At 36.7% G+C, this 136780-nt stretch overlaps 3 protein-coding genes, 1 long non-coding RNA gene and 1 other non-coding gene across 8 annotated transcripts; 2 read left to right on the plus strand and 3 right to left on the minus strand.

Annotated features, from left to right (window-relative positions):
• Positions 1–3379: 3379 nt before the first annotated feature.
• TRNAC-GCA (transfer RNA cysteine (anticodon GCA)) lies at positions 3380–3451 on the minus strand. The gene has a single exon. It is a non-coding gene; the product is annotated as a tRNA-Cys (tRNA).
• An 18183-nt stretch (positions 3452–21634) lies between these two features.
• On the plus strand, positions 21635–56047 carry LOC149836974 (starch synthase 1, chloroplastic/amyloplastic-like). Of its 4 annotated transcripts, none has more exons than XM_090005712.1 (15): positions 21645–22095; positions 27057–27412; positions 38605–38682; positions 38771–38895; positions 42993–43074; positions 43389–43562; positions 43632–43713; positions 43800–43891; positions 44008–44070; positions 44155–44244; positions 53902–54026; positions 54226–54334; positions 54429–54484; positions 55371–55410; positions 55763–56047. In XM_090005712.1, exons 1-15 carry the CDS (start codon positions 21822–21824, stop codon positions 55919–55921), a joined length of 1905 nt encoding a protein of 634 aa, XP_089861838.1. In that variant the 5' UTR covers positions 21645–21821; the 3' UTR covers positions 55922–56047. The 4 variants fall into 4 exon arrangements, with proteins under 4 accessions (XP_089861841.1, XP_089861838.1, XP_089861839.1 ...); XM_090005713.1 differs by having other exon boundaries at positions 43389–43553; XM_090005714.1 differs by having other exon boundaries at positions 27174–27412.
• LOC149836975 (uncharacterized) lies at positions 25233–39590 on the minus strand. Its single transcript, XR_016431881.1, has 3 exons — positions 39262–39590; positions 25688–26098; positions 25233–25512 (listed from the first exon to the last, which is right to left on the minus strand). It is a non-coding gene; the product is annotated as an uncharacterized LOC149836975 (long non-coding RNA).
• A 7412-nt stretch (positions 56048–63459) lies between the features above and the next one.
• On the minus strand, positions 63460–66310 carry LOC149836976 (B2 protein-like). Its single transcript, XM_090005716.1, has 5 exons — positions 65312–66310; positions 64587–64687; positions 64102–64185; positions 63852–63962; positions 63460–63756 (listed from the first exon to the last, which is right to left on the minus strand). Exons 1-5 carry the CDS (start codon positions 65883–65885, stop codon positions 63712–63714), a joined length of 915 nt encoding a protein of 304 aa, XP_089861842.1. The 5' UTR covers positions 65886–66310; the 3' UTR covers positions 63460–63711.
• A 36857-nt stretch (positions 66311–103167) lies between these two features.
• On the plus strand, positions 103168–104019 carry LOC149836977 (ethylene-responsive transcription factor ERF023-like). The gene has a single exon (XM_090007199.1). The coding sequence runs from the start codon at positions 103168–103170 to the stop codon at positions 103744–103746; it is 579 nt and encodes a 192-aa protein (XP_089863325.1). The 3' UTR covers positions 103747–104019.
• The last annotated feature ends 32761 nt before the right edge of the window (positions 104020–136780 follow it).

The following is a 136780-nucleotide window of genomic DNA, read 5'->3' on the forward strand; positions in this document are numbered from 1 at the left end:
GTCATTGAGATCTCCCCAACGGCTATATTTATAGTCTTTGGGCGCATCCCAAACGACTATATGGCTTCTTGTAATGCCTATATAAAAGAGTTAAAACTCTTGTTCTTTAATGCTTTTCTAAGCATTCTCTCATAATAAAGATCATAATTTTAAAGTGTTTTGGGTTCTTTTGTACGTCATTAGTAGCTATTGTGATCTTGTGTATTTGCCATTGATTGGCTTGAGCATTGTCCCTTTGCGGACTTGTGCTTGAGCATATTTAGGTTCTTTATAGCCATTGTCACTTTGTGCTCGTGTAGTGCCTTAGTACTTTTGTATTGTCCCTTGTAGGACTTGTACTCGTGCTTGTGCACATTGGGGTTTGTTTTTCACTTGATTTTATTACAATCAGGGCCACACTTCCACCAGCTTCTGCAAACAAAAAAAGAATAAATGTCATTTTTCTCATAGAGACCAAAAGCTTCTAGTGAGGCATTGAAGGGGTGTTTAAACACAAAGTTGCCAAAAAGCCACCTCTACAATATGGGTTGTTAAAAATATGTAATTTTTGTACATATATAATTTATTTATTTATTTAGTCAACTCAAGATTGACTAGGACTAACCGTTAGGCTCTGGTCCAACGGCTAGTCATTCTAGCCGTTAGATTAGGTCCAACGGTTAGTAAAACTAGTTGTTGGATCTAGTCTAACGGCTAGATAGTCTCTCTCTCTCTTGTCTCTTTATTATCTCACCCCTTTCTCTCTTTTTGTATATAAATATGGGGTAAATCGCCTTTGTAATTGAATGCTTCTTGCATTTTGGCGAATTAATAAAATTCTAATTTTTATATTGAGAGTCTCTTTGGTGAAGCCCCTTGTGGGTTTTGTGATTGAGTTCTTTGTAGCTCATTTGTGTGCTTGTCCATTTGGGACTTTTATGGTCATTATTGTTTATGCAAAGACTCTCATTTCCTTGCATGGTATTAGAGCCACAATGCCCTTGAGTGTTGGTAATTGACTACTACTTGCTTGTGTGCTCACGTTCATGTACATCTCTTCGAAGAGTTGCTTGATATGTTGATTTGAGTGCTCGTATAACGACCTCAACTCATCTTCGTTGAAAAGTGAATTTTATTTTCAAACAATTACGAGAACCAAAACCCAAGGATTCAGAGCCTCACAGACTTAACACATTCCAAACCACAAGGGATCTTACATTGAACCAATAATCAAATAATTAACTTTATTAATCACTAATCAAAGTTTAAGAAAATAATCAAATCATTATCTAAAATTATGGAGTCAAGTTGTTCCAAACAAAATATCAGAAGTAGTTACACAGTCTCGTAAGCTCCATATGACAGACGTTCTCATCACCGGGCTTCAGGTTCTGTGAAAAACATAAATAGTACTAGATAAGAATAAAAAATCTTTATACGAATTCCTCTAAAAATTCAAATAGGTAAGAAACAACATAAATCAAACTCATACAAGTTTGGAGAAGAAATAAGCTACAACAATTTTACAATTTAATTAATCATTCATGCCTTTAATAACAATTATCATGCAACAACTATATCTCACATGAAACAGAATAGGTAAGGAGGCATAAACTAATGCATAACAGTAAATATGCATGATTCCAATGCACATGCATGAATAACTTATTAAGTTATTATTAGAGTTTTCTTTTGCATGCATGTTCCTATTAAATGCACGTAAGTTTAGTTCACTTTTCATTAAAACCTGCAGATACTTAAAATGAACACCACAATTTCTAAAGTCCAAGATAAGTTCCTAGTTGTAGCTTACACACAATTTGTATTTTATTACTAGATTTCACACTTGACCCTCAGCCGATATTAGGAATTAACATCATCTATTGGAACATTAGAAATCAATATCTAATATTGGGACACCAGAAAAATCAACATCCACTGATGTTACTTTCTTGCACTGGTAGCCTTCGTACCATCATCTAATCTTAATCAAACTATTTCGGCCTTCATATCATCATTCTAATAATAATCACACTTTCAATTTTTTTGCCCATTTGCATTTTCCTAAGAGCGGTCACAAAGATACGTGGACACGTGATGCGAGTTTCTCGTAAGTTCAAAATTTATTTAGAAAATAGGACACAGAGTACACAATATTTTTTATTTTTTAATAAAAAAAATATTTTTTGATATTTTAATGTTAAACAATGCATTTTTATTGTAATAAAACTTAAAATCATTAAAAATAATAAAATAATATAAAAATAATGTCCATGCATGTCAGTGCTATTGAGGGTAGCAGCATGTGCGCTGGTGGCATGGGAATAGGGTTGCAAATGAATCAGGTTTAGGCAGACATAGGATCCAAATCCAACACATTATATCTAAGTATGAATCTTCAAACTAAGATCCGAATGTGAATTCAAATCAACATTTGCATGCCGTTAATTAATTTATTTTTTGATATGGATCAGATTCGGATCAATGCTTTTGTTCAGACCGATGTGTAGATTCCCATCAGATCCAACTCATTTATCCAGTGTTGCCATATATATATATATATATATATATATATATATATATATATATATGGATCCAGATTCAACCATACATCATAGGATCTCATTCGGATTCAGGTCCCTTGCGTGTATTTCATATTTGGATATGGATCTGATCCACTTGTGCTGCTATATGGGTCACATGAGGTGTGTTGGAACGCGGCAATGTGTTGAATGGAAGCATCACCTAGACACGTTCTGTAGCATACTTTGAAGTCCATCTCAGAGTTACATATGGTAAAACAAGGTATTATTCGAACCCTATTGGAACTGAAACTGGGTAAAGGATTTGAATAACCTTGTTTGAGACGACTGCCTGAGTCTCAATCATTTTGAAGGTGGCCCGACCCGGGCCCAAAAATTTTACAGGGTCCAGTCAACTGTGGGTATGATCCTGACAAGGTCTGGTCCAATGAACCCGTTAGATCAGAAACCACGAAGTTTGTGGTTAGCCAGGATAGGAACCTAGGACCAGCCTTTTAAAGATATGAAGGGTGGAGTTTAACAAGACAAAAGTGAAGGCTCTACCAACGGCGGCGGCTCTGCTTGTGTGGCAGGAGCAGTTAGTGCACGTCACCTTGTGTTGAGACGTTGCAAGTTCGAATCCCTATGGTATGGTTGTATAAGTGGTAGGGGTCTGCAGTCTGCTTAATCCCAGGTCCCCAACTTTCACTGTCCAAAAAAAAAGAAAAAAAAAAAAGAAAAAAGGAAAAAAAAAAGTGAAGGCGCTCAATCTAGGTAGGTAAAGCGAAAATTTGTGCAGAAAAGTTTATCAAAGCAAAGCAGAGAGCAACAGCTAAAAATGAAAAAAATATAACGGTAGCTTAAAAAATACATTTATGAGGGCCCAACCGGGTTCGAACCGGTGACCTCTTGATCTGCAGTCAAATGCTCTACCACTGAGCTATGGACCCAATTGATGATACCGTTACGTGATAAAATTTATTTGTTAAATCTAATTGTTCTTTCCGTGCTAAACGCAATGCACCTTCCTAACTTTTTTCACTGACGTATGATATCACTAGATTGTTCATTAGCTTTCAACAAGCGGCCTCAAAAGAATTTTCGGCGTGCACAGTTATGCAATAAATTGGCACAAACAGATTTTTGTTCACATCCTCTTGTCTTAAATTTTCGGCATGCTGGGATTTTTTAATTCTCTTTAAAAAAATTATGCATTGTTAAAACGGCCCCAAGATCCTTTTTTGTGAACTTGAAAAAGGGCTGGATTGGGACATGTCCAATGGAGGAGTGCCCCTTCAACTGGAAGGGTTGCATCCCTTAATTCAAGAGTGTAACTGTTTATTAACTTGTGTTATTATCTTACATTTAGTTTAAGTTTATGTTTTACATGTTACATAAGCTCTATATGACTCTTGGGAGATATGCAACCGTTGGAGGTAGCCGCTCCCCAACAGCTGCCTTATGGCCACTTGATCCCTACAGTTAAGATTAATTACAGTTTTTGAAAGGCAAATGCTTAGTAGAGCTCGTTGATGCTTTTGGAATTGCCTGATTCCTAGGTTCAATTTGGGCTATTTGCATAGGAGCATGGAGCAATATCCCAGCTTGTCCCACTTTTCTGGATAAGTCGGTTCACCTAAGCACCCAAATTCGGGAACTCTTGAAATCTTTCTCTCATTGCTGTGGTGTGTGAATGAAGCGTTTTGATGCCTTTCGAAAGTGCATCCACCGATTTTTCTATATTGGAATGTTAGGATCTGTAAGGTGTTTAGTTTTTATCCAAAAGATTAATCACCGTTTATTTTTCACTCAACCAAAATCACTTAAATTTGTCATGGCATAACCCTTAATGAAATTATGATAGTTCCTTTGTTAATACCAATAGGCAGTCCCAAACTAGTTAGTTGTTTCACTAGAACAAAGTGCACAAGCTTAAATAATGATTGGCAGTAATGAGTACTTGTGTAAACTTACTGTTTCTGAGGATTTTTAGTCTAAGTGACATCTAGCTTATCATCCTTGAGTCCATTCCTCTTGTGATCAACCATCAAAATGTTATGACCTTCATTGCTATGTTGTTGATCTGCGACTTTTTTCAACAATTTCAGACAACAAATATTTTTTTATATGTTGTGCTTTAATCAACTTAATGCGAAGATGAATAGTTGTCTACCGTAGTTAATGCATTGTACTCATAACAGTTGAACGATCTTTTGCTGTTGTTAATATTTTAGTGACATGGAATCTTCTAGGCGTATCCATGTTTGAACAGGAAAAAAATGGGCTGTTTGGGAAACTAGGGACCTGTGCACAACAAGAGGAAGAATGTAGTGCATACCAGATGCGGACATGATGGCGGTGGCGCTGGTGGCTGAAATAGGGTGAGCTTCGCTCCTCAACCGGACTGCAGCCCTCCAATGAGCGCAGGCTCCTTCAGCAGTCGGTGAGCAGGATCTCTCTTCCCTCTTTAGCTGAAAACCTCAAAGAAAGTATTTACTTTCCTTAACCATTCTTTGTGTTTTGTCCTTATACGAGTTTCTCATTGACACCCGTTTATATAATAGCAGCAAAAAAACAATTAACGTAACCGTTCCCTCTCTTAATTTTCTTATGTTTATTGGAAGAGACATTATAAGGAGAAAGTTATCATATGTAGGTACATGCCACTATGTGTGGCTTATCTCAACATTCTTTCACTTGTTCCGATGATAAACCAATAAACTTTATGAGAATGGTTTGATGGATAGATTGACCTTTGCAAATCTATTCTACAGATCCTTAGTTAAATCTCTAATTCTTATGAGATTAACAACAACCATAATGAGAATCAATAAACTGTATGTGATCACTTTATTCATGTGTATATGTCAAAAAGAGTTTAACAAGCCCATCCTCAATATACGTTTGAAATATAATCTCGGTGCTAGCCCTTTAGTAAGAGGATCAACAATCATCTCTTTTGTACCAATATTGACAATATGCACTAGATGATTCTTTGTCCTTTTTTTAACAACAAAATACTTGAGTTCCATATGCTTGCATGACGTAGTACTTTTGTTGTTGTTCGAAAAGGACACCACAACTTTATTATCATAGTAGACCTTCAGTGACTTCTCAATGGAATCAACCACCTTTAACTGTGATATGAAGTTCCTCAACCATATGGCCTGCGAGGTAGTATCTTGCAATGCTATGAATTCTACCTTCATGGTGTGAGCAACAGTGGTCGTCTGCTTCCCACTCCTACAAGAGATCGCGACCTCAGCAAGTAAGAAGACGGACCCAGTAGTAAACTTTCTATTATCAAGACACCCTCCTAAGTCCGCATCTGAGTAGCCAGTGACCTCGAGGTGATCAACTTTATGATATGTCAATATATAGTCTTTTGTCCCTTGCAAATACTGCAAGACTTTCTTAACAACCTTCCAATGAGATATGTCTGGATTAGGCTGGAATCTACCAAGCATCCCTACTGCGAAGGAAATATCTGGACATGAACAAGTCTGCACGTATTGCAAGCTGCCAACAACTGATGCATATGAATAAGCACTCATCTGTGCTTTGCCAATTTCATTTTGTGGACAATCTTTTAGGCTCAATTTGTCACCTTTTGATATGGATGACATACCAATAGAACAATTCTCTATCCCATATCGCTTTAATACCTTATTTATGTAGGATCTTTGGGAGAGGCCTAAAAAACCTTTTGCTCTGTCTCGATGGATCTCAATGCCAAAAACATAAGCAACCTCACCCATATCTTTCATGTCAAAATGTGATGCAAGAAGCTGTTTTGTCTCTAAAAGTAACTTTATATTGTTGGTTGCAAGCAAAATGTCATCCACATGCAACATCAATATAATGAACTTACTCTCACTTTCCTTAAAGTATATACATTGATCAATAATGTTTTCTGTAAACCCAAAAGTCACAATGACTTAGGAAAATTTAATATGCCACTGTCGAGAGGCTTGTTTAAGTCCATATATTGATTTGTTAAGCTTGCAAACCAAACAATCGTCTTCAGAGAAACCAAAAGGTTGTTCCATGTATACCTCTTCATTCAGATCCCTGTTGATGAATGTTGTTTTCACATCCATCTGATGTAGCTCTAAGTTATAATGAGTTACGAGGGCCAAAATTATCCTCATTGACTCCTTAGTTGAGACAAGAGAAAATGTTTCATTATAGTCAATGACCTTCATCTGAGTGAATCATTTAATAGCTAATCTTGTTTTATATCTCTCTATGTCACATTTGGAGTCCTTTTTGGTCTTAAAGACCCATTTATACCCTATGAGTTTTACTCCCTTAGGTAACTCGACAAGATCCCACACTTGATTCTTAGTCATAGAGTCCAACTCTTCTTTCATGGCTTTTATTCAGTGTGAAGATTGTTTGCTTTCAACAGCTTCTATAAAAGTCAACGGGTCATCATCTATATCTATGAAATCATCAGGCTCCTGAAGGTACACCACATAATGAGGATGTATGGCAGATTTTCTAACTCTTGTGAATCTCCAAATAGGTCGTTCTTCAGGATCAGGTTTAATTTGTTTATTTTGTTTATGCTCTTCTGCATTATGTTCACAATAGGTTCACTTTGGATTTGTGCATCAACAACCGGGTGATCAACCATATTATCATTAGGGATAACAATGTGGTATCTTTTGGCATTTTCCTTAACAGGTAATGAAATTGGATCCTGTATTTCCTCAAAACCAAGGTTTTGAAGTGCACTTAATCCAACTGAACCATCTTCTAGGAATTTTGCCTTATCCATTTCAACAATTTGTGGTGAATGAGATTGGCAGTAAAACCTGTATCCTTTTGATCTCTCTAGACAACCAATAAAATGTCCACTGGTTGTTCTTGGATCAAAGGCTTTAATGTAAGGGTTATACAACTTAGCCACAACAGGACATCCCCATATGTGCATATAAGACAGTGTCAGTTTCCTACCTGTCCACAACTTGTACGGAGTTTTAGGCACATATTTTGTAGGAACCTTATTCAAAATATGCACAACAGTCCTTAAGGTTTCACCCCACAAATTCATAGGAAGTGTTGAATAATTCAACATGGCTCTGACCATTTCTTTAAGCATATGATTTCTTTTTTCAGTTACACCATTCTGGTAGGCACTACCAGGCATGGTATACTGAGGCACAATGACTTTCTCTTTTAGAAATTACGCTAATGATCATTCTCTTTACTCCATCTCAGTAAACCTACCATAATATTCGCCACCTCTATCGGACCTGACTATCTTAATAACTTTATCGGTTTGTTTCTCTACTTCTTTCTTAAATTCTTTAAACATCTGAAAACCATCAGATTTTTCAAAAATCAAGTAGAGATACATATACAATGAATAGTCATTAATAAATGTGATAAAATATTTCTCGCCTGTGTAACATAGGGTAAACGGTCTACATACATCCGTATGGACTATCTCCGATATTTCACTAATACGTTTGACACCCTCTTTATATGTGTTTATTTGCTTAGCCTTTATGCAGTCAACACATGGGTCATTATCAGTAAAATATAAAGATTTCAAGATCCCTTCATTTACGAGTTTCTTTATTCTCTTTTCAGAGATATGACCCAACCTTCGATGCCAAAGTATGTATGATTTATCATTAATCATGCTACGTTTATTCCCAACCAATACATATTCAGAAGTCAAAGACTCCTGGGTTTGGATCCTCACGTTCAATTTATACAAACCATCATCAACTGATACAAAACCAATTTCAATAGAATTTCTGTATATGAATAACTTGGAATTTTTAAATTTAAAGCAATATCCAAATTTATCCAATCTTGAAATTGAAATTAAGTTTCTACTATATTATGGAACATAAAAGACATCATGCAGATCCAAATCTACGCTTGTATCTAGAGTGATCATGTAGAATACATGCTCTTCTCATGCATTGTTGGTTCTCTTCTGTTCAGGAATGACTGTAGACAGTTGGAAATATGAACAGTATCACTAGAGTCAATCCACCAACTATTTTCTGGAATTCGTGATAAATTACATTCATGAGAAACAAATGACAAATTACATTTCTTTTCCAACCACTTTTTGTACTTTATGCAATCTGCCTTCCTGTATCTCTTCTTCTTGCAAAAGAAACACTTTATGGGAGCAGAATCATATTGCTTGCCTTGGGATGTCTTATCTCATGTTGGCTTTTTCTTAGCATTTTTCTTGAATGCATTTTTCTATGGTCCTACCTTGGAGTCATGAGAAGTCATATGTGCACTTTACACATTCTTTCTTTTCAATCTCTCTTCCTCTTCAACACACTTGGACTTAAGTTCATTGAATATACATTCATCATTATGTATGTTGTAAGAGATTTTAAAAGGTCCATACTCCAAAGGTAAGGATACCAGAATCAAATGCACTAGAAAAAAATTAAAAATTGTCAGCTTCATATCATTTAGCTGAGACGCTACGTTCCTCATTTCCAAAATATGTTGGTGAATATTACCCCCTTCAGAATATTTCATAGTTATAAGCTTTGATATTAAGGTAGTGGCTCTGGTCTTATTTGAACTCACAAACTGTGTCTCAATGACACTCAAGAATCCTTTCACTGTCCTGCATTATGGGATAGCACTGTGAATATTCTTAGTCACTTTAGATTGCAAAAGCAACATGCTAAGCCTATTCGAGCGCTCCCACTTCTCAAAAGTAATCTTTTGATCAACAGTACTTTGATTAGTCAGGGCAGTGAGTTCATCTATCCTTGGGGTCAGATCTAAATTCATATACCCTAATGTAAATAGAATATTTTTTTCCAACCACTAAAGTTAGATTCATCAAGAAAATATATAAAACTTGAGCCATCTAAAATCACCGAACTAGAAACTGCATGACAAAAGACATGTATCAAAAGAAAGCATATACGAGTCTAGCTTCATGAAAAAGCAATAAATAAAAGGCCTTGAGTATGCTTATTTTCAGGTGAGTGTAGGGGGTCATCGGAGTCCTACTTTGGTAAGAGCTCCGCCACGCGTAATCACTACGCTTACCGACCATAGTTGATAAAACTTAGGCTCATGTGAAGCTAGACCATCAACATATGGTACCTTTGGATATACATGTGCGATGTATCTCAACACATTTGCCTCATTTTACCCTACCTAAATTTCAAACACGATAAAACTACCTTTGAGTCATTTATCATTTCATGAATCTAAGTACAACAGTGATATTGGCTAAATCTATATGATAATATAAAATTTTGACAATATACGTGTATTTAGTCACTTTGGTGACATGAATTCATTAAGTCATCTAGCTATCCTTGATGCCAATGTTATACATTCATTTATGCACGCATAATTATAAATAAATGCATAAACAATAACAAAATACAAGCTTAAATGGGTAAAATCCTGGGTCCACAACCAGGAGCTGGTCTGAAAGCACTCTGAAACGATCTGAAAAAGCTCTGAACTGGTCATCTAAGGGTCCGAACCGGTTCTGAACCTTATGAACTTGTGTCAAGTATGAACAAAAATTCATAAAAACTTATAACCGTATGCCAAAATCCTTGTATTTTCTTATATTTATGAAAACATGGTCTTAGCATCTCGGAACTAGTGAGAAACTAGAAGGAACCAACCAATAATTGCTCTGAACCGATCCCGAAAAGGGACCGAATCAGTCCCTGATCCGGTTCTGGATAAATAGTGCATGGACCCTTATTGGATCCGGGTCTGATCCAGTTACAACTTGATCCGAGTCTGACCTGGTTACTGATCGGATTTGGGTCAGACCCAGTATTAACCAGATCCGGGTCAGGCCCTATAAGAACCTTATCTGGGTCAGACCTGGTATAAAGCGGAATGGACCCATACCCGGAACCGATCCAGATCCTTCGTTAAAATCAGAAAAAATAGAAAATCTGAGGGTTTCTGTTTTCTGTAAAAAGGAAAAGAGGGTTTACCCTCTTGGCTTGCCGACGACCGATGTCGCCTGCGGGCGACCCATGCTGCCTGCCGACGACCCACATCGGAGCTCCTTCGGCCATGTATGTCCGGCAACCCACATCGAAGCCCCTGCCGCCTGACACAGCCCCATGGCTGAAAGAAGAAACCCTGGACGCCTGAGAAAAAAAGGGAATACGACGTCTAGAAGTTGCAAGTCGCCGGACGGCCCCTGACACCGGCGAATCGGTCGTCGAACGCTGCCATTTACCGACGACACACCCTCATGGCAACCTCCATCACCCGACGATAGAGGGGAATGCCGAAAAGCGGTTTTTACCGCTTTGAATGCCGCGTGACACCGAACAAAGAACAATGCCAGTGAAGCGGTCGGTGAAAGCTGCCTCTTCCCGACGACACACCCACGGTGTCCTACAGACGGTGGTGAGAAAACCCTCCTGCCGTAGATAGAGGAAACATAGAGAAGGGGTTTTAAAACCCTTATGTGACACGTCGTCGGACGAAATACCAGAGATTCAATGAAAATAGCCCCCCCCCCCTTTTGGCAACATTCCGCGACTGCCCCCGGCGATGGCGAAAACTCCTGCAGTTCGACGGCCACAGGTAAAAACCCGATCATTTTTTTTACTCTATCGCCCCACGGCAACAGTCGCCGACTACCGGTGACTTGGGCGACCTGCTGACGACTGCCATCACCTCAACGTCGCCCCATGGCGATATCACTATGTTGGAAAAGCTTTGTCGCCTCATGGCAATAGTCGTCGAAAAACTCCAATGAGCCCGCAACGGATGCGTGTGTGGGCCCATAACCCAATGTTGGGGAAACCAGGGACCTGTGCACAACAAGAGGAAGCATGGAGTGCGTACCTGATGCGGCCATCGAAGAACCAGATCGATGGCGGTGGCACTGGTGGCTGGAATAGGGTGAGTTTCGCTCCTCAATCGAACTGTAGCTCTCCAATGAACGTAGGTTCCTTCAACAGTCGGTGAGCAAGATCCCTCTTTAGCTGAAAAATTCTTTGCGTTTTCCCTTCATACGGGTTTCTCATTGACACTCGTTTATATAATATCAATAGAAAAACAATTAGCTTAACCGTTCCCTCTCTTAATTTCCTTATGTTTATCCGAAAGGACACTATAAGAAAAAAGTTACCATATATGGGTAAGTGCCACTATGTGTGGCTTATCCCAACATGCGCCACTTTCAAAAACTTGCTGAAGGCAATCACCAAAGGTGACGAGACATCCTAATCTTATTCCATTACATTTGTGCTTCTCACGTTTCTCCTATGCCTTTTTTCCTCCTCAAATAATGATTGGTGCATAATGAACTTCTGTGATCTGTCTTTCCTTGTCACCTAAACTATATAATGGATTTCTTTTGAATTAACAAGTTGCAATGCAGTATATGGTAATTGCATGTGTGGACTTGGTACAATTAGTCACAAATATCAGCAGCAATTGGAATTTATCATGTTAAAATCACAAAACATGAAAAATTATGATAAACATACAGTAAGTTCAGCTTCTTGCCTGCTAAAATTTCGTACAATCTCATGAGATTTTCCTTTCTAAAAATATCCAAAGAACTAGATTTGTGACTGTGGACCATGAAGCTCCATTATTGAGTCCCAATTCAGGTCCCAAACAAAACATGCTTTGGTGGGTTTGGGCGCGATTGGCCAACTAAACTGTGAGTAGCTTCACTATCAAATAAAAGTTTCTTCTAATCGCATGTTTGTCATTGGGTTGTGTGGGATTTCTTTTCTTTCTTTCTTTTTTTGATAGGCAAGCTGAGGTTAGTCTGACCCCTGCCAGATATCTCTTAAGCTCCATGTGGTAGAGGGATTCGAACCTGGGCCTTCAGCTTGGCACAGGACCCGGCTTACCACATGGGCAACCACCTCGTGGGATTTCAATTTCATGTGATACCCCACTTTCATAGAGAATAAATTCATATGGAAATGAAATCACAATGTCTATAGAATCTTGCTTTTGTTAACATAAAAGAAAAGTGGGAGGAATCAGTCAGGCAATAAAGATGATAATAGAGAGGGGAGTTTCAGCATAGAGAGATCCATACTTTGGTAAATCTATAAAGATGATTTCCTAAACCTATGGATGTGTCGTTCTGGTCAAAATAGTAGGAACCGATCCTTGAATTGTATCTTTTTATTTAAAAATATGATTTTTTAAGGGTGAATTTATTTGGTACATTATATTAAAGCTGTCAATTTTCTCAACCATTAAAAAATTCAACATACACATCACAAATGCATGATCTAAAGACCAGCTCCTACTAAACTAAACATAGGGTCAGGCATAAAAATAAAATAAAAATTGGAGTTTCTCAGTGAAAGGTTTGGAATCGATGAGGGTACCTGATTAAACGGGCCTGGTTCTTGTCATCTGAACCTGGACATAGTCCACATGGATGTGGTGCTACTTAAGCCAGGTTGACCGAGCTTGATACTTAGGGTCGGATGCATGGATCATATAAGAGCCCGTTTGTTTCGATCCCATGGCAAATATCAACTTTCATGGGAAGGTCACGCCTTCTTAAAATATCCTAGGATGGCGCTTATAAATCGCTAGTAAAATTGTGTGTTTTCACTGGCGCTAAAAAAATTAGCGCCAGGGAAAAGTAAACCCCATTTTCTTGTAGTGGTTCTGCCGGCATGGTCATCCCATGCGAAGGAGTTTGTGCATGAAAACATGAGGAAGGTAAGAAAAGCTGGGGCCCACTTGAGCTGGCATGGGCTTGGGTGGTTGTTTCAGTACCCACGGTGGAAAAGAGAGTGCAGGGAGGTAGTTTTCCATGAAACAGGCCAGAAGCTGATCACTTGAAGATATATTATTAATTCGTGATCGAAAACAGCCATCCGGTGAGGGTGGACTTAAAAAACTGTCGGCCCAGCCCGTTGTGGGCCTAACCTACTTACGCGGGCACCGTGCTGCTCTGCACACACATAAATGCTTTTTTGGGTCATCATTAATAAATTAAGCACTGTTTTTCTTATTATTTTTTGTAAGAATACATACATTGCAAATAGATATGAACGATCACAGCTGATCATTACGGAAGCCTTGGCTTATGGGATTCGTGAATAAGGTAAATAAGGTAAATAAAACATTAACTTGGAGTATAAATTCTAACATTTCCCCTCAAGTTGGAGTATGCAGATTGACCACGCCCAACTTGCTTTTTAGCCATATGATCTGGTCTCGACTTAGAGCCTTGGTGAAGATCTTAGCAGATTGATTTTTGGTGTGAACCTAATGAGTCTGGATCATTCTCTTTTGGATATGTTCGTGAATTACATGACAATCTACCTCTGTATGTTTTGTACGTTAAAGGCAAAGAGAGGTAGCGGCTATGTGGATTAGCATAATGCATGACTCCTGGATGATTGATGCCAAAATTGTGAAAGAGATATTGTATCCATGTCATCTCTCGTGTGGCTACTGTCATGAATCTATATTATGCTTCTGTTGAAGATTAGGACACATTGCTTTGTTTTTTTGTTTTTCATGATATGGGGTTGTCTTCCTACATAATACAATAACATGATGTGGATCTTCGGGTCATGGGACATGCTACCCAGTCTGCACCACAATAACCTTTTACTTGGATATGACTTGACATTGACATTAGAATACCTTGCTCAAGAGTTGCCTTAATATCTCAATAGATATAAGGCAATGTCTAGATATAGTTTTTGTAGTTTGCTCATAAATTGGCTGAGGATATTGACTAGATATACAATATTCGGGCGGGTGATGATGAGATATATAAAGCACCTAACAAGCCATCGATACGGTGTCCCATCATTTAAAATTTCTCTATCCTTATTGTTTAACTTCAATTGTTGCTCCATTACAAAATCATATGGACGTGCTCCTAGATATCTCATATAATTTAAGATATCAAGAGCATATTTTCTTTGGGATAAGAAGATGCCCAGCTTAAATCTAGCCACCTCTATTCCAAAAAAATATTTAAGCTTGCCCAAATTCTTCAATTTGAATTTAGCATCGAGATTGGTTTTCAACCTTTCAATGTTGGCTCTATATGATTTACTAAAAAGACTCATAACTCAAATATTAGGATGGAGGGCGTCGTGATCTCTTGCCCCCAACACTAGAATTGTCCAATTAGAGAACAGTAGCTGCTACGTAGCATTGATAATCTCGAAGATAAGATGGTTGCGTATGGGTATGGAATTTTCTTGTGAGATTGATGGAGTGATGTTCGGTCTCTTGGACTAGCTGAATTTGATTGTCATGATCTTAAATTCCAGAATTTAAATTTTTTGAAGGACTTTGAGTTTCAAATTCTTGAACAAAATTTAGAGCTAGTTCCATATTCAGATTCAAATCCATTTCAATTAATTTAGGGATGACTATGGGAATGACACTATTCTCATTATTGTCCTTGTCACATTATTTTTTTAAATAAAACATGTTTTCATAAAAATATACATCTATGCCAGAAAAAAACTTTTGTTTTTCAATAACATAGACTTTGTAAGCAGCTCAATTATGAGAATAACCAATAAAAATACATTTTTGGAATATTCTATCAAATTTGTGTAAACGATACATATTATGAGCATAAAAAATATACATGAAACCTTTGATGTGATTATATCAAGTTTTTTTGTTGTAAAGAGTCTTGATAGGACTTTTTCTAGATAATGGCTTTGAGGGGAAATGGTTTATGATACATGCAAAAGTAAGAATACACTCTCCCCAAAACATATGGGTAAATTAGCTTGAAATCTAAGGGCACGAGTAATATTGAGAAGATCCTTGTGCTTGGGTTCGACAATGTCATTTTCTTGCAGCATTTCAATGCAGCTATGTTGGTGATTCATCCCTCTTTAACTAAGATACGATTGCATTTTTCTTGAAAAAAAATTAGATCCATTATTAGATCTAGTGCTCATGACACAAGAGTTAAATTAGTTATAAACTAGGGCAATAAAATTTAAAAGAAGACTTTGAGTTTTTTACTTATATCACATTAAATACACTCACTTTCAACAACTATAATCTTTAACAATGAAAAAATAATGCATCCCGGATAATGAGAGTGTTTGATATTCTCCTCATATGCTGTAATGAATTAATTGAAACAGAGTAGACGTAGATATGAAACTATTCAGAAGTGAAAATCGATTTTGTTTGGACATGTGCTAAACAAAACATTAATCATAAAATAAATGACAATAAATGATTTTAGAGTTTATCAATGTCTCAAGTCTAGCATTTGATAAATGCCCTAGCTGAGAATGTTATAAAGAAGAAAATGAGTTTTAAGAGGCATTGAATGCCGAAATACGATCCATTTCAAGAAAATACAATTCGTTCTACAGCAAGCCCGTTCCAATCTTCTTCTCCGAGTGTGGGTCCTGAAACTAACAATAATTATTTTTAAAAACAACTTTACAATTTAAATCTTGAATAAGTTTATGGACAAACAAAAAACTGAACTGAAAGTCGAGAACACAAAATACATTTTTCAAGATGAGACTAGGAGAAATATGCATATTTTCTACATGGGTCACAAAAGTAGATGCGCCATTTGGTAGACCAATAATAGATGTAAAAGAAACAACATATGGATTATGTAATTTTGACAAATCATTGGTTCATAATCAGTATTTATGATCCAACAATAGAAAAAAGATAAAAACTCAACATGGTGAATATATACTTGTCAAGTTATCATGCAGGTTAGCTTGGTGGATGGAGGATTTCACTTTTCATATTCATCACGGGTTAATTTGGGAACCAGAAGTATGAAAGAAGGGTCACCAAAAACAGTAGAAGTATGTGAATTAGCTTGAGCATTAACAACATTGGCACAAGCTTGAACACTTGTTCGAGCACTAGAGGACACCCCTTGACGATTTGTAAAACCATGAAGATAGAATCACTTTGCCATGACGTGACCAAGTTTCTCACAATGCTCACATTTTAGGTGATTGCGAACTTGATGTCCCTTTAAGAAGTCTTCTTTGGATTGGGAAACAAACTTTGCTACAACAACAATAAGGTGCTCCGAGGGCTGCGACACTAGCAGGTCCCAATGTTTTTCTTCTTGTGAGAAAAGGGCATAAGCCTTTGTGATTGTAGGATCACCCTGCATGAATACGTGAGAATGTTGACGTATGTGGCCTACTCGTCTCACTTACCCTTTAATTTGGTATAGTAGATAACCACAAAACTTCCAAACTGCTTGTGGTTAATGACGTCATATTGAATATGGTAAATCCTCAGGGTGGTAGATTGAAAAAATCATTCTTGTAATTCCTTTCAAACGTTCAACGTATAGACTTGTCTTTGTGCAACGTATAGACTTGTCTTTGTGCGTGCAGCGAGGAGCGAGGTCTTTGTGCAAAGAATTCAAGATTCATGATTGGATCATATTGTTCCATCGTTGTCAAGAAGTAACTAGTAACCCATTGGGTTTTGTAATAGACTTGGCTACAAAAACCCATTTTGTTTTTTGCACTAAGTGCCATCCACATAGCACAATTCTACATCGAGAAATTGTATCAGATGAGTAATTAGAAACGAAACAAGTTTCATGGTGGTCTGAATGGTGTAAATGATACGAGTTTGAAACATTCTCACCGAAAACATCAATGCATCCATCATGGCTGATGATTGTATGATGACGATACAACGATGCAGTGGCGTAGCCAGGATTCATGTGATCTATTTCATATGGACAAATCAAACTATTTGCTGCAGTCAGGGCTGGGCTGGGCTAAAAAAATGGATAAAAATCTATTTCATATGGAATCAGGGCTGGGCTTTTAAATTTTTTTTTTGACTGTTTCTGGAGGCAGGACTGGGCTGTACGCCTCTGCAACGATGGAGAAAGATGTTTCGTTGAACACGTTGGAGCAGGTAAGGACGGCTGCAACTTTGCTCATCTTGGAACAAGATCATGTGATAACAGAAAAATGGGGAAGCACAAACACAACGATGTTAGATCATCAACCCTTTGCAACACTGACATCGCCGATGAATGTTCACAGGATGTCGACGATGCTGCAGAGAAAAAGACGTTGGAACACGATTGAAGGAAAGAGTTTCTCTTGTAATTTTTGAAAGATAAATAACTCACAGAATATATACATTGCAAACCGATATGAATGATTACAATTGATCGTGATGGAAGTTTTGGTTTATCGGATTCTCGATATCCCTTTTCAACTCAATCCTTATCTACTTTGTTACACTTGCTCATTTTACTATACGTAAAATAAACAGGTAAAAGAAAACAGTAACTTGGAAGCATTTAAAACTCGGGAGAACGGCTGACAATCCATGAAATGATGGAAAACCTGACCAAGCAGTAGCAACATCTGTCTGATCCAGACTCTGGGCCCCGCAACAATTGTCTGATTGTTGGGCTAACCGGACAAGTGTATGGAACATGTCCCTGTCCATCACGAATGATGCCAAAAAACGAGAAGGAGATGGGACATATACCGCGTCAAAAAGACAGGTGTCTCACTTTTTTTCTGCAACTACATTGCAGGTTTACTGTCCATAGGAGCACATAAAGTTTCAAGCTATGCCTAGTGGGACTTTTTTTTCCAGTAACGACAAGAAACTTGTGTAAGGTGTTAGACCGTTCCTAGTGTTCCAAACCCACGAGAAACATGCCCACTGCTTGGACAGTAAAACTCCAGGATTTCCCCTTAGGGAGATTCTCAATATTAAGGAACTTGAAATGCATTAGATAAAAAAATCAGGACCATCTCAAGCTAGAATTCACCAAGGTGCAACCAACTAAAAGCTTGCCAATGGCAGGCAGAGCCAGCACGGCTGATCTTGGTGGCGGTTTCTCCATGTAAATAAATAAAAAAAACTGTGTAAGGTGTTCTAAAAGAAGCAACGGAGCTGTAAAAAGCAGACTTGATATAATGGAAAGGGTCACCAAGACAAAAGTCACAATTTTTTGTATACCAATTACAAAATTGATCTCCCAAGTTAGGTTTTAAGTTCGAGGACAAAGTTGTTTTCGGTAGGAAATGGTGTGATATCGATTTTCAAGTGTTTTGGACGGGGTGGGGGTGTTGAATCCTCCAAAATTCTTTTGAATGAAAGATTTGGTATCGAACCCTTGATCCACCAGATGGCCGGTGCATATTGAAAATCACCATCAATCGTGCTTTTGAATATCACCTGATCCTGTCGCTGTGTTTTAATATCCAAAAAAAAACCCACAGACCACACCTTGTGGTTTCCTCGTGTTGGTTTGCTTTTTTATTCTGTTTTTTTTGGTTGTTTGTTTATGGACGGTCTTTTTCACAAAATAAATAACAAAGTACCGTGTACTATTGTTATAGAACTTGCCTCGTCATCTATATATAGTTGATGAGACCACATTTTGGTACATAACTCGTCTCACTCATCACCTATATATATATATATATATATTTTTTTTTTACTATCAAAACAAGTCCACTCACTCACATGTGGTTTCTTAAAGAAAGTTTGCTTCTTTTTTTTTATGACGAGGATCCCTTGCCAAAGCGAAAAAAATCTCGGTGGGACCCCACGACCACCCTGCCTTAAGTGGCCCACATCTGAAAGCTATGGGCATACCCGTGCGCCAGTGGGGTTTGATCCGATGCCTTCATCTCAGTGCCCTCACAACCATCCTGCTGGCCACGCGGGCGATAATTTGGTTTTACATTCCGGTTCATTTGCTTTGTTTATTTATCGTGGGTCATTTTAACGAAACAAATATCAAATTTGTATAGAACATGGTTGCATTGCGTACCATGTACTAGGTACCACATACTGGTTAAAATCTCACCTCATCGACTATACGTAAAAGTGCCAAATTTTACCAACGGGGGGCTTGGCTTGTCTGGTAGGAGAGCTGCTGCACGTTACCTTGTGTTGGGACGTCGCAAGTTCGAATCCCATTGGTGTTGTTCTATAACTGGTAGGGGTCTGCCTAAACCCAGCTTGCCTTTAAAAAAAAAAGAAATGCCAAATTTTAAAGAGACTCGCCCTGAATAAACTTTCAAACTTTGCCATAATTTAAGAAACTTGCATCATGTATAATTGAAGCTTGTTTCATGTACATTAAAAACTCATTCAGGCTCCCTTTCTTGCCATAAATGTTGAAATATGGTATAAAACTTGCAATTGCATTATTGTATCGCAATATAATAATATTATATCGATATTGATAATAAAACTTTGATATATATTAGGGGTGTCAACGGGTTGGGTCCGGGTACGGTGATAAGTAAGAAGACCCGATTAAGATCCAGATCCAGATCCAAACCTGAAGGTCCAATTAATATATGGATCCAGTTTTAGTTTGTGAAATTTTATACCAGACCGGGGCACGACCTGAGTTCCGATTAAGACCCACAATTTTTCAATGTAAAAATGGAAAAAATATTATTTTATCGGGTATAGACCAGGTCTGCTTCATGTAGTTCTTATCAGGTCTGGGTATGGTTTCTCTTATAGTGGGTCTGATTAGACCTGGGTTCGGACCCTATATCATACCCGAAAATCGGGGCCAGGTCTGGTTCCACCCCGGTCCCAACCAAATTCCGACCTGTTGACACCCCTAATATAGATAAGTTATTGCTATTACAAAAAGCATGAACATGGATTTACAAAAATACACAACTTAATAAAAGATGTGAAGAAATGTGTCATAGGCTTTACAAGCTTAAATATGCTAAGCTTGTACGTTCTTTGTTGCTAAACATTTTTATACCAACTCTTTTATTTTTTCTTTTTTAATATGAAATTGCAAAACATTTCGCATGTAAATTCTTTTGAGTATGTTAAGACAAAACTATTTTTTTGAATCTGGTAGGGGTCTACCTAACCCCAACTTGCCGTTAAAAACAAAACCTATTTGTTAGTGCGCATGATAAAATAAATACAACTTTGCAACTTTAAAGATTTGACATTTTTATCTAAAAGATATATCAAGTTATCATCTTTAGGAATTCACATGATTTTTTTTTAAAAACATGCACCTATTCTTTTTTGTAAAGAGGGCATTTTTTTATGCAGCGGCGCTGCATGATGCACCATCGCTGACAGCCTCCCATCTCAGAATTTCTCGAGATGGTGATCACGCCTATCGCTAGAAATGCCAAGATGGGTGGCTGTCAACTGCGCTGCATATAATGTGAAACACTTTTTGTAAAACATGATAAAGTTAAGAGGAATCTTTTTTTTCCCATATCGATATGTATTTCAAATAATGTATTACCTCAAACTTTTTAGGCGTCCGTGTCAATGAATCGGGTTTAACCCGGACCCTACCAAACCCTAAGGGTTAGGGTTTAGTGATAAACAAGGTCCGATTAGAATTTGGGTAGGACCGATTAATATATAGAGCCGAGGGTATGGTTTGTGAAATTTTATACTAGACCCGGGCCAGACCCAAGTTCTTTATATGTAATTTTTCAATATAATAAAATAAAAAGTATTATTTTACCATGGTTCATGTAATTCTTATAAAGTTCGGGTATGGTTTCTCTTATGATGAGTCCGATTGAATATGATACCATCATCATTTAATTTGAATCTGAACCCAACCCGACCCGATGACACTTTTACACTGAGGGCTCCAAATTACTACTGTAAACCGATCCCATTTTCAAAAGAAGAAATATGGGGATCTAGAATCAAGGGGTTTGGTGTAGCGGGATGAGGCCTAGACCATTTGACTTGACCGGCAGTCTAGGTTCAAATCTCATGAGCGTCACCCTTGGCGATTTCATGGGTCGAGGTTTTAGCCGTAGAAGTTTTATGCCGAACAGAAACCGTAAGTACGGCAGGATGAACCAGCGCGGCTAGTTCTGGTTTCTCCTAGTAAAAAACATAAAATATCGGGAACCGAAAAATATCGTTTTCGTGAAGGCAACGTCATTCCCACCTGCCCCCCCAACAGTCCACACACACCATATATTTTTATTTGCAATTCCCCCCACGTCCCGAAGCCTCTCTCTCTCTCATCAAAGCCTTCGCCTCCAGACATGGGCTTACACACTCGATTCCAGATCCTGCCACGTGTCGCCCTACCATTCTTTCGAAATACCACGCTATCCCGGGCGAATCCGTGAACGCCAGCAACTGCGAGAACCTCCTTTTCCTCTGAGAGAGAGAGAGAGAGAGAGAGAGAGACAGATTTGTCTTTTATAAAACTGCATTCAGCGACATAGAGAGAGGTTTCAGGATTGCTCCATCATCTCTCCATTGCTTGTCTTTGGTTTTCGGAGGTTGTTGTCTCTTATTCGGGTGTTTTGTGGGAGCTAAGTTTGTTTTCTGGGGTTTTTGATGGGGAGTTTGAGGGTTCCAAGTAGCCCTGGTGGCCTTGTTGGTTATGGTGCTAGAGGGCAGATTGATCCTCCGGTTCCGGCGTTCCGGAGATCCATTTGCGTCAAACCGTTGGGTGCCCATGTGGGGAACTTTTGTTTTCTGGGGTTGAGGAAGAAGGGTTCTCGGAAGAGCAGGAAGGAAAGAGGGATATTCTATAATTCTCGGGATCTGGAGGCGGTTTTATTGGATTCGGAGGTGGATGATGGTGATGATCTTATTCATGCTCAAACTGGTAATTAAGATCTTCTACTCTCTTTTCTTCTGTTGTTTATTTGGTATTTTATTTTTAGTTTTGTTGAATTTGAAAATGTTCGTTTGAGGCATGTAAGTTTTTTTGGGGGGAACTTGGCTACAGTGATGCATGTGATGATGAATCATTCAATGTTTTTTTTTTTTCGTTTTGTTTTTTTGTTTGATTGCTACTTTGTTGTTGGTTTGGAACATTTAATTTGTGACTTGTGGCTGTTTCTTGATCTGGAATCATACACTATCGATAATTTGGGATAATTTGTGGTTGAATGAGGCAACATGGATGAGCAATTCGGCGAGAATTAGGAAAGAAATGTTTTGATTGGAAACTTCATTCTGCTTCTGCATCCTTTTGGCTGTGGCAGTAACTGTCCATCTAATCTTGTAATTGAGTATCAAGAGCCGTAGGAGTTCTCATTGGTTTGCAATCAAATATACACGTATGTCCAAGGAAATTATGATGGAATGAGATTTCCTATCAATTTCAGTTCCAAGAAAATAATGCAGGGGGGTCTCTCGTCCAGAGTCTTTGAATTAGAATTTGCCACACAACACCTTCTAGGCATATACAATGTGCACCTCATTACAACCTGTATACCTATGTTATCCACATACAACAATATAGTAGCCATGCCATGCTTGCCTTGTGAATGACAACAACATAATCAATGCCACTTCGAGAGAAGCCACAAGTTCTTACCACCTTAGAAAGCCTATCAAACCAAGCTCTTGTAGCTTGTTCTTTAAACAGAGTGCCCTTTCTTTTGGATCTCCTTATTCAGAACTTTCAGGGTTGTTCCTTAAACACTTCTTCTTTGAGTTTTCCATTTAGAAAACTGTTCTTAGCATCTAATAGGTGCAGACTCTGTCCATGTGTCACAGCGCAAGGAATAACACATCATTTCAATCTTAACTTTGGGGCTAACCCTTCCATCGGAACGAAGGCCATGCTCATTAGTGTAGCCTTTGTCTACCAATCTCATCATGAATCTTCAAAGCTATCGTTTTCTTCGTATTTTTATTTTATTTATCCATTTAATTCAGTTCTTTTTCCTAGTCTTTTGGCTGATTAACAACCACTTACATTCCACATTCAAGAAATGCTTACATCTCAAAGTTCATGGCTGCAATTCATCTTTCATTTTCGCATGCTTCATTTAAGATATTGGTTCTACATTATCAACGAGATCGTTGATTAGCTTGGAATTAAAGAGAAGGCTTTATAATGCATTCAATGGTCAATTGGATGTTGTGGTTTCACTTATGTCTTTAGTGACATACTTCTGAGGATATTTTCTTCTTCTTGTGGATTTTCATTTGTATGATCAATTCCTTCAAAGTTTGGTTGGATTACATTCCGATGATCAGAAGCATTCACTTGTTGATTCCGACTATGTTAAACTATTGGTGGAACAGTTCACTTTGAATTATGCGATGGATGAATGGGAGTGAATGTGTTGCTTTCTTGACACGTCCCATTGCTCACCGATGCATTTGAGATTCAATTATAACATTATTGTGGCATTCTAGCTACATGTTATTGTCTCTATTCATCAAGATAGCAAATGTTTGAATGCTCATCATAGAAAGTGTATCTTAGAGATTAAAATTATATGTAATCGAGGACTAAAATCATTTGCCTTCTATAATTGTCATCATAAGCAATGAATTTGCACATTTCAGCTTTGGAAGACTATTCTAAATTATCAATGTGGATATAGCATATACATTCAAATGCACAAAGATGCAAGTAATTTGCTTTTTTTTCATAAAGCACAAGATATGGTGTATCACCATTGAACATCTGTGAAGGAAACCAATTTATCGAGAATGATGCCGTATGAAATGCCTCGCTCGATAATTCAAATTGTATTTTTGACTTTTGGGGGATGTGTGGATAGAGCAGTCTTGGCAATATATTGGTGTTTCCTTTTTCCTATACCATTTTGTGCCGAAGTATCTAGGTATATTGGATTTCATTATGGAGTAAAAAAAACTGGAAAAATCTCTAAGAATATATTCATAGGCATCATCAATTCGAAGCGACACAGTTTCATGCAGTAAAATTGTTCAAATAAGCTTTGAATTGACTAAAATCAACAAATATATTTGATTATATTTTAAGAAAATATACATGTGAATCTACTTTTTGGGATGAAGGCGTAGTTGTTGTTTTTTTTGTTGTATACATGTGAATCTACTATAATGAACCAAGGCGCTTCTAAAAATTTAGGAAGCGAGAAGCGCAGAATGGCTTAGAAGCGAATCGTGAATCATCTCGAAAGCGACAAGAGAATCAAACCGAAAGTGAAAAAGGATTTGAAGGGGAAACCAAGGGATAATCAAGTGGGAAGCGAATAAGAATCAAACAAGAAGCAAAAACATAGTTATATATTTCTAATTTACCAAAATATAAAATTTATGTTATCATGAACAAAATAAAACATAAGTGGACAACATTAAAGCTGATGTATTAATCTCAAAACTAAATCATATATGCTAGTGAAACCCAAGATTACCAAACTAGGAAGCAAAACCAAAAAACAAAATGAGAAGCAAAAGCAAGATATTTTAAATTTTATAAGAAGCGGGAAGCAGGGAATCAATTTAAAAGAGAAATAGAAATAAAAGCGGAAGTGATATGGGATCATATAGGAAGCAAAACACAAATCAAAAGAGAAAGAAATAAAAAGTAAAATAAAAATGATTATTCTTAAATTTTTTGATTTCGTAGTGTAAGAATTAAATTCTTCTCAAAATCTAAAAATGATGGTTAAAGAAAGTACATGAGATGAGCAGGAAGCGTGGAAGGAAGAACATGAAAAACATAAAAAGAAGCGTGAGAGAAGCGTATAGGAATCATGTAGAGAAGCAGGGAAGAAACATGTGGGAAGCATAGGGAAAGTGTGGGAGAATTGAGATTCCTATCAAGTTTCAGAAGCGAGGAGTTTCGTGCTTTCGAAGCGAGTTTCCCAGCTATCTAGGAAGCTTCCGGTAAGTCTATAATGAACTAATCATCAATAAAGGTAGTATAATCATAATGTCTTCAATTAGATAAAGACGCCTTTGAAGCAGGTCTCATTCATCAAAATGCATTAGTTGAAAAGGAAATGTGGGTGGCTCTTTTATTGTGAAAGAGAAAAGAACGTTCATGTCCTTTTTCTAATTTGATATTTGGGGATATAGCTGATTCGACTTTTGGACACTAGGAAAAATTCCTTTAACATAGCTTTACAAATATAACTGAACTACAATGACCAAGATGAGTACCCACAAATCATAAGCACAATTATTGTTATGTCTGACACTAGGGATCAAAGCTGACTTAGTTGAGGAGCTTTTCTCCACGTACAGATTCTCATGTCTTGTTCTCAACGAACATCATCTTCATGCAAAGGTCCTGCACAAAAAGAGGCATTAATGGGAAAATACATGAAATTAGTTTGGTCAACAAGTCGAGGGATAAAAATCAAATTATATCTGGTATGAGGAACAAGAAAAGTATTAGGCAAAGACAAAAAACAGAGAAACTGTACATGTTTCCCTTCTTAAAATGCATAATAGGATGTGCTTACCATTGCTATTCATGAATTCCTTGCCCTCAATGTGGGATAGCATTTGGCTTGAGGCGAGGGTTGGTGAGATGCAACTGAAGAAGCACTAGTTGTGGAAAGTGGTGGTATGATCCTTATAACACTTGTACTAGATGCAGCCTCAGATTTTTTTTTCTAGCATGTACTAGTAGCGTTCTTTTGTTTTTTTTAAAGGAAAGCAATACTAGTCTGGTTCCATCTTGATTGATTAAACCTTTGTGCATTAGGGGGTAGTTGTAGAACACTAAACCATTATCATATCTTGCATTAAACCTCTGTGCCCAGCTCCTAAACTGTCTCTACGTCGTTTGCAATTTGTAGAAAGGTGTCATTGTCCCCAACCATAACCAGTAGAATAATTGGTCTCTAAAATTGCATGAACATGCTGCAAAACTGGATGAAGATGCCAAAACAAATTTGGAATTACATTGCAAAATCATGGACCACAATACCTCATATGTAGGTTGAGGCACATGACCAGTAATCATCATACTGAAAGCTTTATAAAAATTTCCCAAAATCATCTTATTAAGTTCTATGATTATCTTTTTTTTTATAGAAAAAGATAGTCAATCACAGAACTTCGGTAATGAAGATTGTTGATCTCATCCTTGAGCAGAATAAGCCATTTATAGAGAGATGCCCATAATTTGCATATTTTGCATTATCAGGAGCTTTAATCAAAATCTTAAGAAGAAAGGTTGATGTGACATACATTAACTATTTTATCGCTTTTTACCCATTCAAAGTAAGATGAGCTTGTGCATGAAACTATGGGTATTAATTCCTTTCATCAGTTTCCTCATGAAGAAGTAATTCAGGTGGTTCAAGATTTCTACCATCAAGATGACCATTAGTCCTAGACTGTGAATGAAAGGTGTATTTTGTTTCTTCCAAAATTGAGTTCAACCCAATAAACAGTGCATGGCAATTCCATTTCTTGAACTACATGAAGAATGAGAACCAAGGGGGTATGCTCATTTAGGTCATGGCTACTAATGCAAATGCTTTTTATGGACAAACTTGCATGCTTGAAAAGGTAACACATTCAGATCATCAATCTTAAAAGCTTGAACCACACATACATACATACATGCACAAAGGATCTTCTGATTCTTTCACCTCAATGATGTATTCTCCCTGTACTAATGAACTTCCTGGAAAAATATATAGTGGTAGCAATATTTAGTGGGTAGATTTGTGACGTCTTAGTTGGTTGATTTTCATTTCAAATCCCACTCTTGCAAACAAAGAGGGAAAAGGATTAATTGATATAAATACTTGAATTGGTGGTAGAACATAATATAGATTGGCTTTTTCTTTTGTAATATGTTGGATAACTGTACTATAGGTGAAAAAGAAGCTGTTGAACCTAGTGACTGCAAGATCACAGATATGGAAGAAGTTCTTACAGTTGAAGTTGATGGAAAAGATTCCAAACCAATGATCCATAATATTGTATTTGTAGCTGCTGAGGCTGCCCCTTATTCAAAGACAGGAGGATTAGGAGATGTATGTGGTTCCTTGCCTATTTCTCTGGCTGCCCGTGGTCATCGTGTGATGGTAATCACTCCAAGATACATGAATGGAGTCACAGATCAGGCTTTCTCTGGGGCATTTGATCTTAATTGCCGAATTAAAGTTGCTTGCTTTGAAGGAGTGCATGATGTTGCATTCTTTCATGAATATCGAGCTGGTGTTGATTGGGTACCTATCTTAGTCTCTCTTCTATCTGCTGTTCTGTGCATGCTATATTTGTTCATGAATTGCCGCTTTCTACCCTTGATATTTTCTTCATATTACCTAATCTTCTTTAAATATGCAGTTCAAAGTACAAGAATAACTATGGATGCTTTTGGTGCGAGATAGACCTCTATATCTTTCTTGATTTTTCACCTGCCTTTACTCTTTTCTTCTAAACTTTTTTCCAATCATAGTGCACATAAAAGTCATCTAATGACAGTAATAAAATCTTGCATTTTCTATTGTAAATTGTTGTTTTCTTTTTTTCTTTTTTAATCATGTTAAAAACTCCATTTTATGACTCTCTTTTAACATATATGTTGCAATTCACTTTTTTTTTCCTTATTAGAATGCAGTGTCTCTCTACATTATTGAATAACAACTTACAATTGACTTGGATTTTAGATTGAAGAAAAGCATTATGCAGAAAATGAATTTTTTTATTTTAGACGTGAAAACAATAACGCTTTAGGACTTCTATGAGCACCTGTGTTAGAGAAAAATATGGACTCAAGTCATCCAGGATTATAACAAAGTCATATGATTGATGTTTGTGTCAGATGCATCTTGCAGCCATTTGTGGAGGAAAAGAAGTTGGATTACTTCTGGATATTAACTCAAAGATGATTATTTATAAGTAAAATGTGAAAGTTCAGGGTGGATGATTATCCTAACATTAGTGCATGTAAACATTATTACTCAAGATCAGTTTGATATGTGATATCGATTATCAAGGAAGTGTCAAGTCATCTCCAAAAGTTATATGGTGAAGGCAGTGATAGGAATCTGTTTACTAGGAAAAGATCTGATTCATTTCCAATAAGAATGATATTACTAGTATATATTGATTTGCACACATTATGAAAACAAACCAGATCTGACGTTGGATCAGATTTGGTTAAGAACAAAACACAAACGCAAAGAAAGATTTACATGGTTCGGCTGATCTAAGCCTACGTCCACAGAGATCTTACTCTCTCTATTCAACGATATTCATAGAGAGGGAGGATCTTCTATTTATAATTTCAGTGTGTTACAATGGAGAATAGGGAACTAGGAGTTTCCCTATTCCAAGAACTCTTAATCTTACAAGCCTTTATTTCTTTAAGAGTTCTTTCCTATGTCACACGGACTCGGCTCCAAGGTCGCCGCACCAGCGTCGACACGCACCGACACGGGTGCGGACACGGGTGCGGCTCGGACTCGGTCAACCCGACCCTGGGTGTGGTCAACGCACCCAGGGTCATTTTGGTCCATTTTTTTGGATTTTTTTTTTTTTTGATTTTTTTTTTTAAATTTTCTGGGCTACAGCTGTAAGGAAAAAAACCCATCACAACTAAAAAACCTGTACACTTTCAAGTTTTAAGTACAGAATGGGCACAACTCAAGTTTTTGTGGTTTTTTCCTGTATGAAGAAAGTGAATTATTACAGTGTATGAAGAAAGTGCCCAAAAGTGAATTATTCCTGTATGAAGAAAGTGTACAGAATGCCTTCACAACTCATCACCTGTCCCCTAATGGGCACAACTTTGACCGAGTCTTATATATATATATATATTTTATTTTTTTTTTAATATATATATAGCCGAGTCCCCGTGTCCAAAATTTTTGATATTGCGCCGGACCTGTGTCGCACCCGCACCCGCACCCATGTGACATAGGTTCTTTCTTGATTTGAACTCTCATGAGATTCCAGATTACTCTTTTCATGAAAACTCCTGAAGTGGTGTGGACTGTGTGTAAGGAAATGGAACCCCAAACAGAACTTCAAAAAAGAAACTCACAAAAGATCTTTCTCAATGAACACAAAGGTTCATTCAACACACTCACAAGAACCGAAATATTCAAAAGAGTGCACGCACCAAGAGAGAAAAATATATCTCATTAAAATGGGATAAAACCCACACAAAAAGTTATTTAAAACAAGAAGTAAAAGCCCATATTTATACTGCTGAAAAGGAGCTTAGAGAGGGGGAGTCGTTGGGCTCCCAACGGCTCTAATTAGAGCCGTTTGGAGTCCAACAACTCCAATTAATGTTGTATGCTTTATTGACTTTTCAGTCAATAAAGGCATAAGCCTATTTGAATGTCCTAAAACAAACAATGCCTTATGCTTTATTGACTTAAAAGTCAATAAAGGTATAAACCTATTTCAATGTCCTAAAACAAAAAAGTAAAAGTTATTCTAATTAGCTTAATTCTAACTAAACTAAGAAGCTAAACTAAAGGATAAGATGACATATGATAGATTTAATCTCACGTATGAGATTAACTATGAGATTACAATTTTAACACTCCCCCTCAAACTTATGGTTGGACAATCGAAAGTTTGTCTAAGAGAAAATGGAACTGGGGAGCAGCAAAGAGTTTGGTAAAGAAGTCGGCTAGCTGATATTCTGAGGAGACATATGGGAGATCAATGGTATCGTGTAGAAATTCCTCTCGTACATAGTGGCAATCCATCTTGATATGCTTCGTTCGTTCATGGAATGTTCGGTTGCTGGCAATATAAATAGAGCTTTTGTTGTTGCAACATAGTTGTGATGGTCCCATAGTCATAACACCCATGTCTTGAAGCAGTCTTCTTAATCATACTACTTCCATAGCGGTTGTAGCCATGACTCTGTACTCAGCTTCAGTTGATGAAAGAAAGACTTTTTGTTGCTTCTTGTACCACCAAGAAATCAAAGATTCTCCTAAAAACACACAAAGACCAGTAGTTGAGTGTCAATCATTGGCATCACCATCCCAATCTGCATTAGTATAAACAGTTAGTTGTAATGAAGAAACATACAAAAAAAGTTCTCTATAAACGGTGGTTTTAAGATACCTGATAATTCGTAATACTGCTCCCATATGAACAGTAGTGGGAGCATGCTGAAATTGACTTGCTGTGTGGACAACATGTGCGATGTCCGGTCGTGTGATGGAAAGGTAAGACAATGCCCCAACAAGCTGCCTATAAGGTGTTGGGTTCTCAAGTGGTTCTCCATCATTTCATTTTAGCATTTGCGACTTCAGGAGTGTCAACATGCTTTTCATCTGTGATTCCAGATCTGTCAATAATATCAAGAGCAAATTTCGATTGAGTTAGTAAATAACCTCTAGGAGAATATGCCACTTCGATTCCAAGGAAAATTTTTAAGAAACCCAAGTCACTCATTTCAAAATTGTTTTTGAGAAATTTTTCGATGTCAACTCCCTGTTTATCACTTCCTGTGATGATCATGTCGTCCACGTAAAGTAGAAGAATAATAATACCTGCATTAGACTTTTTAATAAACAAAGTTGTGTTAGTAAGACAAAATTGAAAACCAAAAGCAAACATAACTTGACTAAATTTGTCATACGAAGCCTTTGGGGCTTGTTTAAGTCCATATAAGGCCTTACGTAAACGAAGAGCTTTTCCTTGAGGAATCTTAATACCAGGTGGAGGTTCCATATAAACTTCTTCAGCTAGACTACCATCAAGGAACACATTCTTGACATTCATCTGAAAGATATGCCATTTCTTTATAGAAGCAAGAGCAATCAAAGTTCTTACAGTGGTCATTCTAGCGATTGGTGCAAAAGTTTTTTCATAGTCTATTCCATATTCCTGGGAATAACCTTTAACAACTAGCCAGACCTTAAAACGTTCAAGAGTGCTATCACTCTTGGTTTTGACTTTGTATACCCAACGACATCCTATAGGTTTCTTTCCTGATGGAATATCTTGAATAGTCCACGTATTCGCCTTTTCTAAGGCACTTAACTTTGCTGACATGGCTTCAACCCATTCAGGATGTTCTTTTGCAATATCATAATTAGAAGGTTCTATGTAGGAATGTAACAGGGCAATATATGCTTTGTACTTTGGGGAAAAAGACTCATAGGATAAAAATTTTCCAAGTACTTTTGACACCCTAGATGATCTTCTTGTTTCTATATGATCTTGTGTTTTAGTATATTTTTCTAGAACGCAAGGTTGCTCTAGGTTACCTTATCTGAAGTATTGAATACATTCTGGATGAGATGATTCAGTACTTATCACATTTTGATCTTCTTGATCAACATCTTCCTTATCAATCTCTAGAACTAAGTCTAGTAAAAAGGAATGTTCATCGATTTCTATTGAGTTTTTAATTTCAAAGAAACTTTTATTTTCTAAGAATGATACATTTCGTGACACATATAGCTTTCTAGTTTTAAGATCAAGGCATCTATAACCTTTTTGATTCCTTGCATAACCAAGAAACACACATGGAATAGCCCGAGCTAAGAGTTTATCATTTTTGTTGAAAAAAACAAAACATTTACAACCAAATACCCTTAACCTTGAATAATCTGGGATTTGTTTGAAGAGTTTTTCAATAGGTGAAATATTGCTTAAAACAGAGGATGACATTCTATTAATGAGATATACCGCGGTTAGAGTAACTTCGGCCCATTTTTTTTGGGGGGACTAGATGAGTGACAAGCTAAGTCACACAGACTCGTCTAGGGAGGCGTTGCACCCGAGTCGACACGCCCGACATGGGTGCAGCTTCGGGACCTGCGCTGAGGGGAGCCCTTGGCCCCCCCTTTCTGCAAGGGCAAAAGTACAATTTGCAAAGTTTGTAAAAACACTCATGCTGGTGCCAAACTTTAGAGGACAATATCCTTATATATGCGCACACTGAATATATTATTATACATATATATATATATATATATTTTAAAAAATATATATACATATATATAGCCGTGTCCTCGTGTCCAAAATTTTTGAAATTGCACTGCACCCGTGACACACCCGCACCCGCACCCATGTGACATAGGTGACGAGTAGAGTTCTTGTTGTTTCTATAATATGCCTATGTTTTCTTTCTGCTAGGCCATTTTGCTGTGGGGTATATGGGCATGATCTTTGATGTGAAATACCATATAAATTTAAGTAATCGTTAAATTCTTTTGACAAAAACTCTCCCCCTAAATCAATGCAAAAAATGGAGATATCATTCTTAAATTGATTCTTAACCAGTTTATGAAATATTTGAAAATGAAAAATACTTCAGATTTATGTTTTAAAAAATAAATCCAAGTATGTCTTGTAAAATCATCTACAAAAATGACATAATATGAAAACCCCCTTCGGATATAACAGGTGCAGGACCCGATACATCCGAATGCACTAACTCAAAAGGCCGAGAGGAAACAAAATTTCTTTATTGAAAGAGTAATTTCTTCATTTTTTCAGAATACATTTTTCACATTTAAATGTTTCAGAATTACAAAAGCTTTCCATATTTGAAAAAAAAACGAATCTTGGATATGCTAGGATGGCCAAGTTTCGTGAGCCATAGATTCAAGTTCATTTACTGAACATTACAACAAAGCATATTCTTGAGAATTTCTAAAAAGTCCATGTAGTATAAGCCTCCTTCACTATGACCTTCCCCAATCAGCTTCCCTGACTGGTGATCCTGTACTCGACAACCACGAGAGGAGAATGAAACATTATATCCATGATCAAATAGTTGAGAAACAAACAATAGATTGAGATTTAATTTGAGAATATATCTAATTTGTGGAATATGAAATCCTTTTAAGTTTTGCGATTTTTTTTCAAAATTTCCTATTGCTTCGATTTCTAGTGATGTTCCATCGGCAATAAAAACATTAGATCCATTTGAGTTATGACATTCAGATAATATTTCAATATTCAGAGTCATATGAAAAGAAGCACCTGAGTCAAGAAGCCATAGAGTTTTACTTGGATCGGAGGTGCTCACAAAAGAGACATCAGCTCCCATAGATGAAGATGCTCCTTTGAGTAGTGGTTCGAGTGCTTTCACCAATTGTGCAAGAGACATACTCCCAACGGAAGTTTCGCTTGATTCTTGTGGTGGTCCGACGGAAGCAACCGTTTTCTTATAAGGTCTCTTAATTTTGGACAGTGAGTTTTTACATGTCCAGGTTTACGACAATAGTAGCAAATAATTTTCTTTTTCTCAAAATCATCATTTCCTTTTCCATAGTTGGGAGGCTTGTAAGTCTTGACAAAGTTTTCAGGTTTCGAGACGACTAGAATTGAGTCGTCATCGCTCTTGAAAATTCTACTTTTTAGTCTATTTTCTTCCATACTCAACTCCTCTATTGTATCTTCTATTGACGACACTTTTTCACGATGGAGAAGAATAATAGACTTAGTGGATTCAAATTCCGATCGTAATCCACTAATAAAATGAAAAAAATGCTTCGCATTGATTTGGTTTTGGGGAAGTTCATATCTTGTGAACAATGCCATTTTGGTTCAAGAAGAACTAACTCTTCCCACAATTCAGACAAACCATTATAGTATTCTCTAATGCTTTTGTCTCCTTGAACCATATTCTGAACTTTAATTTGTAAATTGCACACATGTGCAATATCCGTAAGGGAATACATTCTCTTAAGGTAATCCCATGCATCATTAGCATGCTCGAATTTTGCAAGACTCGAGCATTTCTTTATGTCAACACTTGTAATAAGTCAAGACATAATTTTGGCATGACCCATTCGCCATTTCTTCCATTTTTTTTTTCATAAGTGGAAATGACCTTGATCCTTTCTACCTCCGTGAGAGGTATTTCTTTCTCTCCTTCATCCTTTGTGAGGATTAATGTAGGTTCCATATCGGTTCCATCTACTAATCCCCATAATCCCTTTCCCCATATAAAGTGCTTCATAATTGAAGCCCATGTGACGTATTTGAATCATTAAGCTTAATGGGTTTAATGGTAACGTTGTCATTGTCATTCATTTTACAAGGCTTAATAAGAAGAAGAAAGAAACTTAATGAGAGTAGAGAAGAAAGATATACTCTACCACGAATGGTAGATACGAACACACCTCCAAGCTTGTTGATCACTCTTTTATATATACTTGAAGAAGAATGCCTCTTCTCCTTCAAAACTTGAGTGACACACTTCCCAATGCATCAAGATAAGTAGCTTGATCACAACCGTCGTTCTGATACCATGTAAGGAAATAGAACCCCAAACGGAACTTCAAAAAAGAAACTCACAAAAGATCTTTCTCAATGAACACAAAGGTTCATTCAACACACTCACAAGAATCGAAATATTCAAAAGAGTGCACACACCAAGAGAGAAAAATATATCTCATCAAAATGGGATAAACCCACACAAAAAGTTATTTAAAACAAGTAAAAGCCCATGTTTATAGGGCTGAAAAGGAGCTTAGAGAGGGGGGAGTCGTTTATGGTTTAAAACAGGCCTTTCGCTCATGGTTCGACAATTTCTCTCTTGAAATTCAAAGGCATGGATTTCTTTGATCTCATCTGGATCATTCCATATTTTTCTTTCGAGATCATTAGGTAACCACTCTGCTTTTTATATACGTGGACGACATTGTCATTACTGGGAATTCAAATGACCATATAGGACTCACAAAAGCTTTACTGAGTTAGAAATTCAAGATGAAAGATTTGGGTAATTTGCGGTATTTCTTGGGCGTCAAAGTTGATAGACAAGGTGAACGTCTCTTTCTAACTCATCGTAAGTACACCTTGGATCTTTGTATAAGGGAGGAATGAAAGATTGCAAACCCCTTTCTACCCCTAGTGTGCTCAATCATAAGCTTAGTTCTCAGGATGGGGAATCATATGCCGATCCCACACAATACAACAACATTGTAGGTATGCTTCAATACCTTACATTCACAAGACCAGACATTGTATATGCCGTAAATCAAGTGTTTCAGTTTATGCACGAACCACGCACAGAGCATATGAATGCCGTTAAGCGGTGTTTCAGTTTATGCGCGAACCACGCACAGAGCATATGAATGCCGTTAAGCGGATTCTTCGATGCTTGAAAGGAACTCTTGGGTATCATCAATCTAAAACTAAAGGTGGAGGACACCAACTTGTTGTATACACAGATGTAGATTGGGCTGGAGATCCGGATGACAGGCGGTCGGTATCAGGGTACTGCGTTTTCATTGATGGGAACCTAATAGCCTAGAGCAGCAAAAAACAACGTGCTGTTGCACGGTCTAGCACTGAGGCTGAATATCGATCTATGGCAGCAGCCACATCAGAGGCTACATGGTTGAGACATCTTCTAACTGAATTAGGCAAGACTGTTCTGCCCACCACTCTCTTGTGTGACAACTAGAATGCTATACAAATAGCCTTCAATCCCATTCATCACAGTTGCACGAAGCATATAGAAATTGATAAGCACTTTTTTCAGCAGAAAATTGAAGACAAAGAGGTTGAACCTGCATATATCCCGACTGTAGATCAAGTAGCTGATTTGTTCACCAAAGGTCTTACAAGTGTAAAATTTTGGTTCTTAAAAAGCAAGTTGTCCATGGTGCAACACGCACAACTTGAGGGAGGGTATTGAGATTGGGTATTGCTTCGGTATCAGTATTGTTTCCTTACTTGTATGGGACCGATCCATATCATGTAAATGTTCTTTGGGTCTTGTTGTATTTGAGTCTGATGTAGCATACCAGACCCGACCCACATTGTACATTAGGTATTATATATTGAGGCTATAGGGCACGACGTGAGGCAGTGAACAAAATCATCGGTCAGTGCCCCCCTTTCACAACGATTCTTCTCTCTCCACTGTAACAACATATTCTGGTACGATTTCTCACAACAGGCGCCAACTGAACTGTGCCCAACAGTCAAACAAAGATAAGGAATCTGTTTCCACATTGATCAGTAACACAACACGAGATCAGCAACACAGATCCACACTGATCTTGAACCATCAATACAACCTATGTCACAGGGATTCGGCCAACTAGGTGCCACACCCGCGTCGATGCGACATGGGTGCGGCACCCGGTGCGGTCAACCTGACCCAGGGTCATTTATGTCCAACTTTTTGGACTTTATCTATATATATATATATAATTTTTTATATTTTTGCCGCACCCCCGCACCCGCACCCATGTGACATAGAACACAACACAACTGATCTTGAATCAGCAACAACGATCCACCTTGAATCAGCACACATGATTCACACTGAGAACAACACAGCGCACACACTGATCTTGAAAACATGATCCACCTTGAATCAGAAAACACGATTCATGCTGAGAACAACACAGCACACTCGCAGATCTTGAATCAGCAGAAAAAAATGATCCAAGAACAAAGCAGCAATATCGATTCACACTTATTCATGCTGGGACACCTTCTTCCACAATCAAACGATCATGGCTCTGATACCATGAAAACAAATCAGATCTGATGTTGGATCAGATTTGGTTAAGAACAAAACACAAACACAAAGAACAGATTTGCGTGGTTCGGCTGATCTAAGCCTACTTCCACGGAACTCTCTCTCACTCTCTCTATTCAACGATATTCAGAGAGAGGGTGGATCTTCTATTTATAATTTCAGTGTGTTACAATGGAGAATAGGGAACTAGGAGTTTCTCTATTCCAAGAACTCTTAATCTTACAAGCCTTTATTTCTATAAGAGTTCTTTCTTGATTTGAACTCTCATGAGAATCCAGATTACTCTTTTCATGAAAACTCCTGAAGTCGTGTGAACTGTGGCCATGTGGATCTTGTTGATCTGGATCTGGACCTTCTTTAACACATTACACAATGTTCGTCTTCTTGACACTGTGAACTAAAAATTTGATGCAATCATTTTGTTCGTTGGAGTGTCTGATACCATGATTAGGTGCTTCTGGTGTTGATCATTTTCGTGTCTTTTTCCACTCTTATTAAAAATACTGCATCTCATCTGGAAAAGTTGCTTTATTTTTATAGTTAATACATTTGGTTACGGGGTCTGAGCATGAGATGGTCAAGCATCCAAGATAATTGCAGCATCTCAGGGCCAAAAAAGTTGTATTGCTATTAGCTGATGCAAAATGATACATGTTTAAATGCTTTATTGGACCATGGCCATGTCTCGTTTATTGGATCTTGTTGGATCTTCTTATCTTTCTTTCTAGCATAGCTTCTACCACTATGCATGATAGAAGTTGTTCTCTCCTTCCACTTTTTCTTTTTTTCTTTTCTTTTGTTTTTCCTTCTTTTGCCCTGAATTTGATCAGTTCTATGGATGCGAGAGTGAAATATGATGCAGATACTCTTGGTATGATACTGCAATTTTCAAAAATTAGGACACAGGGACATGGCCGTACACACACATAGATGTATTTATGTGTGTGAGTGTGTGTATAAAACAACAATTCTAAATCACAATGATTAGGAACATCAAGTAATGAAACTATTTTAAACTAGGTAAATTTAATGTAATTGATGACAAAAAATTTAAAAGAAAAAGAAAGTGAATATGAAATAAGTAAATAAAATCATAAAAGAAACTAGGTAAAGTTAATGACACAACATTGACTGTGTGAAACTCGTTTGACTATGTCCATGAAGTGTCTGAGTGTCATGTCGTATCACATGCTAAGTGAAGTCTCTTTGACTGCATAACGGGCTGGTGGTACTTTACATGGTCCATGACCTAGTCTTCCATGTTGACAAGTCATTTTGAGATCAACAACTAGTTTATCTGAGTAAATTAGAGTACCGAATTGAATAGTTTGCTCATTGCTGACCCTAAAAAAAGGCTCCAAAAGAAGATTGAACATCTTGTGATCTCTGGCTAGATAGCAACACATTCACCTTCTCTCTATGTTTGAGGCATTACCATATTCCTTTCTCCATTTTGTGGGATTTTATTAATTTTTGGTTATTTGCGTCCTCATTAATTTTTTATAGGGATCTATGTTGTTGTGTAGCTTCTTTCTACTTATTTATCTTTTGTAATCATGCATAAGGACATTGTGTAATCTTGGTGTAATTCATACTGAGGGTTAGTATTATATTCAGTTAAAGTTTTTCCTCTCAACAGCCCGGAAGAAAAAAGGCAAATAAACAATTACAGAAACAAGGGAACTTGTAACCTTTTGGCTCCATGAGGCACAAATGCATTCCTTGTGTGCTTAGAGCTTCAGATGCAGTGGCTGTGATTCCATTTTTATATGCATACCATTTAATTTGAGAGACTTCTACCTGAAGAATGAGCTATGTTTGGCATGAATATGTTGATCTTTACCTTTTCTATATTACTGTAGAACACTTTTTCTACTGCAGAACTACTTTGTCTTCTTTTAGTTACTCTCTTCTATTTATTTGCAGGTATTTGTTGATCATCCTTCATACCACAGACCCGGCAATCCATATGGTGATAGGTTTGGCCCTTTTGGTGACAATCAGGTACAAATATTTTGATTATACTGGGAGTTAGCAGGGCTGATGGTTATTTTTCATGCATTCGTAACCAATTTATCTTTTCTATTTGCAGTTCCGATTTACTCTACTCTGTCATGCTGCATGTGAGGCTCCATTGGTGCTTCCTTTGGGTGGGTTTACCTATGGAGAGAAATGCTTATTCCTTGTTAATGATTGGCATGCAAGTCTTGTATCCATGTAAGATATTGTCCTTGATAATTTTTTATCTTAGTAATGTGCATGGGCTTCAATCAGTGAAGAGCTCAAATACCAAGAGTTTCATAATGGTCCATCTTGTTCAAATTTCTAATGCAAAGGATCTTAGGAGGTATTTTGTTCAATTTACATATTGATGTGATTCTCGGTACAAACTCCTGGTTTATGATATTTTGGTTGTTCAAGTATCTGAAAAGGTATTGGTGCCTTGGTGCAGAGATTTGCATCAACTAGGGACTTATAATATAAACCTCATAAAAATGATTCATGTTTCTTTTGCCCTAGTTTTCTCTAGAATGAAACTTTTATTTGTAAACACAACTAAAAGCCTATAAGAAATATTGATACCTACTGGGTTCTCTACTTCGGGCAGTGAACTGTGATATTTGACTTGGCATTGTCATGTACATGATCCATTTTATTTCAAATGATTCTACCTAGTGTACCAGGGTCTTTGAGCCTTGCCACCAATGACCCACAGCCAGCAAACCCTGTGAGTAGAGAAGTGACTGTCCAGCTAAGAGAATCTGCAGGAAACTTCAGATTGAAAAACTGGATAGATGCTGTAGCCTAACACAATGAGGTTTTGAAGAAGTCCCTGGAAAGTTGGACAGTAAATATAATTGAAAAACATTAAAATTTATGGAAATTGATGACCCAAAAAGTTGTGTATATGCTATTTAAATACATAATAAGCAGATGTTTACCATGGACTGATCTCTTTTCTTCTTTGTCATGGTTTATTGTCAACATGTACTATCCCATCTAACTTCAACGTCAAAGTGGCAGCACATACCACAAACCTCTGTATACGACTTATGCTGATGCTTCCTGTCCACATGAGTTCACCATATTCAATCTGCAAAATATATGGGGAATGTCATATTAAAAAACTGACCTGATCCTAGTGCATAACAGACAAGGTAGTAGACGTCATGATCACTAAAAGAACTTCAATTTATTGAACAATTTCACTGCCAACACTCATTCCACTTCTATCCTTGACCCGTGGACATGATCAGACCTCCAAGTCAATCACACTCACCTGAGGTAATCAATCTAGTGGTACACACACCTTCTTGTATATCACACAGAACTGAGATGGGTGCTGCATCAACCCACCCCACTCCACAAATTCAATTTCTTCTGGCCTGGCCCACGTCAAATCGATAAAACCAATTGTTATTTGTCTCCACAGTTTGTTGAGCTTGGTCTACATGCTGCAAGCATTAGGCAAACTTTGCTGAACTAAATGCATACACTGCTACATGTTTGAACTTATCAAACAGTGAACAGGGTGGAATCCAATTATGTGTAGATCAGCATTGTTAGGGGCAGGGCGGTGATACATTCACTTATCCTTGGATCCAAACATGAACTATATGGACTGCTGTTCTATTATTTTGGAATGTTGTAGAAGCATTTTGCAGATATTTATCTACCAATTTATTTGCTCCTTGTCTTTCTTTTGCTTATACTGATGAAAAGATCTAGGACATTTTAAGAAAACTGTTATTGCACTTTTAACATATCAACACAGCATTGAGGATCAGGTTTTAAATGTCAAGATGTAGTTACCTAGTCATTTTCTTTTGCAGTATAGACATAACTTCTTTCAATAGTTTTGAATCCTTTTTGGTAGTCACACACATCTGATAACTTGGACATGAACTCAAAATGAAAAAGGAGAAAAAAACACGGGCATGAAAGAGCAGTCAGTGCCTAGGGTGTCAAGGAAAAAATTAGTCTTTTATTCTCTTTATTTGTATTATGTAGATGTTTCATTGAGAATTGTTGAAAATACTGCAGCTGTAGAGAACTTAAAAAAATGCCATGTATATGTTAAGGGTGCCTTGAAATTTTTATGAGTTTTATGTACTTAATCAGGGGTATTTAAGAGTTTTGTCATATAGTCCTTTGTTTTGAATTGTTTGATGCGCAAGGCATTATTGTTAACCAAGATAGAGGTTATAATATAAAAGGGGACATCACTAAGGGATTAGGGCATGGCCCAACAGTTTTTTTCATCGTTCTTTTCTATCCTCTCTTTCCCTCTTCTTCTCTTTGATTGAGGGCACACATTCCAAGACAATCTTTAAGTTGATATCAAAGCAGGGCAAGTCTCCAAAACATTTGATCGGCTAATCTTCTTTTTCTTTCTTGTCTTTAGTTCTCCTCTTTCACATCTTTCTTGAAAATACCTCTTTCTCTCTAACCAATTTTCTCCAAATTTTTATGCCTTATTTTTTTAATTGATTCTTCTTTTCCCATTTCATCTCTCATTCAATATATCTTTTTCTTAAAAATGAAAAATAAAAATAAAAATAAAAAAATAAAAAAGATCAAGGTCCTCTTCGTCACCATATGCCTGCTGAATATGTTATTGAAAAGAAAGGCTGATGTCATCTGTTGAGTCAACAAATTGCCTGCGCTTGGGTTGGTTTTACCAGGTCTCATTCAGAATTGACTCTTGCGTTGGTTCTTAACTACTGTTTGTCCTCTTTATAATCTATGTCACACAGACTCTTCTTACAGGGCACCGCACCCGCACCCAGGCGGGTGCGACACTTGGACACAACTTCCTTTGTGTTAGGTGAAGTCAACCATAATGAGGTCCATTTCTATCCAAAAGTAGATTCAGTTAACCCTAATCAAGTCCATATATATATATATATATATATATATATATATATATATATATATATATATATATATATATATATATATATATATATATATATATATATATATATATATATGCACACATACATGTAGTGTTAACTTAAAACTGTTAAAAATTATATATATAACCCCCCCCCCCCCCCCAAGTTTTTTTAAAGTGCCGCACCTGCACCCGTACCCGCACCTATGTGACATAGTTTATAATCCTTCTCGCTGATGTCAACAACTCTTCAATACCTGTTTTGGATACCTGTTCGATCACCTCTCTATGATATCTGTTCGAACAATCAATGCAAGATCGGCCGTACCTCATACATAGAAACTATGGTAGAGGTGAATAAAAACCTCTCGCGAGATTGTCACAGTGATGTAAGCGACCACAAGGTTGCAAGATTAGGAAGCGAAAGCGGGAAACAATACGGGAAGCGAGAAGCGATGTATTTTAAAATGTATAGGAAGCAAGGAATATTAAAAAAGAAATATAAGAATTGAATAAGAATCAAAATGAAACACAAATAAAAACTAAAATAAAGTGACTAATATTAAATTTCATGATTTTTTTAGTGTAAAAATTAAAATTTTAACAAAATCTAAAAATGCTCACTACCAATTTAGAGAAACACATGAAAGTGAGTGAGAAGAGTGAGAGAAAACACATAAAGAAACATGAAAAGTTGAGTAGGAGAACATATAAGAATAGATGAAGCATGTGGAAAGCATAGGAGAAGCGTGGGGGAATCGAGGTTCTCATCAAGTTTCGGAAGCATGGAGTATCGTGCTTCCGAAGCGAGTTTCCGGGAAGCGAGCTTCCCACCTATCTGAGAAGCTTCTGGTAACTCTGAGCGATCACTGCTTGCTAATTTTTGTGCCACAGAGCATAGTCTGGTTTCCTCATGAGAGTGGTTTTGGTTTCTCTATCCTTAGTCTCTCCTTGGTAAAGGTTACCTTCCTTTGCCTCAATGATTGGAAATCCACCCCTTTGCACAAAATCTACAAAAAAGCCCCTAATCTCACTCTTGAAAGTGCCAATTCTCACACTCAAAGCTCTCAAAATGAGTTAGGTCGTGTTTATATGTAAAAAACAACCCTTATATGTGAAATTTGGCTGGACCTTTTAAAAGAGCGCAAAGAAAGTTGTTGGCAGAACAAGTTTTTGACAGTATCAGTACATACCATATGATATGTATGGTGCTGTATTGCTACATCCCTAAAGCTAGTTTCAAGGGTGTATCGTATCAGTTTTGGACCGATGAGGTACTGTATCATAACATATCACACAATATGTTGTGATATGACACTGGTATATCCTACTCGATATGCTCTCTCACACACACACATAAATCTTGCTGAACCTGTTCCAATTTTATTTTGACTTCATTATGATATTTGTTCTTCAGGCTATTGGCAGCTAAATATCGTCCACATGGTGTTTATGGAGATGCCCGTTGCATTCTGATAATACATAACCTGGCACATCAGGTTCTCTCTCTCTCTCTCTGTGGAGGTTGTTTGTTTTTCACTTTTTCTTATTGCATATTTCAATATCTATATGAATCTGTTTCTGTCATCCTATTTTTTAAACAGTTACAATCTTTCATCATTTGCAATTACTTAATATAAAGCTACATTATTGCATACACAGACACATACACAAACATATGCAAAGCTCTATACTATTAATTATTAAATCTGGCTGTCATTGTAGAGGGTTGTCAGCTTGCATCTTTTTTCAATTACTAAATATGAAGCTATATCATTAACTTTGTCCAGTTGAATTCTTTTTCCAATATAAGGGAGTGGAACCAGCTACAGGTTATGGGAATTTGGGGTTGCCAGCTGAATGGTATGGGGCAGTGGAATGGGTCTTTCCCACATGGGCAAGGAAGCATGCCTTGGACCGGGGTGAAACTGTGAATCCTTTGAAGGGAGCAATTGTGACTGCTGATCGGATTCTTACTGTTAGTGAGGTCGTTATCCACTTAACTTTTTTTTTTGTGAATATTTTGTTGAAAGAAGTTTGTGCTATCTTTCGGCAGGGATATGCTTGGGAAATAACTACGCCTGAAGGTGGGATTGGACTAGATGAGCTCTTGCTCAGCCGGAAAAGTGTCCTAAATGGTATTATATAAATGTTTTGTAATTTTTGGCATTTCGGCTTCTTTTCTTTGATGAGTTCTATAGATTAATTTTGTTTACAAATCTAGGAGTCACAAATGGTATTGATGTTCATGAATGGGATCCATCTTCAGACACGTATATTTCAAGCAATTATTCTGTTGATGATCTATCTGGAAAGGTTCATTTTCTACTCCATATTCTGAAACTGCTGATGCTTGTCTATTTTGTGCTCAGTTTCCTGCTTTATCATTATTCTTAGCATGGTATCTCCTAAGGTGGAGAGTTTATGTACAGGTTAATTGCAAGATTGCTTTGCAAAAAGAATTAGGCTTTGCTATCAGGCCTGATGTTCCTTTGGTAAGAGTGATAAAGTTGTGCAAGTTAGTGGCAGTTGACACTTATGATTCTTCCTGTTTATATAGATTGTGGTCATTTTCTTAGATTGGATTCATTGGAAGGCTGGATTACCAAAAGGGCATTGACCTGATATGTTCAGCTCTGCCAGAGCTTCTGCAAGATGACATTCAGTTTGTAAGTTTTCCTTTTCCACTATATGTTTTAGAGCCTGTGTGAGGGTAGTTTACACTTCATTGTGAATGACTGAAATGCAAGTAGTAGGGAGATGAACTCCAATCAAACTAAGGTGAATGACTCGTTAGTTTTCCAGTAGTGCAAAGAGAATAAAATATACTTCAACGATGAAAGTATGAAGCAAAATTCAGTATTGGCCTGCATATATGTGCTCTATGTTCTCTGCATGTATTCTTATTTATTTAAATTGAGTTTATCTGAGTTATCATAAACTAAATTTATTTTTGCCGTGATCATGAACTGCTTTAGCAATAGAATCTGCTACTTTACTGTTTTGGCCAATAATGGTTAAGCTAACCTTATTTTTGTCTTTTACTATTTTCAGTTTATATTGCGATTATGCATGAAGTTATTTGTTGCATAATATATGTAGTAGCAATTATTTCAATTATAAAACTTTACATTTTTTAATACTAGAAGTTGCAAAGCTGAGACTTTAATTATAATTTCCAAAATGAATTCTTTATTCTTTTAAGTGGGAACAGTTATCCTTGCATAAACTGCCACAAATTAGTATTAAAATGATGATTGAATTGCTCTGGGCGTTCTATGATTTGAGAAGACAGTTGCTAACACCTAGCAGTTTCTTGTAATCATTACTCTAGTCAGTGGCGGAGCCACATACTGGCCACGATGGGCAAGTGCTCACCCTGACCCTGAAATCCCCAATAAGGTGGTTTTGGGTCAGGCTAAGTAGTACCCACCCTGACCTGAATGTTGTACCTTCCCCAATCTCTCTCTCTCTCTCTCTCTCTATATATATATATATACGCACATTTGTGGCCTCCCTAATTTGGATTTTTGGCTCCGCCTCCGACTGTAATAGTGGGCTATCTTATCCAAGGTTGCCAGACTAGGAAGCAGAAGCGGGAAACGATACGGGAAGCGGAAGCGAGAAGCAATGCATTTTAAAATGTACAGGAAGCAGTGTAAAAATTCTTTAAATTCAGTTGATAAAAATTCTCCCCCTGAATCTGTGCGAAATATTGAAATATCATTCTTAAATTGATTTTTGACCATATTATGAAATATTTGAAAAAAAGAAAACACTTCAAATTTGTGTTTGAGAAAGTAAATCCAGGTATATCGTGTAAAGTCATCCACGAAAATTACATAGTATAAAAACCCACCTTTTGACGTAACTGGTGCAGGACCCCAAACATCAGAGTGAATTAATTCAAGTGGTCGAGTGGAGACAAAAGTTCTTTCTTGAAATGCTAGTCGTTTCATTTTTCCAAGAATACATTTTTCACAAGTGAAAGTTTCAAAATTACAAATTTTTTCTATGTTTGGAAAATATTGAAGCTTGGATATACAAGGGTGACCAAATCTTTGGTGTAAAAGATCCAAGCCTACTTTTTGAACATTGCAGCATAATGTTTTCTTGGGTAATTCCAAAAAATCCATGTAATATAAGTCTCCTTCTCTATGGCCTTCCCCAATCAGCTTCCCTGACTGGTGATCTTGTACTTGACAATCATGAGAAGAGAAGAAAACATTACACCCATGATCAGTTAATTGAGAAACAAATAAGAGATTTAGATTAAGTTTGGGGATATATCTAATCTTTGGAACACAAAATCCTTTTGAGTTTTGAGAGTTATTTTCGAAATTTCCTATTCCTTTTATCTCAAGGGATGTTCCATCCGTAGTAAAAACACTCGATCCACTTGAGTCATAATAATGCGACAGTAATTTTAAATTTGGTGTCATGTGAAAAGAAGCACCAGAGTCAAGAAGCCATAGGGGTTTACCTGGATCGGAGGTGCCAACAGAAGAGATCGCAACTCCAGCTGAGGGAGAAGTTCCTTTAAGAAGAGGTTGTAGAGCCTCCACCAGCTGAGACAGGGACATGTTTCCAATGGATGTCTCATTTGATTCTTTTGATTCAACAACAACTACCTTCTTCTCATAAGATTTTTTCAACTTTGGACAGTAAGTTTTAACATGTCCGGGTTCATGACAGTAATAACAAATAACTTTTCTCCTTTCAAAATCGCCTCCTTGCCTTTCATTGTTTATTCTCTCAATATGTGGAGGTTTGTATGTGCGAATGTGATTACCTGGTCTAGATACAGCTAAAACTGTATCATCATCGCTTTTGTCGACTCGTTTCTTGAGTCTATTTTCTTCCATACTTAGCTCTTCAATGGTATCTTCAATAGAGGGAACATTTCCCCGATGTAGAAGAGCGGACTTGGTTGATTCAAATTCGGGTCTCAACCCATTTATAAATTGAAAAAAATGCTCCGCATTTACTTGATTTTGGCGAAGCTCAATGTCTTGTGGACAATGCCACTTTGGTTCAAGAAGAGCCAACTCTTCCCATAGTTCGGATAAGCTATTGTAGTATTCTCTAATACTTCTCTCCCCTTAAACCATATTCCGAACCTTTTCTTGTAAGTTACATATATGAGCAATATCTTTAAGAGAATACATTCTCTTAAGATATTCTCACGCATCATTAGCATGTTCAAATTTTGTGAGACTTGAACACTTCTTTATGTCTACACTAGAAATTAGCCAAGACATGATCTTGGCGTGACCCATTCTCCATTCTTTCCATTCCTTTTCATATGTGGAGATGGCCTTAGTTTTTTCCACCTCCGAAAGAGGTACTTCTCTTCCACCTTCTTCTTTAGTCAGCGTTAGTTTAGGTTCCTTATCGGTTCCATCAACTAAGCCCCATAGACCCTTTCCCCAAATAAGATGCTTCATGATTGAAGCCCATGTTACATAGTTTGAATCGTTGAGTTTTATGGACTTAATGGTGACATTATCGTTGTCATCCATTTTACAAGCTTGGGAATGAGAGGGGAAGAAAAAAAAGCAAGTGGGAAGAGGAATATTTTAACCACAAAGATCGAAAATAAGTAGCCTTCCACGCCCTTCAAGGCTACACACAATCACTCCTTCAAAGAGACTTCACTTTCTTGAAGAGTAGTTGCATGGCACACTTCCCAATACACGTCCACCGACCTTGCTTTGATACCATGTAAGAAAGTGAAAAATACGCTACAACAAATGTCTCTCAACAAGTTCTCACAAATACACCATAAGAACCACAAAGGTTCACAAAAAGAACTTAAGAATACACATAACCCGAAACGGGTATAAAAATGAAAAATAAACAATTTTATTGATTTGAGATAAAAACCCAAAACAAGAGTAAGTCTTTACAAGGGGAATAGGCCCATATTTATAGAGAGGTAGAGAGAAGCCTTAAGAGAGTTGTTGGACTCTCCAACGGCTCTAATAGAGCTGTTGGGGAGTCCAACAACTCTTTTTGGATTTACCTTTTTGACTTGGTCAAAAAGGTACCTTTTTGACTAGTAAAAAAGGTAAAGGCCAAATCAGTCCAATGATGGACTGGTTTGGCTAATTCTAGTTGTATTTTAACTAGAATTAATTAAACAAAAAATCCTAACTAGAAAGGAGATAAAACATTACATGTCTATGAGATTACATATGAGATATTATATGAGATTACATATTTTAACAAACGGGAAGCGAGGAATGAAAAAAATAAATAAATATAAGAATTGAATGGGAATCAAAATGAAACATAAATAAAAACTAAAATAAAAGTGAAAAACATTAAATTTCATGTTTTTTAGTGTAAAAATTAATTTTTTAACAAAATCTAAAAATAATGACTACCAATTTAGAGAAATCACATGGAAGTGAGTGAGAAAAGTGAGAAAACACATAAAACCAAGACAAGTTGAGTAAGAGAACATATAAGAAGAGTAAATGAAGCATGTGGAAAGCATATGAGAAGCGTGGGAGAATCGAGGTTCTCATCAAGTTTCGGAAGCGAGGAGTATCGTGCTTCCGAAGCGAGTTTCCGGGAAGCGAGCTTCCCACCTATCTTAGAAGCTTCCGGTAACTCTGATCTTATCCTATTCAAACATAATAGATAATTCAGATTGTATGAATTTCTGATTTAGCATTGGAAACGTTTTAGCTTAGATTGATCTTATAAACTTATACTATTTGCTGAATTTTACGATCTGACATATCGTTTGATATTTTTGGGTAGGAAAACATGAAAACTCCACATCTTAAATTAATCAGTCTTACTGTTCATACTCATGTTCTTTAGAATTCTTGCATTTTGGTCAAATTTAACCTTGTCTCTGCATTTGCAACCTTTACCAGAAATTGCAAGCCTGGCCACTTTATGATAACATGGTTGAATTTTCTTTTTAACCTGTGATCTAACCTTTTATGGACTTTAAAAAAACTTGGGTGTGGGAGGGTATATATATATAAAGCAAGCTCCCAATGAAAAAATCTGTTTTTCACCAGAAATAATAAAAAATTCAAAACCTAATTCTGCAATTAAAGCACAATTTCATGCTGGAAAGCCAAAAAACAGTGCTGTTCGTGAGACTAAGGACTTTTTGTGAATAATTTTGAAGCCATCACAATTTCAGATTCGGTTCAGATTTAAGCATTACCGAGTATATTGCTTAATCAGATTTGGATCTATATGCATTTAGTACAAAAGTCTATTCCAATGCAGTTTTCACTTTTTTATTAATGCATTTAATACAGAAATCCGACCTACTCGGTTCTCTCCATTTAATACAGAAATCCATTCTAATGTAGTTTTCACTTTTTTTATTAATGCATTTATGCGGGTTTGCGAAAAATTCTAGCTCTTTCCCGACCGCACAACTATCTTCCGGGGCCACCACCGAGGCCTTATTCACAAGTATGATGGTCCCTTCACCATTATCAAACGTGTGAGAAACCTGGCATATCGGCTGGACTTACCAGCAAACTTTCAAGTGCATTCGGTATTCCACATATGTAACCTGAAGCCGTTCTACGAAGATGAAGGAGATCCTCAACGGAGCATGCCTCAACGTGCTCCGATCCCGCAACGGGCTCCCTCAACAGTCATTGTACCAGGCAAAGAGTCATCCTCAACCATTCCAACAACTATTTAGGGGAAGTCAAAAAGTACTTAGTACAGCGGAAGGGATTGCCAGAATGTGAAGCCACCTGGGAGAAGGCTAGCAGCATGTTTCAGCATCAACAACTTGTAGAAGGCTACCATGAACAATTGGCGTCGAGGATGGCGCCAACTTAGGCGGGGGAGCGTGTTCCAGACCGCCACGTTTTTCACCTTTTTGCTCTGATGTATATACCTCTTTGGCACTCTAGAGTGCCCACAATGCCTTACGGCTTAAGAACCTCGTGTATTCAGACCCTCTCTTCCTTTCTTGATGTACTTTGCTTTCAAGTATCTATAAAGAAACTTTTTGCATCCTTGTCTCTTTGCTTTCTTTGTATTTGTGCATGCGCGTACTCTTGCTTTCGCTCGTGCGCATGTGCTTTGCATTGCTTGTGCGCTTAAAAGGCCTGCTTTCGGTGTTTGTAAATTCTCGAATCTACGTTGCGGGGGCCTTCGCTTCTAAGTCCATGACAAGTTGGTATCAGAGTAGAAAGATTCACAGAGACTTTGTTTTTCATTGTGTGCGACACTGAAGAAAACAACGATGGTTTATCTTGGTTACATAATTTTGCACAGTTGGAGTGATTGACCGAGCACAGAAGCAGGATGTTGACAGGATGTTATGGGATATCTTGTCGATGATAAGCAAAAGTGTAAGGTTGTTGTTCAGTTGTTTAAGGGAACGTAGATGAGCTAAAGATTCCTACCAGTTGTGCGTTAGGCTTACAGGTGGAGCGTGACGTTTGCCTTGTGCATGCAGAGAATGCATGTTGGATTCGACTGGATGGATTTGCACATTTGGGCATGGGAGACTTAATTAAAACTTTTAGATTCTCTCCTAAGATTGTGGGTTAGCGAAGTGCCCATGATGAGCAAAGATGCTCATTGCTTTGGTCTCTTGAGTTGAGAGTTCCTCTGTAGATTGTGCGTGCTGAAAAGTTGTGGTTTGTGGCTCGTCGGTTTGGTTCTTGTGGGAACGTTTGCTGGCTCTGGAAGAGAGTTGCAGCGTTGGGCGGTGTTGCCCCTTGTGTGGACGAGTGCCCAGGAAGACGCTTTGATGGACCGTTTTGGGGTATTACGCAAGTAAGTATCCTCCACGTGAGGACTAGTTTGGACCATTGGAAAACCGCAAGTTGGTGCCTAAGAGAGTTGATATTTTATGGCACGCATTGGTGATCATGCTTATCTGCGTGCACCACGGAGGGTTTGGAATTACCCTTGCTGGGGTTGGAAGGCACCCCAGCCATGAGCATAAAGACGACAAGTTTGTCGTGCGGGTGAGGATGACCTGCTTAAAGTTTGGGACTTCACTGGGGTTCCACGAGCAAATGATGCTCGGTGTTGATGCAGCAAAAGGCCACTGTCTAAGTAATTGGAGGTGCGTTAAGGAATGTGACTTGGCGTATTAAAGGTTGCGACGATGGTGGACGAAAACCAGAACAAGTAGAGTAGGGGGAAGAAAAGAGTAAACCAAAGGTGAATCTAAAGAGAAATTGGCATATCAGTTCAGACTATATTCTTACTTACACCGACATTGTCGAGGTCGACAATGGTTTTGGTGGGGGAGAATGTCCCGGACTGAGCCTTCAGAATGAGGCATGTGCAGTGCGGAGCTCTGCTGAGTGGTAAACACATCGAGTGTAGCAGCGCGCAGTATGCGTTGGCTTGATCAGTGATGCGCGGTGATAGCGCCACACGCGATAAGTAACGATATTGGCGTTAGTGCAACTTTGGGTGGTGGCTCAAATATAGAGCGTTGGTTAGATATGAAATGCCAACAGATCAGAGGATGTTGCCTTTGAAGATTTTGTTATGGACCTCTCGACTTGGAGTGTCCCACGCATAGCGGTTGGACTCACGGGGGTGCGTGTGGGTTAGGGCTATTTCCCCCAGGGATTACCTTAGGTGATTCCAAACGAGTATGGTGACTCGGGGCTAGGCGAGTGAATGCTTAGGCGTCGGCGAATGAGTCTGGGTGGTGCTCTTTACTATGGTGTTCAATCATCAACCAGTCTTCGGACTGGGGGCCGCAAGGTCTTGTCCCTTCAGTGGCGGGGTTTTGCTATGTCGTGCGCATGGGGCCGCAAGACACTTCATGGCACGCAAGGCTAAGGCAAAGTTTGTGCCTCTTTCGAAAGTGATAGCTGATATGGAACAACTATCCACTAAGCGACATGAACTATATGGAATGCGCACTTGAAGATGTGCTTGATCAGCTTCCGCTAGGCAGTTGCGCATGAGGTGGTGCGCAGGGCCAATGAAAATGATTCAGCACATAGGAAAGTGTTGTGACGTGACCTTTGGCCGTTGGGCTGTTCAGACTGTGCAGTCTGGGGCGTTGCGGGTTTGCGAAAAATTCTATGCCCGTGACAAATAAGATGCCTAATGAGTGGAAGAAGAGTACTTTGGTGCCTCTGTATAAGAATAAGGGTGATATACAAGATTGCACAAACTATCGTGGTATAAAACTCATGAGTCATACTATAAAACTTTGGGAGAGGGTGATTGAGTATAGGTTGAGGAAAGTTGTCATGATATCGGAGAATCAATTTGGTTTTATGCCATGGAAGATCAACCATGGAAGCTATATATCTTCTTAAACAACTTATTGAGAGATATAGAGAGAGGAACAACGATTTGCATATGGTTTTTATTGATTTGGAGAAGGAATACGATAGAGTACCTAGGGATGTTCTCTGGTGGACAATGATGAAGAAAGGTGTTTCTAGTACATTAGTATAATTAAAGATATGTACGAAGGAGTAGTAACCAATGTCCGCACTTATGGAGGGGTGACAACCAATTTTCCTATAACGGTTGGGTTACATCAAGGATCTGCATTAAGCCCTTTCCTATTTGCTATAGTGATGGATGAGCTTACGAGATCAATTCAAGAAAATGTGCCGTGGTGTATGTTGTTTGTTGATGATATTGTTTTGATTGATGAGTCTAGAGCTGAGGTTAATGCTAAGTTAGAATTATGGAGACAAACATTGGAAGCAAGTGGTTTTAAGTTGAGTAAGAGTAAGACAGAATATATGGAATGTCAGTTTAGTAAGTAACGAAGTAGTGATGGGAGTGTAGTGAAGCTTGGTGAGCAAGAAATACCGGTGGATGACTGTTTCAAATATTTGAGATCTATCATTCAAAAGTACGGAGAGATTGATGGAGATGTAAATTATAGGATAAAGGTTGGGTAGATGAAATGAAAAAGTGCAACTGAAGTGTTGTGCGGTCGTAGAATGCCATTGCGGTTGAAGGGAAAGTTTTATAGGACGACAATTAGGCCCGCTTTACTATATGGTACAGAATGTTGGGCTGCCAAGAGACGTCATATTAAAAAAATGAGTGTAGCTGAGATGCGTATGCTTAGATGGATGTGTGAAAAATACAATAAAAGATAAGATTCAGAACGAGGAGATACGTAAGAAGGTAGGTGTTGCATCCATTGAAAATAAGATGAGAGAGAATCATTTACGATGGTTTGGACATATTCGACGAAGGCCTAATGATGCTCCAGTTAGAAGGATGGAGAAATGGGAAAATATATTAGTTAAAAGAGGGCGGGGTAGGCCTAAGAAGACTTGGATGGAGATGATAGGAAAGGATATAAATGCTTTGAACCTCACCGAGGACATGGCATTGGATAGAAATGATTGGAGAAGGATTCATGTGGAAGACCCAGAATGATTTTTTTTTTTGGTTCATATCGCCGACCCCAATTGTTTTGGGATGAAGGCGTAGTTGTTGTTGTTGTTGTTGCATGAAGCATCTTTTCGGGGGTACCCCTGGGGGGCTCGAGGTACCCCATTCTCGAGGTACTGTCGAGCTCCTTTCTTTTTTTAATGGACTAAAGTGGACTTGGTCAAAGTTGACTAACTCCATTTTGGACAAAAATAACCTTGGGTGCAGGTTGACTGCATCGAGGCAGCTGCGGCAGCCTCTATGCCAAGTCCCTGTGACAGGTGATGGCATATTATAAACTGAAAAATGCGAGTAACACCATAAAAAAGCTACCATGGTAGTTCTTGCTCTTAGAGAGTTACAAGTGTTTGTGTGCTTTGTTCCTTGCACGTGGGCACAAACACACACATACATGCATGCACAACAACTTATGCCTTCATTCTGAGCTAATGTGGAATATCAATGTGGTATTTATTCTCTTTTCAGTTTGAGGTTCATTACTAGGATTATTTTTTGTATTTTTTGTGTGTGACGCTTCTAACGCCATCTGCATGAGATGGATGGTGTTAACATGGTGCAGTTATATGTATTTGGTTCACAACCACTAATATCGTAATATGTATTATGTAGGTCAGTCTCCATCTCTGCTATATATGGTGGATGATCCTGATGATTTCTATATGTGCATTGACTCCCTTATATGGCTTATTTTCTCTCAGATTTCATGTCTCAAAATGGATTACCAAATTTCCCTGAAACTAATTGTTTTGGGCTTATACCACCCTTCCTCTTTGCTGACATCTTCTGATAGGTAGTACCGAGATATGAAAACTGGAAGAACATTTCACAAAGAATCATCCTGTCCAACATCTACTTTGATCAAGTATCCTTGTTTCTTTTCCATTGTATTCTAAGCCCTTTCCATCTTAACTTCTTATTTATGCCAGGTTATGCTTGGATCAGGGGACCAAGGCACTGAAGAGTGGATGAAAATAACTGAATCCACCTACAGAGACAAGTTCCGGGGTTGGGTTGGATTTAGTGTTGCTGTTTCTCACAGGATCACTGCTGGGTAATCTCATAATTTGTATTCAAAATTCCAAAAATAAAAACCATGGATTCTGACACCTGAGGCTGTTTGTTTGGGAGCTAAATCTCTCTCTAGAACATTTATTTGACTCATGTCTGAGACTTTGGGCATTATTGCATGAGGTTATCACATAAATCATCCCAATTTTGTTGTATCTTATCATTATATTTTAAATTTACAGCTGTGATATATTATTGATGCCATCAAGGTTTGAGCCTTGTGGTCTGAACCAGCTGTATGCAATGAGATATGGAACTGTTCCAGTCGTACACTGCACAGGAGGTTTGAGGGTAAGTTGAAGTGGTTGAGTGGCTCTGGTGTGTTATGTAGCGTACTTGCTTAAGAAGCTTGAGTGTTTCTGCATCTTCTGGTTACACAATGCAGGATACAGTGGAGAACTTTGATCCTTTTGCTGATGATGGTGAAGGTCGTGGCACTGGGTGTGTTTTTCTCTTCCTAGAACTCTTTTGACTAACTCTATTATTGTTTCATTCATGATTCATGTTGCTTGGGTAAAATTTTTTTTGCTTCAATTGGATGAACGTAATTCATCTGCATTTTCTTTTGAGCTCTGGAGAATCTTGGAAAAAGAAAAACCTTTGAACAAATGCTGCATGTTACCATAAGATCAAACCTGTTTTTTGCAATGCTTTAAAGGTGACAAAGATCTTATCTTGGATTGGGGCCGAATAAAATAGCTGGGTGGTTAGGTCAGACTAACAACCGAGGGATCTCAGGTTCAAGTCCTGCAGGGGGCTATCCCCCGGCTTGGCTATTAGAAAAAAGGACCTTATCTTGGATTGACCAAACAACTTGGGAAGTCTTCCACTTCATTTTTCCATTGTTTCTGGAACACTGATTTAGCACCATCCCATTTAAACCTCGACTCATTAACTGAGAAAAGTTCTTATCAAAGTTCAAGTCTTGTGCTTTCAAAAGACTGTGGTGCTTGCTTGGTTCGGTTGTCTCCTTAATTGATCTCAAGTTCAAGTTGCAACTGATGTGGCTACATCAGGTGAGACTTGAGATAGTTTGAAGAATCAAAAGACTATTCCCTAGTCAGAGATGCAGATCTGACTTGATTAAGACCCTTGATTTGAATAATACTTTGTTACACTTCTGAATCAACTTCTTGCTAAAAATTCATCAATTAAAAGCTTACAATGACATCACTTCTGTCCACAAGATTTCCTGATTCTCAGAACTTACTCCTAAATAGTATTCAAATAGCTGAAACATCTATATAGAGATGATTATTACATCAACATATCCTAGCACGTGTACTCTGTTGTGAACTTTACTGCTCACATTGTTTCTGTTGAACAGGTGGAGCTTTTCTCCATTGTCCAAGGAGGCTATGTTGGGGGTAAGTCAACAAATGATCAGAAATTTTCTTTACCAGAACATCTAAAGCATCATCAGACTAGGCTACCTTCAGTTGGCGTCAAAGTGGCAGTGGTTCAACGCTTCAAATTTGTGGACTCGGCAAATTTGATGCAGTTGACTTTTAGACCAATTCCATCTAATGATGATGGGATCTGGCATGAGCAAAGACTGGCTTGTCTAAGTTGACCTGATTGCATTCTATTAAAGGCTGATTCTGAACTTGGTTGATCTGCCGAGTGAATTTATTCTCAGTTCCCAATGCCTAGTTATTGCTGAAGACCAGATCTTAGAACCTTTTGTGTTTACTGATCAAATATTTTTGTTTGGAACAGACCTTGAGTGTTGCTATACAGACGTATAGAGATTATAAGACTTCTTGGGAAGGATTGATGAAGAGAGGAATGGAAAGAAATTCTACATGGCACAATGCTGCTTCTCAATATGAACAAATTTTTGAGTGGGCCATGTTGGACCCACCTTATGTTCGCTGAAGCGTTGAGTTTGATGAGACCAGTGAAATTCTATCCATCATCTTTATTTATTTTGTTTTCTATTCAATATGTTAACACTTTGATTAATTAATTTAATTTATTTATTAAATTTATAGATGAATAAAAGGATTCCATATAGGGTAACTGCATTTTCTTTTCCTTTTCTCTTGAGTTTTTTGTTGCATTTTTTCCTGCCCTATTCCTTCAAGTTTTTCATTTTGTTATTTCATTATTGCAATTCAACAGAGCTTAATATGAATTTCTTGTTTTTCCTTTGCTTATGAGGTGACTGGATGATCAACAGATTAGCTTAATATGAATTTCTTGTTTTTCCTTTGCTTATTTGGTGACTGGATGATCGTCATCTTTGTAACGTAATACTTTTAGGTACCCTCTCTCTGGAAAAACACAAAAAACAAGAGCAAAGTAACAGGACCCAGTGAGAAGCAAGATGAAAATGACTGTACTACCCCTAAGAATAATGTTATTTCACAGACTACTTGTAAGATATCACAATATTCCTTGAATACCTACCCGCTAAAACATGAACAACGAAACTCAACATTTCAGCAAAATTGAGATTTGCCTATGCTAGTTTAGTGAAATTCAACTGCCAGCAAAATTGAGTTTAGCTTATAAGTTTTAGCAAAACTTGACTTTTGGCAGCGAAGCTCAGTTGTAATAGAATAGTGAAACTTGGTTGCATTAGAATAATGAATAAAATGCATTTAAATTTTAAAATATTTAATAAATAAAGTGAATATACAAAAAATAAAATAGATCATCGCTTTAGGTAATCCGAGTCTGGGAGATGCAATGGAAGACCAAAAGTTTGAAGCCTAACCTCGATTGTTTAACTCTCAATTAATCTCTCTTGCAACTAAGACTCAATGTTGGCAAAGAGTAGGTCATGAAGCCATGTTTGCCCCTTTTCTCAAGGTTGCATGGCTTAGGAAAAACCCAAGCATTAATGATAAGATAGAAGAATTAAATAGGCAGTTTGTTTCTTAAAAATAAATAAATTAAAAACTAGATTCATTAATGTCTTAACTTGAACATTTAGGGCGAGTTGGCCGGTTGAGGCTGAGTTGACAGCGAGTTTAGGAAAAAACAAAGTCATTCTCAATTGGTGACTAGTTTGGTACCTATTTCGGAATGAGTCACTAAGTCAACCAAGTTGACTCAGCGAGTTTGCCAACCTTGGTAGTAGTAGTGGTGGTGACAGTGATGGTGGTAACGGTGGTGGTGATGGCAGTGATGGGAATGATGGTGGCGGAGTGAAAATAAAAGTAATTGTAAAAAAAAAGTCTCACAACTAAGATTTGTTAGTTCTTTGACAACTAAACTAAGTTTCGGGATTTTGATGTATAGGCATAGAGTTTATTGAAAATGGCGAGTTTCACTACAACTGTATAGGTGAATCTCAATTTTGCTGGTCACAAGTTTCGCTGAAATAGTGAGTTTTACTAAAACTGCATATGTGAAACTCAGTTTTGTTGAAAGGGTGAGTTTCACTGTTTTATGTTTTAGCGGAAGGGTAAAATCATTAGAAATATGCTCATATTCAATAAAAATCAAGCGGGTGGGTATTCGAGGAATATTGTGATATCTTGAGGTCATCCTGTGAAATAACATTATTCTTAGGATTAGTAGTCATTTTCTGAAAACAAAAAGAATGCAAGATTTCAGAGGGAAGCGATTGTGAAGCACACTTCCCACTAGGGATGGTAGTGGACCGAGGCGGGGGCGGGGGACAAGGTCTCCACCCCCACCCCGTTTCAAAATTTGAACCTCCATCCCCTCCTCCATCCCTGCATGGGGATGGATTTTAACCTCCACCCCCGTTTCATGTCTTCCATCCTCGGTCCAAATGGGGGCAAGGCGGGGCCTTGTTTTCCCTTAGTCTATAGTCATCCCTTAAAGGATTGGGGATGGGATAAAGGATTGGGGATGGGATGGGGCAGGGCGGCACTAGGCGGGGATTGGGACGGGGGTGGGGCGGGGAAAAGCGTAAGTCCATCTCCGCAAGGGGATAGATTTTAACCTCCATCCCCGTTTCATGCCCTTCATCCCTGGTCCAAACGGGGCGAGGTGGAGCCCCGTTGCCCCCCAGTCCACTGCCATCCCTACTTCCCACATGATTTTTCTCCCACCTCTTAAAAAGTGTGGATCTTTCCACTTCAGAAGTAGACACCCCCTCAATTTCCTAGAATGCCTAGAGGCCTTTCTCCCAATCAATTATGCAAAGTGGTTTGATTGAACTGCAACCCAAATCCTCATACTTACCCCCAACTACTAACCCAAACATGGTATCTTGTTAGCTTCAGCAGTGATGTGGAATTCATTTGTAGGATCACTTGGTTATAGGTCTCGATTATAATTTTTTTGACAGAAACTCTGGGGTTAGGCAGACCCTACCAGTTATACACACATATACCATCGGATTCGAACTTGCAACACAAGGTGACATGCACTAACTGATCCAGACAGATAAGCTGAGCCCTGTTCAGGGGCGTAGCTAGGATTCATGCGAGGGGGGGGGGGGGGGCAAACAGGGGTGTAGAAAAAAAATTGTGTGATAGTCGGGGGTTCGGGGGCAGCGGCCCCGAAATTTTTTTTTGAGATAAAATAAAAAATGGCTACAATTATTAATAAAAATCTATTTCATATGGACAAATCAAACTATTTGCTGCAGTCAGGGCTGGGCTAAAAAATGGATAAAAATCTTTTTCATATGGAATCAGGGCTGGGCTAGGACTGGGCTTTTAAAAAAAAATTAACTGTTTCGAGAGGCAGGACTGGGCTACAGCCCAGTCCTGCCCCCCTAGCTACGCCTCTGGGCCCCCTGTTGGTAGGTCTTGATTATATTGGTGTAACCATCAAAGACAACTTCTCGTCCTGCCCCCCCCCCCCCCCCCCCTAGCTACGCCTCTGGGGCCCCTGTTGGTAGGTCTTGATTATATTGGTGTAACCATCAAAGACAACTTCTCATCTTACGAGTTAGTAAAGAAGTAATAAGGTACCTATTGGTGGGCGTTGGGTAAAAGCCTTTGGAGTTTGCTTAGAGACTAAGCCTTATGTTGGCGGTTGGCATCATCCTATGTCATGCTATGTTGTAATACAAGTAGAGGTATATTTAACCAACAGTTAGGATTATTTTATATGAAAAATGATCATACTGTATTAGTAATTTGATGTGTTTCTCTAAAAGCCTTATAATTTTTAAAATTTTTCATATCTAAAATCATAAATATCTAGATTTAAAAAGATCTTTACCCTTCGCAGATGCAAATTTTTTCTATATATGTGAATTGTCTCCCAAACATGTAATTATTTTTTTTTTCAGAATAATCTTTGTTCTTATATTTGTATCAGTCCGACTAAATGTCAAAAATTTGTATTTTTACAATAGTTGAAAAGTTGAAACACAGGCTTATAACTTTCATGTTTTAAGTTAGAAAACCTTTCTAGAGTTTCAAAACTGAAATAGAAACATGCTATGCATCCTCTAAGATTGCATATTTTTCGTCTTTTCTATGTTATTTTCTAGTTATATGCACCATAAAATTAAGTTAGCCACTTGAAACATAGAGACTTTAACTGGTAAGTTGGTAGAGTTAGTAGATGTTATGTGTAGGAGAAAGATTGATATTTTATGTCTATAAGAGACCAAATGGGTAGGTGAGAAAGCAAAAGTGATAGAACCTTGGGGATATAAGACTTGATATACATGAATAAATAGGAATAGGAATGGAGTAGGGATTATTATGAGTCGCGAGTTTATAGATAATGTAGTTGAGGTCCGTAGGAAGGGTGATATGACTTTACTTATTAAATTAGTATTAGGTACGGATATTATTAATATTATTAGTGTTTATGCACCTCAAGTAGGTTTAAATGATTCCATTAAGCGTCAATTTTGGAAAGATTTAGATGAAGTAGTACAAGGGATATCTTATGGAGAAAAGCTTTTCATCGGTGGTGACCTTAATGAACATGTAGGCATTAGTAGGGATGAATTTGAGAGTATCCATGGAGGCTATGGTATAGGAGAAAGAAACGAAAGTGGGAAAAGTATTTTAGATTTTACTTTGTCCTATAATATGATCTTAGCAAACACTTGGTTTAGGAAGAGGGAGTCTCACCTAGTAACATTTAAAAGTGGGGTTAATACGAGTCAGATAGATTTTTTCCTACTTAGAAAGAGAGATAGGGGTTGTTGCATCGATTGTAAGGTTATACCGGGAGAAAGTGTAGCTACACAACATAGAGTCGTAATTTTAGATCTTAGAATTAGACAATGCCGCAAAAGGGATAGACAGGATAAATCCTAGAATTAAGTGGTGGGCACTAAAAGGAGCTAAACATGGAATGTTTTTAGAGCAGGTAGTTAAGGAAGCTGGTTGGTGTCTCAAGGATGATTCAGAATCAATGTGTAGTAAGATAGCGGGTGGCATGAGAAAGATGACTAAGGAGGTATTGGGTGAGTCTAAAGGCGGTGCACCGCTAGGTAAGGATACATCATGGTGGAACAAGGATGTCAAATTAGCTATTAAGGTTAAAAGCGAGTGTTATTGAAATCTAAGTAAGAGTCGTGATAATGAGAATTTGGAGAAGTATATGATAGCAACGAAGGAATCTAAAAAAATAGTTCGAAACACGATGGATAAGGTATATAAGGAGGTTTATGACAAGTTGGATACTAAAGAGGGCGAGAATGATATTTATAGGCTTGCAAAGATGAGAGATATGAAATCGAGGGATCTAGATATGGTTAGACGTATCAAAGATGAAACACAAAGGGTTTTAGTCAAAGATGAGGAGATTAAGGAGAGATGAAAAGATTATTTTGATAAGCTATTTAATGAAAGTCATACTCAAGATCTTGGAGATTTCTCCATTTCTTTTTATGAGATGAATTGTGACTTCATGCGTAAGATTCAAAAGAAAGAAATTGCAGAGGCTTTGAAGAAAATGAAATAAAAAAGGGCAGTTGGCCCAGATGGTATACCTTTCGAGGCTTGAAAATGCTTGTGAGAGAAAGATTTAGAATGATTGACAAATCTTTTTAACAAGATTTGGCGGACAAATAAGATGCCTAATGAGTGGAGGAAGAGTACTTTAGTGCCTTTATATAAGAATAAGGGTGATATACAAGATTGCAGAAACTATCGTGGTATAAAACTCATGAGTCATACTATGAAACTTTGAGAGGGTGATTGAGTCTAGGTTGAGGAAGGTTGTCATGATATCGGAGAATCAATTTGGTTTTATGCCTGAAAGATCAACTATGGAAGCTATACATCTTCTTAGACAACTTATTGAGAGATATAGAGAGATGAACAAAGATTTGCATATAGTTTTTATTGATTTGGAGAAGGCATACGATAGAGTACCTAGGGACGTTCTCTGGTGGACAATGATGAAGAAAGGTGTTTCTCTAAAGTACATTAGTATAATTCAAGATATGTATGAAGGAGTAGTAACCAATGTCCGCACTTGTGGAGGGGTGACAACCAATTTTCCTATAACGGTTGGGTTACATCAAGGATTTGCTTTAAGCTCTTTTCTATTTGCTCTAGTAATGGATGAGCTTACGAGATCAATTCAAGAAAATGTGTCGTGGTGTATGTTGTTTGTTGATGATATTGTTTTGATTGATGAGTCTAGAGCTAGGGTTAATACTAAGTTAGAATTATGGAGACAGACATTGGAAGCAAGAGGTTTTAAGTTGAGTAAGAGTAAGACAAAATATATGGAATGTCAGTTTAGTAAGCAACGAAGTAGTGATGGGAGTGTAGTGAAGCTTGGTGAGCAAGAAATACTGGTGGATGATTGTTTCAAATATTTGTGATCTATCATTCAAAAGTATGAAAAAATTAATGGAGATGTAAATCATAGGATAAAGGTTGGGTGGATGAAATGAAAAAGTGTAACTGGAGTGTTGTGCGATCATAGAATGCCATTGCGGTTGAAGGAAAAGTTTTATAGGACGATTATTAGGCGCGCTTTACTATATGGTACAAAATGTTGGGCTGTCAAGAGACATTATATTAAAAAAATGAGTGTAGCTGATGCGTATGCTTAGATGGATGTGTGAAAATACAATAAAAGATAAGATTCAGAACGAGGAGATACGTAAGAAGTTAGGCGTTGCACCCATTGAAAATAAGATGAGAGAGAATCGTTTACGGTGGTTTGGACATATTTAGCGAAGGCCTAATGATGCTTCAGTTAGAATGATAGAGAAATGAAAAAATATTTTAGTTAAAAGATGTCGGGGTAGGCCTAGGAAGACTTTGATAGAGATGATAGGAAAGGATATGAATGCTTTGAACCTCACCGAAGACATGGCATTCGATAGAAATGATTGGAGGAGAAGGTTTCATGTGGAAGACTCACAATGATTTTCTTTTTTGGTTCATATCGTCGACCCCAATTGTTTTGGGATGAAGGCGTAGTTGTTGTTGTATGCATCAAAAATCTAAAAAATAAAAAAAAAGAGATAAATCAGTACGTTAACTTTTTAAAGCTACCTAGATCATCTTGATCTGAAAAATATCATTTGAAAGATAAATTGTTCCTTCTACTTATGCAAACAAAAAACATAAGTGAGAATGAAAAAGTCCGAATAAATATATGAGAACCAGAGCAAGTCTACATAGATTTTATGAAGACTTGAAAAAGTTAGCATAAAATATATGCCGATTTTTCCTCATTTTATTCAAGTTTAACATAAAGTTTGTATATAATTTTATACCAACTTTGTAAAGTCTGCAAAAAACAAAAAATGTGTGATCCTTTATTTTAAGTAGGTGTATGCAGCAACCAAAGAGCAAAGCGATATATCGTGTGAACTTCATCTATTTCACATATGTGAAGTGTAAAGAAACATTTCAATGCTGCCTATTTGTGATTTTAGACATGAAAAAAATATAAAAAAATGCAAGATTTTTAAGAAATCAGGTCAAATTACCCGTGCATTACATTCATTTTCCTTATTTTCTATGACATTTCTTTGATATTGACAGAATCTATTTGGATAAAAAATATCATTTCAAGATCCTTGTTTAGTTGATATGTTACTTTCATCTCATTACCAAATCCCTTTTCTGCTGTTTTCAAAGATTACTCTCTCGAATGTCAACTATTCTCTCTTTTACAAGCCTAAACAGAGCTGTAATAACACAGTTCCTTTCTTTTCCCTATCCTCCCCCTGAAGCCTGGCCCTTGTTAGTTACTCAAACCCTGTGATTCCAGTTTCTAGTTGTCTACTAGCTTTTTTTGCTCGTATACTCCACTATACAAAGCCTTCAACACTTGGAGTTTTAGACCGTCCATAAATCAAACAAAAGCTGTACTCAGTTTTGATGTTTGGAAACACTAACCCATACTGCCATCCAAGTCGTGTTTTCGTGGACAGTTCACAATGCAACAAGGTGATCCTTATTGTCATGCAATCTAAAAATAAGAGTTGCACGAATAAGCATACAACCTGATGGATGAACTAAAGCATCAAAGTACCAGAGAGAGAGAGAGAGAGAGAAACGCATGCATCTCTGATTGGATATCATATTGCCCATAAGAGTACAAGTATACATGGGGTATTCTGTTCTATATGTCTACCTAAACGTATTTCATATCCAGGTGGTATGTCATACTATAGCCTTTTAGTGCTGACTTTCCATATCTCCGTATCAATGGAGAATAAACACTTCTCCTATCATCTTATTTCGGCAAAAACCGTTGCAGGTGTATCATATTGCATTGCTATTAAATATGAGCGAGTCCTAAGCATTGCTTTTCTCTTCAAAGATATCTAGGAGCGCCAGTGCCTGTGGAAACAAAAACATAGATTAGTCAGATACCAACTTGAGAGAGAGAGAGAGAGAGAGAGAGAGAGAGAGAGAGAGAGAGAGAGAGGACTTGCCTCGGGTATACTGAGCTGAAGCCGGAACTTGGGACCATCATAGTGATGAAGAACGGGCCTGAACGAGTCCTCCTCTAGAGGTAGGCACACCTTCCTCATAACAGCTCTCACCTAATCCCATCAGACAATGTGCATGGTTAGAAGAAGAAGACATCATGACAGAGAACAGGGCACAAAAGATCACAAGGAACAATATACTATATATGTGCACAAAGGCACTAGCAACTCTCGTTTTTTCAGAGATATCTACCTGAGCCGGAAACCGGGACTCTCCAGGACACTTCTTATCTTCCCAGGCAGTGGGATCGATGTTCGTACCTCCGAAACTCGCAGCCTGATCACAGAGGAAATTTCATGATTATGTGCTGGTCCGGAACAAATACTTGGCGAGAACCATGAAGCAAGATGTATGGTGCTCAAGACTAGCAGGTTATATATTGGTGATCACACATGGATCCTTTTGCATCTTATTATGACACTCAAATTTTCAACAGTTTCACGACCACATTCAATACAAACGAACCAAGAAGCTCATGCACGAGTTTTGCATTTTAATCACCTATACACTAGATTAGCATTTTGTAGGTGAGTGCTATTCAAAACTCGTTAAGTAGGCCAAATTCATCCAGTTGAAGCTTTGATGAGCTTAAGGGCGACCACCAACTACTGACATGGGCCTCCCTGACTGGTCTTTTTTAAATACAAGAGAGGAGGGGAAAAGAGGTGAGAGCATACCTCGAACACGCCATGCAGCTGATGGGTAGAATAGTTGTACAAGAACAAAGGTAATCCCGGTGTTATGGCTCTAACAGAGTCGCGGTATCTTTGCGGCAAACCTGTAAAAGCATTAAAATTAAGCATAATTAGAATGAAGAAGTGAAGTCATCATGCCTGTGGAAGTCAGACGGGCTTTTCTTGAATCTTGATACAAAAAATTCAGTCATTTTTGTTCAATACAGGGAATTTAAACTGATTTTAGCCCAAGTAAACCACATGCCATTTTCTAAACACCTTATCACAGTTTGTGAGGGTGAATTGATTCATTCCAAATCAAAACCACCTTTGTTCGGTTCTCATGTAATTGCCAAGGCAGGAAAAGGAGAATCAAGAAAGAGTTGCACAAAACAAACAAAAGTAGGGTCGTTGAATTGACAGCCAAACACAAAAGATGGATAAACGGTTTTCTTTAGATGCCACCACCTGTTGGAATCCTACAATTGAAAGCCAATTCTGTGGAATCGAGACTTTGTTTAACACAAGACATTCACTTTTATAGATTCCAAAGAAAACTTTGGCTTTTTCAATACCAACTTCCGGATTCCACGGTATTCTCTATCAATTCCACAAACTAAACGTGCAGTATATGTGGGTGGGATTTCCCGCACCTATTCTAAATCAAACAAATCCTTTTTCTGGAAATATGTATGAGAGAGAGAGAGAGAGAGAGAGAGAGAGGATACCAAACAGTTGCCGACGAAGATCGTCCTCCATGGTGTCGTTGTTACAGACGAAGATATACCCTCCGAGCGGCTCGTTCCGAGGCAGAGACTCGGAGGGAGGGAGCGTTTTGAACCTCTTGTCGACGGCATTCGCGTTGCCCCCCTTCCCGTTCTTTCCACCAAAGCCGTTGCTGTTGTTGTTGTTGTTTTGTTTGTTTCCGTTCCCGTTGTAGTTGTGCTTGTTCACCTTCGGGTTCTCCGGCACCCTCCCGTTCACGGAGCTCTTTCCCATGGTGTATTTCGATCCACCCCACTTCCACCCGTCGTTGAAGTTGTTCACATCCGAACTGCCCTTCTGCCTCGCCTTCCCCTTGACGTCCACGTTCCTCTGGCTCTCCGTCTTCTTGTTCACCCGATCGTTTGATTGCGACCAGATGCTATCCCCGATCGAGAGGTTCGAGAAGCCGTTGAGGTAGGAATTGGAATTGAACGCCCATCTGTTGCTCGAGAAATCGTCGATCCCTCCGCCGCTATTTCCGGCCAATTCGAGCCGGAGATTGTCGCTGAATTGCCAGAAGGATTGCTGGCTGTCCATCTCTTCAACCTGAATTCCGTAATTCCTAAGCAGGGATTCTCCTCCTGATTCGATTGAACGCAAAAAATCCCGGTTTTTTCAGAAAACCGCACCCGAAAACACAAGTTTCTCCGCGGAGAAAACGTCAAAAGAGGCAGAATTACGGTGTAAATATAGGTAGATCTGACCCCAAAAAATCCTAGAAACCTCTCAACTCCGTCGGACCGAAAAAAGTTCAAAAATCGCAATCCGGAGACAACAATCAACCCTCAATTCTCTACCAGAAATCACCAAACCCCTCAAAACCCAAACAGAAAACGAAAACGCTAATTCCTCTCTGTACGGATCCAAATTCCAAACAGAGATCTTCAATATTCGGGCAAAACAATCACCGCAGAGAAGAAGAAGAAGAAGAGAGAGAGAGAGAAAGAGAGAGGGGAAGGTGTGAAGACGAGGAAGAACGAAGAAAGGGATTTTATAAACAACGCGAGCAGGAGAAAACCGAAACGCGTTTTCCCAAGGAAGAAAAGGGTGGGAAAATGGCGCACCGAGCTTCTACGAAGGTGCCCGCTTTCTAGAAGCTTTGAAAATAAAGTTATACCCTCGTCATTTTTCTAAAATGCCTAGCTTACCCTCTTCGCTGCAGACGTTCGTGCTTACGTGTCCAGGTGCTGTCGACCGCCCGATCTTCATGATGGACGGTGGTTATCTGCGATATATCGGAGCGTAAAAGTGGGTCCATTATTTCTGGTAGGTTTAGTGATAAAGTAAATCGCAGTCTAAAAGGCTTGGATGATTAGTTGGATCGGGTCTGGATTGGTGTACAAGGGGACCAGGTCGTCGTAAACTTCCTGGATTGACTGGTTCCATGGTTATGCTTATGCGGTCTTTGTCACACTTACAGGAGCCGCCTCGAACCTAGCAATTTGTTGGGTATTGAGGATTCGGATCCGAATTTGACACATGATATTACAGAAATATGGATTAAGCTATTAACCCGGATTCAGATTTATACCAGCTTGCTATGGATCCGAGCGAAGGGCTTGAAATTTTAGGCAAAATGGAGAAGGGGTTGGCCTGCTCAAAGCTGAACTCTACGTGAAATTGTTGCTGTTCGGGTCTGGGTTAGAATTTAATATATTTGGATAGGATTATCTACTCATAACAAATTGTAGGATCCTAAGGAAGTGGACTTGGAAACCTTATTCAGATAACTTGGAATTTCCTTCATGGGTTCAGATCCAAGTGTATTGGATCAAACCAGTTTACTACCCTAGTGTTGATGTCAAATTTGGACCAAGTCATCGTTGACTAAGGCTAATTTTGGTATTCTATATTTATGTCAACAAAAATAATTCTTTTATTAATATAATTTTGGCATTGTACAATTGATAAACATAAAATAGATCAGCATCAACTTGCCTTAGCTACGAAGGCAAGGTCCCCTTGACCTACCTAATATAAAATATGGCTGACCAACCACATGGGTTTCTGCCACGTGGCATCTGTTGACCCACTTATTTGGAAGCGTTCGTGTTCGTAGTAAGTATGATTTTAAGACTGAAGCTGATCTGTTTTCGCTGGCTATGGGCCCACCCAAAGGTACGATTTGGATCCGTACCAAGTAGAACAAGTCCGGATCGGTTTCAGTTCATTAACTAGATGACACTCGTGTCAGTCGTGGAATACAATCGTATTTTACTTGATCCATTTTCGGATTGGGATTAGGAATGGCAGTAGACAGGGGGAAAAACGGGGCTCGCCCCATTTGGGTCGGGGACGGAGGACATGAAATGAGAAATGGATCGGCGATGGAAGTTAAAATCAAAACCCGTGCGGGATGCAAACGGGTCGGATATAAGGCCATGGTTGGCCTGAGATTGTAACCTTTTAGCATCTCATCAAAGGTTCCTGATTCACACCATAACTGAGCCTTTATTCTTTGTCATTCTTATATACAAAAAAGAAGAGAAAAAAATACCTGATTCTGACCCAGATCCAACTTTATCTGTTTACCTGTTTACAGTCTTACACTATGCCCCACAAATCCAATCGATTCAGATATCGATGATGCATACCAGATTAATAATCCATGGGTCAGAACCCGTCAAGCGACAGAATTTGACCAAACCACTTGAACTCCTAGTCTAGGATCTTCTATGATTGAATTTGGACTCATATTTGGATCCATATTTGAATTCAAGAACCCTGTGCAGAGATGAAACAAATTAGGTTCCTACCGTTATTTGATCTAAAATTTACATGTAAAATAATGCAAGGTAGCTTATGACACTCTCAAATATGGTTACTTTTTTTTTTATTTGGATTTGGATGCCAGTCCGAACATATGATCATTTATCAAAGGGTTGGATCCATGTTGGGTATCTGAACAAGCATGACAAGGAATTTGCTAGTATTGGCATAAAAGTGCCAAACAAGATTGTTCTGGTTGAGCCAAACCTGGTCCAAATAACATACGGGTCAGCTTCACAGTGTAATTTTTTCTGGACATCTGATTGGATCCGACCTGAGTATTTTATATAAATCATTAAGAAATTTTCACACTCAATACACTATACAGGTTAAATTCGGGTATTGGTTTCTCAACCCGTGAAAACCAGCACCCGTACCTGGCCACGGCCCACATGTTATCTTGGCAGGCTCGGGTGCACCCTAGTGGGTCAGGTATCCGATTCAGTGTCAGCCCCACAGATAGGTTGGCAAGCCAACTACCACAATTAAAGTGGGACTTATCAGCCTAGTAGCTTTATGAAAGAGAAATTCAGACATCCAAAGTCCAAACCATAAACCTGTAAATGCATGGGGGAACATCAATGGAATGTGGACCATAGCATATGAGAATCCTGTCTACACACACCATCACCGACAACCGAAAGAAGGTCCAAAATCTACAACCAATGATGATCTAACGGCTCCTCTTCCATCAATGCTTGAGCATCTCATCGATCTGACCTCATATATTTGTTCTTTATAATTTATTTAGTAAGAAACATGCTTTACACAAAGACTTTATGATATATAAGCATGCTTTTCGAAACATGGGCTGTTGATTTTTAGTGCTTTAAAAAATGCATCTATACATCAAAAATTTATAATCCAAAAATACTTTCCTCGATAAAAAAACCAATATGTAAAGTCCAATCAATGAAAAACTCGATAAATATGCAACATGTTTGTGAGCCATCTTGATCTTCTTGAATATTGTTGGGGCCATTAGTTAGGGGCCAACTGTAGTCCTCATAGTTCATAGTTTTATGATGTTTATTTTAGTCACTAGAATATGAGAACTGGAAATATGAGAACTATTGTGAGAACCACGATTTTCATGAATTTTTTTGTTCTCCTCTCTTAAATCTAATTGTACAGATGTGATTTACAAGATTAGTTTTAGAAGGACCAGCTCTTGAATCATTGGGATAAACAAGATTTAAGGCTTTTAAAATGAATTCAAGCATCCAAAAATCATATTTTTTCATAAAAATACATGATCCAGAAATTAATTCCTAGCAAATTCACCATGCCGACAAGATTGGATTTGCAAAAAAAACATTGAAAATGCCCAGTTCAGACACTAGTTCTTATATTCTAGTGTATTTCTTTTGATGCCGACAAGATTGGGTGATAGTCGAACTTGCTGTCTCCCGGGTAGGGTCACCGACACCCAAGCCATCACGGAGCCCACCAGTTAAAGGAACATGAACATCCGGTGAGGGTCGAACTTGGAACGAAAGGGAGATTTTACAAAGTACTTAAGTGCATGTTTTACGGTTTGTAAAATGTAAAACATGTATAATTCATAGTTTTAGTTTTTTTTTTTTATAATCTTAGAATACATATGTAGCAAAAACCACTTTAAAGACGTCTCTTCTATCATCTATACCCCCTTACTGAGAGAAGAGAGAGTAGATCAAGGGAGAAACCCCGTCACCAACCAAGCATTGGCTGTCCTTTGGTTGGTAAAACCCTTGAAGTCCCACTGCCCGCGGAGAATAAACCAAGCTTAGACCTTATGGCAAGTGAGGCCACTCATAGGTTTTGAACTTGTGATGTTCTGTCAACTTGGTGACATTAACAAGTCCATCCTGTCAGATGAACGGTAGCAAGAGGTATTAATACCACATGATCTTTAAGGCTCTGAATAAAACCATCTAAATTAGTTCATCATGCAAATCATCATATCATCATCTTCAAGCTTTACCCCCAACTAGATGGGGTCAGCTTTATGGACCCATCAAGGTGTACCTAAACCTGCCCAATTAACTGGTTACCCATTTGGATTTGGGTTTGAGTTCTAATTGATCAAGAAAATAAAATCTCCTAAATGATCATTCATTCGTTGCTGTTATGAGCCAACCACCACAGGTTAGACATTTTTTTCACACAAAGCTTCAGTTTAATGACATTATGCATTGTAGGACTCTTTGTATTTTCTCCTGCAAACTTTTTGAAAAAAAAAGTTTATACATGCATCAAAAATCAAAATGAGCTTAAAAGCATAAATACTTGTTGTGCTATCCTTGTCAAAAGCCCTATATTTTCCTTAGTTTTTTTCTAAAAGAATCCCAAGTTTTATGAACATTAACAGTCTCATTCTTAGGTGTTGGACATAAATGTCCCAAATTTTCTGAGCAAACTCATTCTAAGTTTTATGGACAGCAGAATCCCAGACATCCCAAGTTTTCTGGACGGCAGAGTCCCTGTCGTCAAAGGTTTTCTGGATGGTAGAATCCCTATCGTCCCAAACTTTCTAAACAACGAAGTCCCAAGTTTCCTGGACGACAAAGCTTTTTCCCTCAAACTTCCAAACCGCAGACAATAGTCTACACTGTTACGAACAACACAACCTTTCTTGTCCATACTGTATGGGATGACACAATGTTTATTGTCCATACTGTCCCGGATGACAAAGACTGCAGTCCGTGCTGACCCGGACGACATAGTCTCTGGCATCTGCACTGTCCCGTATGGCAAGGCCTGCTATCTAGACTGTCCTGGATGGCGAAGCCTGCCATCCGCACTGTCCTGGACGACAATGACTACTGTCTGCACTGTCCTGGATAACCATGACCGTCGTCCGCACTATCTAGGATGGCAAGGCCTGTTGTCCATACTGTCCTGGACGCCGAAGCCTGTCGTCCGTACTATCATGGATGGCGAAGCCTGCCATCCGCATTGTCCCATACGACACAGCCTGCCATCCATATTGTCCTAAACGACACAACCTGCCGTCTGTATTGTCTCAGACTGCACAATTACTGCCGTCTGCACTGTCCCAGATGACAAAGCTTGCCATTGGCACTGTCTCGAATGACGAAGCCTACAACTCGTACTGTCTCAGATGGCAAGGTTTGTTGTCTATACTGTCATAGATGGCAAAACCTTCCATCCGCACAGTCCTGATGGCAAGGCCTACTGTCTGTACTCTACCGGATGACAACACCTGTCGTCTGTATTGTTCTGAATGATAAAGACTACCGTCCATGTGTCCTCGATGTCAAATAGTTTGTCGTCCCTGGCGTCCGGGACAAACTGTATGACATTCACTATCGTTCAGGATAAACTAGATGGCACTCACTGTCGTTTGAGACAGACTGGGCGACACTCACTACCATCTTTAGCATACAGGGCTAGCCTATCCCGTTTGGGAGAGACAGGGATGGCCTATCCCATCTAGGACAAATTCGATGACGCTACCATCTGAGATAGACAGGTATGGCATATCCCATCCGGGAGAGACTGGAGGGCACTCGCTGCCATCTGAAACAGATAGGGGCATTGGCCTGTGTAATGCCCTCCCAAAAATCAAGAGGGATTTTTTTTTTAAATTTCTTTTTCTAATTCCTTTTGAACACAATGGACGTCTTTTCAAATTTTTTTGAAGCTACCCCAATCTCGAGCGTGTCACAAATTTCAAGTCAAACCATTCATAGTTCATATTAACTAAATAATTTTATTCATTTCATTAAATAAAATTACCAGAGTTTGTAACCCAAAATTTACAACTCGTCCTGTCCAATCCATTTCAAAAATACCCCCGAGTCCCAGTGTACAACACCATCCTCCCCCCTACTCATGTAGGTCGAGAAAGGGTAAAGTAAAGAAGCGTGAGACAACTTAATGTCTAAGGACCCTTACCAAGTCTCTAGTACACACAGTACGCAAACCATACAGAAAAACAAACCAACATGTTACAATTTATTTCATGTAACCTTACATCATCTCATGTGATCCAGGGATACAATTATGCATATATATCAACAATTCACAATTTATTGCATGGAACGTTTCATCATCACATGTAATTAAATCATATAATTATATATGTAATTCAAACGATACAGCTATGCACACATGAAATTCAAGCATACAATTATGCATATCTCATGACTTACCCTATGATATGAATATTTTTGCTTTATCTTTTCAATTGATTACTTTTGCATTACTTGACATGCTTGCAACCATCGCACATTAAGTGACCATCTTGCTTAGCCTGGTCTCCACACCCGACACACTTGTGAACTTAGTTCTCTTAGGGGTGCTTATTCAAACAAGTTATATTTTTTGCATTTTAACCCTTGAAGAACAAGAGAATCAACATCAGAGTCTAGGACACACCATCTCTCGAACTAGAATATCGTAGTGCACTACTAATGATATACAACTGCAACTCCACCTTTGCCATATGTATCAGAGTTCAATGTCTCATAAGCCACCTTAATACCATGAAGAAATAACTTACAAAAGTGTTTAAATCCCAAAATATTTTTACACAAAGAAAGATACAAGAAATGATTTCCATCATTTAATTAAGAGAAGTCAAATACACAAAAATCAATTATAATTTTAGAAGCAATATGAGTCATGCAACTAAAAAAGTCACTTATAGACCAATTGTAAGTGATAACAATAAACAAACTTTCAGAGACACATGCTCAAAAACAAGCAAAAATACACAAAGGAGTATCAATGAGGATCCACACAAATACAATAGAAGTGTACAAACACCAATTTACCAAAAAGGAATACAAAGTGAGAATAATCTCAAGAGCAATCAGAAGCACACAATAACCACTATGAGCATAACGAAATGCTTAGAAAAACATGTAATGGACTATGTGAAATTATAAAACAAAGTGCAAAAACACATACATGTCCAAGAGTGGACAATACAAAGGCACAAAGGCATAATATAAGCACAAAAGTGCAAAAGCACAAGTTCACTATAGGACAACACAAAGAGCTAACGAAAGGCAACACAATCAAGTAAAATATATATTCTTTATTGAATATATGCTTGAAAAAGCATAGCTTATGCAAATTATGCAATATGATCAATCATAGAATAACTCATGCAACTAAAGCATAATGCAAAATGCATGAACATATTTCAACAACCATTTCTCATAAAAGAACAAATGAGTTTAGAAAAAAAAAATGAAGATATTAAAAAATCTCATGCATCATAATAAATGGATTTTGTAAATTAAAACACTAGTTTGACCACCACAAGAAATCACCTCACTAGACCTCTAATACTCAAAAATCAAGTGTATCAACGACTAAAATAAGAGCATAATCTGAATGCCATTTATGGGCTAAAAACACACATAAGTGTGAATAAAATATCTCTTATCTACATATAATGACACTCAACGTAAGTATATTAGCTACTAGAACAAGAATATAATAACAATGCCACTTATGGGCTAAAAACACACACAATGGTGTGAACAAACATCTATTGTCTACATATAATGACACTTAATATGAGCATATCAGCTACTAGAACAAGAGTATAATCCCAATGCCACTTATGGGCTAAAAATATGCACAAAGGTGTGAACAACCATCGTTTATTTATATATAATGACACTTAGATACGAGGCATAACAAGAAAAAGACACTTGAAGTAAGAAAGTTTGTAATGGAAACACACTAATGTTATCAATAAAAATATCATTTTTAATCATCTTTCAAAACATCGTGGTTTCAAAATTAGATAGTCATCATAGATAAACAAAGTTACAAGCATCCATAGTAACAATGGTCATACAACAAATGAATGATACAACACACTTACATCCAGAGATCAAACAACTGTCACTTAGAGCTAAATCATAAGTTGATAATCTAAACTGACATAAAACGAGGTGCACACAACTCACCCCAACAAACATTTCTGAATCAACAAAAGCATATACGAATCTAGAGGCCAACTATAAATCCGTTCAAGACTGGTGTCAAAACGACACCCATAAACTTTGATAATTGCATATTGATTTAGATGATTTGAGGTGCACACATAACTCACTTCAACAACTAACTTGAAATACCAACAATAATGAGTTCAGAGGCCAATCAACCATTAATCAGACCCAAGACAAGTGACAACATGTCACTCATAACCCTTAGGAGTCTATATTGCTAGGATGATATGAGGTGTACACATAACTCACCTCTACGACTAACCCAAACCCAACAACAAGGCCAAGAGAGATGATGCATCATATATAAAATTCTGTGATAGATAAAATCAAGGCCATAAGATGACAATAAATGCTCACAGAAATCAATTTTCAAATAGGTGAGTTCATACCAAATAACCGATTTAAAAACACAGGTTTTAAATCAAATTCAATATAGTTAGATGAAAACCTTATCATAAGAATTAGTACAATTAGATGCACAATCAATATGTTAATCGATGCAATCACATGCAATGCAACATAGGATGTCTTATGACAATTTTTACAAATTTGAATAAGTAAATAAGCATGCAAATTACGATGCTTAAGAATCTTTAAAAAGATCATAAGTCCATTACTCAAGAAACAAGTGCACTAAGGCACATCTCATACAACAAAGATCCAATAAATCTCACTAAATAGACACGAATAACATATATAATCTTTAGATCTTAAATCTACTGAAGCAATTAAAGGCAACATATAGAGATTTCAAAAGAGCTAAGTGCATAATCACACAAGTACAAAACCACTAGTGAGCGAGATACAAAGAGCCAACTAAGAGCTTTGCATAAACATAAAAATGGTGACATTATTGATAAAATGTTCTAAAAAAGCCATAGAGATTTTAATAACATACATAACTATGAACCCACATATGATTGCATTAAACAAGAGTTTTTTTTTGTAATGCAATGAATATACAATCTCCAAGATGCATGATATAAGATATTAATACACAAGAAAGAAACCACCAAGATAAGCACAAAAAAGGAATTGAGTGTATGATAACAAGTCATGCTTATGCTATTCAATAAAGACTATTTGAGGTCTATACCTAAAGATGCCTTAATCCAACACAAGTCAATTGAAAATAGTCTTACTTAATAGTACAATATCACTCATACATGAAATAACACATTCACATGATAATAGAAAGACCTTATGAGAACATAGAAAACACGTCTATATTAAAAAATGATCACACAATACACCTTTTTTTAATCTTTATGCTTGATCACAAAAAAAAAAAAATCCAAAAGATAGTCTATACATACGTTAAGAGACGTTCAAACATGAAATTTAGTATTTTGCAAAAACATGAAACACATAAGATTTTAAGAAACCACATATTTTGCAAAATATAATTATTCACTACACATCACATATTTCAAAAATATTTAATTCTATCATAACCCTTTTTACAATCACTTACCATACATATAAAAATAGAAAAGCCAAAGATATATACCAGAATACAAATTTCTTAAATCCATATCATCCATTAATACGAATCTTTCTCAAGACCTCAATGCCTTGCTTTGATACCATATCATGAAATGGTACGTATCTTAATACACTCTGGAATGCGTCCCGAGCCAAGACTACAATATAGTTAAATATACATTCACAGTGGAAATACTCATAGAAAAGATGACTTTAAAAATAAACAATTTCATTAAATATGAAATTCAAATAATACAAAAGAAATCAAAAATTATAAAAGAGTCTCACTACAACACTCAAACACTCAAAACGTAGGAAACTACCCATCACTCTCACTCTTACAAAGGCACCCACCCACCCTTTATATAGAGAGTAAGAGGGAGAAGAGAAGGATTAAAAAGAGAGATAGGGGGACCAATCTAGCTGTTGGACCTAGTCCCAACAGTCCAACATCCAGCCATCCCCAAGTCAACCAATAGTTGACTTGGGTATAATATATATAAATATGTACATATAATATACATATATATATATAATATATATACATGTATAATATTATATATATCTTAACTGTGTGTATAACTTATGCTATATCAGGTCTAGTAATTGAAAGGTAAGTGAGAGCTCCAATAAGTTGTCTGTAAAGAGTAGGATCTTCAAGTGGTTCTTCATCGTTAATTTGAATCTTGGTGTCAACATTTTCAGAAGTGCCAACTCTCTTATCATCCGTAATGTCAGACCTGAAAATAATATCAAAAACAAATTTAGACTGAGATAACAGATACCCTCTAGGAGAGTAAGCAACTTCAATTCCTAAGAAATATTTTAAAAACCCCAAATCAGTCATTCATATGCATGAATTGATTCTTATCTTTAATTATCCTTTCTTTCTTATATAATGGCATGTCATGCTTATCTAATGCACAATAATTTAGGTTACAGTTTTTAACAGAACCTTGTGAGTATAAATACAACCAAAAGTCTTGGGTCAAGGCCACGATGCAGAAGGTGTTTTCAATTAAAGGGTAGCTTTTATCCTGGTCGGGCACCATTTGCTAGTGCCGGGTGAGGGACCCAAAGAGCGAGACAAATTCTCATACTACCATCTCAATGCATCAAACTTTACTCATGAGATTCTTGTATCCTTCACACTGCAGTTTAATATGAAGGGTTCTCTTATCTTCATGGTTGAGGAGAAGCAACCTTATGTGCTCAAATCAATACCCATGAAGCCAGATTAGTACCACTCACCTTCTCTTAGTGAGCATAAGTCATTTAATGTTACATGTTTAACCTTTAGTTATTTATTTTACATGCAACATCCATCTAACAGTCTCAATCAATAAATTTGACCACTTCAGGGCCTTGTGATGTATTTTTGAAACCTTTAGTTTGAAAATATAGTAGGTATTTTATTTCTTTTTAAAATTGTGCATGAATGCATAGCAAAGGAATGAACTTTCTTTAAACATTAAATGCATCCATTCATTCACATCATTCATATCATGTACAGTCATACGTAAGGATTTGCAGCATGTTCAATAATATACAACATTCATATTCATTACACATAATGGACTATTCAGTGCATCCACTCGATATAGGCCACGGGACATGCTTGTGCCTTAATATTTTTATCAATCTGTGTCCCATAATTGGATACTTTATTTTCCTGCAACAAACTCATACTCATAACAATTCATAGCAGATAAACATCCATTCAAACAACATACATTCATACATGTAGTTTTCACATTAAATAAATAGCCAGGTGTAGAACTAGTTCTTATCTTGTAAAAACTCAACTCTATCCGACTGTTACAAAGACTGAAGAAAAAGTCTAGTAGATGGTTAGAGCTGAATTTTTCACAGTTTGTAAAAAATTTTATCAACTTTTTGATGCCGCAATCCATTCATAAAAATTCATTTGTATGAAGGAGTTACAAACGTTTTGGTGTAAATATGTACTTTTCTATTCCGACAATCACAGAACAATGTTAAGTCCATGAAAAGAGCTCAAAATTTAGTAGATGTAAAATTTTGTTAGCTTTCCAACTCAACAAAATGCTTGTCAAAACTCTTTCGTACAAGGAAGATACGAGCAATTTACCGATCAGATATCAGGCAAAAAACATGTAATATCAGGTATATGCATTCAGGTGAGGCCAAAACGGGTCACCCAAATCCATATTTCTGATTTTTTTTAATGAATTAAGCAAGAAAATTTATAAAATTTTAACTATACTATATTAAAATAAAGTACCATGGACAAATAATATTTTTGCAACAGTTTGGTGAAAAAATAGGCCTGTCTCACACGAGGCTTATTTTCTCAAAAATAATTTTGGTAAATTTCATAATAAATAAAGTAAATCACATAATTTACATATAAATAAAAATAAAAAATTTATGTAACAATTTCAGACTATTCACATGCATGAACCCTACAATTTTCAATAAAAATTTGCATAAAGTCATTAAGACATATCATGGTTTTGCAAAAACTACCTAAATTTTTTTCTGAGAAACCCGATAACACAAAATACGTAATTTCTAAGGAATTCGATCATGAAAATCATTCAAATCTTTATAAAACATCCATATTCACATGATCTACTAACCCAAATCAAAATTTACACAAAAAAAATTAGATAACCCATGTATTTTGAAATTCTTTTTTGTTTTATTTTTTCAGAAATCGATTTTTAAGAAAAATACAATTTTTAGAGGGGTTTTCTTTCGAAAATGCCTTTCTATTTCATACTTCAATAGCCATAGGCCAAACCCACGTGTGGGAGACATGGTTTAGAGTCTATACTTATGAAAAATAGATGAAATTTGTGCCCACAAATTCTATTTTATGTGTAGAGTATGGAACCTCCCTACCTCTTTGACGAAAATCAATCTTATGAGCGTAGATTGCTCTTCTCGCATAAACCAGCCATTCTACATGAACAACAACCTCACCCACAACCTCCTTATGCTCTCTTCATGCATGTCGAAGCCTCCCTTGTTGAGCCAAGAGTGAAAACACCAAGAGTTTGGTGTAGGAAAAAGAAGAGAGAAGAGGGATTTGAGAGAGAGAAAGAGCTTGAAAAAATAATCAAAGGGGATCAAATGGGGCGGAAGTGAGCCCCTCTTCATTATTTATAGACTTAGGGCTTTGGGTCAAGGGCTAGAAATAATCCTAGCCTTTGATCCAAATCAAGGCTTCTTTCCTTTTTTTCAAAGCCTAGTTATTTTCTTTTCTTTTTTTAATTCTTTTTCCCTTTTTTTTCTAATTAGCATATAGTATAATATATATTGCATATATCATATAGTATATATATATATACTATATAAGGTAAGGAAGGGTTGATCGACCTCCATGGGTTGGCCCCCTTTCCATCTTACAAAAATGTCAACTTGCTTGCTTGACTTGGTAAGTCTTTTTTTCTTCTTCTTTCTTTTCATTATCCTTTCTTTCCTTCTTCCTTCCTTATTCTAGCCCCTTCTTAGATCCTTCTAGGGTTTGCTTTCATTATTTTATTTTTTTTTGACATTTTAAAGTTTAAATGGAGTGCCACATAGGATGGGACGGCCCACCTATGGACTCCTACCACTTTATTAAATATAACAATTTTTTTAATTCCATTCTATTAAATAAAATTCTAATTTAGTTTTAATTAAATTCAAATAAAATTCTTTACAAATTCAAAAGTATGAAATGACAATAAATAAAATTTAAACTAAGCTTAAACATAATTAAATTCCATTTATAAATTTTTAAACTCTCATATATTCTAAATTATTTATTTTAATTATCCCTTAAGGGTTAATTCGAATTTCTCATAAATAATTTCTAAAAAATTCAAACTCGATAGGGTCGATGAGACCCTTGGGCATGTGGGATATTTTTTCCACATTTAATGTTTTTTTTCTAAATCCTACAAACCCTCTAGCACAATGCCTACCTAAATTTAAAATTTTGGATTTACTATTCAATAAGAAAAAATACCAAATTCACAAAAATGTCTCAAAAAATTACAGGTATTATACTAAGTGATGAGACTCTGCTTATATTAATTCGAATTGATGACCTGTTTGGATGCTAACACCTGTAACTCGCCCAAGATGTTCACCATTTCATTTAAAATCATTTCTGTTGTGCTTACTATTTTCAAAAATAAAAAAATTTACTGAAAATTTAGGTAAAATTTTGGGGCATTACAAAATGGGTCATTCATTCACTGCCAAACTTGGACGAGACATAACACATTTTTTTGTTTCCTGTATCGAGTATATCCTATTCATCAAATTTTTATAATTTATCGGCACTTCCATAATTTCTAAAATTTTTATAGAAGATAGTAGACACACCACAAGTCATGCATAAAAATAAAAAAATCTAAATTTAACTTCTAGCATACTCAAATCGATTTTATAAAATCTCCTATACAAAAAATCTAAATTCTACAGGTTTGGTTTGTATTTTCGACGGTCCTCATTCTAGAATTTATTTCGGTCGAATCATACATAAATTGTCCCCGATCTTTTTATAGGGTTTAGAGCACAGATCAAAGGACCTCCTCTGATTTTTTGGAAATTTATTTCCCTTGTTCACTATACTAAATCACTGGACTTGCCTTATTTTCATCTACAGAGATCAACTTACATAACCTTAGGTAAATAGATTCTTGGTGAAGGCATGGGAAACCAAAACTCATTTTTTGTGTACTAGGTTCAGGTATGTCCATATCCATAGAATTAATGTCGGAGAGTCTGCAATGCCCCAAATTTGTAGGATCATAGCTGCAAACTATGGTTTGCGCTCCCGATTTGGCCAGTTAGAGCCAATGTACACAAACCCCAACACAAACAAACTTTCCCCTCAGCCGTTGAACTTCCAAGGAGGAGGAAGAGAGGGTCGGTTAAAGGAGAGAACTCATGAGAGCTCTTGTGAGAGTGGGAGTGTAATGCCCCCAATTTATAAACTCAATTTTTGAAGGATTTTTTTTTAAATCAATTGTAGAAATAAGAAATCAGGAATGGTACAAATACAATACCAAACACCAACCATTCTAGTAAATTTCATAAAATTAAAAATCACCATTCATTCACATTGAATTAAATAAAATATTCATAATGATTCAGTTTCAAAACCGATTAGCCAAACCCATAGTCCACTGCCAAACCCCAAACTCTCATAGCATGCCTAAGCAAGGTCAAGCCATAGTCGAGTCAACCAAATTACTCAGTCATGCCTTATCACTTAAGTATATTAAAATTAAAGGGGTCAGACTCATCAAGCCTGAGTAAAAACACAATAATAATGCATGCGTTAAAAATATCAGGTATGCATGTATGTACATCTTTCAAAATACATGCAATACAATTATATACAACGTCATGCTGCATTTTGGGAAATAGATATAATAATTTAAAATCATGTAACAATACAAACATATCCATACTAGCACATATATATCTTGAGAATATCAAAACATTGAATAATTAAAAATACATGACCTGTACTACATTTATGCATGAACAGTTAAACAATGCATGACTTACCAGAATAATCACACAACTCCTCAATGCATAAGTGATTTTTATCTTTCTCGTTATTTTTTCTTTCTTAAATGATGCAATGCAATGTTGTAACTATATGTATAATTCATAATTGTTTAGATAGTACAATCTTCTGTGGGTACCAACATAGATAATATGGATTAGAGGCAATATCACAGGGTATATATTCAGACAATTTATGACTTATTAACTTGGCCTTACACAACCTTACTATGTTGGAGCATGGGGCAATACAAAATCGAGAGAGACCCAACCCTCTAATATGATATATCATAATTTCGTTCAACTGAAGTTCATATACATACTACCTCGTGGTTGCAGTGGTAGCCTAGTTTCCTCTTTCTGTGGCTGAGGAAAAACAACCTTCTGTGCTATAAACAAAACTTACAAAACCTAGAATACTGCTTACCCTCTTTTTGTAAGCTCAAGAGAATTAATGCATATTTATATTAACTTTAGTTTTTTTTTTGTCATTCATGCCTTACACAATTAACCACACACATGGTCAATAACCTCAAATTTGAGCACAGACATAACCACTATTTCGAGATCAAATATGCATAAGATCAATTAGGCACCAATCAACAATTAACCTAGTTCATGCTAAGTTCTCATTTATACAACACATATGCATTCAAATATTCAAATAGGCCAAAACAATGAGATACTTAAGCAAGCAATACATCAAACATAGAATCAACATGTAAGTTGCCCCATGTGCATGCATATTAACAAACATAACAACATATTGCATTATGACAGAAAAGAAATAACAAATCAGCATATCAACATGCTTAGCCATTCTGTCAGCATGTTAATATCATATGCATAGCAGCATACTGCATATCATCATATGCATATCATACATAACATCTTAGCATATGCACAACAACACATGTATAAATTACAGGCATACAAAACTTGTTATAATTGAAACCTGACATTACAGGTTATGAATCAATACATGATTTCAAGTCAAAGCACAACTCTATAGTCACATTTGGCTCACACACTATACTCTAATATGGTGTGTGTCCATTTGGTTCAGCTTTGGGTCTTATATATGTTTAACTAATCCATTTTCTGAACCATGACATAAATGCAAACAATAGTTTCAATTCAGAACTGTATGAACAAATTTTATTACTCGGTATAAATTCTGCCACAGTCAGAATATAATAAAATAAACTCTACAATTTTTACAGTAGATGCACATGTATGTTAGCTATCTACATTAAAACACTTGGTCCAATTTCATTCTGGATCAGAGAGACTAAAATCTTTTACTAAAACTAGTTTTCTATTCATAGAACATACCTGTTTGGTTCAGCTTTACCAAAGAACCATCAGTCAATGAATTTATAGAATAAAATAATTTCTATTAATTTTATTGTAGTTAGCTCGGCGTGTCTAACAAAATCTTCAAAAGAAATCAAGTCTAAACTACATTCCAGTTGATAGTTAAAATTCATGCACTATAACTTATTCTTATTCTTAGACAAACTATGTTGCAAAAATTTTAGTTTTAGGGACAAACTTTCATGATTTGTAATTTATAAACTGTAATGAGTATTTATACAAAAATTTTACCATGTATTCTTTAATACATAAAATAATATATATAAAAATATTGGCCATGAATATAAAATAAATTGGAAAAAATAAAATCAACAAAAATATGCAATGATTATAGAATTTCTATCATGACAAAAATTCTATTCTAACTTGCAGAGGTCGTATCTCCCAATTCAGAACTCAGATGAACCCAATTTTTTATTTTGGATTACTCCAACATGTTTGAAATATCATTCTAAAATTTTAGAATATTTGGATTCACCGTTTTGGAGAATCATTCATGTTTTTTGTACTTATCAGAATATAAATCACATGACAAAATGCATTTTTAACATGTATATAATTAAATACATGTTTTTCATAGAGAAAAACCTTAAACATATATTTTATGATTTTAATTCAATGTAAATATATTATGCATATGCATGTACACATCCTAACATGTTGAATTCACAAATATCAAATTTATAATATAAATAGCATGCAAGATTTCATGTATTTTTATATGAAAACCAAATTTTCTCAAAATGAATTCAAATCCAATATAGATTTTAAATTTTATAGCATTCATACACAAGTAATAACATATATAACATGAATCCAAATCCATATATGTTGATCATACATGAATATCATACTAAATCAAATTTCAAAAATAGTATAAACCATTTTTTCTCAAAAAGACATCAAAACCCAAAACCAATTTTTGTATAATTAGGGATTTTGGTCATTAATTCATATTTACACATCAAATATCAAATTTATCATAGATATAATATATTATATAATCCATAAAAAAATCACTTTTATGAAAAATACTTTCGTTTCTCCAAAATTAATTTTCACTAAAAATAATTGTGGAGCTTTGATCAATTGTGATCCATGTCATATAAGTCTTATAAAATGTCCATGATTGATATGTGCATTTTAACATGCATATATGGATCCTCCACAACATGCACATGCACCTTGGCACTATACACACACGATTAAAATGCCCCTACCTCAAAATTGTAGGGTTTATGAATCCTTCATCTTCAACGGCTTAGTCATCTCCTCAAGTTGTACCTCCAATGGTTGTATAAGACACCGACACCCCTTCCTCAATGGAGACAACCCCTCAAACATGAGGGAGGAAGAAGAAGAAAGAGGAAGAGAAAAGAGAGAGAGTAGAAAGAATTAGAGAGCCCAATAAGGGGGAGGCGTGTGCGGGGTCCCTTTTTATATCTCATATGGGATGCTAATAGGTAAGTCTCCTTCCCTACTCCATAATTTCATATTTAATTATTCTCTAAAATTCCTAAGCTAAATTGATTCCTTAAATTAATTAAGAAACTTTTAAAAAAATCTAAGCCTTAGCCTTTTTCTTAAACTAGGAAATTTTTTAGATTGTTTTGACTTTCAATTAATGTAAAGGCCTTAGTCAATTAAGAGGGGCCCACAAGGGGGCATCCTACCCTTGGAACTCCACTTAATTAAATAAAATCCTAATTTTATTTTTCAAGTCCATTAGATAATTAGCCAATGTTTTAAATTAAAAAATGTATTAGATTTTTGACTTGTTTAGAGTAGAGGCTTCTAGGAAAATAGAAATATAAGAAAATATCTTGCCAAGTAGGATGAGCCCACATAAGGGGGGCATCCCCTCTTGAGATCCGACTTGCAAAATTATCTAAATTTAAATTCATAATTCTATTCCCATTAAATTTTAATTGATTTCTATATTGAATCCAAATTCAATTTAGATCCAAATTCATTTAGGTAAAGCCACATCCAATTTAAATCTAAATTCAAATCCCATATCTAAATTCATATTTAATTAAATTCAAATTAAATTAAGTTCTAAATGCAAATTCACATTTAATTGAATCTAAATTCAAATTCAAATTCAAACTCACATAAGATTCAAACTAACATGAAATTCAAATTCAAATTGACATTCAAATTTACTCTAATTCAACCCGAATTAAGACATAAAATTCATCTTTTAATTATTTCATAATTATGAAAAAATTTGCTTTGGTTACGTTAACATACTAAATAACTTTGGGTATTGAAATTATGACTCTCCAATTTAAATTGTAATAAGAATTTAACATTAATTTTATATTTATTTTTTCAAAATTTGTCGAAAATCCAACAAGGATAAAACAAAATATTTTTACAAAATAATTCTACCCAAACCAAGAAATTAGTTAGATATGATGCAAAATGGATCTTGTTCTATCATTGATTAGAGATTCTTCTATGAAAAATATGAATCAGATTTGGAAGAAGGGGAAGGAGAAGAAACCTTGATATGAGGATGAAACATTGTTAATCATTTTCATGAAAATTTAAGCAACAATCTCTATTAATTAGAAAGGATGATAAGTTTTGGAGTTCCAGGTAAATGGTTGGTCAATAAATGAATATTTTCTAGCAAAATTAATGAAAGTGATTTACAAAAAAAAAAAAACTGCCAAAACTTTATATCCAGTAACAGAAAGTCATAGAGGCCTTTATTTTGCGGTATGACAATGTAGTCGTGAAACTTGGCATATTTAAGCCAAAGAGAGGACAACTAGGTTAGCAAAGACTCCTATAAGTAACAATTGCTTCGAATTGCATCTTACTTTCCAATAAGTACATTTTAGCATAAGACAATGATATCTTCAACTAGCTATGAATTTGAAAAGTACTAGTCTATCTACAAGATCAGATCAAAGTGTTATCCTTTTTGTTGTTCGTGTGTGTGTGGGGAGGTGCAATGTGATTGCACACTTTCATTGTACTGTTTTACATGATCACCCTTCATCTTTGGGATATAACCTGTCAGCGGTAGGGCCCAATAGCAGATGGTGGGTGATAAGGTGCAGCAGCACACCAAAAGTCTGCAATTACATTGCACCTGATCTTCCCTCTAGGTGGTGGGAGGAGATATCTGACAAAAATTCCAAATTAAGATCAGGTGCAATGTGATTGCACATTTTAAGTGTGCTGCTGCACCTTGACCACTTACCATCTGATGTTGGGCTCCACAACTGACAGGTGTCACCTGTATCTCAAAGATGGTGGGTTATTAGGTGCAGTAGCATGCAAAAATGTACAATCACATCACACCTAATCTTCCCTCACCAATTGTTAGATCATCAAAAAGTTTGAGATTGACCATGCCTTATTTTGGTGTCCTCATTATAAAACTCCATGAGTACTAGTCTCCCGCCTACCAGGAAAGCTTTCTCTTATGCTTTGACTTGTGCACTAGATGTGCTCAAACTTGAGATCTCATTAAAAATCAAACCACCTCTCCTAACCAGATGTGTAGTGCTTCTTAAATACAACTTTTTCCATCCAAAATGCATGATCCAAATACGATTTCTAGTAAATCAATCTTGCTTAACACATCTATGGGGTAAGAATTAAAAAAAAACACCAAAAATCTACTACCATCTTTCATTTAGTAGGTTTTTATTTTTGTTTATATATATAGAGAGAGAGTGAGTGGTAGATGTGCAACCCTTAGATGCGAAACTACCAGCACAATCATACTGGCCATCCATCACAGCCTTGATGAACGACCAACACAAAAAATGCAAAAAAATACTAAAAATAACATTTTTTGGCTTTTTTAGGCTTTAGTGGAGAGACCTTTAGCTGTGCTCAGGATACATATTTCCTTTTAAAAAAGTCTTTTAACAACGTTTTTGAGCGTTGCTAAAGGTTCTAACAGAACTGAAACCTTTAGAGGTGCTCTGAAAGAGTCACTCAAGCCTAAAAAGTGAAAAAACTCATTTTTAGCAAGTTTTTCTGCATTGGTCGTCCATCAAGGCCCCGATGGAAGGCCAAAATGCTTTCATTGGTAGTTGTGCACCTAAGGGTTGCACAACTACCGCTATATATATATGGTGGTACACACTCTTGTTTGCATAGATCTAACAATCAAATGAAAAATCTAACCATACAAATGCATTTAGCATGATTTATTTAATATTTTAGAAGGTTTTATCATATTTAATTCCCCATAAAATTTCATTTTTGAGGAGGCAAAAATCAATGGCTCACAATTCATGAAAATAAGGGTGATTTAAAAATGTTTTAAAATATTATATGTGAGTCAACTTTAACACATTTTTTTTTATAGGCAAGCTGGAGTTAGGCAGACCCTCTACCAGATATCTCCTAAGCCCCCACTTACCACATGGGATACCACCTTGGTGGTGTCAACTTTAACACATGCAAACAATAAATAAAATATGCTAAATAAGCTAGAAGCACCCATATATATATATATATGTGTGTGTGTGTGTGTGTGTGTGTGTGTGTGTCTTCCATACTATTTATCTCTCACACCATCCTAGACTTTTGTGAAAGACATATTTGCACAAGTTTTTTGCTTAATCCAAAACTATAATGTGTTTGTCATTGCTTATTTATTTAAAACTATGCTTTGGATTGAATCATTTAAAAAAATCTTGATTTTTAGTTAATCAAGTTTTTGGTGCATGCATACCATTGACTTTTTCATTGAGTTAAAAACACAACTAACCATAAAAAAATGTTTAAACTAATACATGCTTTCTACTAGATAAAGCATGGAGGTGACATCTAAAGGGTTTAGATTAATTTAAAAAATACATGCAAGTATATTTTTTCTAAAAGAGTCTAGAACTGTCTGGAAGATACATATCACTCTCTCTCTATATATATCTATCTATCTCTATATATATATATATATATATATATATATACACACACACTAGATTATGTTAACTGTAAATATGTTAACAAGTGTGAACTAGGCATTTCCGATACTTTATTTTGCAAATACAACCCTGTAGATGCATTTGGCGTGGTCCATTTGCTAGGAGTTGACTGTTGGATCATGTATTTTCATTGTTCATGTTTTTTTAATATATATAGCTACTGGAATATGTTAACTAGAAATATGTGAACCTGAGTATGAAGTAAAATTTCATGGGATTTTTTATTATTTTCTTAAATTTCACCATACCGATGTTATCTAGATGCTTGGGTTTATAGAAATAAACTCTTGGGTTATGTGATTATGATGCATACGAAGAATCTTTTAAGGCTTAAAAATCTATATTTTAGATTTTTTGTAAATATTCAAGTATCCAAAAATCATATTTTTCTATCGAACATACTCTGTTCCTTGCAAATGGATCACACCAAATTCATATACCGGGTTGGATTTGTAAAAAAAGTATAAAAGATGCTTAGTTCATACTCCTGTTCACATATTTCCAGTTAGCATATTCTAATGGCCCATATATAAAGAGAGGATATAGTTTCATTCTTTATCCAAAATTTTGGTGAACAAGATTATTAACTTGCTTAGCTGCTCCATCTGGTAATCTCACCCCCTCAAGAGCTTGATGCAAACTCAAAATTGTAGGCTATTAATTTTTGAAACCTTTCAATGCATTGGAATAAAATGTTCGGAGGAGTGATTACAAGCATATAGATCACATCTATACAGTCAGAATTTTGAAAAAATACCAAAAATTAATGAAAACCCAAAAGCATGTTTCATTTAGTAGGTTTTGTATTTTTCCTAAATGGGGCAATAAAAATAATTCTGTAATGTAGATCTACCATTGGGGTGGTTGCCCACGTGGTCAATGATGTTATGTGTAAGGCTAGTTTTACCTCGTAGAGAAGCAGGTCCATTAAGTGACCCGGTTTTATGTAGGGGTGGCAAAATCTGACCCGCCAACCGGCTTCTTAGCTGGGTTAGGGTTTGGCTTAAACAGGTTCTTGTCGTAAACGGGTCAACCCGCCTAATCCGTTTATTAAGCAGGTCATGTTTATGTTAAGGGTATGCCAACCCACCAACCTGTTTGACCCTTTTAATAAACGGGTTAGGCGGGCAGGTCAACCCGTTTACACGAACCCGTCAACCCGCAACTCGTTTATATATATATTAACTTATCTAACCCTAACCTAGATCCGTTTATACGAATCCGTCAACCCGCAACCCGTTTATCGTGTCTAACTGTCTATGTTATTGGATCAACCCATTTAATAAATGGGTCACCGTTAAACGGGTCGTATTTGTGTTGAGGTATTCTGACCCGCCAACCCGACCCGTCAACCGGCTGAACCAACCTGATTGCCAACCCTTTCATAATATATATATATATATATATATATATATATATATATATATATATATATATATATATATATATATATATATATATACTAATGCATAAGGTGAAGGGTTGCATTCAATCTAAATTGTATTTTTTTAGGAAAGTCTTATGATATAGACCCACGATTTACCTGATATTCCATGTTAGTCTCAACCTGTTCTGAAATTCTTGATATGGTCCTAAGTTTTCCTGGCAACTGTCAAACAAAGGCATGCTGTAGCCTACCACTAACCTAACCTACTTAACCTCAGTTAAATATTTTGTAATCTCAAAAGTACCCCTCTACCCATTTCTTTTACCATCCCCATCTGTCCCCTTCTTGACCAACTCGCTTCCTTGGTCCCCATGCAAACCAATTTAAATGCTTGTTTGGTCTTAACTTGGATAAAAAAACCCAAATATAACCAAGTTTATACATATGTTATCCAGGCAAAAAAAAATATGGGCCAGATCCGGTCCTTTATTCGATTTTCAAATATTAATTATAATTTTAGTCCTGAGTCCTGGTAAAGTTTTTATGGGACCTTATGAATTATGAAACAGATGTTCTAAAATGAGTTAACCCATTGATTTTTATATGAATTTGAGCCACACCAATGATAATGCCTATTTGGTTCCAAATTGGACCCAAATAAACTTATGTATCCTGGATCTGACCCAAATAGAGACATTTGTTTTTCAAAACAGAATCTTTGTATCTGGTGTGAACTCTAATCCATTTCACTTAGGAGTAAGTTCCTAAAAAGGAAAGGCAGGTGGAGGTACGTTTCTTTCATGGGGGAGTTAGGTATTTCTCTGTTTTAAAAAATAATGAAGTATTCAGTCATAAGTCTAGTAAGGTAACTTTACAACACCTTAAAACGTTTCCCTTGGTTTGCGTGATGGAGGTTAACCACATGTCCTTATTTGACAGTAGCCAAGAAAACTTAGGACCATATCAGAAATTGCAGAAAAGATTGTACTTGACATGGAATAACAGGTAAAAGATGGGTCTATATCAGGAAATTGTGATTTTTTTTTTTATGAAAAAAAAAACGGTGTGTTGTTTCGGATCAAGGTGAGATCAAACCCAAATTTGATTTAAGATGCTGGTATTAGATCTTAATTCGGGTTCAATGGGACCTACCATAAGAGAAACCATACAGGGACATCATAAAGATTACATGGACTAGACCTGATAAAATAATATTTTTGATCTTTTTTACATTAAAAAGTTGAGGAACTTAGTCGTAACTGGGGTCGGGCTCAGGTATAGAACGAAATTTCATAAACCATATCCGGATCTATATTTTAATTGGATCCTTTGAATCATACTGAGATTTTAGTTGGATCTTCTTGTTTATCACTGGACCCTGGCCCTATAGGGTTTGGTACAGGTCAGATTCGGGTACAAGCTGAGAGAAAGAAGATAAAGTCAGAGGTGCCTTGGATGCCATTCATCTTAAAATTGAACGGCATATACAGGTTTGGATGTCGCTCATCTTGTGGTCAACGACATCCAAAGGACCTCTGACAATATTGCATCCAAAGAACCTCTGACAATATTATGGACAGAGCACACTCTGACCTGATCCCATCTCAAAGCCACCATCACAACACAAGTTCAAAAACTTTTTGAAAAATAATACATGAAGACAAGAAAATTTCTTAGTTTTTAATCAATTACAAATAATAAAAAGGCATTTTATTGAGATTTGATTAAAAATTACTGAAAAATATTAAAACAGTCCATATCAGTGTCTCAATCCATGTGTCACATTTAGGGGTGTGGACGGGTCAAGTTTACAGAGACCCGACCCAGACCGAACCCTATAGGGTTCAAGTATGATGACAAATAAGAAGACTTGATTAAGGCCCAGGTTCAGACCCAAAGGTCCAATTAATACATAAACCCAGGTATAGTTTATGAAATTTATACCAGACTCGGACCTGACTCAAGTTTCGATTAAGACATGCAAATTTTTAATATAAAAATGATAAAGAAATATTATTTTACCAGGTATAGTCCAGGTCTGGTTCATGTAGTTCTTATCGGGTCTAAGTATGGTTTCTTTTATAATAGACCCAATTAGACTTAGATCCGCACCTGATACCAGACCTGAAAATTTGGTCAAAGTCTGGTTTCACGTGGGTCCAAACCAAACTAGAAGATGCCATATTTTGACTTGACTTGATAGTTTAAAATTTTTTAAAAAATGGGACTTGAGGATTTTTTTTTACTTTTAACCAATAAAAACTAATTTTTAAATATTGTAGCATTAAAATTAGTTTTTATTAAAATAAACTTTAAATATAATAAAATATTATTTGGAAAAATATTAAATTAATATTGTAACGACCCCAACTCATACCCCTTTGAAAATGCATATTTTTTCTTTTGTAAGAGTTGCGAAAAACTTTCTAGAAACCCGGGGTCCTTACAGTTCCAAGTTCAACTGGATAACCACACACCACAATCGAACTTACATTTATCATTCATAACCAACCAAATTAGACCTCTTTTTTTTTAATCAATAACACCAAGAGTGAAGCAACAACTAAAGAAAATTAAAAAACTAAAAGAAACAAAAAGATTAAGGAAAATAAAAAGAAGAGTCACTCTTTCCGTAAGTGAAGCTGTCTGAAATAAATATGACCCTCGTATCCTCTCAGAAGCTAGCCGACTTCATTGATTACCTGCGGCTGTAAAAAACCATAAAAGTAGGGTGTCAGAATCCAAAGAATTTTACGTACAAGTCTTTTTAATGAATCAAATAAGTAAAAAGAACATAAATAAGATTCATGCAATATTTTAGGGGGATGCAGTCATGACAACTTCATAATTTAAATAATCATTTAAACAGTGGAAATCAATTGCTTAACAAGATGAAACAATTATCATCAATAGGGAACCCCAATTATGCAATAAAGACAAGTGTCATGCAATAGAGAATATTTATTAAGCATGAGAGAACATTTGATAACAACATAGCTCACAATCTAAGCATTAAAGACATTTAACATGCATTATGGAACATCATGCATTCATCAATATATCACAATTAAGAGAATAAGTAAACATGCATAATCTAATGTATAGCAGGAATATGCATTATTTCAATGCAATGTATGCATAATTTATTATCTTCAATCAAGTTTTCTTTTATATGCATGTCTCTATTAGGAAGCACACACATTTAAGTTTCACTTTTTATTACCATTGTTCGCGGATACTCAACATCTAATGTCGGAGACACTATGAAAATCAACATTCACTCGCGCTACTTTCTTGGTATACCAAAACAATAATAATTGTATCAAATACACCACCCCAAGACAAAGTGACAGACTCTCCCTAAAACCATAGTCAGGAGAAAGAACATCAATATCGGGTTTTGAGGCAATAATGCACACATAGTTTTTGTATCCTCACGGTTTCTCCAAACTGTGACATCCAAGATTTTCACACTAAAGAATGGACATCAAGGAAACATAAATTACATTGTTCTTTACTTTATTTTATCTTGTTATTAATTCATCTCTTTTACATTTTCAAATCAACATGCAGAATTAATAACATAAGCTTGCAAATCAGTATGCCAAGCTCTTCACGGGACTACCGCTCGTGGCAACAGGAAACAGTGCAATAAAACAATAATGTCACATTTGATTTTTGCAATGCATAGAACAACTAAAACAAAGAGCATGACCTGCTCAAGGCTCACACAACCCAGGATGATCCATTTGATCATCAATGCATTATATGCAAAAATCATCAACCACATGCCACTATGCATTCCTGTCATATGCTCTTTAATGCACATTTATGTATGCAAACTTTTGAAATGTGCATGAAGAAGCGCTACACATAGTCACGTGCATGAGTTCACCACTTCACATTTATGGAATATTTTTATTCAATACATGTATTCTTATCAGATGCATAATTCCTTCTAATGCGCATATTCAGGCCAACAACATGATTTCACTTATAAATCATTTCTAAGCAACTTGTGAACACCTCATCCTATTACTTGCAGGCAAATCCTGTATCACTTTTGTGTATGCTCATGCATAAGAAAACAACTATGTGTTAACTCTTTTTAACTTAGCACAGAGTGTTCAGTTAAGCCTTGAAAACGGCTTGAATGTCGACAACCTAAAAGCAATTACAGGCTTAGCGGAATCATGACAACACTCATACACATTTTTGTCATACTGTTTACACAGGTGTATACTTAACAATTCTACATCACTATATTCATTTTAATCATCTTGTATACAGGTATGTCAGGATGCATAGAAAATGAGCATGTATGCAGCTAACAATCGACATACGTGAGTCAATTAAGCACTTACACATGAGTAGTTATAGAATTAGAAAGGAAATTGTGCAACAAGTCTGAAATAACATATATATATATATATACATGCATAATATGTTATATAAAAAAAATTTCTTTCAAGAAGATACCAGCACACACAAATATTATTTATATATATATCTATTTTTTTTTATACAGATGGAATCTGCCAGCACTTGGCAAGTGTTGCCCGATTCCACAGCCCAGTCGAGCCTAACTTGGCTGGGCTGCCAGTTGGCTCAGCCTGTCAGGCCAGCTGAACTGGGTTCGACTGGTCTGACAACCAATTCAACCAAACGTAGGTTATATAAAAAAAAAATCTTCCATTGCCAGCACTTGGCTGGCTGAGCCAAAACCCCAACCCAGCCGACTCAGTCGACTGGGGTTGATGGCACCCGGCTTAGCTGACTGTGGTCGGCTGAGACCCAACACAACAAACAATGGATTTATTATTATTATTTGTTTACCTATATATATGGGTTTTCTTAATGACAACACACCAACATAGACATAACAATAAGTGTCATGACCTTGGGCATGCTTAATGCACTAAGAACAAAGCCCAATATGCATGTACCTGAATTTTTTGCGTAAAATATACATGGATAGATTAAGTAGACATCATATTCAATAAGGTACACAATTCAGTTATGAAATAGATATCATATGTTATCATAAACTAACATGCAACCACGTTTTAGCTTGTTATTTCCAGATTTACATGCACTAATAATCCTTGACATGGGTTTTTCATAAAAATCGGCAATACTAGTAGGCACATACATAAGAAACTCTATTTTTCATGGATCAAAAATTCCGTTTTAATGTAAAAACACATCTACACGTGGGTTATTCCACAATAACATGCAAGAAAACAAAAACATATGGATTTCATCCATGGATCTTAGAGTAAATACCCAGATTTACTCTCCCACGTGGTTTTACACTAAAATATTTCAAGAAAATTGAATCCATGTTCTTTATTCTTACTTAAATCAAAAGAAAGACTCGTACCTTGAAATAAACTATGAAAATAATGGTGAAGGAAGCTTGTGGCTGGAGAAGAATGACTTCTTCTTCTTCCTCCTTCCTTTCCTCTCTCCTTCTCGCTCTTTTTTCTCTTTCCCTCTTTTTCTTCCTTTCTTCCTCTTTCTCTCTTTCCTTTCCTTTCTTTTTATTTTAAGTAAAAGATGAGAGAGAGAGGGGGTGAGTCCCCCCTTTCTCCAGCTCTCTCTTCTTGAGAGAGTTCCCAAAAATTATGGAAACTCCCTCTCTATAGTTAGTTTCCATTTTTTTTTTGAAACACTTCCATATGTTGACTTTTCCTCTCTTTTATAAATTCCAACTTTCCTAAAACTCTCTTAGGTAAGCTCAAGGACTCTTTTAGAGAGTCTCACTCAGCCCAACAAACAAAATTTCAGAATTAATATTAATTAATTAATTAAAATTATTTATAACTTTTCAAAAAATAACCAAATTAACCCTAGAGGTTTCTTTTTTTTAACTATAATTAACCCCAAAATAAAACTTTAAATTGAATTTAAAGCTAGGAAAAACATTAGACATGGATCCAGATCTGAATCCAAGATCCAAACCCATACTCATAACGAAAATGGGTCCAGATTTGGACCCAACCCAGATTTAAGTAGGACCCAAATCCAGAAAAATTTGGATCATAGGCCTTGGATCCAATCTGATTCGATTTTGGATCCATTTTGACAAACCATTTTTTTTTTAGAAAAATATTGTTTTGGGTCAACCGTAGTTCGAATCAAGGAAATAAAGTACCGTTGCACTCAGAATTCTGAGACGCATCCAGCGACATATAACACGCATATGAAATTATGAATTTTGTCCGAAATTAACCCAAATTTTGCTCGAATTTAAAGGTCAAACTTAAAACTCTCTACTACGTTTTGATTAGCTCGCCTCGACCTTGTCGATGAGACTGAGGTCAAACCTAGACTCAAAAACATCGGTCTAAAAATCAGGCCTCAAAAAAATTTTCTTTCAGACTTAGACAAAATCTCAAAAAATGTCTAAGTACTAAAATACGCGATCTTACAAATGTTGTGCATGTTGTGTTGGTGTTAGAGTCAGCATGTCCGCTCACGTCACGGGGGACCCAGCCAAAATGGCTTGTCCCTATGACATAGCTTGGGATTCCTATTGGCATGCATATTAGTTTGAATCTCCTAATCAGAAATGTTTTGACACAATCTAACCTCATAGATGTGTTCAGCATTGCTCGATTAATCGGCTCTTACATCATGTTTTTTCAATGAAAAAAATATCTTTTTATGAGTTGAGAAAAATCCATGCCTTCATTGCCGTTGATTTTTGGATTGTTGAAAAAACCCTGTATACAGTTTGGATTTTGAAGATCCAAAAAACTGTTCCCAATAAACAAAACATGTAGATCACATCTACATCTATGGTGTTAAATGTGAGAAAAAAAAAACCAAACAAGGGTATCTAACCTGAACCCATGTGTAAATAACAATGGGTGGCCACACGTTTTTGTGGGACCCACAATTGAAATCAAAATTGGTTTACTAACCACCCGTAGCTGCATGCAGTAGAATATTAAATAAAATTAATCCCAAATGCTAGAAATAATTTCCTGCATTTTCTTCAAATATACAAAATTTCTGGGTTATTATTCAGTGTTAAATATTCAAAGCATGGTGTGTGCATAATACGTGAAATGACAAAAATGTTTTTCATTGAAAAACACCCACAAAAAAATTATATAAAAAATCAATTTTGATAATCTAAAGAGAAAACCCCATCATCCACTGCACGTTTGCTGACCTCTAGTTGGTAAAACCCTTGAGGTCCTCGTTGCCCACCAGGAGAAAGTACACCCAGCTTTGACCTTTTTTTTTTTTGAAAGGCAAGCTTGAGTTAGGCAGACCCCAGCTATACCATTGGGTTTTGAACCTGCAATATCTCAACAAAAGGTGACATGCACTGCTCCTAATTGGTAACCCGCTTTGACCTTACATCAAGGGATGCTACCAGTGGGTTTGGAACTTACGACGACTAGTCAACTTGGAGATATTCACAAGTCGCCCCTACCAGATGACCAGAGCCCTTGTGGGCAAATTGCATAAAAGATTGAGTTTACATAAAAATCACCAAGTTTAATTCAAGTTTTAATTTTATAAAATGAGGTGAAAAAAAGGACATGCATATTAACATTTTTTCCCCTTAGAAATCAAGATTGAATAAAGGAACCATGGGTTCAAAACCAAGGTTTGACAAACTTGAATCCATGTCAAAGTTTTTTTCAGAAGGTACTTTTTCGAAAATAAATATTCCTGTTTTAAACTTTTACATAAAAAACCAAGTTTTCTTGCCACTGTTTTGAGAAAGACGGGGTCTCATCTTTTTTTGGTTGTCAAAGTTTTATTGAAGAAGTGTTTTTAAAACAAGGCGTTTGGATAACCATATATGGTGATTATTAGGGAACTGGGAAAATTAAAAAGCGGAGAATACTGAAGGGAGAGATTGATGATGAAAGTAACAGAAAATTGACCTATGATTTGACTTCATTAATAAAATGTCCTACTCAAGTACTAATCCTAATAAACACCTAGTATTATCAACACACTTCTGAGTTAATAAAATGTCATAAAGGTTCAAAATATTAGCTATTGATTTTTCTTCATTAATTATGAAAATAACTTAAATTTTTCTGTAAGAAAGTCTTAAGATCTCACTTTCATTGACAGCAACAGCAACAGCAACAGCAAGCAAAATCAGACTTTTCTTTGTTTTTTATAGTTAGGATGTACTTGGTCATTGTGATCAATTACAAGCAAAATGCTTCATCATTCTGGTGTAACTAGCTTGCTTGACAAATATTAGTTTCTGTGAAGTACAATCTGATGACAATATAGTTGTGGTGATCAGCTGGCAGTATATATTAAAAAATTGCCATGGCAAACTGTAATTATTTCTATGGATCATATATTGGCTACACTCTAGAGCACCATACTCTCTAGCAGAAACTCATAGGTGCAGGCTTTATTTGAGCAATATAGGACCCACAGACATGATCAATAGGGTTCGTTTATTAGGAACACATTTTGGATCAAGGGGTTTTGATGCAAATCTGTTTTTTTTTTTAAATGTACAATTTTAACTTACAGTGATCATCTACTTTTTTCGAAGCTTTTAAAAGCTTATTATACAACATAATTGGAATCTAAATCATTTTTTTTGACAGGAAAAAGTCATGAGGATCAAATCAAATTTTTCATGAAGGACGGGGAAACCGCCATCAGGATCAGAAACCTAGTCGTGCTGGCTAAGCCTGCCGTACTTACAATCGCTGTCGCTACGGTGTAAACCAGGCTTCAGCTGAGCAAGGGCTTATCTTTTACACTTATTAATGAAAGGGGCTGACTCTCATGAGAATGAAACCCTGATTACCCATGTAAGTGGCCAAGGCCCCCTCCACTGGGCCAAACCGCTTGGGGCTATGTGGTTCATATACAATGGAGTCTGATCCACAAAAGGATTATAAAAATGTGGGGGAAATGAGTCCTTTTCTAGAGGTTATTACAATCGAGTTATTAGACTCCAAGCTCAATTTTATCAAATTCAAAAGTTTTGTTTTTGCGTTTTTTTTTGTTTTGTTTTGTTTTTCGAGCCCTTTTCATTAGTTACTTTAAAATGAGTTTTTGTGTACCATTACTATCTTTTTCTGGTGAAGAGAAATCAGTAATGGTTTAGACACCGCAAAAACCAGGTTCGGGATAATAAGGTGTAATGTGATTGTACACTTTTAATATGTTGCACCTGATCACCCTCTTTCTGCTGTGAACCACAGGTTATATCTACCCGGTCTTCCCTCCAATTGGAAGATGCCACCGGTCTTCCCTCCAATTGGAAGATGCCACGTTGACTTGGGGCCTTGTTTTGATGTCATTGATGCAAAACTTCGAGGGTATCTAATGGGGGAATGTTTCCCGGTGGCTACATGTTACTCTTGCTTCACACACACACACATATATATATATATATATATATATATATATATATATATATATATATATATATATATATATATATATATAATGTTAATTTGTATTTTTTATTTTAAATTCTCTAAAAATCTAATACAGATTTAAACTTGACATAAATGATTGTGAACTCACATATAAGAAATAGTTGCGGATATTTTTCGAAATTTGTAGTGCATTTTTTTCCATAAGTCATCTCAATCACTTTTATCACTTTCTTGGCTGCCTCTTAAAGATGAGGGGTGCAAACTGTTCCACGTGGCTTAACCCAATGCCCACCCCTACGCACGCACATGCACACACAGAACACTCACAAAAAGTCATTAAAATATTGCCATGTGTGGGTTGTCAAATAAAGTGAGACCTGATCACCCACCCATCTTTGGATTACAACCTAACAGCTGTGGGGCCCAGCAGCAGATGGTGGGTGACCAGTACAGCAACACACTTAAAGTGTGCAATCACATTGTACCTGATCTCAATTGGGTCAAATAGGAGCATAAACCAATCGAGTGCAGTCAGACCTCCAACCCAAACCCGACACCTAAGTTTAGGATATTCAAATGGGATGTGGATGTACATGGTCCGACTTTTCTACATTCGACTTTGAATTTGCATTGGTATTTCAATCGTATCTACATTTTGATCTTAGATTAAATCCAATCTGTTTGCATATTTTACATGTAAGTTGTAACACCCTCGTTTTCGAGTTTTTTTGCTGGACCTAGTATTTCCATGTAAAATTTGGTTCTAGATTCAACAGTTCTGAACTTGGGGCCAAACATTCGGATTCTGATCCCAATCTGCCATGATCCAGCCCTCTCTCTGATCTCTCTATTTTGCCTGCTGAGCCCCGGCCGAGCCTGGCTCAACTTGATACTCGGCACAACCCGAGCTTCAACATCAGTGGTTAGGCCGAACTTGAGCCGAGCCTGTACACCAGATTACCTGGATGATCCGAGCTTGTGTGCATCTCTACCGACACACCACAATGTCGTATGCCCGTCATTTCAACATGTTGCATGCTCAAAATTGGAGATTGGTCTGCCCGGCTTAGCCTGCCCCAAGTTTTTCTTTTGAAAAATAAAAGGAGCCCTTCAAGCTGCTCATGGCTCAGCCCGCTTGGGCCATGGTTTTTGACACTAGCTTGGACCAGTCCGGTGTAGGTCCTGGCCGGTCCCTATGGGCATGTTTGGAAGTGAGAAATGATGGAAAAAATGTGAACAAGATAGGAAAAGCTACACTTTTTTCAATTGTTCCGTACAAGAGATTTTTTTTTCACATAAGGCATTTTCAAAAAATCTAAGTTTTTATGTAAAAAAAATCTCCATTTTTATAAAAATTTTCATATTACAAGTTCTCTTCTCTCTCTCTCTCTCTATATATATATATATATTATCAGACCCTAAGATATGATATACTGTCGTTATTTAGTGGAAAACAAGTTTTGGATCATGTAATTATAACAGTTTTTTATGATCTTCAAAAATCAACAGCTCACAATGTATCAAAATTTCATGACTTAAAATTTTTTATTTTTATGTCAGATAAACATGATCCAAAACATGATTCCTATCAAATAAACTGTGGTAAGTACATCTATAGGATTTTATTAAGAAGATGCAACCTACAACTATGATTTCTAGTAGGTGAGACCTGGAGCGCCCTCGCATTACTCTCTCTCTCTCTCTCTCTCTATCTATCTCTATATATATATATATATATATATATATCGATTTTCATGTCGTAAAAACTAACGAAAAATGTTCTGACAAGGACTTCTCATATGAGATTTTTTCTCAATTTAAAACGTGGCCTAAATGAATGGATCACATAATTTGACATGAGACAGGTTCAATCCTACTTTCAACCTTAACCATCCAACCAACGGCTAGGATTAGTTCACAATTCTCACGTGGATGTGAACTTATCCTAGCTGCCCAGATTAGGGGTGTCAATGGGTCGGGTTTGGTTCAGACCCAGGTGGAACCAGACTTGGACCAGATTTTTGAGTATGGTATCAGGTCCAGACCCAGTTTTAATTGGGTTTACTATAAGAAAAACCAGACCTGGACCCAATAAGAACTACATGAACCAGACCCGGACCATACCCGGTAAAATAAAAAAATTTATTATTTTTACATTGAAAATTTGTGGGTCTTAATCGGAACTCAGGTCGGGCCCAGGTCTGTTATAAAATTTCACAAACTATACCTGGATCCATGTATCAATTAGACTTTTGGGTCCGAACCCGGGTCTTCTTATTTGTCACCATACACGGACCCTATAGGGTTTGGTCCGGGTAAACCTGGCCTGTTGACACCCCTAGCCCAGATGCATGATCAGCTTGTTTAGGAGCCTCGGTTCCAGTGCCACTAACGGGCAGGTCATCCAGTTCAAGAAAACAGCCTGACCATAAAAGAGTAGTACAATGGCTAAGAAAGCAAGTCATACAAATCACACATTATTTCCTTTGTATAATTGTGAATCATGCAACTAGTGCAACTAGCGGATGAATAATGTTCCACTGGGTTCAGTGGGGCAGCGGGACAAGAATGCTACAGAATATTTGTATCTATAAGGACAGTACCATGTCCATATATATGCCGTCTATACGAAGGCAAAATTTGGATCCTGATTCCTTACAAACCAAAGGATCCAAATCTGTCATTGTTATCATGGGTCATGCATTGTTGACTTACTGGACTAACATCCAATGACCGAAACCACAGGCCAAGGGTGGGCTTGTCCAGGGTATCCAAAGTGCATGGTTTATTTGGCCAGCCTTCAGTAGCAGCCAAGTAAACTTTAAGGCTCCATATGTTTCATGCAATTTTTACTGGAAAGTGTTGAGCTGACAATTCTCATGTAATACTTTCTCACCATGAACAAACAAACATTGTATCATCAGGACGGTTAAATGTCATGCATGATGATACAAGTGAAACCCATTTTTTCGCAGGTTACAACTTTTTCGGTTTTACTACTTTTTATGCATAAATCCTTTCATACCTCTCTACTATAAAAGCTTTCAATCAGAATATTTTCACCGGTTACCATTTTTTTATATGTAAATCCTTTCATACCTCTCTCCTATAAAAACTTTCATTAATCAAGACTGTTGATTTTAGCTGAATTTTTTTTAAAAACTCATGTTCATTCCTCATGAAAAGCCTTTCCTTTATATGAGAATGAAACAAACAAGGCCTAAGTACTGGATTGGACACAAGGACATGGATCCACTGTTCCATAATCGAGAGGATGGCATTGGGACACATCGATCCCTCTTGTATGGCATATGCAATTTTTCGTCAAACACAAATAATTATTCCCAATCAAGGTCATGAACCTCACATGGGTCCAATAATAAGATAGCTTGATGGTTAGAGTCATACAGTCTTATTAACCCAGGGTCTCAAGTTGGAATTGATCAGTTGGGCTTAATTAACCACATATCATTGAGGTGAAAAAGGAGAGAAAACATGAGTTCAAAGCCTCAGGGTCTAAAGTTGAAACTTAGAGAAAATGCAAGAAAAAAAAAAAAACAAAGAAGATTTTAAAGGCACACAAGACTACAACAAGACATGTCCTGATCATCCAGCTCCATTCCAAGCTGTCACTTCCTCAAGAAGCATGATTAAAACGAGGTATGATTTTTTTTTTTATGAGATTTTTTTAAAATTTTAAAAACCTTATTAATTTTTTATTAAAAATCTAAAAAAAATAATTTATTTTTAGGTCAAAGGATTTTTTTTTTCATCATCACCCACCGTACATTCTCAAACCTCCATCTAGTGAAACTCCTTACATTTCCCCCATCCACCGTCCATTGGGGAATGATGGCAGATCAAGTGCAATGATATTGCACACTTTAGTATGCCGCTGCTGAATCCGATCAGCCGTGTAGCTTCTGTCGGGTCCTACAGCTGACAGGTTGCGGCCTATAGTCAAAGTGTGCAATGGGATTGCAGCGGGTTGAAAAATGCACCCAACTTCCACTTGCACCTCGTGGGTTTTGTATCATGGTCATCTCAAGTGATAAACTATGATCTTCTTTAGACAGGAAGGCAGAGCCATTGCAGGCCTCTTAGCCAAATAATTAAATAATAAAAATAAAACAAATCCAAGACTAGACTAGTGAATCTGACCCCGACTAATTGCCCATAGATACGGTTTGGATAGAAAATATTTGATTTGGAACATCTCATATCCAAATATGGAACGAAAAGAAATCTAGACCGTTGACACTATCATGAAATTTAGATTTGGATCTGGATATGGATGAGTTGGGCTGTTAACAAGCAAAACCGCATCCTTTCATGGATTTCGGATCCAAAATCTGATATAGAACCATTCAACCATATTCCAACCCCCATGTGGGTCCAGATTCAGATCCGAACATCCTAAGGTGTCTAAACTCATTAACCACAATGATTGAACCCACGTGGTTATTTTTATTATTGTAGAACGTGTCAGAGGGCAGAGAATCAGAAAAAGTTTTTCCACCACGTGCGAAAACTCCAAGTAGTGGGGTCGCGTCCTACAAGGCCGGATCAGGTGATACGCCAAAACATAGACATTTTTGTGTTACTAAATCACCACCGTCCGTGGCCTTCGTTATGACCATTCATTGTTGTACAAACTATGACGCCCACCAACAGCGTGCTGATGTCATGGTAGTGATTTTTCAAATACAAAAAGCTTTCATGTTTCGTCATATCACCAGATCTGTCCTACCATCGCACGCATAGAGAGTGATGTAATTGGAAAACACCCTTATTCAGAATATCTCCCATTTGTTTTTTTTTTTAATCTGATTTTCTTCGTTGGGGTTTGGGGGGGGGGGGGGGGGAGGCAATAAAAACCACTCTGCCTCCGAATGATGGGTGGAGCGTAGAGTGGAGGAGATGGAAGAATCCGGCGGGGGGAAACCGGAAATTGGGGCGGTTGAGGGACAGAGAACGGGCGGAGGAGGTAGCGGACCGACGAGGCACCCGGTGTACAGAGGAGTGAGAAGGAGGCGGTGGGGGAGGTGGGTGTCGGAGATCAGGGAGCCGCGGAAGAAGTCGAGGATATGGCTGGGGTCGTTCCCGACGCCCGAGATGGCGGCGCGAGCCCACGACGTGGCCGCGCTATGCCTCCGGGGTCGGCGGGCCACTCTCAACTTCCCCGACGAGGCCGAGCTCCTCCCCCGACCCGCCACCTCCTCCCCTAGGGACATCCAGGCCGCTGCTGCCGCGGCAGCCTTGGCCGTGGCGGTGGAGAAGCCCCTCGGCTGCTGTGGGAATGGTGGTGGCGCGGTGGTCGAAGTAGCAAAAGAGTTCGGTGGCGGCGGTGAGAAGGACGAGGACTTCTGGGGAGAGCTGCCGGCGTTGCCCGACGGCAATGAGGAGTGGGTTTCAGTGTGGGGTTGTGGGGATGACACCGATTATATGACAGTTGACTCGCCGGAGTTTCGATTGTGGAGCTTCTCCTGCGTTGCGTAGCGGATCCCCAGTAGTGAGAGAAAGAGTGATTCTCTCTCTCTCTCTTCGTCGACCTGAACGATGGTCGTCTGTTTGATATATTATTCTTCTTTTCTTTCGTTTTAGTTCTTAGCATTTTCTTTTTCTATTTTTGAAATTAGATTTGCTGAACATATAATAATGCGTTTTCAGAAATTGAGAATCTCTCTCTCAAAAAAAAAATCTCATGTCTCGTCATGTACTGTTATGCTGTTTTAATGCCAATAATACTCTGTTATTCCATAAAAAAAGAAATTGTGAATCTCTCTCTGTTCCATCTGTATGATGTAAGGTATACAACCGTATGATGTATGGTTATGCTAGACCGTTTTCATAGTCTAACCTTTGAATGACGCACCCATGTGGTACACTTGACGCAAAATCTAACCTTTGAATGATGTTTAACATATCCTATTAACAACTCCTATTTTTATGAATTGTGAGCCGTTGATTTTTCACCACGTCAAAACTGAATATGATGGTGTATTAGACATAATAGAATCTTCTAACATTTTAAGTACGTGTGATGAAAACATTTGTATGGTTAGATTTACCATCTGGTGGCTAGATCCATACAAACAAGAGCATGCATATCACCATAAGGTATCATGTTACAAAACCATCATGTATGCTAAATGAAACGTGTTAAATGGGGTTTTCAGCTTTTTTATTATTTTTTCACTATTCCAACCCCGTAAATACGTTGTGCATGGACAATTTACTAGGAATCTGCACATGAATTATGTGTTTTCGATGAAAAAAATAATATTTAGAGGTTCAAAAATTTACAAAAATTTTAGACCCTTGATTTTTCAAACCTTATAAAAAACCACTATTGTGTTAGAATCAAATGCTTCAAGAGCTGATCTCTATAAAATCAAGTACATAGATCACATCTGTACGTTCAAAATTTAAAAATAAAATGAAAAAAAAAAACTTGAGAAACCCAGTTAACATGTTTCATTTAGCATAGATGTATTACCTTATATATATATATATATATATATATATATATATATATATATATATATATATATATATATATATATATATATATATACATGGTGGTACCATAACTTAGGGCTGTACACATTTGACTTAAATAGATCTAAGCTCTAAATAAAAACTAGTATGTAGATGTAGATAAGGTTTAACATGCTCCATTTACTATTTTTATATGTTAAAGGTGACCAAAATGTGATGCTTTAAATCATTTTTAGACCCACCTTATTATTATGAATTTTGAGTCATTAATTTTGACTGTCTCGAAAATAGGATCTTGTGATGTATTTGACATGATAAAACCTTCTACCATAGTAAATAAACCATATTAAATACATTTGTACGGTTAGATCTATCATTTGGTGTTTGGATCCATACAAACAAGAGCGTGAAACATGGTAAGGTATTATAGTTCCAAACTATCTTATATATATATATATATATATATATATATATATATATATATATATATATATATGGTATGAAATTATTGAAAAAATTATTTTTTTTTCTTCAATTTTTTTAAAGTTTTTGGGAAGCAAATGTTATAGACATGATCTACTTGGTTGATTTAGTAGGAAACTTGTTTTGAATTATGTGTTATGACAAGTAGGTTTTTGAAGGGATTCAAAAATCAACACTGCAGAATATGCCAAAACTTCGTAACTCAAAAAATTGTGCCTTTGTGTTAGAAAAGCATAATATGAATATTGATCCTTAGCAAACTAAAAAAAATGTGCCTCTATGCTGAATATGACTATGTGGTTAGATTGAGTTGATTTCTAGCTCAATAGTTCTTTATATATATATATATATATATATATATATATATATATATATATATATATATATATATATAAGTTCTGATATTTAGCCAATTTAATGAATATATGGTGCAAAGTTTGTTGGTAGGCTAGAATTGAGCTTAAAACCATCTCAAAATTACTAATTATTTGAGGAGATTAATCCATTCAAAATCACAGTTTTAGCATAGATTTATGTGCAACTTTTTTGTATCAAGAATAAAAGTTAGACCCTAAGGGTTAGCGTAGTTGGAATGGGACTCGGCTGTCATACGGGAAGTTGAGGTTCGATTCCCGTGGGTGTTATCCCCCTTGCGGATGCAGCCAGGTTTACACACTTCTTGGAAAAAAAAGGATGGCAAAAAAGTGACTACTTCGAATGATGTGTACATAATGTACAATATTTTTTTTTTACAGATTAGGGCGTCACTATGTCATCAAGAGCCCAGTTCATGGGATGGCTAATAACACCTGAACAAGGATGCACGTTAATGCAATAACCATAGTGACAAACGTTAAAAACGGCAAAATCTCTGCAATAACAAATAAATAAAAAATATAAAAAATATTTTTTATAAGAAAATATTAATAAAAAATATTTAAAAATAAAAACACATGGATTTTCACCATAAATAGCCATTCACGTTTAAATCATGGTATTCATGCATTTTCCATAAATCTTGCGATATTTTGAAAATCTCAAGAGAAATTGCCGTTTTAAACTTTCAGGCAATTTCTCACGATATTATCGCAAGATTTTTATAAATCTAGCGATATTTGTCATTAGGACGGTAACCCCATTAAGACTGCTCTTTTTCTACCCTGACTCTCAGGAACAAATGTCTACTCTTTGCAGCCGTCCTGTTGCACTGCACCCCTCGCCATTGTGAAAAAATTGTCCACAGATCGTTGTGAAGTTTTAATTATTGTACTCACTCAACGGAAGATCTGGTCATATTATTAAAGAGAGAGTAGGTCAAAGGTAGGGGTGGCAATCGGGTCGGGTCGGGTTGGTGGGTCAGTATACCTCAACACGAACACGACTCGTTTATTAAACGGGTCGGATGTGGCAAACACGAACATGACCCATTTATTAAACGGGTAACCCGACACGACACGGTTAACCCGTTTAATAAATGGGTCAGGTTGACACTACACAATTACACGACACGGCGACCCGTTTATTAAACGGGTCGACCCGATAACATAGACATGATAACCGCACAGGCGCACACCACCACTGGAGATGAGAGGTCTCGGGCTCTCCGCTGCGGCTGGGTAAGAAGGAGTTAGGTGGGTGACTAAAGTGTAAAGTTAGGAGTTAGGGTTAGATAAGTTAATATATATATAAACGGGTAGCGGGTTGACGGGTTCGTGGAAACGGGTTGACCTGCCCGCCTAACCCGTTTATTAAACGGTTCAAATGGGTTGGCATAGCCCTAACACAAACATGACCCGTTTAATAAACGGGTTAGGCAGGTTGACCCGTTTACGATACGAACCCATTTAAGCCAAACCCTAACCCTGCTAAGAAGCGGGTTGGGGTCAGATTTTGCCACCCCTAGTCAAAGGCTCTGAGGGTAATCTGTCAGAGCTGTCTCTGAATGAACGGCCTCTCAAACACTATATTGGGGGTTCCTTTGTATCTTAGATGGGTCCCACAACTATTTTCAGAACCACTAATGATCTAGATGAAGGGCATCTAGAGTATACAAAATGAATGGCTGAAAATAAACCAAAAGCATCGGGCCTGGGAGGCCGTTCACCTTGTGGATGAACGGCTACATAAGCAGTTCTGATGGTAATCCATCGCAGCTGCCTCTGACTTCATCCGTTCTCATTAGTAATGGCTTATGGCACTAATTCCACACATGAATCTGAATTTTTTTTTCAAAATAAGACAGGAGGATATGGATATTTTTACTTTTAATTGATAAAACCTTTTTTGATATTTTAATCCTTAAAACTGTATTTTATTCAAATATTATTAAGAAATATTAAAAATTTATCAATATTAAAATATTGTCAGTATTGGGATTAAATATGATAAAAGAATTTGTTAGTTTGTTTGTTTTTTTTGACAGAGAAAACTTGGCTTAAGCAGACCCTTAGAAGTTATACAACCATACCATTTGGGGTTCGAACTTGCAACGTTCTAACACAAGGGACGTGAACTAACTGCTTCTGCCACACAAACGGGACCCGCGGTTGGTGGATATTTGGGTTACTAGTGCTTAAAACCTTTTTGTCTTTTACGAAAAAGATGATGTGATACATGTCTATGTCATCACGTCAAGTCCCTTATCATATTTGCTTTTACAAGTGAAGTAAACACACACACACACACATGTTAATTGAGTTCACGTGGATGCATAAACTTAAAGCTGGATCTGTCTCGTTTAGAAAAGAGGTAACATTTGGTAAAAGGAGTGGTCCAAACACTTTTTGTGTTCTTTCTCTTTTGCTTTTTTTTTTTATGAAACTAACCTTACAAATGCGATCTAATGTTTTTTTAATGAGAATTGGCCCTTAGATCATCCCATTAAGACACAAAGATATGTTTTTATAAATATTTAAAAATCAAGGGCCTGCAGTGTGTGATAATTTCCCTAATGAGATAGAAATAATAGATGAAAGTTGTATCGACTCAATCTAATTAACCACATCAACATGGTTTGTTTGCTAAGGATTAAAGCCTGGATCATATTTTTTCAATGTAAAACTGTGATTTTTTTGAGTTATGAAGTTTTGGGGGCTATTGATTTTTGGATCTCTTTAAAAACCTAATTACTTATCATAATCATGATTCAAAATAAGTTTTCTACTAAACAATCTATATATGCATATCATCACATTTGATCTACAAAAAATTAAAAAAATTTGAAGAAAAAAGTGATTTCTATTTATTAGTTCCTTACCTTCATTAGTAGCCACCAACAATGGACCTGAAAATCATACACTCCGGTGGGCACACTTTAAGCAAAAAAAACAGGCTTTAGCTGTAATCTTTGACTGCAATAAAAACACCCAAATTGTGCATATTAACGTTGGGCACACATTTGACATGCTTCCAACGTTCTCCTGTCCATTGTTATGGGTTTTCGTGTGTGATATATATATATATATATACACACACACACAAAGAGAGAGAGAGAAAGAAACCAATATCTTCGAACATGGTTCGAACCCGCTGCGTAATACTGCACATCCAAAAAATAATTAAAAATGGGATATTTTGCGGCAGTTTTGAATGGTCACAAAATGTCCTAAGCACGTTAAAAAAAATGCACCGCCGATCGCATGCAAGTGTCAGAATTTTTTAGACAGGTTAACGGTTTGAAGTTATATATATATATATATATATATATATATATATATATATACATGGGCACGGGCTCACCTGAACCAAGCCGAGCTGCAAACCCTGTGTTCAAGTTCGACTCATTTAAGGCCAGTCATGAATGAGTCCATGACGAACAGGAGCCAAGTCAATCCACGAGCATTTCAGTTTAAAGCTACGTTCAGTAGCAATTATATATACGGGTCGGATTTGGTTTTCATGTAGGCAATACTTAAATCTGATTTAAATGTGGATGGGAAAGGCCATTATTCATTCTTTTTTTGAAAGAACATTATTCATTTATTTGGCTTCGGATATTAATCTTTTTTTTTCATGCTTATATGTAAAACTCTAAAAATTGAACTCCACCTGTTTAGTTGATCATATCTAGAATGATTTAGAGAATCAGGTATGCATGCTTCTTTGATCCCACGGGAGGAGTGAAGCAGAAGATCAGGGTTCGTAAAAGATCCATTTTAGATTTTAGATTTTAGATTTTGTTTTGGTTCATTGTGCTTAGATATTAGATCAATATGTCTGATCCATATTGTTAGGATAAGTTTTATCTTTTAAAAAATTGATTTAAATATATTAATTAATTTGATTGTAATTAAGAAACTCTCGTCTATAAAAGGATATAAAGATATAGAAGGTTATTGACAATTGAATGAGATAAATCAATTACTCTTTTCTTTTAACCTATTATTTTCCTTTTTATTTCTTGCATCTTTATGCTTTTTTGTTATTTTCTTGTATTTTTGTTACTTTTCTCGATTTTTTGTGCATAGGAGTAGCATAACATAGATTCTTCTTCATAAATCCGGCGACCGATTTAGATCACCTACTCTTCTCCAATTATCAACATTGCAATAAATATTGAGATATTTTCGAAAAATATAGCAAAAACATCGGGTGATAATTTGTTGGACATTATTTGTCTAAGTCACTCATTTCTTTTTATCCAAATCACTTTTCTTTTTATGTCATTTACCTGTTTCCTTTACATGTGTTGAATATAAGCCACAAAAAAAAAAAAGAATAGGTCCCTCCATGACATTAGGCTTTTCATCATTTTGATGAGCTCAAGCTTTGGCTGGGCTCCACACAATAAATGAGCTGAGCTTAAACACCCTCTGTTACTCATTTACCAGCCTAGCTACTTGTAAAGTCCAAATCCAAAGGTGGGTCCCACTAATGTTGTCCGTTTGAGAGTTGTTCATGTGGTATTGCATTCTACTTGCTAAAAATCAAAACCAAGTTTGACGTGTTTGATACTTTATCACCACTTTGGGGGAGGCCATTAAGTCTTGCAATTAAAGTTGCATTAACTTTCTCTTTCACTGCTACTGAAATACATAACTAAAAACAACATGAAATCAATGTTGCACATGACAGGTGCACGGGGTGCTGATGATTATGCAAATTCTCTATGAGTATTACCCAACCTTATTATACCTTTGCGAGAAGCTCGGCAAGTGCATGTTGAGTGACGATGATTCTTTTTTGGCTAGAGAGTTTCACTGCATTATGAAAGGTCTTCTCTATCGTAGTGGAGGGTTCTTCGCAGAGCGCACGTTGCACTCCGCGGAGCTCGCAGGTGCCAAAATACAATATACCTTTTGTACGATATATTTCTGAAACTCGATGCTCACTCTAATGTCTATGATATTTATTCGAACGCGTAGTTGGCTATATTAACCCTTGATTGCTCATGCGCTACTTACAAGAAGGTGACACACCTATCCCTCGTCAGTTTGAACTCGCTTCGCACTCACAATTGATACGAAAATCGATATCATGTTAACCTGAATCGACTACTTTTTAAAAAATATTTAATTTTATTTTTAATATTATTTAATAATTTTAACATGGATCATATGATTGACATGAAATATTTTTTAGTTGATTCAACGATTCACTTAAGAATGGGTATCGGCTGATTCACCGGAATCGTCGGCCCAACATGTCAGGGTGGATACCGATACTGACAACATTGGTAGAGATATTCCACAATGACTGACGTGTGTGAAAGCTGTGTCGACAAGTTGGGTATATATGATCCAATTCCAACTTGAGCTGAATTTAGTAAGATTTGAGTTTGGTTACAAAGAAAGGAGTTGGATCGGACCCGCATCCCTTTGTCAAAACTAAATTGTAAAGTGTAAGAAGATGCATGATAGAGGGATTTGGCTACAAATCCCTTGATCTTTTAGAACTCATTACTCATTCAAATCATAAAGTCCAGGATCCTGTTTTATTTACTTCAGAAACAACAGGCACCAGCTATGATATATATATATATATATATATATATATATATATATATATATATATATATATATATATGAAACATCATACCAGTCCCAGAAATGACTAGAGTTTTGATTAAGGTTCAATTTTTTTTAATTTAATAAATTTAAAAGTTATTTTATATTTTTTTCTTAAGCTGGGAGCTTTAGCAACAGCCTTGGCTGTCATTAGTTATCCATTTTGTTGTTGTCAAAAAGTGAAAAAGGATTCTATATATCCGGGATGGTCTGGGTTTGATTTGTCTTATATAAGGGTTCTAGTATCATTTTGCTTATGGTAGATCCAGTCCGATGTGGACCCAGACTGGGACCGTGAAGATCTGATCCGTTGACACCCCTAGTATGAGATATAATTTGACGCGGCCCTACCTTTGTTGGTTTGTGCCTTTTAGGCAAAGCTTTTTACACGATTTTGTGGTTATGTTTTGCTGTCTTGGGGACATTATTTATGCATAATTTAAAACATGATTAGGCTGGCGATTGCGACGTTTCAGCTAATGGAGATGACAATTTAAATTTTGCTTTAGATTGTAAAAGTAATAATAATTTGTAATGCAAAGCTTAAACCATGTCCACGGGTTTTACGTTGACAGAACAGTGATCGTAAGTACATGATGTAAACCGGAGGGCCCGATTTACAAAGAAAATCTAACCGACTGTGAGTTGCCTAAGGAAGACAGGAAATAAATATGGAAATAGCAAGAAATTCAAGAAATTATTAGAAAATAATATAAAATTAACTCAAAAGCAGAAAATAAACCAAATAAACTAAAAATTAATTGATTTCAATATCTCCATAAACTGCCTATTACAAAGATACCTCCTCTGTAAATAAGTGAAACTTTTCTAATTCTAAATTAAGCGAACAAGCTTTTCAGATAACTTTCTAAAAGGATAAAACTTATCATGAAATTTTGGATCAGATACAAGATCCAAATATAAAAAAAATTAAGGATAAAACTTATCATGAAATTTTGGATCAGATACAAGATTCAAATACAAAAGAATTCAAAGTAACAAATAAAGATCTAAAATATAAATAGATCTAAATGGACTCAGCGAACCAATAATTCTGTCGCTCCGCACCTGCATCATTCTTTCTGGGTTGAAAAAAGTCTCAGCCTCAAGTATGATCCGCTTTTGTTTCTTCCAATTTTCACTCGACATCTCTAATGGGTATAGATTGATGCACTAATTCAAAAAAGCTGACGATGACATGATCTATTTTGCCAATGGTCCAAATTAAAAGAGCCTAACAACCATGCTTCTTGTTGGTGGTTGTAGCATAATACTAAATGGATCCACCTGCAATATTTGAGTCAAAGTAGAAAGGTTCAATTGTAAAGACTTCTGGATCAAAATATAACTCATCATATCAAAAATGGTTCCACCTAGGTCAAATGGGTACTTTAAGGCATGTTTGATCCATTGTCCCCGCTGGATTTCAGACTGAAATCTCACTAAAAACAGGGGATTAATCAGCCATTGGATGCGGCGGATACGCGAGCACATCCACCACATCCAAAAAGTGGTGTAATTTTCATAACACCCCTTGTTACGTTTAGAACGTGGACGCAGGGAACAAGGGATTTAAAAAAAATTGAGGGAAGGGGTCTCTCTCTTGTATTCAGTGGCGAGGTATGATGTTGTCAGGGGGTCATCGGCGTCCGTAGTGATGCTGTCGGCGAGGCACAGTGAGGTCCCCTTCTTCTTTGGCTTTCCCCGTTGTTCTTCACTCTCCCCCTTCTTCTTTTTCTTCTTCCTCCTTCATTCTTTCCCATTTTCTTTGTTTTTTCCCCTTCTTTTTCTTCTTCCTCCTTATTCGTTCTTCCCCCTTCTTCTTTTTTGTTCTTCTCTCATTTTTAGGTTTTTTTTAAGAAATTAGGGTTTTTTATTTGATTTTAATTGATTAGTTTTCTTTGATTTTCATTGATTAGAGTTTTTTACTTTGATTTTCATTGATTAGGCATTTGAATCAAATTTCTTAAATTAGGGCTTTTTTATTTTCTTTTATTAGGGTTTGAATTAGAGGGTTTTTATTTAATTTTATGGTTTATTTTTATTATAGTTTATGGTTTTTTTGTTTATTTATGATTTATCTTTTTGCATTTTAAGATTTTATCACTTTATGATTTAATAGGGTTTGATAATTTAATTTTTATAGTTAATTTGATTTAATAAGATTTGATATTTTATGATAAACTTTCATAATTAGAGGTAACATGACATTGATTAAATCATTTATAAAAAATATCAATTCTTATTTTTTCTCAAAATACTCAAATTTGAAACATTTTTTAGTTTTTAGATTCAATCCTAGATTTTAGATTTTAAACATTCTTTTTATGTTATGGTATTTGGATCCAATTCAAGATCCATATTCATGGCAAAAATTCATGATTTTAGACATACGTTCGTAATTGGATCCATATATGATACCAATTATAACACCATGATATCAAAAAATTGTTGTGTATTTGTTTTATATACATTTTTTTTTTACTTTTAGTATTTGGACCCAATTTGGGATCCATATTCGAGGCAAAAATCCATGATTTTAAACATACGTTCGTAATTCGATCCATATTTGAGGCAAAAAAGTTATATTAAACTTGTTAAAACATGTAAAATGGTGTGTGGATCGGGTCATATAATTAAAAATGAAGTAATCTGACCCATTATCTATGTCAGTTTAAGTTGTCCGCACATCGTTATTAAAAAACAGACATTTAGAACACAACATCCATGTACAATTGGAAAAACATTGGACTTGGTACAATTGTTACAGAACGAACAAAATGAGTGATCAGTCTATTTTGTTTGTTCTTTTCCTCCAATCCTAAACAAACCATCAAACAACCCCTCAAAGGTTGTTTAGGTAGTGGATAGGTGTGCATGGGTATTAATGGGTTTGGGACAACATTTAAGTTGGTGTAGGCTCATTTAGGAGGTTGGGTTAAGTTTGACTTGGTTAAGATCTGTTTGGATGGAGACCGGATCACGAGGATATTGAGTCATCAGACCTTGACTGGTATAGAGCGAATACTGAATCGAGCTTTGAAGGTTAAAGGTCTGCCTAAGACCTGACCCATATCCAAAATTCTACTGAGTCTAGTTTTGACCGAGTCTGAATTGAAACTGGAGCTTCGTCTGATTTCGATTAAGTCAAATTTGGGTTTGGATATAAGAATTAGGACAAAAATAAAGGGTCTGGGCCTAATCTAGAGGGTGGGAACCCTGAGCTACCCACAATACCCAAAACCAGGGCATCTTGGATCGGACCCAGAACACCCAAAATTGGGTTATGGGCTGGAGAAACAGTTTGAAACCCATGTTTTATGCTAAACCGATTATGAGAACCAGCTTGACCAATTCTTGTAACTCGTGGGACAAGCGGTGGCCCTCGTCCACCATCGACGGGTGGAGGGCCATCATGGACAGGGTGTCGGTTTGCCCTGTTTGACGAAAACTCATTGAACGGTGGCTTGCTGACATTGGGAGCCTCCATTGTGGGCTCCATCAGCCAATCGACAACAGATGGGGTGGTGAACCGCTATCCACCACCAGCCTATTTGGTTTATTTTCTACATTGCATTAATTTCTTATATTTTTCATTATTTTCTTGAATTTTTTGTTATTTTTAGAATTGTTTTTTTAATTTTCTTAGATAACTGGTAGTTGGTTAGATTTTTCTTATAAATCAGGCTTTCTGGTTTACATTTATTGGTATCAGATTTGAAATCCTGATCATGTTTATGATGTTAGAAAACAAAGATCAATAGAAATGACATTGTTAAGAGCACTTGTTTTTCGATTGAGCAACGATGCCTCTCGATTGAGCAAACTACCTATTGTGATAACTTTCTAAAAAGATAAAACTTATCTTGGAATTTTTGATCAGATACAAATACAAAAGAATTCAAAGTAACAAATAAAGATCCAAAATATAAATAGATCCAAATTGACCTTATGAACCAATGTCACTCCGCCCTAATGTATGGTAGGCACTTGCTGGTCCTATGGCCTGTTTTTCTTTGCAAATAAGAAGAAAAAAAAAAGAGTACCTAAAAGTCACATTTAGGATCTCAATAATATGTTCATACACTTTGTGCATCATGTAAGACACTTTTGGATTTGAGCAGATGGGAAGAAAATTTAATGAGAGTCCCTAGCTGTTCCCCAATATGTTAAAGAATTTATCATGGTTTTCAAAAAATAAACTAATTAAGCGGATGGGTAATGTACCAAAAACTTATCAGCTGTTCACAAAAAGCTGCCCAATTTGGTTTTTCATTTTTTAAGACACTTAGTCCTAAAGGTACACAAGTGACCTTGGTTTAGTTAAACAAATGAGTAAAATGATTTCACTAGCTCGTTTATGAAAAGAGCAAAATATAACCCACGAGGGCTCCGCTCATCCGGACTAAGGGGCTTGTGAATGTCACCAAGTGTTGGAATGTCATGACTTCGATAACCACCGGTGTATGTATAGCTTCATAACTGGTAGAGTTCTCCTTAATTCAGCTTGCTTATCCAAAAGAGAAAAAAAAAAACATAATTAAAAATGGATTGTTTTATTAAAAAGAAAATGACAAAAGCTTCATTTTCCACCTCAGTCGAGTACCTGAAATAATTCATATAACAGAAGTAGGTTGAATGTACTAACAGAAATTTCAGATGGCCTTTTACAGATAGTTGATAGATTGTGTTTTTTTATATAAATAAGAAAAATTCTTCTCTAAAAGCATTGTAAGTTTTCCTAGCCGCACCGGCATCCTACGTGGTAAGCGGGGTCCTGTGTCAAGCTTAAGGCTCAGGATCGAATCCCTCTGCTACATGGGACGACTGTTGTTTTAGTAGGAGTTCACCTAACACCAGCTGGACTTTCAAAAAATAGAAAAAATAAAATTTACCCACTAATTATTTCTCCATTTCAGGTGCAACAAATATAATCAGATTTTTGCTAAGCACTTTCTTCATGGGGGAAAAAATGCTGATAGGGTCGTCCTCAGATTGGCCCAATTCCGGCAGGGCGGCTTAAACCAATCAAGTGGTTGTATTTTCGGAGACGAGATCCAGGGAGCGCAAGTGCCGCGGGTTTGTGACGCAGCCAATCACATGACAACATTCAATGTGGGGCCTGCAATATGCTGCTGTGGGCACTTAAGCGCTCGCTGGATCCCCTCTCCAGTTTTTATTGGTGAAATTGAGCCTACAAATGACAGAAGTTTTGGCATGAAGCTCTCTATTGAAAGAGAAAGAAAGCAATGCTAGTTGTTTCGAACTATGGCAAACAATAACAATTTGAATAAGCTGAGCTTGAAGTGTTCAAGCTTTCTTATGGTGATCTAACCAAGTTCAAACTGGTAATGAGTTCGAGCTAGCTTGATTACAAAAATATATATATTTTTTCAAAGTTGAGAGTAATAGGTTTACAAAAAAAAAAAAAGATTTTTCAGCAATGGAAGCAATAATAATTTGTCTCTAAACCTATTTCTTGCAAACCAAAAATGCTTCAATCATATGTTTCGATGCCATATTATATGATATAAATACATCTAAAATATATTTACTTGTACTAAATAATCTTATATCAGCTGAACTGAGTCGAACACATATTGTTCATGTTTGGCTTGTCGAGCCTATTTTATGTGTTCGAACAAGCACTCATGAGCCATGCATACACGAGATCAGTTCCCAGTCTTGATCATAACCAATGGGTCTTGGATTCGAATCCCATGGGTTTAGCCTCCTATTTGCCTATTAAAAAGAAAAAAAATGAGGTAAATTCTGTGAGCCGAATCAGCTTTTTCTGTGTAAAACACAAACACAGAAAGGCCTTAAACGCACAACTATTTTCCTTATTGTGTGGACTCAAGTATTTTTTTGGGGGGGAATTTCATGTAAAAGATGAGTATGTATCAGGAAATTAACCTAGAGGTTATTTGTATTCTGTAACGAGAGCATGTTCATTCTTATTCCATGAAGGCATTGTTGGGATAAAGTATAAACCACCACGTTGGTGGTGGTTATCCACGATGTGGGTAACGCTCCCCATAAAGTGCTCCTTCCGTTAAACCTGCATAAAATCAGAGGGAACGGTTACTCATTCGTTCCCATTTTGTGCTTATAAAAAGGTACATGAGTGACCCTTTGCATGTACAAAATACAGAAACATTGAGAAGGGAAGTGGGATCCTGCTCACCGATTGCTGAAGGAGCCTGCGCTCGTTGGGAGGCTGCAATCCGACTGAGGAGCAGAGCTTTCCCTTATTCCAGCCACCACTTGCTCCAGCCGATCTCTAGTCGCTGGCAAGCACAACAACCAATCAATGGCTGCCTCAGGTACGATGTCCTCAGTGCTTTGTGTTTTCTATTTTTACGCAGGGCGACCGCCTTTCAGGGGAAGCAATGCATTTTACTGGACGAGCAATCCCAACATTGGGTTATGGGCCCACACCACGCTTCCGATGCGGGGTGTGTTTTCCGGTCGTCTAGCAATGCAGGTCACCGTGGGGCAACGCTGCAGCTGGTCGCCGACAGCCGGCGACTGTCGTCGTTGGGTGACAGGACAAAAAAAACTAGCTTACCTCCAGATTTTTTGGGGGTTTCAGTCAGGAATGGTCATCGCCAGCTGTTTTCCCTTTTTCCTTCATCTCCGTCAGGGCGCTTCAAAGCCGTCGGAGCCGTCGCCGATGACTGTTGAGTCGTCGAACCTATGCAATTTTGCCGTATTTTGCCCTCGCCCCACCGTCGAATGCCAGTGACCATTGGGTCACTGACGGTGGTGGTTGTCGCCTCCTTGCCGTCGGTGTCATCGTCAACCGTTCGATTGTCGGACCGTCGAAGTCGACGGCAACGATCTGCATCCGGGGAGAGAGAAGGAAAGAGGCGAAATAGGATTTCAGAAACCCTATTTCGCATTTTTAGTTTTCGTTTTTAAACAGTTTCGGGTCGGGTTCATTTTCTGAACCAGACCCGCCCCACCCGAATCTGATCCATGTAGTTGATTTGGATCGGATACAGGATTCGGGTGGGGGACCCATTTCTGTTTAGATCCCTGACCCGCAGGGATTTTGGGTCCGGATTGGATCCGTGATTAGATTTGATCCATATTATCCGACCCGATCCAAGAAATTTTCTTTGGATTGGATCTGTTTCTCTGGTAATGGATCCAAATTCATATGACCCTGACCCATTATGTTTTTGGATTCGGATCAGGTCTGTGAGATCTGGTTTTGGATCTCTGAAACCACATCCTATCCATAAAGTCTCTTTGGATCGGGTAGCAGTTCAGACCCGGACCTGATGACCCATACCGACCCATAATATCTATTCGAGTCGGATCCGGATTCAGATCTCTGAGTCTCAGATCCCAAATCCGAAAACATCCTCTGGATTGAATCCTGGTAAGCCGAACTCGGTTCTTTCAGTGACTGATCCAAAATCTGATTAAAACCGGATTATATGGTTCTGGATCCGTCAGTCTGACAGAACCGGATCTGGATAAACCGTAACTGGGTACGAACCGGTTCGACCTGTTTTTGAATCAATCTGGATCTCTCTGAAACCGGTTCTCAAACGACTGAGACTGGTTCACTGCTGCAAAGACCGATTCAGAGTATTACAGACCCGATTCGGTACATTCTAAACTGATTCAGAGCTTGATTTAACCGATTCATATGGTTCTAGGGCCGGTTCATGGGTTATTCAACCAGTTCATGCGATTTTAGGACCGGTTTGTGGGTCATTTAACCTGTTCATGCGGTTTTTAGGAATGGTTCATGGGTTATTTAATTGATTCATCCAGTTTTTGGATGGTTTGTGGATCATTTGACCGGTTCATTTAGTTTTTGAACCATTTTTTAGGGTCATATGACCGACCCATTTGGTTTACGGACCATTACAAGATGTTTTTCATATTGGCATTAAGGATGGTTAGATGACTTAGTGTGTTCACATCACCAAAGTGATTGCATACATGTAAGTCATCAAAGAATTTTTCATGCTATCATACAATTTAAGCTGATATCCACATTGTACTTAGATTCATGAAACGATAGACGACCCGAAAGTAGTTTTATTGTGTTTGGAATTTAAGTAGGGTAAAATAAGATAAATGTGTCGAGATATATCACACTTGTGTATCCAAAAGTACCTTGTGTTGATGGTCTAACTTTACAAGAACCTTAGTTTTACCGAATATGGTCGGTAGGCGAAGTGGTTTCGCATGTCGGAGCTCTTACCAAAGTAGGACTTCGATTACCCCCTTCACTCGTCTGGAAATAAGCATATCAAATGACTGCATCTCCTTTTTTGAATGAAAGAAAAGGGGAACCATCGGTAATCTGCCAAGAGTAAGGCATGGTAACATCCATAAGATTATTGAAAACCAACTTAGCTCAGGCAAGATCTATTAATATAAAAGGAGAAACAAGAGTTAATTATGACAAAAAAATAAAGTGTAATTTCTATTGAATCAATGAACAGGTAGGGTCTGCCTAGTCCCAGCTTCATTATATATATATATATATATATATATATATATATATATATAGAGAGAGAGAGAGAGAGAGAGAGAGAGAGAAGAATTATGACAAAAAGAGCATTGCTTTTCTCAAAATGAAATGATAGTTCAAAGGATATTTGAAGGAACCCTAAAATTGTATTGCCCTTACGTTTATGGCAGAAAATTGTTACCCATAAACCCCATTCTAAAGATTGTTTAAATTATATGTCTATTAACTTTTAGAAGGGACCGACTTTTAAATCTTTCAATTTCTACACATAAACAGGTTTTTTTAAGGGTTGATAAATCAACAGCTCATAAACTTTTACATTTAAAATGTTATAAAATCATGTTTTTCGTGAAAAAACATGAACTAAGAGCTGATTCCTAGCAAAGGTTAAAATCTTTCAATTTCTAACACCAGTGCACTTAGAACGTTCATAGGAAAAATGTTGGTCGAGTATTATGTATTCTCCAGTGTGTGTGTGTGTGTGTGTTTGTGTGTCTATATGTATACTTTTTTTTGTATTCAAGCAGGTAGATTAAGGCTTCTCTCAAAAAACTACAATAGACATGTCATACTGTGGTTGAAAATCAAAATGTCAATTAGGCCATTTATCTTTCCACATTACACAGTCCCATCTTTAGAAATAAAATTCATAACTAAACATTCTTTCATATCAGGATCTCTGAATCCGAAGACACAATGGCTCATGATGATATTCCTAGATCTCACATTGTCCAAGGATTTGGTGCGCCTTTACTGTGCCACCTTCATACGAGAAACCCAACCAGTGTTATTTGAATGTACCATGCATCATTTGAAGCAAATCCTCTAAGATCAGAATTTCTGAAAACAAAAGCTCCTCAGGATATTGAATGGCACCTATTGCCAAATGATGGCCCATGGCATCCCGTATAGCATATGCAATTCTGGTGCTTACTGTCCATTGCGTGGGATAGAAGTTGAAGGTCAATGACATCATTGTGAGGTGGAATCCAAGGATTAGGAATTACATTATATCGAACCCCACAGAAAATGAGTGAACATTTGTCCTCTACCCGCTTCATTTTCAAGTAATTTTCTGTCATCCCAGATAATCTCTCGACATTATAAACAATCTGGTTCTTCAACTTTCAGATGTGTCACACCACTAGATGAAAGGTTTGTTTCCACCATGTCTGCAGTCAATCCTGTTTGAACTTCACGTGAAACCACCATTGCATCTCATGGATTAGAGATTGCTTTATGCTCTTAGACCTCCCAGATGTTTTCATGATGTTGCACCAAAATTCTGCAGGTGATAGGACAACAGAAAGATGTGCTGATTAATTACTTTTCTCATTGTCACAACATAGTGGGCATTAATTAGCTAATGGGATGCCAATCTTGCCAATCTTCTGGAGCCGATTTAAGGTTAAAAGTTTGTTTTCACATGCTAAGTACAAGGTCCAGGCTGCTCGAGGGATATGATTCTTGATCTAGATGTGCTTATGCCATTCATCCATATTGAATTTAGTGCGCAATGCTTCCCACAAATGCTTACGAGATACTTGTAAGTAGTCTCTGTTCTGCCAATGAAGCGTGTTTGTTGAACTAAATATAGATGGACTAAAAGGTGCCCAATGCGGGAGGCAGTTTCGAATATCATCACGAGAATGGTATAGTGATGTAGCTTCAAACACCGTGAGATGTAAGTCATAGTAGATCATACCATATTGCTCTGGAGTGATGGAATCAACAAGACGATGAGATAGCCATGATTCTGTCCAAAATCTTGTGTGGGATACATTATTGATCTGCCATCGCACATCCGTTGCAATGCGACAACAACCCCAGTAAATGCCTTTCCATGCATGGGACCCTCTGGTCAACGTCTTATGACACCACATACTCTTTCTCGCATAAATCGGGTACATCGAGGTGATGCATTGGATTCTGAGATAAGCAAGATTCACTTGATTGACCTCTTTAATTCTTCGGATTCTGATTCCCCAATCTATTTTTGGAAGACGGATTTGATCCCATTTGATAAGATGAAACTTTGGAAGAGGGCTCACGCCTGACCAAAGGAAGTTGCTGAAAATTCTTTCTAACCCTTTTATGATAGGAGTGGGGAGTCTGAATGACAAAAACCTGTGTATAAGGATGAAAGTACAAGTTTGATGAGACATACCCTCTCTGCATATGAAAGCTGGCGCGACTACCACCCATCTAATATTTTCATTGCCTTAGAGAGAAGTTTAGAGCACAATTCAGCTTGTAGGTTTTTAGAGAAAAGTGACAACCCAAGATATTTGAAGAGCAGGTTGCCAAGGCTCCATCCCAGCAAGATCGAAGGTATTCACCAGAGCTTTGGTCCAAATTTGAAAACAAAAGATTGAGAAGAAGCGAGAAGAAAGGGAACACGATTTACGTGGTTCGGTGTCTATAAATACCTACATCCACGGTGCAAGGTCACTACTCAACTCGATGGGTTGACCAGGTTCCATTGAAGCCTTTATATAATGTTTTACGAGGTATTGTATTAGAACTCTCTCTATTTTCCATATTATCGTGGACTCCTCTTGATGTGTCCATATTAACATGAACCTTATCACCTTGGACCTGATCACCTTGCATTTGACCAAGACTCTTCATTAAGTTCTGATTATCCCAACTCTTTATACAACTCAAACTCTTTTGGCATGTATCATCCGAACTCTTCAAATTGTTCATAGAACTCAAACTCATTTAGCATGTAGCATCCAAACTCTTCAAACTTTCCATAGCATCCAAACTCTTCGTTGCATTATCATTATCATTATCATTCCTCCTCAAACTCGAGTTGGGGTGTATCCACAACCCTTGTTTGCTCTGAAGCCGATCAAAGATGGTATGAGGAAGTGCTTTGGTTAAAATATATGCAACCTGCTGAGATGATGATACAAACTTGGTAATAAGACTCCCGTGAGCTACCTTTTCTCGAACAAAGTGGAAGTTAATATCAACATGCTTCATGCGAGAATGAAAGATCGGTTTAATCATAACTTGTAGAGCTGATAGATTATCACAAAAAATGATAGGCGGCTCAGACAGATATATCCTGATATTTCGAAGAATAAACAATAACCATGTAAGTTTAGTTGTTATCAAAGTCATGGCCATGTATTCAGCCTCAATGCTAGAGCGGGCAACCATATGTTGTTTCTTGGCACTCCATGATATGTAGTTTACACCAAGAAAGGTGCAAAAACAATGGTGGACCTTCTAGTAAGCGGACATCCTGCTCAGTCGGCATCAAAGAAAGCATATAACTGAATTGGGGTGTTGGACAATAGACGGGTATCATACTCAATAGTGCCATGAATATATCACAAAATTCTTTTCACCATTAATTGGAAGTGAAACTCAGTGGGATTTTGCATGAATTGGTTAACATAATTGACACTAAAGGAAATATATGGTCGTGTGAACGTCAAGTATTGCAGACCTCCAACCAAGCTTTTATACAATGTGCAGTCATGAAACAATTTTTCGCTTTTTTTGTTAGGGCGTAGATTAGACATCATGGGAGTAGAGACAGGTTTGGCGCCAAGCATCTAAGCATGATCCAACAAGGCATACACATATCTTTTCAGATTTAGAAATAATTCTTTAGAGAAACGATGAACCTCAACTCCTAGAAAATAGTGAAGATAGCCCGGATCATTCATGGCAAACTCATGACTGACTTTGGCAACAAACTCATTTATCATGATGAGATTACTTCCTGTGAGGATAATATCATCAAGATAAAGTAGGAGAAGTATTATTCCATGATGACTTTGATAGATAAACAAGGATGAATCAACAACACTGGAATAAAATCCCATTGAGAATAAGAATGTACCAAACCTATCATACCAGGCTCGTGGAACTTGTTTTAAGTCGTATAAGACTCTATTTAACTTTCACACAAAGTCAAGATTGTCGTTATCATGGTACCCAGGGGGTTGGTCAATATTGACATCTTGAGTCAAGAACCCATAAAAAATGCATTCTTGACATCTAGCTACAAGATGTGCCTTAAGTCGTTCTACAGTTTTGTCACTTTTAATTTTTGTTTTAAACACCCATTGGCTTCCAATCACATTCATACTAGGTTTGCGATAAACTAAGACCCATGTGTCATTTTGTTTCAAGGCAAGCAACTCTTCTTCCATAGCTTGACGCCAATCTGGATTCTTTAAGGCTTCATTAACCATTTTTGGTTCAAGGAGAACAGTTAGAGCCAAAAAATATTTGGGATTAGATTTAATTATCCTTTCTTTTGATCAAGTAACCATAGGATGAGTGTTTTGGACATCAGTGCTGATAGTATCAGGATTTATAACTTGAATGGAATTTTCTTCTGGTTGAGAATCGGGCTCAGAAGACATCACGGTTTTGGGAGTCTCATAATTTTTTAGAGTTTGAGAGTCATTATGATATTCAATAGGAGGGCTAAACGTATTGTCGGGGGAATTATTGTTTGGATGGTTATCATTGTCACCCACTTCCTTGAAACTACATTCTGATGACAGTAGTTAGAATCAATAAAACTGACTAACTCTTTGTTGTCTGCTATGGATGCAAACAGTTTACCAAAAAATCTATAAGGAAAAATATGTTCAGCAAACACAACATGTCGGGATATAAGCACACGACCAGTAGGTGGATAGAGGCACCTATATCATTTATGAAACTCACTGTATCCCACGAATACACATGGTAGAGATCGTGGTTCAAACTTATTTTTGTTATATTCTCTGATGTAGGGAAAGCATATGCAGCCAAAAGATCTAAGACAAGAAAAGTATGGTTGTTTTCTAATTAACAACTCAAATGGTGACTTCATGTAGAGATTTGGAGAAGGAAGCTTTTTAATCAGTCATACTGCCATAGAGAAAGCTTCATCCCAAAACAGTATTAAAATATTACTATGAAAGATTATAGTTAATCCTAGATCAGTAATAGAGCAGTGTTTATGCTCTGTCATACCATTTTTTTCAGGAGTCTTAGGACAAGCTTTCACATGCTTAATGCCTTTTTCTTTCAAGAACTTTTCTAGCACATGGCTATGGAACTCACCCCCTTCATCAGTTTGAAAATTTTTAATTTTTTTCTCAAATTGAGTCAACACCAAATTGTGAAATTCAATAAACTTTTCTGTGATTTCGGATTTAGCTTTTAATGGATAAAACCGCGTGAATCTAGAATATTTATCAATGAAAATAGCATAAAATTTAAACTATTGGAAAGACAATATGGGTGTTGGTCCCCACAGGTTGCAATGAACCTTGTCAAACAACTGAGAGCAAAGTCTATCAACTTGAAGAAATGGTAATCTGCAGACAGAGAAAAACTTATTCTGTGCAATTACCTCGATAGACTTATTTTTTATTAAAAAATCTACTAGCTGCATATTAGGATGACCGAGTCTTTCATACCAAATGTCTTTGCTAACAGACCAAAACCGTGTAGAGAAGAAAATCTGCTTATTTTCTGGTGTAACTTCATATAGGTCGTTGACCCTATTGCCCGTCACTAGCACTCTGTTGTTGGTTTTGTCCTTCACCAAAAAACTGTTAGTTGAAAACTCAATTAAACACGGCATATCAGAGGTTAACTGACTAACAGATATCAGATTCTTCTTCATTTCAGGAACGACAAGAACATTCTCAAGAACCAAATTTTTGCTTCCAACTTTTAAGTTAGTTGTTCCTATGTGAGTAATAGCAAGTTTAGATCCATCACCAATCATAATTTTTTCTGGCCATGATACTTATAAAGATTGTTAAGTTTACCTGTATCTGAAGTGATGTGGGCAGTTACTCCTGTGTCTGGGAACCAAGCATCATTTTCACTGTCAGAAAGCTTTAACGCTGCAAGAGCTTGATGAACATCTTCAGCCTGAAAGGCTTGATTGAACCGATGCCAACAATTTATAGCATTGTGATTCGGTTTTGAACAAATCTGACAAATCACACCCTTTTTCTTATTTTTTGCTTGAGCCTGATTTTCTGTCTGACCATTGAAGGATTTCTTTTGGACAAAATGATTTTCACGGTTTATAGTTTGACCTGCTTGGGTAAACTCACGCCCTTTTGAAAAAAATGGTTGCCTTTTGTTAAAGAATCGTTTTTTTTTTTTTCAATCTTTTGATTAAAAAAGGTTGAGTGGTTGTTCACTCCTTCATATAAATTGCATCTGGTTTGATGGCTTTGCAACAACTCGACAACTTGTTCGTAAGATGGGATTGGTTGTTTGAGCATGGTAGTTACAAATGATTCATAACTAGGTACAAGACCATTCAATAACCAAAACATCTTTGGTGTCATCATCAATAGGCTTGCCTATGGCAGCCAACTCATCACATATATTTTTGAAGCTTTTGATATGATCAACCATTGGCACTTCATTCTTTAGATAAAGTTGTAATTTTTGAACAAGTAAAAATTCTCGTTCTTTAGAAACATGAGCAAAAGAGGTTATTAAGGTGTTCCATACGTCTCGAGAAGTTTGAAGGCCGACAACGATTCCAAGAATTTCTTCTACAAGAGTACTAGTAATCCATCTGCGCAACATACGGTAAGATTTCCTCTAAGCCAGGTATTCAGAATTGATGGCAACACCAATAGGAGTCTGTGTGGATTGAGGTGGTATGGGGTATTCTCTATCAAGAAAGCTTGACATGTCTTGGCTTTCAACAAGACCAAGGAACTGGGTTTGCCATAACAGAAAATTGTTATGGTTGAGTTTGATTGTCATGAAGTTAGTGACATTTAGGTTAAAAGGATATGGGTATTTTACCGAAGAGGTCGACTCAACTGAAGTGGCAGCCATAATAAACAAGAAGAAGCAATAAGGGAAAGAAAAAGAACCCTCACCAGGTAACGTGCTCTAATACTATGAAAACAAAAGATCGAGAAGAAGCGAGAAGAAAGCAAGGGTGTAGCTAGGGGGGGGGGGGGGGGCAGGACTGGCCTGAAACAGTTAATTTTTTTTTTTTTTTAAAGCCCAGTCCTAGCCCAGCCCTGATTCCATATGAAATAGTTTTTTATCCATTTTTGTAGCCCAGTCCAGTCTTAGCCCAGCCCTGACTGCAGCAAATAGTTTGATTTGTCCATATGAAATAGATTTTTATTAATAATTGTAGCTATTTTTTATTTTATCTCAAAAAAAAAATTTCGGGGACGCTGCCCCCGAACCCCCGACTATCGCACAAATAAATTTTTTTTTGCTACACCCCTGTTTGCCCCCCCCCCCCACATGAATCCTAGCTACGCCCCTGGAAGAAAGGGAAATATGATTTACGTGGTTCAGTGTGTATAAACACCTACATCCACAATGCAAAGTCACTACTCAACTTGATGGGTTGAACAGGTTCCATTGAAGACTTTATATAATGTTTTACAAGGAGGTATTTTATTAGAACTCTCTCTATTTTTCACATTGTCGTGGACTCCTCTTGATGTGTCCATATTAACATGAACCTTATCACCTTGCAAAGTTCCTTGTAAGCTCAGAAACTTTATGGTTTTTAAATAAACTTTGATATTTAAACTTATTGACCCAAAGTATGTTTGATGGTAAAAAAAACCATAATAATTCTATCTCTGATGGCAATTCTATTTGAAAAACAAATGAACAGTAAGATTTTACTCATTGAAAATAATAAACTGGGAAGTTGGCTGATCCATGGGTAGGGATGGCAGTGGACTGAAAAAAAAATGGGGACCCATCCTGTTTGGACCAGGGATGGACATAAAACCGGGAATGAACCGGGATGAAGGTAAAAATCAAAACTCGTATGGGAATGAAGGCTGGCAAGGACTTACACTTGCCCCTGTCCCGCCCTGCTCTCGTCTCCTATCTCCGTTAATGAAATTATTAATATATATTTATATATTATAAAATCTTTATATATATATATATACATAAATTCCTAACCCTAAACCCTTTCTCTTTTTATTTTCTTCTTAATCTTCTTAAAATAAGAATAATGTTATTTTGAGATGGGGATGGGCACGGGCACGGGCACGGGGAAGGAGACGGGAACAGCTATTTTGAGATGGGGATGGACCAAGGATGGAGAAAAAGATTTTGAGATGGTGCCGGGGTGGAGACCGTGTCCCTCGCCCCTGCACCGGTCCACTGCCATCCCTATCCATGGGTGCGACGATGCCTCTTTGTTAAGTTAAAATTGTGTGGTCTAGTCAGTAAAGGTTCTCTTCTTGTCAAACAAAAGAAAACACATAAACTAACCACTTATGAAATTGACATTATAGAAGAAGAAAAGAATAGCATTTAGTTTATTGGGGAGTTTATAAGTTGGGTGGTATTGACTCATTGAAAACCACAGCATCAACTTGTGTTTTGATATATACTACTCTTCTACTTTTATTGTATATTGAGGTAGTCATCCATAATGCCAATAACCTTCATTAGACATCATTTGACAAGGCAAACCATTAATTTTAATGATAATTTTCGTGGCATTGACAATGCAAATTAATGAAAACAAACAATTCTATAGTACTGTGATTAATGGCACCAACTAATCGTTTTTGGAATTTTTTAGTTTTTTTCTTTCTTTTTTTTTTGTTTTGAAGGAGAAGAAGAAAGGTGGGGTTAGGCAGACCCCTACCAGTTATACAACTCATACCGTTGGGTATAGAACTTGCAACGTCCCAACACAAGGAGACGTGCACTAACTGCTCTACAATCCTTTCGTCTATCACCTATAATTTTTTGCTCCAACATGTGACAATGGCTTAGTTTGCAGAATTAAGCAATAAACAAGATCTACAATCTCATTTTCACTTAGGGTTTGTCAAATTGGCAATGCTTGGTGATTTGCAGAAAATATTTAGGCAAGATGATTAGTTTCACATAGTTCTCAGGAAGGCTTGAAAATTGACAAGGGGCTACATTTTCTGTAAAAAAAAAAAAGATGACACGATGAAGATCCTCTGGTTCAAAAGATCGAACGGTCCACATTATGGGGCACACCTAGCTTATATGTATGAAAACGGGGTTCATCATCGTCATCATGTTTCTTAAATCTTATGTCCTTCCTCTCTAGAGATACAAATTCTCCACTTTATAATATGATGGCTGGCTCAAATACGATGACAATTCTGTTTACATTTTATTTTCTTTATTACAAGGACGGAGTATTTTTGCTATAAAATTAATTGAGTTGACATTTAAGAATCACACGTTTATGAATCTTTTGGACGTCTTTAAAGATTGCTAAAGCACACATGGTCAGATAAACTTATTGCAAGAACTAGAGACCTTGAAATTTCATAGACGTTCATGAGTTTTGCAAACTACAACGCTCATGAGTTTTGCAAAATACAACTGGTACGAGATACTTAGTATATATATATAATATATATAGGGTAAATATTGGCTACTAATGAAAGTACGGAACTCATGAACTAGAAATCATAAGTGCAAGTTGTATCAACTCATTCTAACAAAATAGATGTGCTCAGCATGGTTTGTTTGTTAGGGATCAAGCCTGGTATGAGATACTTACTATATATATAATATATATATGAGAAAGGGGACCGTCCAACCAAAGGAAGGTTCGATGATGTTCCTTGTCTAACGAACGAGTTTTTAATCAATCAGACTTTGCATATTAGATTTTTATTATTCATTTAGTGAGCAACATGTTTTGGATTATGAATTTTAAATGTTTAGATGCATTTTTTGAAAGCGTTAAAAAACTGCCTGCAATACTTTGTATTATAAAGTTCTAAATGCATTGTGAGCCATTGATTTTTTACATTTCAAAAAACATGTCAATATGGCATAAAGTCTTCATGTAAAGCATATTTCTTACTAAATAAATTATAAAAAATAAATATGAGGTCTGATTGATGAGATGCTCAAGCAATGGAGAAGGAGAGTTGTTTGATCATCGTTACTTGCAGATTTTGGACCTTCTTTTGGTTAGACGGACCTCCTTCCACAATATATATGCATATATATATATATATATATATATATATATATATATATATATATATATATATATATATATATATATATATATATATATATATATATAGAGAGAGAGAGAGAGAGAGAGAGACGCCACTACAAGAAATAACATTTTTAATGGCGCATCATTTTTGCTGGCGCTATTTTGCTTAGTGCCAGTGAAAAAGCAAATTACACAAGTGGCAATTGTATTGCGCTAGTATAATATTTTTTTCTGTTGCACATAAAAGTGTGTTAAAATTTATTTATTTTTTTGGCACAACAAATAAATGCACCAGTAAAAAAAATCTGACATATAAAAGTGAGCCAATAAAAAGACATGGAATTTAAAAAAAATCAAATCCCACTAGAATAATCGTGGGCTCTCTCCCACTCTCTCAAATGTTTTTTGTGAATGTCCTTACCTTCACATGTTTTCTAATTTGAGCTCGGTTGTAATGATCCAAAATGTTTAACTTGAAAAAAAATACAATTTTTTCTTAAAATACAACGAAAGTAACTTAATAAGATTTTGGTTAAATATCTCAAGCGAGTTACATGTATTTATCAAAGACTTTTTTTTCATAAAGCAAAATGTATTAAACAGTGTTTGATCAATTACATGCTAAGTAAAATCTTAAGCAATGAATAAAATTATTTAAAATATAATTTCGCAGGACATAAGTATTTATCTGAAATTTGTTAAATAGTAAGGTCAGACTAGAACCAGCCTAAATAAGTAACACAAGCAATATGTATATTCATCATGCCAAGGGTACACAAATCACATACACCTTTTTAGTATGCAATAAATATTTTTGGTCATGGGTACATGCAATTTATACACAGAACATGTAATAAAAATCATTAATTCACTAAGCAGACAAAATTTTGAATTTAAAAAATGATACATTGCAGAAACAAGGTACAAAATTCACATTATCCAAACACACATCTCAGAAACAAGGTACAAAATTCACATTATCCAAACACACATCTCATTGTACAAAAGAAATTATTTAGTTTCTCTGGTTAACCTTTCTTGTGGGTATGCACAAGCCAAGACATCGTAGCAAACCGATACCGCATGGGGGTTCTTATGCGATGTTATTTTTTTTTTATAACCTGTGTGACTAGCTATATGGATACCCTGAGGAGATGGTCCATGACCAAGAGTGTACTCCCCAAAGGCATAAACTAGAATATGATACATCTTAAGACTTTTGCAAAAGACATGGACCAACCACTTATGACACATTGATAGTCCTGACCCCTAACTTCGAGAACTAAGGACCGGGTGAGATGCTTAACTCTCTAAAAAACAAAAAAATATCTCATAGAGTTTGTATCATCTACCTTCTTTAAGGTAGACCATGGGTCCAGTAACATATACCATCTTTTAGGTATACACATAACTCAAGAATCTGATAACATATATCGTCTTTCAAGTATACCCAGAGTCCAACCATTTAAATGATGTGTGCATGTCTTACTTTGCTTATCACGTTGTGCATTTATAGTGCACCATTGGTTACTTTTAACCACGTGCCTAGCTCAGGGTGTTTCAAGTACATGCATAAATTTTTGTCTTATTATACACTTATGTCACATGTCACACACATACCTTGTGCTCTTATAGCACTACAATGGTTTCTCATAACTACAGGCTCATACACGAGCCAAACACCTATGCAAGCATACATGTAACAACAAGTATAATTTAACAAGCATTTTCATATAATATTGGTCGCATGTCATATCATACATCACCTAATCATTGATTAAGGTGGCCAATTCATTTCATGAAAATCATCATATTCTCTTGCACATATACAATTATAATATCATGCTTGCTTATTTGTTAAATAGGTGAACATGATTTCATTACAACACACAACAAAATAGTTGCTTCATTAATTTCAAACACTTTGTTGTCAATTAGAGTTACTGATAGCACAAATTGAATGGACAACAAAGAAGGTAACCAGGCCATTAATAGTTTTCATGGCCTTTCAAAACCGAGCCCAGAACTCCTTATGTATTAAATATACATATGTTTTTTGAAAGGGAAACTAGGGTTAAGCAGACCCCTACCAGTTATAAAGTGATACCATTGGGATTCAAATTTACAAAGTCCTTAAAACAAGGTGACATGCACTAAATGCTCTTGCCAGACAAGCGGAGCCCCCCGTTACAGTTGGGGTTGGACAAACCCCAATCTGATTTTATTTTCTCAATTTACAATTGAGTTTTTAACAAAAATGTCCCAACGTTAAGTGAAGTGTGTCTGCTGCTTGTTAAAAGGCAAGTTGGGATTGACAGACCCCAATCTGATATAATTTAATCTTTTTTTTAAAGGATCAGCTAGGTTTAGATAGATCCCATCTGATTTTAATCAAGTTCACTTATGGGTTTTGAAACAACATTGTCCTAACACCGGGTGACATGTCCTTGGATATATACATTTTTATTTTTATATCAAACACACTAGAGTTAGGCAGACTCCAACCCGTTAATGTTCACGACACCAAGGGAATGTAAACATGCAACGTCCCAACACAAGGGAACATGCACTAGGTGTCAGACTGGGATTTAGGTAGACCCCAACCTGTTATATAGTATACCATGCAAAAATAAAATCCAATGCATTCACACGGCTAGAAAGTATAACTTTCAATCAAAATGATCTCTAAATAGAGCCACTTGACGTCGCATAGCTGCATACATATTTTGGAATCAGATTCACGTAAATACATTAACCAGTAAACACACAAGAACATATGACTATGTATAGCCATCTAACAGAGATACAACTTTCACAACAACGTCAAAATCTGTAAACAATGCAAGATTAGTTACACAATCCTAAAATCACATTTGATAAATTTATATATAACATCAGGGTGCAAGTATGTAGGATATTCATATCCACATGACTGTCAAAACATCACTAAAATCAGAAATGAATGGATTCAATCAAGATATACATAGTTGTATAATAAAAGAAATATTCATGGGCCTAAGTATGATACTTTCACACCTTTTATTCGATCACAGATATCACATAGTCACCAAATTCGGACCCATGTGCATACCAGTTTGAACTGACCTAACACAGTTCTGAGTTTTTTTTCTCTAAAGTCGTGCTCTTCAAAAATGTTTCTAGTACTTATTTGTGGTTTAGGTTTTACTCCTTACCAGCCATGATTCACATTCATGGCTTCATATATATTTCATAATACATATTTCTAAAATGAACGGTATTAGTGTGCCGCTCATCATGATGTAGATACATAGGGCTTATATATACCTACCTTAGCAGTCGATAAGAAAAACCACGATTGTGCAGATCAGTTGAGTTTGGTTGGCAATCCCCTCCTCCACGTTGCACGCCTTCTCGGTACTACTATTGTACCCAACCCAACACAGCCACCACCGTGTGGGAGAAGGAGGAGATGAGGAAGATAGATGGAGCAAGATGGAAAGATGAAGGCGAAAAGGAAAACAAAGGAATGGTATGCAAGGGTCTCCTCCCTTTAAAAAGGAAGTGACCTTAAGTCACAAGGAAATTTAAAATTTCCATACTCTATGCCTACTTGATAATTCTTATAGGCCCTTCCAAAACAAAACAAAACAAAACATTGTGAGAGAGTGAGATAGGTATGTTCCTAACTCACCATTATTTATTAAATTTTCTTGTAGATTTCCTACCACATATTATACGAGAAATAAAAATGTGAGAAAACAATCCTTCCTTCTTTCTCATTTGGAGTCTTTTCCAAAAATGTTGGGAGGGAATGGAAATATTTGATCTTAATTACCTTATTTAAAAATCCTCCCCATTTATTAGCTATATTTGATTGACTTATTGAATATGGCAATTGGGTGAGAACGTCCCACCTAACTAGGATTGGGTTTAACCCAATTGGATCCACTCTCCATTGGGTCCAATAACAGATTGGGGCCCACACATCCCACCCACTGGGTCTAAATTTTTCCAAATGGATACTCAAATCCAAATTTGGTTATAATTGGTTTCTAAAATAGTTCTTGCTTGTTTAAATTCAACTTGACCTTGAAATTCAAACTTGAAGTTGTTTTACTCCCACATAGTTAAATTGATTTTCACTTTCTTTTATAAATTTAACTCAGAGTTTTAAACTAAACTAGTTTATTAACTTTTTTGCAGTGCATCTAGATTATTTTTGACTTAATACACCAAATGAATCATAAAAATTCATATTTATTCTATTAAAATAAATGGCAAAAATTTATGGTTATTACATTGGTAGGTTTGCGTCATATACTTGTGAATGTCATGACCTTCGCGCAAATACCATACAAACTTATTTTAATTAAAAACTCGCATAAAGTTTGGACGTATATCTGCAAATGTGTGTGTGACATTAGCAAATATGTGTTGTGAGTGTCCTTACATTCGCATGTTTTCTGATTGATGGTTTGCATTTCACATTTGCGAGTATCACAACCTTCGTGTAGATACCATGTGAACCTCATTTAACCAAAAACTTGCATAAAGTCTTAAGGTTAAATGAGAAAGCTAACCCACTATTAATATTATATAAGAAAGTTTGACATTGGCAACATATTCATAAGCATTATATGCAAAATGTCTTAAGGTTATTTTGTGAATGTCCATACTTTCACATATTTTCTTGTTCTAATTGGCATGTTCATGCCATGCATTTGCAGTCATCCTCCTAACTTTCGCATAAATGACTCATGAATGCCCTTATTATATGCATAACTTATGACTTTAGTTGTGAACCAAATGAACATTTGCATATGAAACATGCGAAGTGAGGTCCGCAAATATTCTCATGAACTTTATGCAAATCTTTTGACCGTCATGCATAATGTTTGTGAATCTCTGTACGCATATTAAATGCAACTCTTTGTATGTATAGAAGTTATGTTTCGCATTTAAAGACCCTTTTTGTATAACATTAGGGTTACTTTGCGAGGGTTTTGTGGTCCCCAACCTATTTTTTTGGCAAGTTTTTTCGATGAAGTGTTATTGTTCTTGCCTTATCTCCATCGCGCAACGACACATTATCCGCGCCAAGATTTTTTAGTAAGCACAAGTTTTGATCCTTGTAATGGTTGAATTAGTTATTTTGTAAAACAATGACATGATTATTAAGTTATTTTTGCATATTCAATAACTTATTTTATTTTTTTAATTCAATTTTATGTGTCTCATTTTTTTCTTAATTTGGTATGTCTCTATCCTCAAATTTAGTTGTTTATCTTTTGTTTATCGTGTATGATAAAGATGAAAGGGAAACAATGGCATGATTCTCAAGTTATTTTTGTATTTTCAATAGCCTATTCCATTTTTTTTGTAATTCAATTTCATGAGAGTTTTGTTTACGTTTATCCTCGAATATGGTTGTGTAGAAAAGTGTTTATCTTGCATTATAAAGATGACAAGTGAAGAAAGTATCATAGAAACACCAACACCTATTGATCGATCAAATAAATAGGTAGGATATATACATGCTATAAATAGGCCGATTGAAATTGCTCACTCTACCATAAACATTCTGTAATATATTAAAGTTTCACTCTCTTGAATACTAGTTTTTTTAAAAGAAAATACTCATTAGTCGATGGTTCATACTATGATGTATGGGAGAAACTTGATATATGAATAGACAAAGAACTTGCTCCATGGCCAAGAGCATGGGTTTTTTATGTAATTCACAAAAAATGCAGCATTAGTAAGATATGGTTGAGATTATTGTGATCAAATAAAAGCTTCAGAAAGTAGAGAAACTTAAGGCTTATATAAGACAATTTATTACAGAACAAAAGGTTGTTGAGTTTGTGTCCAATATCATTTCTTCCATCTAAAAAAAGTCTAAAGAGGGGGATGTTAGTGAGCAATTAGTGGGTAAGTGTAAGAAGCACATAACTTTTGATTCCCTAATTATTACTAACCCGTAGGCTCGGCTCAATGAAGTAGGAGATATAATCACTTGCAGTGGCAATTATGAGATGGAGAGGGATAGGGTGGACACTATGAGGGTGGAGAAGGCAGAGGAGAAACTTCATAAAAAAAAGGAGGCCAAGGCTGAGGTGGATGAGAGAGTGGAGAAGGGAGAAGATTTTTCTCAAGCAAATAAAGAGGTCAATACGGAGGTGGAGAGTAAGAGTGTGGGTAGTGAGAGAGTAGATAAGGATCCTTAGCAAAGGGAGGAGGCTAAGGTGGAGGAGAGGGTGGAGAGGGAAGATGACCCAATTAAGGTAGAGGATGATAGTAATAAGAGGGTAGAGAAGGGGGAGGGAGAAGATTATCTGATGGAGGAGGTAGTGCATACTCACATGAAGAGATTACAGCAGGTCACAAGTTCTAGTGCTCCTGGACATGTATTTTCTATATTTGTTGATGTGTACGAAATAGTGGATGAGTCATTTGTTGATATTTTGTAACTAGTATATTGTAATGAATCAATTTTAATGTTTAGTCAATGATTAAATTGTTATATGTGAGTGTGTATGAAACATGTTTGAAAGAGAATTAGTTATATATTGTAATTCATGATCATGTACTCAATGATTGATGCGTGTAATAATGGATCAATTTTTTATGTGTAGTTGTAACTAGTATATATATATATATATTGTAATTCACGATCATGTATTCAATGATAGAAGTGTATGCAATAGTAGATCTGTTTTTTATTGATATGTCAGACTCTAAAAAAATTTCGATGATATACCATCGCACGACGAAGCGCAGTCACAATAATACCTTTCCAAAAGAGCTCACTGGAAAACATGTTGGGGACCACAAAACTCTTACAAATAAACCCTAATGTTATAAAAAATGACCAGTATGTTGAATATATGAATGTTCAATAGGTCTGCAACTGAGGTAAGCAGTTCAACATATATGAAAGAGGTTTGTAAGTTGTCTGCATGAACGTCAAAAGAACATTCGCAAATGTAAAGTGTGAACATGTCAAACTAGAACCAGAAAGCATGTGAAAGTAAGGTCATTCACAAGATAACCTTAAGGCTTTCGCAT

Source organism: Nuphar pumila, chromosome 5 (genome assembly GCF_984573655.1).
Source record: "Nuphar pumila chromosome 5, dmNupPumi1.hap1.1, whole genome shotgun sequence".
Lineage (NCBI taxonomy): Eukaryota > Viridiplantae > Streptophyta > Magnoliopsida > Nymphaeales > Nymphaeaceae > Nuphar > Nuphar pumila.

Excerpts from the sequence above, each read along its gene's own strand:
- LOC149836974 (XM_090005712.1), top strand. The coding sequence starts at position 21,822 with ATGGGGAGTTTGAGGGTTCCAAGTAGCCCTGGTGGCCTTGTTGGTTAT. Across the intron at positions 43,075-43,388 it reads TACATAACCTGGCACATCAG|GGAGTGGAACCAGCTACAGG; the intron begins GTTCTCTCTCTC and ends TTCCAATATAAG. Across the intron at positions 54,485-55,370 it reads GGTGAAGGTCGTGGCACTGG|GTGGAGCTTTTCTCCATTGT; the intron begins GTGTGTTTTTCT and ends TCTGTTGAACAG.
- LOC149836976 (XM_090005716.1), bottom strand. The coding sequence starts at position 65,885 with ATGGACAGCCAGCAATCCTTCTGGCAATTCAGCGACAATCTCCGGCTC. Across the intron at positions 64,186-64,586 it reads AGCTGCATGGCGTGTTCGAG|GCTGCGAGTTTCGGAGGTAC; the intron begins GTATGCTCTCAC and ends CTCTGTGATCAG. Across the intron at positions 63,757-63,851 it reads TTCAGCTCAGTATACCCGAG|GCACTGGCGCTCCTAGATAT; the intron begins GCAAGTCCTCTC and ends TTGTTTCCACAG.
- LOC149836977 (XM_090007199.1), top strand. The coding sequence starts at position 103,168 with ATGGAAGAATCCGGCGGGGGGAAACCGGAAATTGGGGCGGTTGAGGGA.